The 113,978-nt window shown below is 51.6% G+C and overlaps 9 protein-coding genes across 16 annotated transcripts; 4 read left to right on the top strand and 5 right to left on the bottom strand.

The window, feature by feature from the left end:
* Positions 1–4,674: 4,674 nt before the first annotated feature.
* Positions 4,675–45,841, bottom strand: MAVS (mitochondrial antiviral signaling protein). Of its 5 annotated transcripts, none has more exons than XM_061207879.1 (9): positions 45,772–45,841; positions 16,578–16,664; positions 16,403–16,460; positions 12,527–12,717; positions 11,415–11,589; positions 9,938–10,110; positions 9,057–9,213; positions 6,643–7,154; positions 4,675–5,757 (listed from the first exon to the last, which is right to left on the bottom strand). In XM_061207879.1, exons 4-9 carry the CDS (start codon positions 12,641–12,643, stop codon positions 5,308–5,310), a joined length of 1,584 nt encoding a protein of 527 aa, XP_061063862.1. In that variant the 5' UTR covers positions 12,644–12,717; positions 16,403–16,460; positions 16,578–16,664; positions 45,772–45,841; the 3' UTR covers positions 4,675–5,307. The 5 variants fall into 5 exon arrangements, with proteins under 5 accessions (XP_061063862.1, XP_061063863.1, XP_061063864.1 ...); XM_061207880.1 differs by having other exon boundaries at positions 12,527–12,697; XM_061207881.1 differs by lacking the exons at positions 16,578–16,664; positions 45,772–45,841 and having other exon boundaries at positions 12,527–12,697; positions 16,403–16,474.
* On the top strand, positions 23,802–25,150 carry LOC133103281 (protein transport protein Sec61 subunit alpha-like). The gene is given in 2 exon segments (XM_061208664.1): positions 23,802–24,477; positions 24,480–25,150. Coding segments are annotated over 2 exon segments (1,335 nt in total). The 5' UTR covers positions 23,802–23,813.
* Positions 40,650–41,465, bottom strand: LOC133102823 (cAMP-regulated phosphoprotein 19-like). Its single transcript, XM_061207883.1, has one exon. It carries the CDS (start codon positions 41,463–41,465, stop codon positions 41,127–41,129), a length of 339 nt encoding a protein of 112 aa, XP_061063866.1. The 3' UTR covers positions 40,650–41,126.
* On the bottom strand, positions 42,803–45,856 carry AP5S1 (adaptor related protein complex 5 subunit sigma 1). Its single transcript, XM_061207882.1, has 3 exons — positions 45,772–45,856; positions 44,513–44,701; positions 42,803–43,229 (listed from the first exon to the last, which is right to left on the bottom strand). The coding sequence occupies exons 2-3, from the start codon at positions 44,683–44,685 to the stop codon at positions 42,803–42,805; spliced, it is 600 nt and encodes a 199-aa protein (XP_061063865.1). The 5' UTR covers positions 44,686–44,701; positions 45,772–45,856.
* A 9,544-nt stretch (positions 45,857–55,400) lies between these two features.
* CDC25B (cell division cycle 25B) lies at positions 55,401–64,120 on the bottom strand. Of its 3 annotated transcripts, XM_061208103.1 has the most exons (16): positions 63,907–64,120; positions 63,005–63,111; positions 62,335–62,386; positions 60,667–60,708; positions 60,446–60,482; positions 60,042–60,164; positions 59,807–59,929; positions 59,482–59,616; positions 58,933–59,013; positions 58,636–58,815; positions 58,352–58,447; positions 57,771–57,833; positions 57,531–57,629; positions 57,184–57,317; positions 56,347–56,458; positions 55,401–56,176 (listed from the first exon to the last, which is right to left on the bottom strand). In XM_061208103.1, the coding sequence occupies exons 1-16, from the start codon at positions 64,104–64,106 to the stop codon at positions 56,036–56,038; spliced, it is 1,725 nt and encodes a 574-aa protein (XP_061064086.1). In that variant the 5' UTR covers positions 64,107–64,120; the 3' UTR covers positions 55,401–56,035. The 3 variants fall into 3 exon arrangements, with proteins under 3 accessions (XP_061064086.1, XP_061064087.1, XP_061064088.1); XM_061208104.1 differs by lacking the exon at positions 63,005–63,111 and having other exon boundaries at positions 63,907–64,033; XM_061208105.1 differs by lacking the exons at positions 63,005–63,111; positions 63,907–64,120 and adding an exon at positions 63,199–63,292.
* Positions 64,121–70,502: 6,382 nt separating this feature from the next.
* Positions 70,503–73,180, top strand: CENPB (centromere protein B). Its single transcript, XM_061209501.1, has one exon. It carries the CDS (start codon positions 70,544–70,546, stop codon positions 72,350–72,352), a length of 1,809 nt encoding a protein of 602 aa, XP_061065484.1. The 5' UTR covers positions 70,503–70,543; the 3' UTR covers positions 72,353–73,180.
* A 2,245-nt stretch (positions 73,181–75,425) lies between these two features.
* On the top strand, positions 75,426–79,012 carry SPEF1 (sperm flagellar 1). Its single transcript, XM_061209060.1, has 7 exons — positions 75,426–75,725; positions 76,843–76,954; positions 77,305–77,461; positions 77,632–77,671; positions 77,819–77,879; positions 78,093–78,216; positions 78,316–79,012. The coding sequence occupies exons 1-7, from the start codon at positions 75,617–75,619 to the stop codon at positions 78,421–78,423; spliced, it is 711 nt and encodes a 236-aa protein (XP_061065043.1). The 5' UTR covers positions 75,426–75,616; the 3' UTR covers positions 78,424–79,012.
* A 2,325-nt stretch (positions 79,013–81,337) lies between these two features.
* Positions 81,338–95,197, top strand: ADISSP (adipose secreted signaling protein). Of its 2 annotated transcripts, none has more exons than XM_061209980.1 (6): positions 81,338–81,490; positions 88,465–88,581; positions 90,004–90,146; positions 93,170–93,308; positions 94,162–94,284; positions 94,522–95,197. In XM_061209980.1, exons 2-6 carry the CDS (start codon positions 88,563–88,565, stop codon positions 94,620–94,622), a joined length of 525 nt encoding a protein of 174 aa, XP_061065963.1. In that variant the 5' UTR covers positions 81,338–81,490; positions 88,465–88,562; the 3' UTR covers positions 94,623–95,197. The 2 variants fall into 2 exon arrangements, with proteins under 2 accessions (XP_061065963.1, XP_061065962.1); XM_061209979.1 differs by having other exon boundaries at positions 88,411–88,581.
* An 899-nt stretch (positions 95,198–96,096) lies between these two features.
* HSPA12B (heat shock protein family A (Hsp70) member 12B) lies at positions 96,097–113,254 on the bottom strand. Its single transcript, XM_061209978.1, has 13 exons — positions 113,139–113,254; positions 108,249–108,308; positions 106,489–106,586; positions 105,364–105,488; positions 102,842–103,028; positions 102,394–102,498; positions 101,950–102,066; positions 99,951–100,125; positions 99,154–99,240; positions 98,615–98,719; positions 98,248–98,506; positions 97,687–97,790; positions 96,097–97,086 (listed from the first exon to the last, which is right to left on the bottom strand). Exons 2-13 carry the CDS (start codon positions 108,289–108,291, stop codon positions 96,431–96,433), a joined length of 2,061 nt encoding a protein of 686 aa, XP_061065961.1. The 5' UTR covers positions 108,292–108,308; positions 113,139–113,254; the 3' UTR covers positions 96,097–96,430.
* Between the last annotated feature and the right edge of the window lie 724 nt (positions 113,255–113,978).

Here is a 113,978-nt window from a genome sequence, read left to right as displayed (position 1 = left end):
AGTAACCAGCCTGGAAAACCAAACCACAACCTCTGCAACAGTCATCCAGAATGATCAGGTCTTGGTTAATGTGTGCCAGCTTCTTCCCAATCCCCAACCACCTCTTCCCTCTCTTCCATCTCAGGACCAACCAGAGAAAGTCAAATATGTTCCCCAACCAATAACATAAGGTGCCCCTCTTCTAGTTAGCCAGCCTCCAGTGTCCCAGGCAAACAACCTCCAATCACAGCACATCTGAAGCCTTCCCTTGCTTTTATTCACCACAGTGTTTTCCCAGTCCCTGCCTGCCTTTGATACCCTCCCGGCCAAATGCAAGTGACAGTGGCTGCTCTTACAAGCTCAGAATGAACAGCCTATGTTTGTTCTCATTTGGATGACCTTGGTTTATCTCCATATCTCTAAAGCGATTCTGGACACAAACTGAACGTACTCATGAAACCAACACCCAAATCAAAGGTAACCATGCCGACTTTCAATGCCATAGATCAGTTTTGCTTATTTCTGTATTTTTGTATGAATGGAATCACACAGTCAGCATTTTTGTGTGTGTACTGACTTCTTTTTCTCAACATCATGTCTGTGCGATATATCCACATTGAGTGTAGCAATATTTTCATTAGTATTCATTGTTGTGCACTAGTATCCTACTGTATGACTTTACCCCAACTTTTATATATATATATATATATATATATATATATATATATATCCGTTCTATCCATTCAACTATGGATAGACCTTTGGGTTGATTCCAGTTTGGGGCTATTTTGAACAGTGCAGTTAGAAATATTCTTGCACATATCTTGGTAGACATGAGCTCTTGTTTCTGTCACGTACATACCCAGGAGTGGAATTGCTGGGTCATAGGTTATGCATGTGTTCAGCTTTAGTAGATACTGCCTATTTTCCAACAGGGTTTTACTAACTTACATTACCCCTAAAGTTTGAGAGTTTCAGTTGCTCTATATTTCCATCAACATTTGATCTCGTCCGACACTTTCATTTTAGCTGTTCTGATAGGTGTCTTTGTAAATTTATACTTAATATTTTTCTTGTTCCCTAGAGGCTCTAAGTTTTACTGTTTTCCTGAATTTCATTGTTATAATTGTTAATAGTACATGACTGATCAAAACAACACTTTTCTCTCCTCCCCCCCACCCCTGCCCTTGCTTTTAGACACTCCTTTAGACCACTCACAATTATATTGGAGACAGTGGGTGATAGAAGGGGGCACTTAAGGTGGGCTCTTTGCATTATTATTGTGTCTCTCCAAGGCCTGTCCCCATACTCTGCACTCAGTAGGAGCAAAATAAATATCTGTTGTATAAATACGTGAAAAAAATTACATGAAAGCCTATATGTCTCCACCATACTTTGTCATTCCCGACCACTGGAGAGTATGCAGGTGTCTTACTCATTTTAGACCTTAGACCTGGCACAGGGGAATCCTTTAACAAACAATATCTGCTACACCAAACTGACCTCCAGCTGCCTCACCTCATGCAGCCTCAGGCCATTGAGCCTGGGCACACACAAGATGATTATATTCATATTGTCACAACATCCCTGAGACTATATTAATTATATATTGCACATCATTCCACTATTATAGCAGGTGGCAGATCTTGGCACACTGGGCAGAGATGTGATGGTGTGAAATCTCACTTTAAATGGGGTCCCAGGCTCCAGACACCTGATCAGCTGTGGGTCATGGGCATGGAGAACATCCAACTCTGGGGCCCACGGGCCAGAGTCTTCCCTTGCATTGTCCCCTCTGGTCCTTCTTCCCTCCCAGTCTTGCAGATCAGCTGTAAATTGGGTCATACTTGTACCCCTTTCGTAGGGTCATTGTGAGGATTAAACAAGTTAATACATGTAAGGCACCTAGCCCAGAACCTGGTATGCAACAAGGTATGGGGTAAGTGGTAGCGCTTTTTATTATTGCTGTTATTAACAGCAGCAGCAGCAGGGATGAGGAATGCTGAGTGACCATGCCCTGCACCAAGTGTGAACTTCATGGCCCTGGGCTACATGGAAAAGAGCAGAAAGGGGAGCATGTGATTTTCATCCATAAAGAGTTATCACTTCCAGCACAGACTAGCCCAGGGACCCTGAACACTACTCTCCCTGAAGGTGGGGGCAGAGGTGTTCCTTGGCCATCAGCTTCACGATAGTGCATTGGTAGAAAGCAAGGGACCTCAAGGCTTGAATGACTTCATTTCTAGGAGACTCCTATAAGAGCAGGACACATGCTGTGAAGTTTGAATCTGGCCAAGAATGGGAATTCTGCCTGCTGGAAGGGCTTTGTCAGAGCCTAAAGGAGACCCCTCGTGCAATGGGGCAAACTGCCACTGGACACACCTGTCAATCATCACCTCTCTGGGACAGAAGCAGTAGCCAGATACTTCCAAGGAGCTTGTCAGTGAAGGAACCTTCTCTGGTTCTCTCCTAAGACAGGGAACCAGTGCTACTCACGCTTTGAACTGGTTCAAGAGGGATGTCACCCACTGAGGCCAAGAAACCAAGAGGGGAATGCCTTGGAAGGAAAAAGAGGGCCTTTGCCACAAAATCCTCCTGTCCCAAGTCTTTCCCTTGACTTTCTGAACTCTTCACTTTCTGACTTACAAAAAGAACCTGTACAGAAAAGGGGGAATCAGGCAGGGATGAACAAGACTGTCCATGAGTCCATAATTATTGAAGGTGTGTAATGGGCACGTGGAGGGGAGAGGTAATTATTCTAGTTTCTGTACTTCTGTGTGTGCTTAAAAGCTTTCCATAAAAAAAAAAAAAAAAAGTTTCTTAAAAGAAGCTATGAATAATCCACGGCCTGAAAGAGTAAAGGGCATCTTGCTGATCTTTGACTAGAAATTCCCCCAAATGAATTAAATCTGAGCACATCCAACCAGGGAAACAAGGTGAGAGTGTGGTATTAGTCTGGCTTCAGTGGGTCATCAAGCAGAATCGGCAGGTGTTTCCCAGGGAAAGAGAAGCAGTGGTAGCTCTTGGGCTTTGAAGGAAATGTTTCAACAGGAGAGAGAAAAGATGGAGAGGGATTTATATGCAGGTACCTTGGCTACTGCTGAGTCTGCCCTTAAGCGCTTAGGATGGCACTGGGCCCTCTGGCCCCACCCCAGCCTTTACCCCGAGGTGAAGGGTGCTTCCCCATCTCTCTTATCAACTACCCCAAGCCCTCTCCTGGCCACAGGCCAATTCCCAATCCTGCTTGAAGTTGGCATTTTATTGACAACAGCCAAAATAGGAATGCTGTTCAGTGCAGGCCAAGTCAGGGCTTCTGAGCAGCATAATTTGAAAAGTGCCAAGATGGTCCCTAAATGTTTCCTACACACCTTACCCAAAGGTATCTCCCACATGGCTGGTCACTGTGCTTGAAATTCTACCATTTAAGTAGCATTCTTTGGGTCTACAAACTGCTTTCTTGAGATACTTTTTTCCAAAGCTACCTTGGGAGGGTAACACATTAAAACCAGTACCTGTTCATGAACTGTTCACTGACCTGGGTACCTGGGAGGGAGGAAGGAGCACAGAGGGTTAAGAGCAAGGGTGATGGGGTGTGGTTGCAGACAGCTTGGGTAGGGACGACTCCTGGCTTCAGAGTACAGGTGGTTGCATTTGGAGAGAGGGTTGAAGAGAAGCTCAGAGGTAGAAGTAGAGGTCATTAGGTTGCTGAAGTCCCCGAGGGCAGCGTAAAGAAAGGCTGTAGCAGCCAAAGCAGGATGCAGGACCCTGCAGACTGACAGTTTGGGGGTGGGCCACAGTGAGCCCTACCCCTTATGTCTCCCCAGGGCTCTAGTTCCTGTCCCTTGCAGAGCCCAGAAATGAAGGTAGCTCCTGAGGCTCCTGTGCCTGGCCCTTGTCCAGCAATGGCTGCTGGGAAAGAACCCACAAGGATATCCCTCAATCCGTCTGTCTGCTGGGGGGCACCCTAGCCCCCACCCTGCACAGGTGCCCCAGTGGACATGCCTCCCTCCTCACTCCCCAACAATTCCCCAATGCATGGAATAAAGTAAGGGACAAATATAAAAGGGGCATAGGCAGTAGGGTTTGGGTCTGTTTCTAAAGGCATGGCCAAGTGCTCCAGTCCCTCCACATTTGAATAGAGATAATAACAACATGTATCCACCCCTAGTAAATGAAATGTCAGGAACCATTCTAAGATTTATATAGATAAATTCATTTAATCCTCACAACACTAGGACATGTATATCTATACATAAAATTTTACTATTCATCCCCATTTTACAGATGAGAAAACTGAGGCACAGAGAGGTTAACTGCTTGCCCAAGAGCACAGAGTTAGTAAGATGGGATGCAGGCTTAGGCCATCCTACACTGCAGCAGTGCACGCTTACCCACTGGGCACTCTGCCTCTCATGCCCTCATCTCTACCAGGCTGGGCAGGGAGAGGTGAGAGAAGCATTTAGTGGCCACCTGCTCTGGACCAGGCACTTGACAAAGACGTGTATGCTTCAATCTCAGGAGAACCCAGTGAAGGATGAGCCATGATCCTCACAGTCCACATGAGTAAGCAAGACCAGAGAAGGCTGATTATCTGCCAAGGCCACACAGCCCAAAAAGGGGTGGAGCTGAAATCCAAACCTTGGCCTGAGCTCTGCCCTGCACGTGCTCCCTCTCCAACCCCCATACGGAGCTGAAGAGAACAGAGACCAGGATGAGAAGGCTGGAGAGGGGCACTTAGGAGGTCCTCAGGCCTAGCACCTGATCAGGCTTCCCAGGGGTCCATGGGAATCTCCAGACCTCCTCCCCAACCTTGTGTGGCAGGGAGGGGAACCAGAGAGGCAGGGGACTAAGTCCTTGAAGATGGGCCACTCCACTGCTCCTGGGGCAATAGCCTGAGGCTAGGCCACTGGGGTCTGGAGTGATGTTCTATGAGGTCCCCTACCCCCCCCATTGGCTGCCAGGGACCAGGGCAGGATGGGGGATGTTTCTGACCCCCTGCGGTCTCCAGCAGCACCTCCTGATCCTTGCACTTGGGTAAAGAGGGATAAGGCCTAGACGGGGGCACCTCCTCCAGAGGATAAGGGCAACAACCAGATGGCCAGGGGGGCGAGGTCTGGAGCACTCAGGGCAGCCCAGGGCCCAGAAAGCCAAGGATGGTGGGGGAGCCACCAAGGGCACAAGCTGGGACGGAAATGCTGCCTCGCCTCTGACCCAGCTTCTGCCAGCCCCGAGATAGGGTCAAGGATGGTGGGACAGCTCAACTCAGTGGCTCAGGCAGATGTACCATGGGAAAGGGAGCAGATGCGTGATAGGGAGGGCCCAGGAGTTTCACTGGAGTAGACGCCGCCGGTGCAGTGTGGCCAGGAGTGCAGCTAGGAGCACCCCAGCCACAGCCACCCCGAGCCACGGAGCCCAGGGCAAGGTCCTGACCACCAGCAACTCCTCCAACTCTTCCTCCTCCCGGAATCCTGGGGTGGTGTGTGTCCCAGGGCTGTCCCCCAGGATGGGGGTACTGGGGCCCCCGTGGATCCTAATGGTGTCCTCCGACTCGTACTCGTTCTCCTCCGGAGCGTTGTCAGGCCCCACGCCCAGGGAGTTACTGTGGCTGATGGCGAGGTCTGCGGAGCAGCCCGAGAACGGTTGGCTGTCCATTCTGGATACCAGCCTGCCAGGCTTGCTCAGCTCCAGCTCTGAGCCCCAGCAGTCAGAGCTGCTATCTGGCCATGGCGAGGTGCCTCCAGTGGCAGTACCTGTGGGCCCTGGAGATGCTGGAGTCTCCTGGGAAAGAAAGGAGGGACTGGAGGGACTGAGGATGGTGGGGGACAAGCCAGGTTGGGTGGCCCCATTCCCAGAACAGGCCAACCCCTCAGTTCCCAGCCCATAGTGCTGTGAGGCAACCCTCTCTTGGGGACTCAACTCACTGATGGTGCAGGAGGACAGTGGGGGAGGAGGGGACTAAAGCCCTGCAGGAGCATCAGTGGTGAACTCCTCCAGGGCTGAAAGCTCTACTCACTGGCCTGCCTGTGAGCTCACTCCCACCCCAGGGAGCACTTGGTCATGTGTGGCCCCATCTACTTTGACATTATGCCTGGGCTTGATGGCCATGAAGCCGCCACAGGGTCAGAGGCTGGGCCATGCACCCAAGGGGCCCCATGGACTTGGTTCTTCCAGACATACAGCAGCAGTAGGGTTAGACATGCAGGCTCCGAGCAGGCAACTGTGGAGGCTGCTAGGGTCAGAGATGGATGGGCTGGGACTGCAGTTTGTAAAACCCTGGTCATGGTGGGGCAGGCCAGATATCCCAGTGGTGAAGAGCAAGGCATCGAGGCAAACAGGCTACCCTGCTCTACCCCTCAATGTTTCCTCACCTGCAAAAGAATATTGATGAGCTTAAAAGGGAGCTGTGAGCTCTAAATGGGTTAATGCATGTGACCAGTGGAGGTGGCCCAGCAAGCCTGACCCTCCTGAAGCATTCATACTTAAGAGCTCTAATGATTATTATTACTCTAAAGGACATGGTGTTAGGTCTGGATGAGGCTAGGTCTCAGCTGTCCCTATGCCCTCAGAAGAAGCCCTGGACCAGCCTAGGCTGGAGACAGAATGGAGACTGGAAAGGGTCCAAGGAAGAGGCCTGGATCACTGCTAGGAGGGGCGAGGACTCACCTCCACGAGTCTGTTGCTGTTCCTGATGGTGGGCCCTGTGTTGGCAGGCAGCTTTCTGGGCACCGTGCACATATGTTTCCTGTGGTCAGGCACCAAGCCAGTAGGCACTTTGGCTGGCACCATGCCAGAACGCACTGAGTTGATGGGCAATTTGGATGGTGCTAGACTGGTGAGCACATTAGTGGGCATTGCACCAGGGGGCTTCAAGCTGGTGGACAACTTGGAAGGCACTGTGCTGCCAAATGCTGAGTTGGTGGGCACCTTGGAGGGCACTGTGCTGGCAGTCAAAGAGTTGGTGGGCACCCCTGCCCCGCTGGAGCAGATGGTATCTTCAGCCTGGTCACCAGCACCTCCTGCAGAGGCCAAGCCAGTGGAGAAGGAGGTGCCAATAGATGGAGCTGACACTGGGCATCCAGGAAAGCGGCTTGCCCTGGGGGTAGAACGGACCAAGGGCTGGAAGGAGACAGTCGGAGACACAGGCCCATAGGATGATGTGAAACTGGAGACCACGCCTGCAGGTGGCAAAACAAAATGAGAAACACAAACCCACAGGAGTGTTATCCTAAAATCACAGTGGCCTTGGGATCAGAGGGCTGGAGAAGGGTCTCTCTGCCCCAGCTCACACCATCCCTATTGCATCCAAGCCTCCCAACCTCCTACCCATGGAGGAGTCTCCACAGTCTCTTTGGTTCCCAGGGCTGAAGGCCCAATGGTTGCAGATAAATCCTTGGTCCTGTCCCTCCTCAGTCCTTGACGTGTTCTCTCACAAGAGCAAAATGATCCCTCCCTTTAACAGGGTCTAGGAGCTTGAAAATCATTATTAATTTTCCTCTCTGCTTTTTCTTCTCCTGCCTAGGACACCCCCCTTTCCTCTTGTGTCTGCCTCTTCCATCCTCTCCTTAGACAAGTGGAATCCTGGATGTTTCTCCCACTGCCATCTTTCCTCTCAGCAGGAACAATCCTAGGCCAGGGCAAGAGGAGCAGGAAGGCTCTGCTTAGAAGAGCTCACACCAGTCATGTGGCACCAGAGGCCCTGTCAGCCCCCAGTGTGTGCAGATCTTCTAGAAGGCCCAAGGGCTTGGGGGTACAGGGACAAAGCCACCCCTGGGAGGAGAGTCTGAACTGGGGGAAGCAGGAGGGTGTAGGTGGTGATGGTCCATAAAGGCAGCTACATAAGGATTCACCATGGAACTCTTGAGAACACACATGCCTGGCCCTACAGCTGACAAAGGTCGGGAGTGATTCTGATGTCCACCACCCCCCGTCCCAAAGCTAACACCACAGAATCTCATGGGACCTATGTCCATATTCATACTGAAATCAAAGTGCCCTCTGCCTCCCTGGTCCACAGCAGCATTTCTTGAAAAGATGTTCCACAGCAAGCTGACAATGCAAAGTGCAAAAGGATACTTGGGTTAGAGTTTGGTGTGACAGGAGCATGGGACACTAAGGTGGCTTCTCTGAGCTCCTGTGTCTTGTGGCTGTTCCATGGGCACTGCGGGCTGGCTGGGCATCACTGTCATGTGGAACACAGTTTGGGAAATAGTGGTGCAGAGATGCCAGCCTGAGAGATCAGAGTAGATAGCACTATATTCCTGAGATGTCTGATGTGAGGGTCCAGGCCCTTGGCTGATGAAGAACATACTTCTTCTGGGGGCTGAAAAGTTTTAGTGATTCACTGGGAGCTAGAGACCCCTTTAGGGTAGGGCAGTGCTCCCTGACAACAGCTGGCCCAGCCCTGTACTCTTCTTGCACTGTCCTCCAGGTCCTGGCAGATCCCTACATAGTCCCTTTGGTATAGTGCAGGCATGGCCCTAATTCACTTCTACCTGTATCCGCGCCCTCTGCAATGTGACCTTGTCAGTCCTCTCATGTAGGGATGGAGTCTATCTTTCTACTCCTTGATGCTGGGCTGGCCTTGTAACTTGCTTTGTCCCACAGAAAGAGGCAGGAGGAAAACTGTGCCAGTTTTGAGCCTATGCCCCAGAAGCCCTCTCTCCCTCTCTCAGAACTCTGCTCAGGTATATGAAATGGGCTTGACTGCTAGAAGGTAAGAGACTCATAGAAGAGAACTGAGGTGCCCCAGCCAACAGCCGTAAACAGCTTATGTGTACACTGAGTATGTGTATATAAGAGGGAATTCAGCCCATCTGAGCCAGCCCAAATTGCTGACCCACACAATCATGAGCTAAGTAAATAGTCGTATTTTGAGCTACTAAATTTTGGGATTGTATGTTACCAAGCAAATACTAACCAATATGCCCTCTGAGGAACTGGGTTGTTCCCTGGGGTGAACTCATTTCCCTGGGGAATACCACCTTTGCCTCCTGTCCAAGAAAACCAGAGGGGCAACTCTAACCCTTACCCTCACCGGGAGGTCAGAAAGGCCCTATAACTCGAGAGTCCATGCATACCTGCTGTGTGGGTAGTGCCCAGTTCTGTGTCTTGCTCCTGATGTCCACTGCAGGTCAGAGGGCTGAGGGCCACCATGTCAGACGAGGGCTGCAGGGGGCCACCCAGCCTCTTGAGGACAGCCCCAGAGCTGGGTGGCTGTGGGGCTTTCTTCGAACTCTGCACGAAGGAATATATGAATAAGGCAGTTGCTTCTCCCAGGAGCTGGCAAAGGGCAGCTTATGCTTGGGACGGCTCCTACAGGCCACAGCCCATGCCATGAAGCACAGGACCAAGGAAGCCCTTGCCTCGGCTTTGGTCATTGCCAGAACTTCTATCTGCAGGTGACTTTGAAGCCACCTCATAGAAAATCATCCCATGGGGGGTCCCTATTCATCTGTCTGGTCCTAAAGAAAGGTCCCCATCTTTGGGGCCACTGCACAGACCCCTTTCTTAGGCTTCAAGTCCAAGTGGTGTCTCCTGGACACCTCACTGCCCACTCATCCTATCCCAATAGAATCAGTCATCTTAACCCCCAAACTTTACTGGCAATGATTACAGCTCCAACCATCCACCCCTTACCCCATCACCTCCTGCTCCCTCACTCTCCCTCATCTGGTCATCCCCTGATCCCTTGACCCAGCTCAACATCTCACATGGACCACTGCAAAGACCTCAGAATTATGACCTCACAGCTGGCTGATGACAGAGGGGTGGGGGCTGCCACATAGTGAAGACCTGGTTGGCAGTCTGGGAGCTGGGGAAGATCCACATTGGGGGAGCCCTGGGGTTCTGAGCAGAGATTAGGCATGATATGTGGGGGACTGCCAGAAGGCTGGGTGAGCAGAAGTGGGCAGACAGGAACACAAAAGCAGGAGGCTCAAGGTAGATCGTGAGGACGCACCTCTCCCAAGGACTCTGGTGGCTGGGTGTCCTGGACAGGCATAGGGTAACTTGGCTCGTCCTCTCTGTAGCCATTGCAGGGGATGCTGGGGGCCACAGCAGGTGTGGAGGGCCCTGGAACCCCAGCAGAAACTGATGGCCGCTCCAGTGGGGATGGGGGGTGGTTCGGATTCCCTGAAGGACAAAGATATCGTGATGTCAAGGAGGAATTGGGGTGCTCTCAGTGACAAGAGAGGCCTGGGTGCTCCTAGAACTCCAAGTCCATGGCTATCAGTCCCCCACAGCATCAAGCTCTATCCTGACGTGGGCAGTACTCCTCAGAGGAGACCAGCTTCACGAAGCAGGAGGCAGGTATCGGAGGGAGAGTGGAGATGGAGAGGACAAGGAGAGGTAGGAGGAGCAGTGGGGGAAGGGAGAGTGCTGGGGGCACCTCGCAGGCCTCTCACCACCCAGACTGTGTCAGCAGTCACCACTTCTCTGTCCCCAGGCATTCTGGGACACAGTGGCTTTCTTCTCCTCCTCGTGGGTGGCTTTCACCACTAACTGACCCCTGACCTAAAGCTTCCTCCTCAGCCCCTCCCCTTTGCCCCCACCATCCACGCCTGGCCCTACCACAGCTGTTTTCATCTGGGGGAATCACTGGTAATCTCCACAAATGAAGAGATGAGTTAGAAAGGAAGGAGGGGAGGGAGGAAGGGAGGGGGAGGAAAAGAAAGAAAGGCAAACAAGGGGATATTTTAAGGCTGTAAATCTGAGCAGTGTCTCAGGAATTGTCTCTAGTCTGAAATATATATAGGGCTGGTGTGAATTTTCTTCCTGCCTCAGCCCCTGAGACCCTGGCCTCAGCAGACCCCCTCTGAGTACTTGGCCTGGCAGGGAGCATTGAGAGGGCTTTGAGGGATAACTGGGCAGCTGGCGGGGTGGGAGGCAGCTAAGGAGGCTCTAGGGGAAACCAGTGGGAGGGGAAGAGATGAGGGGAAAGGAAGGAAGGAGCCCATGAGGAAGAAAGAAGAGACAGTGAAGGGAGGGGGAGAGAAGAGATGAGCAGAGAGAGGAAAGGCGAACTGAGGGAGAGTAGACGGGAGGAAATGAGAAAAGCGTGGGAGGCAAACGTCACAGCCACAAAAATTAGAGGAGGCTCCATTTGCTGAGCGCATGGAAGGTGCCCAGCCCCAGCTAAGCACTCAACATGCCATCATCCCATGGTATCCACTGCAGCCCTACAAGGTAAATGTTGCCATTAGCCCCATTTTACAAAGAAGACTGAGACTTAGGGAATGAAGGGGCTTGGCCAAAGGGTTAGTAAAGATTAATAAGTGGCAAAGCAGGGATCTACACTCAGGTTTGTCCACTGCCCAGGAGTGATGGGAGGGAGGGTGAGAGATGAAGACAGTAGGTATGGGGTGAGAGGAGAGGGAGAGTGGAGGCCAGGGAATCAGATAGGAGTTCCAGAAGAAGGGCCAAGGTGGGAGGCTCACGTAGCAGGTTGCTCTGGTAGACTCGGTCCACTTCATCAGCGAGACTAGACAGTTCACAGGCCCTCAGTGCCCCAATGAAGGAAGGCACCCAGCCGTTCCTCCGCCGAAGGCTGTTGAAGAGGTCCCAGAGAGTGCCCTGGTTCCCCCAGCGCTCATAGGAGGCCCGCAGTCGGTCCTGAAAGACACAGCCCCGCCACCAAGCTCAAGCCTGGTAGCCCTGACCCCCTCCCACTCTGGAGGGGACAGCTGCAGATGGAGGTACCTAGAAAGCTACAAGATGGAAGCAACCATCTGAAACTGAGTCAGAGCCCAGGACAAGGCCAGAGTTTGAGCCCAAGTTTAAAGGCCCAGGAAATAGGCCTTACTGTGTCCCAGGCTCTCTGCTCAGGGCTTTGTGTGAATTATCTTATTTAATGCTATTATTACCCTTACTCTACTGATGAGGAAACTGAGGCTGAGCACATACAAACAAGCAACCAGATAGCAGAAACAAAAACCCACAGAAAACATTACTGCAGAACTAAATGGCAAGGTATTCCCACAAACACCAAAATACAAGAGGGAGGAACCAAACCCTACCAGCCACAAACTCACACACCACCGGTATCTGCATGGAGGAAGCAGAGGGAGGCCACGGGGTTCAATGTGGGGACAGCTAAAACTGGGAGGGGCCAGGCTCACTTCACTAGGGGCCCACAGCAAGTGCTGAGGGAGCTAGCACAGTCTGGCTCCCAAAGACTCTCAAAGTTGAGCCACAAGCTCCCTGCCAGGATGGGTCCCATGACTAGGAGACTGCAATTGAAACTAAACAGGAACAAGGACAAAAGAGATAAAGAAAAAGAAGGTTCCGATGAAAGTGGGTGAGGGGTCCCAAGCCCAGAAATCTCAGTGCCATATTTTGGAGCACTATACCAAAACGACACAAGAGGGAGCTCAGTGAGGTTGGAAAGGACACCCTGAGCCACACTTCATTCTGAAAGTTAGAAAACTGTCAAGGATGGGAAGCAAGATACAGACAACAGAGAAGGAAGGAGTTGGTCCTGGCTTGGGAGAAGCTCTGAATTCCACAGCCCTGCCCCCAGTCCATGCCTGGTTGTCACGCCCTGGCTCACCTGGTCACTTGTTGTGAGGCAGGACAGGTAAGGCAGAATCTCCAGAACATGAATATTGCAAAAATTGCCGTGATGGTTGCGGATATACTGATAAGTCTTGTCCTCAGCAAACGTCATCGCTGTCCCGGTTCTGAAGTTGCAGAGGGCGCTGGCCTATGAAGGGTGGATGGACTGAGAGAGAGGAAAAAAGACTGGAAGAAAACAGACCACACATGGCAACAGAGTTGGGAGTGGAGTTGGACAAAAGGCAATTCTCTCTTTCTTTTTCAACTCTTTGGAATTTTTGCTTTTTTCTTTAATCATCCTATTTTACTGCCTAAGTCTCAGAGGCCCTCAATGAATTTGCCTAAAAACAAATTGGTGAAAAAAAAAAAAATCAGATCTAGAAGACCTAGGGCCCATTTCTGCCCTGCAGGTTGGTCAGTGTTGGGGAGAGCTCTGGCTCCTGCCCCATCATCCCCAGGTCTGAATGTGCCCCTAGCTTCTGATAGCAAAAGGCACCACCTAGAAGTGCTGCTCCTTTGGAGTACACTGAGGGGGAAGGGGAGGAGAGGGAGGAGGAGGAGGAGAAAAGGGAGGGAGGATGAGGGGTAGGAGGGAGAGGATGGGGAAGAGGAGAAGGCACCCAACATAATAATAGGATCTATCCTATTCTTACCGTGAAGAAAATGAAGTACCAAGGAATTAAGGGGACTTGCTAGTGAGCAGAAGAGCAAAGAACTGAGGTCTTCAGGATCTGGGATCAGGTTCTTCCCAGAACATGACTGCAGGCCCACCATTACATTAAAGCTTGCTACACACATTTTTTTTAATTTTTTAAAAATTTATTTATTTTATTTATTTTTGGCTGTGTTGGGTCTTCGTTGCTGCACACGGGCTTTCTCTAGTTGCAGCGAGCGGGAGCTACTCTTCATTGAGGTGCACAGGCTTCTCATTGTGGTGGCTTCTCTTGTTGCAGATCACGGGCTCTAGGCGCATGGGCTTCAGTAGTTGTAGCACGTGGGTTCAGTAGTTGTGGCTCGCAGGCTCCAGAGCTCAGGCTCAGTAGTTGTGGTGCATAGGCTTAGTTGCTGCGCGGCATGTGGGATCTTTCCGGAACAGGGCTCGAACCCGTGTCCCCTACATTGGCAGGCAGATTCTTAACCACTGCACCACCAGAGAAGCCCTACATACATATTTTTTCAGTAGGAGGCTGAGTTCCACTTCTGGGTGTGACTCCAGGCAAGTTATCAGCCTTTTCCAGGCTTGTCCTCACCCCTAAAATGGCTCAGAGAGGTTGTTTTGACAATACAGTAGTTCAGCCTTATAAGCCTGAAATTTAAAAGTACCCCCAATACAATCAATTGCCACAGGTTGCTTATGTAGCACTTAACACAATTTTCAATTATAGATCTGTTTGTTTGCTTGTTTCTTATTTGCCTTTCTCATGGGAGAGAGCTGCAGGGAATAAGACAGACAAGATCTCTGCCACCATCCAATTTACATTCCACTGGAATGGGACAGATAACAAATCAGAAAACATATACATAAATAAGAATTCCAGACAGTAATAAAGGTTACAGAGAAAATAAAGCAGATGGTGAGACAGAGCCCCTGAAGAAGGGCATGCTGCTTGAACTGGGATGGGGAGGGAAGCTTTTCTGAACTGACATTTGAGCTGAACTCGAATGTAAGAAGATCAGTGTTTTGGGCAGAGGGCACAGCAAGTGAGAAGTCCTAAGGTGGAACAAGCTTGGCATGTTTGAAGAATAGAAAGTAGATTGGAGTTGTCCAGGTTTAGAAAGCTAGGGGGAGGAGCAGAGTTCAAGTCAAGGAGGTTGGGAAGGGCCACTAATGTAGGGCATTATAGGAAGGGACTTTGGGTTTTATTTGGAGTGAAACAGGGAGCCACTGGAGGGCTCTGAGCAGGAAAGGGAGAGGATTTTATTTGATTTGACTTATTTGATTTATGTTAAAGACCTCTGTGGTGGTTGTGAGGATCCTGGACTGGGGAGGGGGCAGGATGGAAGCAGGGAGACAAGTCAGGAGGCCACAGCAGGGAATACATGATGGGTATGGCCAGGATGGTAACCATGAAGGTGGCAAGAGGTGGCTGGATTCCTGGTATTTTGTGGATATGGGAGGTGAAGGAGAGAGAAGAATCAAGGCACTAGGTGGATGGAGGGTGCCACTTAGCAAGCCAGAGAGTCTGGGGGAGAAGCAGTGGTGCAGAGAGGACTCCAGAGTTCCATTTTGAACAAGTGAAGCTTGAGATGCTATTGGATGTCCAAAGTGGTTTTCAGGGAGGGAAGTGGGCAGAGGAGGAGGGGCAGGCTGGAGTAGAAACTTGGATGTCAAGCTTGGGTGGGACCTCTAAGAGATAGTGCTGCAGAGTAGAGAGTGCCCAGAAGCTGTAGAGGCCACCAGTCCCCTGCCACATGGGAAGTGGAGCAGTAGTCCTGCCTACCTGCAGCCCACCAGCCTCATAGCCACATGCTGCATGACCTGCTTTGCCAACCACCAGGTGCTACATTCCTGGTGGGGCGAGTACCAATGATAGAAATCAAGAGGATCAGAGAGGTGGGGCGGGGGTCCTCTGAGCCTTCAGAAGATGAGCAAAGAACAACTCTGTGGTGGTGAACAGATCCCTCCTTCCCTCCCATGGGATCCAGGGAAGTACCAGGAGAGAGTCAGGTGATACATTCTGTATCCCAGCCTCAGTCTTTGAGGGAAAGAGTTTGGGGAGTATGGGTGTATGTAATGGTCCAACCAAAAAGAAAGGAAGCCCATATTTGTTCACATTTATTGAGGGTTCACTATAGGCAGGCACATCCTAAGTTTCTTTCATTTAATTCTTGCCACAATCCCAAGAGGACAAGCGATGCCAAGTTGCACAGCTGACCAGTGGCCTAACAGGATTTGAACCCAGGACTTGCTGCCTCATTGCAGCTCACCATACACCTTGCAGGGCTTAGAGACCCCTGCGGCCAGTGAGACTCACACAGCCCCCTGCCTTCAAGCCCCGGGAGGGGCCAAGGCCACTGCCTGGGTGAGGGGGGTCGCTAAGTGAGAGTGTGCCTGGGAAGATGCACTATTTAGTCCCTTCTCTTGCGAGATATGGAAATCTTTCGGACACGTCTGAGGACGTTCTAACCCTGCCCTCCACAACAGCCGGGTTCTCAGGTCCTTCCAGATATCCTTCCAGATGTTTTTGAGCCTCCAAACGGAGAATGTCGGTTTTGTTTTTTCCAGTGTTTTCCAGGCACCTCCTTCCGGTCTCAGATAAGATGTGGGCCGGATAGTTCCTGACCATCGCGTCTAGGAGAGTTCTGACCCGACTGCACCAGAAGCTGAGTTCAGAGCGCTCCACCCTCCCGGAAGGGGCGAGGCCTCACAGTCTCAGCTCCTATTCCTGAATTCCTGGGCCAGACCCAGGTCCGCGGAGGACCGGGAGGCTGTTCTGAACAGGTGTCACCACCGAAAATAGCCAAGACCCAAGGGAGGGCGGCAGTCCGCGACCCCCAAAAGCGCGGCCGCCAGCGATTGGCGCACCCGGGCTAGGCCTCGCCTGGGAGTCACCCTGGGCCTGTGGGCAACTGGAGGAGCTCAGTAGCCAGCGCCCTTCTCCTTCCGGCCCAACCTCCCCTCCAGCCCGAGCAGGCGCCCGCGCCACCCACCTCCCGAGCCCCCGGTGCTGGATGCGGTGCGCGGAGCTCTCGCTGCCCCGAACAACCTGTGTGTTAGTACCTGGTCTTCCCGGCTCCCCTCGCGCCCCAAGCCCCGTGCGCCCCAGCGGACTCCTAGTCCCACTCGGCTCCTGCGCCGCGGACCACCTCCCCGACAGGCATCTGTGCGCCCTGAGTCCAGAGGACCGAGCTCCCAAGGTGGCGATCTTACCTTGGGTAGCCAAGACCCGGCGACCTGCCTCCAGTCGCGGACAGCCGGGAACCCTCCCCTGCAGGGAGGGAAGGGCGGGGGGTAGGGCCGCGCGGCCATTGGGCAGACAGCAGGGGCGGGCACTTGGCCTTGGTTTGCGGGGCCTCGAGGCTCTGGACGCGCGCTCGGGACAGACCTGGGTTCCTACTGCATGCGCGGAAGAGCAGATGATCTTCTTTCCTTCGTCGTCTCGAGCAACTTCCAGGGGAAGCCCAGGGTCTGACTAGAAACCAAGTAGAAACCGTGGTGGGCTCGATCCCGACGCTTCCCACGCGAGGCTACCCCCCTCCTTCCGCCGAGTAATTTGAGGGGTGAGGGTCTTTATGTAGTTCGCTCCTGGACGCCCAGGGCCTAAGCACACAGTCAGTGCTCAATAAATGTCCGGTGTCACGCAGAGTTCACAAGGGTATGAGTGCCCAGCCAGGCGACACTCATTCTGGACCTGAGGAGGCAGGATCGGGGCATGTAGCTGTATGCAGGGCAGGGGCGCCAAGGTTGGCTCGCCCGGCTCGCAGGGTGTGGGCCTTGAGTGCTGCGTGGGAAAGGCCTCTCCGCTCAATGATTTAGGGCATTTGGGCGGTACCTCATGGCAGTGCTCGCCTACCGCCTCGCCCTTCCTCTGCTGGGCCAGAGGCCAGCAATTATTGAGTGCCCACTGTGTTCCAGGTACAGACTTAATACCTTAGGGCCCATTAAATATCCGCAAAATAACCAGGTAGAGGTTTATTTTTTCCTATTTTAAAGAGAGAGTAAAAGATTTGGAAAAACGTTTGGCAGTTCTTAAGTTAAACATATGCCAACCCTATCACCCAGCAACCACTCCTGGTTGACCTACGAGTCCACCTGGAAACATGCACAATAGATAATGTTCATAGTGGCTGTATTGACAATAGGCAAACTCTGGAAACAACCCAAATGTCCATCAATAGAATGGAGAGACAAACTGTGGTGTACACAGTAGTGAAAAACAACAAAGGTGAAAAACTATCGATACAACATGCATGAATCTTACCAGGATGAATGGGCACCATGGCTAACCAAGCCCCGCACAAAAAGTACATGCTGTCTGTTCCCAGCCACAAGGTATGATAAGGTTCAAAAACAGGCAAAACTCGTCTACATAAACAGAAATCATATCATTGGTTACCTCTGGGGAATGTTGAGGAGCGGGTACAAGAGAGCCTTCTGGAGTGATGGAAATGTTCAATATCTTGATGTGAGTGGTGGGTACCTGGGCTTGCACATATGTAAAAATACATCATCTGTACACTTAAGATTGTTACACTTTATAGGGACTTCCCTGGCGGTCCAGTGGTGAAGACTTCGCCTTCCAATGCAGTGGGTGCGGGTTCGATCCCTGGTCGGGGAGCTAAGATCCCACATGCCTCGTGGCCAAAAAAAAGCCAAAACATAGAACAGAAGCAATGTTGTGACAAGTTCAATAAAGACTTAAAAAAAAAAAGGTCACATCAAAAAACTTTCTTTTAAAAAAAGGGTTGTTACACTTTATACTGCAACTTTGAAAAGAAAGACAGGGCTTCCCTGGTGGTGCAGTGGTTAAGAATCCGCCTGCCAATGCAGGGGATGGGTTTGAGCCCTGGTCCTGAAAGATCCCACATGCCACAGAGCAACTAAGCCCCTGTACCACAACTACTGAGCCTGCACTCTAGAATCCACGAGCCACAACTACTGAATCCCGGTACCACAACTACTGAAGCCCACGCGCCTAGATCCCGTGTTCCGCAACAAGAGAAGCCACCGCAATGAGAAACCTGGGCACCTCAACGAAGAGTAACCCCCACTCGCCGCAACTAGAGAAAGCCAGTGCGTGGCAACGAAGACCCAACACAGCCAAAAATAAATAAATAAATAATAAATTTTTAAAAAATAATTTAAAATTTTTTAAATTTTAAAAATTAAAAAAAAAAAGACAGACACCTGAGGGCTAAGAGGTTTGGCTGAGATCACTTGCAAATGCCTGAGCACATACCTGTCTCCAAAATCAGTGGTCCCAAACTGAATCGTAGGAAGATGCCTGAACACCTTTCAGATGAGATTTTATTACTTTATGTAGTAACCCTGTGGATATTTCACAACATTCAGCATTTACAAGATGTTGTTAACATCACACCTGAACTCAACTGTGATAAAGCCAGCTCAGCCAAGACAGGGTGAATGTTGATTAGTTTGAGAATTTACTCCTGCTTGCTACCCACCCCAAATTCAGTGACCTCGTATCTAATTCTTGCAGGAAGACCATTGGGAGTATGGTGACTGACTTCCAAATGCAGTTGTCCCCTTCTGTCTTTGCTGGACCTTGCAGGGCTTTAAAAAATACAGCTTCCTGAAAAACACAATGAGATACTAACTTACTGCATTTGGGCTGATCTAACAAAAATACCATAGGCAGGGTGGCTTACACAACAAACATTTATTTCTCAGTTCTGGAGGCTGGGAAGACCAAGATCAAGGTGCCAACAGATTAGGCGTCTGGTAAGGGCTGTGTTCCTTGTTCACAGACTCAGTCTTCTCACTGTGTCCTCAGAAGGCAGAAGGAGCAAGGGAGCTCTCTTAAAAAAGCACTAATTCTAGGGACTTCCCTGGTGACGCAGTCCTTAAGAATCCGCCTGCCATAGATAAACCCACGCACATATGGTCACCTTATCTTTGATAAAGGAGGCAAGCATATACAATGGAGAAAAGGCAGCCTCTTCAATAAGTGGTGCTGGGAAAACTGGACAGCTACATGTAAAAGAATGAAATTAGAACACTCCCTAACACCATACACAAAAATAAACTCAAAATGGATTAAAGACCTAAATGTAAGGCCAGACACCATAAAACTCTTAGAGGAAAACATAGGCAGAACACTCCATGACATAACTCACAGAAAGATCCTTTTAGACCCACCTCCTACAGAAATGGAAATAAAAACAAAAATAAATAAATGGGACCTAATGAAACTTAAAAGCTTTTGCACAGCAAAGGAAATCATAAACAAGACGAAAAGACAACCCTCAGAAAGGGAGAAAATATTTGCAAACAAAGCAACTGACAAAGGATTAATCTCCAAAATATACAAGCAGCTCATGCAGCTCAGTATCAAAAAAACAAACAGAGCTTCCCTGGTGGCACAGTGGTTGAGAATCCGCCTGCCAATGTAGGGGACACGGGTTCGAGCCCTGGCCTGGGAAGATCTCACATGCCGCAGAGCAACTAAGCCCATGCACCACAACTACTGAGCCTGCACTCTAGAGCCCGCGAGCCACAACTACTGAAGCCCGCGCGCCTAGAGCCCGTGCTCTGCAACAAGAGAAGCCACGACAATCAGAAGTCCACGCACTGCAAGGAAAAGTAGCCCCCGCTCACCGCAACTAGAGAAGGCCCATGCACAGCAACGAAGACCCAACACAGCCAATAAATAAATAAATAATAATTTTTTTTAAAAAACCCAATGCAAAAATGGGCAGAAGACCTAAACAGACATTTCTCCAAAGAAGGTACACAGATTGCCAACAAACATGAAAGGATGCTCAACATCACTAATCATTAGAGAAATGCAAATCAAAATTACAATGAGGTATCACCTCACACCAATTAGAATGGCCATCATCAAAAAATCTACAAACAATAAATGCTGGAGAGGGTGTGGAGAAAAGGGAACCCTCTTGCACTGTTGGTGGGAATGTAAATTGATACAGCCACTATGGAGAACAGTATGGAGGTTCCTCAAAAAACTAAAAATAGAACTACCATATGACCAAACAATCCCAGTACTGGGCATATACCCTGAGAAAACCATAATTCAAAAAGAGTCATGTACCACAATGTTCATTGCAGCTCTATTTACAATAGCCAGGACATGGAAGCAACCTAAGTGTCCATCATCGGATGAATGGATAAAGAAGATGTGGCACATATATACAAGGGAATATTACTCAGCCATAAAAAGAAACAAAATTGAGTTATTTATAGTGAGGTGGATGGACCTAGAGACTGTCATACAGAGTGCAGTAAGTCAGAAAGAGAAAAAAATACCGTATGTTAGCACATATATATGGAATCTAAAAAAAAAAAAAAAGGTTCCGAAGAACCTAGGGGCAGGACAGGAATAAAGATGCAGACATAGAGAATGGACTTGAGGACACAGGGAGGGGGAAGGGTAAGCTGGGACGAAGTGAGACAGTGGCATGGACACATATACACTACCAAAAGTAAAATAGCTAGTGGGAAGCAGCCACATAGCACAGGGAGATCAGCTCGGTGCTCTGTGTCCACCTAGAGGGGTGGGATAGAAAGGGTGGGAGGGAGATGCAAGAGGGAGGAGATATGGGGATATATGTATATGTATAGCTGATTCACTTTGTTATACAGCAGAAACTAACACACCATTGTAAAGCAACTATACTCCAATAAAGATGTTTAAAAAAAAGAATCCACCTGCCAATGCAGGGGACATGGGTTCGAGCCCTGGTCCGGGAAGATCCTACATGCCATGGAGAAACTAAGCCTGCGAGCCACAACTACTGAGCCCACATGCCAGAACTACTGAAGCCCGCGCGCCTAGAGCCCATGCTCTGCAACAAGAGAAGCCACCGCAGTGAGAAGCCCGCACACTGCAACGAAGAGTGGCCCCCACTCGCTGCAACTAAAGAATGTCCACGCGCAGCAATGAAGACCCAGTGCAGTCAAAAATAAGGAGAAAAACCATATGATCATCTCAATAGATGCAGAAAAAGCTTTTGACAAAATTCAACACCCATTTATGATAAAAACTCTCCAGAAAGTGGGCATACAGGGAAGCTACCTCAACATAGTAAAGGCCATATATGACAAACCCACAGCAAACATCATTCTCAATGGTGAAAACCTGAAAGCATTTCCTCTAAGATCAGAAACAAGACAAGGATGTCCACTCTCACCACTATTATTCAACATAGTTTTGGAAGTCCTAGCCATGGCAATCAGAGAAGAAAAAGAAACAAAAGGAATACAAATTGGAAAAGAAGAAGTAAAACTGTCACTGTTTGCAGATGACATGACACTATACATAGAGAATCCTAAAGATGCCACCAGAAAACTACTAGAGCTAATCAATGAATTTGGTAAAGTTGCAGGATACAAAATTAACGCACAGAAATCTCTTGCATTCCTATATACTAATGATGAAAATTCTGAAAGAGAAATTAAGGAAACACTCCCATTTACCATTGCAATAAAAAGAATAAAATACCTAGGAATAAACCTACCTAGGGAGACAAAAGACCTGTATGCAGAAAACTATAAGACACTGATGAAAGAAATTAAAGATGATACCAACAGATGGAGAGATATACCATGTTCTTGGATTGGAAGAATCAATATTGTGAAAATGACTACATTACCCAAAGCAATCTAAAGATTCAATGTAATCCCTATCAAATTACCAATGGCATTTTTTACAGAACTAGAACAAAAAATCTTAAAATTTGTATGGAGACACAAAAGACCCCGAATAGCCAAAGCAGCCTTGAGGGAAAAAAGCAGAGCTGGAGGAATCAGACTCCCTGACTTCAGACTACGCTACAAAGCTACAGTAATCATGACAATATGGTACTGGCACAAAAACAGAAATATAGATCAATGAAACAAGATAGAAAGCCCAGAGATAAATCCACGCACCTATGGTCAACTAATCCATGACAAAGGAGGCAAGGATATACAATGGAGAAAAGACAGTCTCTTCAATGAGTGGTGCTGGGAAAACTGGGCAGCTACATGTAAAAGAATGAAATTAGAACACTCTGAACGCCATACACAAAAATAAACTCAAAATGGATTAGAGACCTAAATGTAAGACCAGACACTATAAAACTCTTAGAGGAAAACATACGCAGAACACTCTTTGGCATAAATCACAGCAAGATCTTTTTTGATCCACCTCCTAGAGTAATGGAAATAAAAACAAAAATAAACAAATGGGACCTAATGAAACTTAAAAGCTTTTGCACAGCAAAGGAAACCATAAACAAGATGAAAAGACAACCCTCAGAATGGGAGAAAATATTTGCAAACGAATCAATGGACAAAGGATTCATCTCCAAAATATATAAACAGCTCATGCAGCTCAATATTAAAAAAACAAACAACCCAATCCAAAAATGGGCAGAAGACCTAAATAGACATTTCTCCAAAGAAGATATACAGATGGCCAAGAAGCACATGAAAAGCTGCTCAACATCACTAATTATTAGAGAAATGCAAATTAAAACTACAATGAGGTATCACCTCACACCGGTTAGAACGGGCACCATCAGAAAATCTACAAACAACAAATGCTGGAGAGGGTGGGGAGAAAAGGGAACCCTCTTGCACTGTTGGTGGGAATGTAAATTGATACAGCCACTATGGAGAACAGTATAGAGGTTCCTTAAAAAACTAAAAATAGAATTACCATATGATCCAGCAATCCCACTACTGGGCATATACCCAGAGAAAACCATAATTCGAAAAGACACATGCACCCCAATGTTCACTGCAGCACTATTTACAATAGCCAGGTCATGGAAGCAACCTAAATGCCCATCGACAGATGACTGGATAAAGAAGATGTGGTACATATATACAGTGGAATATTACTCAGCCATAAAAGGGACGAAATTGGGTCATTTGTAGAGATGTGGATGGATCTAGAGACTGTCATACAGAGTGAAGTAAGTCAGAAAGGGAAAAACAAATATCGTATATTAACGCATATATGTGGAACCTAGAAAAATGGTACAGATGAACTGGTTTGCAGGGCAGAAATTGAGACACAGATGTAGAGAACAAACGTATGGACACCATGGGGGGAAAGCGGTGGGGGATGGGGAGGGGGTGGTGTGATGAACTGGGAGATTGGGATTGACATGTATACACTGATGTGTATAAAATGGATGACTAATAAGAACCTGCTGTATAAAAACATAAATAAAATTCAAAAAAAAAACACTAATTCTATTCATGAGGGCTTCACCCTTATGATCTAATCACCTCCCAAAGACCCCACCTCCAAATACCATCACATTGGGGATTAGTTTTCAATATATCAATGGGAGGTGGAGTGGACAAAAACTTTCAGTCTACAGCAAATATCAACCAGCTATTATAGAACAAACAAACAAAATGAGGTGTCAGCAAGGATATGGAGAAATTGGAAGCTTTATACATTTCTGGTGGGAATGTGAAATGGTGCAGCTGCTATGGAAAACAGTACGGCAGTTACTCAAAAAAGTAAAAATAGGCAGGGCAGGCTGGAGCGTGTCGGGAGTGGGCCCTGAGGCCCGAGCCACGGGATCCGAGCGAAGGCCGCACCGAGGTAGCAGGGCCCAGCCCAGCCGCCCTAGCCGCCACCATGGGCATCAAATTTTTAGAAGTTATCAAACCTTTCTGTGCAGTTCTACCAGAAATTCAGAAACCTGAAAGGAAAATCAAGTTTGGAGAGAAGGTACTATGGACTGCTATAACTCTCTTCATCTTCTTAGTATGTTGTCAGATACCACTATTTGGAATCATGTAATCAGATTCTGCAGATCCTTTCTACTGGATGAGAGTTATTCTTGCATCCCACAGAGGAACGTTAATGGAATTGGGTATCTCCCCAATTGTAACATCTGGTTTGATTATGCAGTTGTTAGCTGGAGCCAAAATCATTGAAGTTGGAGATACACCCAAAGATAGAGCTCTATTCAATGGAGCCCAGAAACTATTTGGTATGATCATTACAATTGGGCAAGCCATTGTGTATGTCATGACGGGCATGTACGGGGATCCTGCTGAAATGGGTGCTGGAATCTGTCTCCTTATCATCATTCAGTTGTTTGTTGCTGGTTTGATTGTGCTGCTGTTAGATGAGCTGCTACAGAAGGGTTACAGCTTGGGGTCTGGGATTTCCCTCTTTATTGCCACCAACATCTGTGAAACCATTGTCTGGAAGGCCTTTAGTCCCACTACCATTAACGCTGGCAGAGGTACTGAGTTTGAGGGTGCAGTCATAGTTCTCTTTCATTTACTGGCCACCAGGACAAAGTTCAAGCTCTAAGGGAGGCTTTCTATCGTCAGAATTTACCCAATCTCATGAACCTCATTGCTACAGTTTTCGTGTTTGCTGTTATATATTTTCAGGGATTTCGTGTGGACCTGCCCATTAAGTCGGCCCGGTACCAAGGGCAGTACAGCAGCTACCCCTTCAAGCTCTTCTACACCTCCAACATCCCCATCATCCTGCAGTCGGCCCTGGTGTCCAACCTGTATGTTATTTCCCAGATGCTGTCAGTTCGATTTAGTGGCAACTTTTTAGTAAATTTACTAGGACAGTGGGCTGATGTCAGTGGGGGAGGACCTGCTCATTCTTACCCAGTGGGGGGCCTTTGTTACTACCTTTCTCCTCCTGAGTCCATGGGCGCCATATTTGAGGATTCTGTCCATGTGGTTGTTTGTATCATCTTCATGTTGGGATCATGTGCATTCTTTTCTAAGATGTGGATAGTGGTGTCTGGTTCCTCAGCCAAAGATGTAGCTAAACAGCTTAAAAAACAGCAAATGGTAATGAGGGGCCACAGGGATACCTCTATGGTTCATGAGCTTAATAGGTACATCCCCACGGTGGCTGCGTTTGGGGGCTTGTGCATCGGCACCCTGTCGGTGTTGGCCGACTTCCTTGGGGCCATCGGCTCGGGCACTGGAACGTAGTCACTATTATTGATCAGTATTTTGAAATACTGCAGTCACTATTATTGATCAGTATTTTGAAATATTTGTTAAGGAACAGGCTGAAGTTGGCGGGATGGGTGCTTTGTTTATCTAAACGTGTTTTTCTTTTTGTGTGTGTGAAAGGGAAAATATTTTGACACATTGTTTTTGTCAGATAATGCTGGTTCCCCTTTTCTTCTCTCAGTTTGTTTTCAAGTGCTGACGGTCTCATTCCTGAAATGGGCACGGAGCTAAGCCTGTGTGCAGCGTTAGTACCAGCTGCCTTAACACTGAAGTTTACATTATTCATTAAAAAACCTACATGCAGTGTTGCCTGTGATGCTGGAAACCAATGCACCCGCCTTGCCATGTTCAGTTGTGACGGTGAGATGGTGATGTGGATCAGTTTTGCACACAACATTCAAGACACTTAGTATTCCCCCCACTTGTTTAAAAATAAATGTAGTTCAAATTGCCACTTTACAGTATTTTTGAGCTTATTTAATGAGTTCTGGATCATTTATATCTAATCTATATTTTAGATATAATTAATTACTTTTTATACTTTTTTAACTCATAGTATCCACGTTCCCACCCTCCCCCGTTTTATTTGTTCCTCCTCAAAGCAGCCACTTAGCCCAGATGGGCAGAATCAAGCTTTCAGAGTCACATCTGTCACCAGAAACAACTGCTTATAATTACTCTGCCTGTTTTCCATTCGCCTTTCCTCCCAGGGACAGCACAGTCGGTGCTGTTTTACTGTATTGGCTATGCCTTCGAATTCCAACACGTCACTTGAGAATACTTTTCAAGATACTATGCCCCAATTTTTTTTTTTTTTTAAATCCCTAAGGCAAAGATCTAATTCTCAAGCAATGTCTGTAGTTCAGTGGGGGTGAACAATGAGTAATTCATGCTAGGAATCTGTGTATGTTGTCGTACTTTATAGCAGCAACATGAGTGTAAACAGTAGACGATAAAATTTTATTTAATAAAAAAAAAATTTAATTTAAAAACTTTTTAGAAAGTAAAAACAGAATTACATTATGATCTAGGAATTCCACTTCTAGATATACACCCAAAGAAATGAAAGCAGGGACTCAAACAGTACACCCATGTCCATAGCAGCATTATTCACAATAGCCACAAGGGAGAAGCAACCCAAATGTCTATTGATGGATGAGTGGATAGAACAAAATATAGTATATATACAATGGAATATGATTCAGCCTTAAAAAGGATAAAAATTCTAACATATGCTATAACATGGATGAACTCTGACAGCATTATACTAAGTGAAATAAGCCAGTCACAAAAGGACAACTGTATGACTCCACTTACATAAGGGATCTAGAGTAGTCAAGTTCACAGAGTAGAAAGTAGAATGGTGATTGCCAGGGACTTGAGGCAATGGAGAATGGAGAGCTAGTGTCTAATGGGTAGAGAGTTTCAGCTGGGGAAGAGGAAAAAGTTCTGGAATGGATGATGGTGATGAATGCACAATGTAAATGTACTTAATGCCCCAGAACTTTACGATTAAAACTGGTTAAAATGGTAAATTTTACATTATGTATATTTTGCCACAATAAAAATCCAGGTCTAGGTAGTTTCCTGCCACCTTTTTCAGGGAACCAAAAGAGGGCACAACATCACATCTGTGGTATTCTTGCTAAAACTCATAATCTGAGGAAACCCCAAATAAGGAACATTCAACAGCTGTCCTATACAATACCGTAGCCACTTGCCACATATAGCTATTTTAATTAAAATTAAATAAAATGTGAAATTCAGTTCCTCAGCCCCACTAGCCACATTTCAAATGCTATTTTCATGTGGCTAATGACTATCATATTGGACAGCATAGATATAGAGTATTTCTATCATCACAGAAAGTTCTATTGGCCAGTTTTTTTTTAAGTTGTATCGGACAGCACTGATCTATAGAATAACTCTCCAAAAATGTGAAGGCCATGAAAGACAAGGAAAGGCAGAGGAACTGCTCCAGATTAAAAGAGAATAAAGAAACATAACAACTAAAAGCAATGTGGGATTCTGGGTTGGACCCTGAAACTGAAAAAGGACATCAGTGGGACAAATGATGAACTCTTACTAAGGCCTTTGGATTAGTTAATATTCTGTTACGGTTAATTTTCTGGTTTTGGTCATTGTACTGTGGTTACGTAAGATGTAAACATTTGTATTATTTTTGCAACTGTTTTGTAAGTTTGAAATTACTTGAAAATGAAAATTTTTAAGTGAAATACAATTTAAAAATCATCTTTTGACTCTATCCAGCTATTTATATTATCTTTTACTGTTGATTGCATCCCACCCTATTTCATGAATAAAATTTATTGATCATTGTCCATTTATTAGGGTAAAGGCAAGTCCAGAGAGTGATCTATACCACAGGTCGCCCCCCGCTCCATTGAGGTCCTAGGAGGCCCCCTCGCCAGTAAAGTTCATCCCCAGGCAGGTGGCCCATGTCTCCAGACCAGTGCTCCAAGGAAGGCTGTGGCTCACATGCTATGACTCAGCAACCACCAGCTCATGTTTCCCCCCAGAGACCAAAGTCAGGCCCAAAGATAGTGCCAGAGGGCCCCAAAAAAGGTACATGTTCAAATGTCTAAGTTCCTTCAGGGGACTCTCCAAACTGAAAAACAAAATATAATCCCTGCCTTTACAACCTCATTTCAAGTAAGTTTTTAAATTGTTATTCTTTAAACTATTTTATTTTTTCACACTGTCAACTTTATTATGAAAAATTAATACATGCTTATAAAGTTAGTATGGGGAAAAACAGAAATGTTTGAGGAAGAAAACCAAAATTCATACTTATAATCTACCACCCAGAAAAAACTACTGGTAACAAACACTCTGGTGTCTTTTCTTCTAGTATTTTCTCTTCTACAGTGCCGGATCTCTGAGTCCTCTGGCTTCCTGGAATCACCCTTGCCTCGCCCAGCCACATGGGAAGGACATAAAAGGGTCTGGTCTGGTATGAGTCCACCTTACCTCTCAGGGGTCTCAGGAGAAGGAAGGGACTTGGTCTGTGTCAGCTCATGGGTCAGTTCCCTGCTGCAGCCAGCGCCTCTGGGGCTATCCAGCCCCCTACGGTCAGTGTGGCCTCACCAACCTCAGGACATTGTGTTACTCATCACCTGCCACTCAGGGGCTGCCATCCTGCCCTTCCTTTCTGAGAACTACTGACATAAGTTGCTTGGCAACAGACATTTACTTGCAGTTCGGGGAAAAACAGGGAAATGAGTGCATGGGTAGGACATGCCTTCAAAGTTAGATATTGGAGTTCCTAAGATTCACACACCTCCCCCAACGCAGAAGGCCATTCCCTGGCCACATCCCTCCAAGACCCCAGCTTCCTGCCACACTTCTCGGTGCCTGACTTGCTTTCAGGCCCTCTTGCTGTCTCTTTTCCTAGGGCCCCTCCCCCAGGATCTGGAGCTCAGTACAGAAAACAGAAATCACTGTAGGTATTATGTGCACGAAAGGTTTTTGTTTCTTGAAGCATGATTTACATTTCGTGAAATACATCCATCTTAACTGTGCAAATTGATTACTTTTTATCCAAGTAAATACCTGTGTAACCAGCTCCTAGATCAAGATCTAGGATACTTCCATCTCCCCAGAAAGTTCCCTTGTACTCCTTTTTCAGTCTCCATCCTCAGTCACTATTCTGATTCCATCACCATAGTTTAGTTTTGCCTGTTCTTGAATTTAATATAAATGGAATCATGTAATACATACTGTTTTGTCTCTGGCATCTTTTTTTTTTTTTTTTTAATATATATTTACTTTTTTTTTTTTTTTTTTTTTGGCTGTGTTGGGTCTTCATTTCTGTGCGAGGGCTTTCTCTAGTTGTGGCGAGCGGGGGCCACTCTTCATCGCGGTGCGCAGGCCTCTCACCGTTGCGGCCTCACTTGTTGGGGAGCACAAGCTCCAGACGCACAGGCTCAGTAGTTGTGGCTCACGGGCCTAGTTGCTCCGCGGCATGTGGGATCTTCCCAGACCAGGGCTCAAACCCGTGTCCCCTGCATTGGCAGGCAGATTCTCAACCACTGCGCCACCAGGGAAGCCCCTCTCTGGCATCTTTTACACAACATTTTTGACATCCACCTACGTTGTTCCGTGTGTCAGGAATTTGTTCTCTTTCATTGCTGAGCAGTATTCCATTATATGAATATATCACAATTTATTTATTCTACTTTTAGTGAAATATTCAGCCTTTTCTGGGTTTAGGTTATTAGAAATAAAGCTGCTATGAACATTCACATATAAGTCTTTTTGTGGAGTTATGCATGCATTTAAAAATTGCTGTACAAGAGGGTAGGGTACGTTTAGCTTTATTAGAAGCTTCCAACCAATTCTCCAAGGTGGTTGCACCACTTTAAACTACCACCAGCAAGTATATCGATGGATCCAGGTTCTCCAGTACAGTCCTCTTCTTCACCAACACTTGACATAGTCAGTTTTTTCACAGGAAGGAATTTCATACAGGGAATTAGTTGGTGCAAAATGGTGAGGGGAAATGGAGGAGCAGGAGTCAGAAGGCTGCCACTGGAGTAACTGAGTTAAACAGCACATCACCATAACCATGGTCAGAACTGAGGAGGCCACTGCTGCCACCCTCAGCTCCACATGGCTCTGTCTCAACATCTGGTTGATGCAGGAATATGCTGAGTCCGGCTACTGAGACTGGCTCTAGACCCTTGCATCTCTGTGTCCTTGCTGTCAGCATAAGTGACAGCAGGAAGATGGCCTCTGTCCCCCACCCCCAATCTCTAGTGGGGCATCTAATTGTCAGACCTTAATATTCATAACTCTAGCTGCAAAAGAATCCAGGAGGGACTTCCCTGGCGATTCAGTGGTTAAGACTCCACACTCCCAATGCAGGGGGCACAAGTTCGATCCCTGGTCGGGGAACTAAGATCCCACATGCTGCACAGTGTGGCCGAAAAAAAAAAATCTGGGAAATGCAGTTTCTTACTTTCTAGCCTCTGCCCAACAGAGGAAAACACTCTAGAAGGAGGCAGAGGGAGCCAGTTGTATCAGTTGGCTTTTGCTGAGTAAAAAAGCTACCCCAACATGTAACAGACTAAAATAGCAACCACTTATTTAGCTCACAATTCTGTGGGTTGGTGATTTGGGGCTGGGCTTAGCTAGGTAGTTCTCATCTTATCTGAGCTCACTCATGACTTTGAAGTCAGTTGCCAATTCTGTTGGAACTGACTGGCCTAGGATGGGCTCAGCTGAGATAGATCATCTCTGCTCCATGTGGTCTCTCATCCGCCAGCAGGCCTGCCTAGGCTTGTTTTCATAATGGCTGGGCAGGTTTCCATGAGAGAGCAAAATGCTCTTTAGGCCTAGGCTCCAAATGGTACATCATTTCTGCCACATTCTATTGACCAAAGCAAGTCACAAGGCTAGCCCAGATTCAAGGGGAGTGGAAATAGACTGCACCTCGTCCAGAAGATGAGGTAAATTCACCCTGCAAGGGTGTGATTAAACGGTGGGTTGAAAAGTCAGGGTAATCTACCACACTAGTCCACAGCCCCCACCATGCCTCCCACTTCTGGAACTAGCCAGCAAATCCCAAGTACTCAGATCCTTTTTTTGGGCAAAGCAACAAGATTCCCTGTACCTTCCCTTTTCTGTCCCTTTATTTTATCCTGTTTCTTAGGTTCCTTAACTTTATTTTCTAAATCTTCTAAATTTTTAATGTAAGGAATAACATTGAGAACTCATTCTTGTTATCTGTTCTTACTGGTTTTGCTTTATGGATGTGATATCTTTCTGAAGCTAATTACTAAAAAGAGCAATTAGAAAGCCTTCCTAAAAAAAAAAAAAAATCTTTTATGTTCCCTGCATGGTTTTCCTCTGAAACCAGTTCTTGCTGTTTATTTAGGTTCTCTTTTATGTTGTAGGCTTTCCCCAGATGTCTGGTGAACTTTGTTCACATTAAGCGTGAGGCAATAAAAAGCATGAAGGAAGTTCTGTGCACATCCATTGGTTGGCTTGCTTCTGAAAGGGCCATATGGGGACTGGCCTGTGGAAGAGCCCTACAGGCCAGAACATGAGGGTCTCACACATGGGGCTGTTCTGTTTCTTTAGAACATGAGCACTTAACTTGGTTTAGGCCAGTGACTCCTTGGGCTGTCTGGTAAAGTCCGTAGGCCAGAACAATGTTTTTAAAGGCACTTAAAGATAAATAGGGTTACAAAGAAACAAAACAAAACAAAACCCAATACTGAAATACATTAAAGTATTAAACAAATGTTTCAGTAAATAAATATGTAAATAGTGTCATGCAAAGATGATAATCTGAGGTATCTGCATCAATTCTATCATGATACTAAAACACCCATAATTTATTTTGGTGACCAAGTATCAGATCCTGCTAATAGCATTGTCGCTTGTAGCCAACATTTTAAAAGGGAGGAAATTACAAAAGGCACACTTTTGGGGAGAGGTGATAGATGTGTTCATTATCTTGATTGTGGTGATTGTTTCATGGGTATATACATACGTCAAATCTCATCAAATTGTACACTTTAAATATGTGTAATGTTGGGGAAATACGAATCCTACCAACAGAAAGACCTTTATGCACCAACACAGAGGGGAGAGAAAACACTATTATTGAAAATGCAATCAGTTTAAAACATGCAGGTACTTCACAATACACTACAAAGTCTCAGCAGCATTTCATACATTTTACATAATAAAGTAGAACAAAGAACAATTAAAACTTAATTTCATATAGTAATTAGAGAAAAAGATGCATTTTTTCTCCCATCTGAACTACAGAATCCCATGAATTCTATCCATGAATCCCTTGAAAGTCTGTGGCTTCCAGGTCCCATCATTGTCCCAATAATTCCCACACAATAACAATTTTTTCCTGATTCAGGATCCAACTTTGATCACCCATTGCCTTGAGTTGTCATGTTTCTTTGATCTCCTTTAATCTGAAGCAGTTCCTTGGCCTTTCACTGCTTTGGTATTTTTGAAGACTGCAGGTCAGAATTTTCCTCTGTTTGGGTTTGTTTGGTTTCATCCTCCTGATCAGATTCAGGTTAAACATGTTTAACACTCAGAAGTGACACTGTGTCCTTCCTGCACATCAGGAAGCACAGGATGTCCATTTGTCCCATTACTGGGGATGTTCACTTCGATCACTTGATAAATGGGGTGCCCTCCAGTTTCTCCACCATAGATTTACTATTTCCCCATTTGTAACTAATAACTAATTCACTGAAAGGCTACATAAAAATCCTGTTCCTCATCAATCTTTCACTGACTGGTTTTAGCATCTCAGTAGAGTTCATAGATCTTCTTTGTATAGACACAATGTATTTCTAATTATGTCGGATCCCAGGTATTTTGTATTTTTGTCTTTATCCTGAATGAGATCTTGTCTTTCATTACATGTACTAACTCATTATTCATGGACATAGGAAAGTTATTTTTACTGATCATTTTGTTATCAACCACCTACCTTAGGACCTTTCCAGATCAGAGAAAGCTCCTCTTGCCCATGACTTACTTTGTTTTTTTAAGATTTTTTTTTTTTTAATTATCATTTATTTTTGGCTGCGTTGGGTCTTCGTTGCTGAGCGCGGGCTTTCTCTAGTTGTGGCAAGCGGGGGCTACTCTTCGTTGCGCTGCGCGGGCTTCTCATTGCAGTGGCTTCTCTTGTTGCGGAGCACGGGCTCTAGATGCACAGGCTTCAGTAGCTGTGGCTCGTGGGCTCTAGAGCGCAGGCTCCGTAGTTGTGGTGCACGGGCTTAGTAGCTCTGAGGCATGTGGGATCTTCCCGGACCAGGGCTTGAACCCGTGTCCCCTGCACTGGCAGGCAGATTCTTAACCACTGTGCCACCAGGGAAGCCCCTTACTTTGTTTTTATCACATGGATATTACAGGGCCACATGAGCCAGAGACCTATCAAAGGGTTTTAATGTCCTTTTGCTTCTGATTAAGTATCAATTACAAACAATGCCCAGACAGTAAATGCTCTGCTCCCAGCTCTAGCTGAAGGTGGAATCTCTGCTGGTCCAAAGACTTCTGGGCCCTGAAGCTTGTGTGGCTTGTATAACTAGGGTGGACAAAGCCACCTCCGGGTGACTTTCAGAAAGAGTAGGAGTTCTGACCACTTTTTTACTCACCTTTCCCAGGGGCAGAAATCATAGGCCTGTAGTAACAGCCAATCATAACTCTAACCTCTTTCAGAACACTGAGGGGAAAGATCATTCTTATTCATTAATAGAAATGTGAAAGCAAGCTATGAGTTATACTGATAACTCATAACTTCTGAACACAGAGGGCCTTGCAGCAGGAAACTTGCAGATGCTACATGATGTTTCCTTTTCTGCAACAAGCAGCTTATCACCTGGGAAAGGGACTTTTGATCCTGGGCAGCACCTACCTTGAGAGATAACACAGTCTATTGTTTCTATCTGCTTCCCAGGAGAAAGAAAAAGTTGTTACATGGTGATGTTGCAGAATCCTTGGTCCCAAGGGGCTTCTATAAACCACCTATTCATTCATGCATTCATTCATTCAATATGAATTCATTCATTCACCTGGCCTGCTATGTGCCAGGTGTTAACTATAATGCAGAAAACAAGAGACAATATAAACCCTCTTGGAGGTTATAATCTGACGGGAAAAAGAAACACTAAACTATAAAACACACAAATAAACACATATAATGGAGGTGGGGTGAAGAAAGCTATTAAAAATTAGTACAGGAACTTCCCTGGCAGTCCAGTCGTTAAGACCCTGTGCTTCCACTGCAGGGGGCGCAGGTTCAATTCCCGGTCAGGGAACTAAGATCCTGCATGGCACGCGGTGCAGCCAAAAAAAAAAAAAAAGATACAATAATGTGAGTGTACTTAATGCCACGAAATTATACATTTAAATAATGGTTACAATGGTCAATTTTATGTTATGTATATTTCACAATAAAAAGAAGAAGGAAAAACAGTTTTTAGTAAAAAAGAAATAATAATAATAAAGCAGAAGGCAGCAACCTGAAAGTTGATGGGAGGCCAAGGACCAGGGGGAACTAGGAGTGAGAAGACCCCCTTGCGGGGAATGGTCAAGAGACTGAGGGAACACAAGTGTCTAACAATCAATCTTAAGTTTTTTGCTCTGTGATTCTATAAGATAACTCTCTTCTATCCACCTAAACTTTAGTAAAAGTCTGCTATACCCAGATACCTGATTCTTTGGGGGCCTGCTATGTGCCAGGTGTTAAGTATAATGTAGAAAACAAGAGACACGATATAAAAGAGCATGTATTCTTAGCAGACACATCAGGGCAGAGAGAAGGGAGGAGCCACATGCACTGAGACCCAAGTGAGAAGGACAATACCGCAAAATCAGAAGATGAGAACAAGTGATGGCCAGGAGACACATATGATGTGCTGGGGCAGTACCGAGTATCCCACTTCAGGCAGGATGAGGGCTCAAGCAACTGGTATTGGAATACTGAAGGATGGGCCAGCTCCACAGGGGTGGAAGACCTCAATCCACCCAGAAGGCAGAGATCTGAATCACATGGGTGAGCCTCATGAACTTCATAGCCTGCAGGCTCTCTCCTAGGTTAAGCTAAACTGAGTCCAGGGGTGCCATTGTGATGCAGTTCCTACCTCACTGAAATACAAGATTCATCTTCAGGGCGTGCTTTTTCTTTTCCTGCCTCCTGGGATCTGCCATGTTCAGAGGATTATGGGGGAAAAAAGAAAGCTATGGATGACAGGCAAAGAAGAGCCAAGTAGTGCATAATTGGCATCCTTGAAAGGAACAAAAACAATGAAATACAAGAGCTATTTAAAAATATAATTCAGGGCTTCCCTGGTGGCACAGTGGTTGGGAGTCCGCCTGCCAATGCAGGGGACACAGGTTCGAGCCCTGGTCCGGGAGGATCCCACATGCCGCGGAGCAACTAAGCCCGTGCACCACAACTACTGAGCCTGCGCTCTGGAGCCCGTGAGCCACAACTACTGAAGCCCGCGCACCACAACTACTGAAGCCCGCGTGCCTAGAGCCCGTGCTCCACAACAAGAGAAGCCACCGCAATGAGAAGCCCGCACACCACAATGAAGAGTAGCCCCCGCTTGCCGCAACAAGAAAAAGCCTGTGTGCAGCAACAAAGACCCAACGCAGCCATAAATCAATAAATAAATAAATTTATTTTTAAAAAAATAAAATAAAATAAATAAAAATATAATTCAGGAAAATGTTTCTAAAATAAAAAAGGATTTCAATCTACATTTGAAAAAAACAATGCTTATACTATAGATATAGTCTAGTAATATCACTAGAAAACAAAGAATCTTTGGGGCACCCAGGCAAAAACAGCAAGTATAAAGGCTCAAAAAAAAATGTTTTTGAACATATAAGAACTCAGGAATATTGTTCTTAGGAAATTGTACAGAAATAGGGAATCAGAGAGGAAAAAGAAATGAAACTAGATTTTCTAGAAAATATCAACAGTGAAAATACTAAATGTCAAAACCCCTGTAGGATACAGCTAAAGCAGCAGTCAGAGGAAAATTCATAACTTAAACACTAATACCAATTTTTTTTTTTTTTTTTGGCCACGCTGCACAGCATGTGGGATCCTAGTTCCCCAACCATGGATCAAACCTGCACCCCCTGCAGTGGAAGCACTGAATCTTAATCACTGGACCGCCAGGGGAAGTCCGCTAATACCAATTTTGTAAAAAAGACTGAAAATAGAAGAATTAATAAGCACCCTTAAAGAGTTATAGATAAACCAAATAAAAACAGAAGGAAGGACTTAATGAAAATAAAAGCACAAATTAATGAGTTGGACTTTCCTGGTGGCGCAGTGGTTAAGAATCCGTCTGCCAATGCAGGGGACACAGGTTCCAGCCCTGGTCTGGGAAGATCCCACATGCTGCAGAGCAACTAAGCCCGTGTGCCGCAACCACTGAGCCTGCGTTCTAGAGCCTGTGAGCCACAACTACTGAGCCTGCACGCCACAACTACTGAAGCCTGCGCGCCTAGAGCCCTGCTCTGCAACAAGAGAAGCCACCACAATGAGAAGCCCGCACACTGCAACGAAGAGTAGCCCCCACTCGCCGCAACTAGAGAAAACCTGTGTGCAGCAACGAAGACCCAATGCAGCCAAAAATAAATAAATAAATTTATTTTTTTTTTAAGTTGAATGATTAGTACTTAGATGCTCATTTTATAATTCTAAGCACTTTTTTTATAAATGTGAACTGTTTCACAGTAATTTTTAGTTTGCTAAATGAACTACGATATATCCACACAATGGATAAGAATAAAAAAAGAATAATACTACTATGTACTGCTATAAAAAGATCTCCAAGATACACTGTTAAGGCAAACAAACAAGTGCAGAATCCTATATATAGTAGGCAACCTATTGTTGCCTGTAAGAAAACAGTGCAAGCAGGAAGTAGAATAAAAATACACGTACGGGACTTCCCTGGTGGCACAGCGGTTAAGAATCCGCCTGCCAACGCAGGCGGACACGCGTTTGCGCCCTGATCTGGGAAGATCACACATGCCGTGGAGCAACTAAGCCCGTGCACCGTAACTACTGAGAGCCGTGTGCCACAACTACTGAAGCCCACGCACCTAGAGCCCATGCTCCACAACAAGAAAAGCCACCGCAATGAGAAGCCCGCGCACTGCAGAGAAGAGTAGCCCCTGCTTGCCGCAACTAGAGAAAGCCCACGCGCAGCAACAAAGACCCAACGCAGCCAAAAAAAGTACATATTTGCTTATATTTGTATAAAGAGAGATAGAAAGATATGTAGGAAACCTAGAAGGCTATTATACATTAGGGCAGAGGGGGAAACAGGGTAGATGAGGACAGAGGCAGGACCAAGTTTTTCAGTAAAAACATTTTTATCATTTTGATTTCTAAACCATGTTACCTGTTTAGAAAACGAAATTTAATTTAAAAAATAAACATTTAAAAAATTCAAGTAGAAATTAACACAACATTGTAAAGCAACTATACACCAATAAAAACTGATTTAAATAAATAAATAAATAAGTTTTTAAATAAAGAAATAAAAATTCAAGGCTGGCCCAAATGGGCTCACTGGTAGTCTGCCAAACATTTAGGGAAGAAAATATACCAATTTGCTAAAATCTTTTCCTGAAGATATAGAAGCAGAGGAAATACTTTCTCATTCCATGAGGCCAGCATTACCATAATACCAAAACCAGACAAAGGCATACAGGGAAACTGCAGACCAATATCACTCATGAACACAGATGCAAAAGTCCTCAACAAAATATTAGCAAATAGAATCCAACAACATGTAAAGAATTATACACCATGACCAAGTGGGATTTATCCCAGGTATGCAAGGCTGGCTCAACATCTGAAAATTAATTAATGGCATCACATCAACAGACTGAGGAAGAATAATCACATGATCATACCAATAGATACAGGAAAAGTATTTTACAGAATCCAACATGCATTCATGATAAAAACACTCAGCAAACTAGAAATAGAGGGGAACTTCCTCAACCTGATAAAGAACATCTACAAAAACCTACAGGAAACATCATACTTCGTGGTGAGAAACGAGAAGCTTTCCCACTAAGATCAGGAACAAAGCAAGGATATCTCATCTCACCACTCCTTTTCAAATTGTACTGAAGTCCTAATTAATGCAATAAGACCAAAAAAAAAAAAAAAGAAATAAAAGGTAAGTAAATTGGGAAGGAAGAAATAAAACCACATCTGTCAGCAGATGACATGATTGTCTATGTAGAAAATCTGAAAGAATCAACAAAAAAACTCTTGGAACTAACAATCATAGCAAAGTTGTAGGATATAAGGTTAATATGCAAAAGTCATTCCTTTTCCTCTATATCAACAATGAACACGTGGAATTTGAAATTAAAAATACATTACCATTGCAGCCACTATGGAAAACAGTATGGAGGTTCCTCAAATACTAAAAACAGAGTTGCCATATGATACAGCAATCCCACTCGTGGGCATATATCCGGAAAAGAGAAAACTGTAATCTGAAAAGATACATGCACCCCAACGTTCATAGCAGCACTATTTATTTATTATTTTTTTTAACTTTATTTATTTTATTTATTTATTTTTGGCTGCACTGGGTCTTCGTTGCTGCATGCGGGCTTTCTCTAGTTGCGGCGAGCAGGGGCTACTCTTCGTTGCGGTGCACGTGCTTCTCACTGCGGTGGCTTCTCTTGTTGTGGAGCACAGGCTCTAGGCATGCGGGCTTCAGTAATTGTGGCTCACAGGCTCTAGAGCTCAGGCTCAGTAGTTGTGGTGCACAGGCTTACTTGTTCCGCGGCATGTGGGACCTTCCCGGACCAAAGCTCGAACCCATGTCCCCTGCATGGGCAGGCGGATTCTTAACCACTGCGCCACCAGGGAAGTCCCCAGCAGCACTATTTATAATAACCAAGACATGGACGCAACCTAAATGTCTATCAACAGATGAATGGATAAAGAAGATGTGGTATATATACATACAATGGAATACTACTCAGCCATAAAAAAGAAGGAAATAATGCCATTTGCAGCAACATGGACAGACCTAGAGATTCTCATACTAAGTGAAGTAAGTCAGAAAGAGAAAGACAAGTACCATATGATATCACTTATATGTGGCATCTAAAATATGACACAAATGAACTTATTTACAAAACAGAAATAGACTCATAGACATAAAGAACAGACTTGTGGTTGCCAAGGGGAAGGGGGGTGGGGGAGGGATAAATTAGGACTCTGAGATTAGTAGGTACAAACAACTATATATAAAATAGATAAACAGCAAGGTCCTACTGTATAGCACGGGGAACTATACTCAATATCCTGTAATAAGCCATAATGGAAACGAATATGTATATATATGTATAAATGAACCACTTTGCTGTACACCAGAAACTAATGCAACATTGTAAATCAACTATACTTCAAGACTAGTAAAAAATACATTACTATTTATATTAACACACCCAAAAATGAAATACTTAGATATAAATCTAACAAAATGTGTACAAGATCTCCTTAAGGAAAACTACAAAACTCCGATGAAAGAATCAAAGAACTAAATAAGTGGCGAGATATTCCCTGTTCAGGGATAGAAGACTCAATATTGTCAAGATGTCAGTTCTTCCCAACTTCATCTTCATCTATTCAATGCATTCCCAATCAAAATCCTAGCAAGTCATCTTATACCATGCATAGCACCTAGCAGAGTGTCAGGGCCAAGGCAGGCTCAATGAAAGTGAAGCAAGCGTCAGAAGTTGTGGTGGAAACCCGGCTCAGAGGTACTGCGGCAAAAGTGGGAATATACAGAAAGGGCACTGGGCAAACTCGAATGATTAAAGAAACCCAGGTACTAACTGGGCATCTGGAACCATGGAAACCAGGGGCTCAGTGGCCTCGGGAAAGGATCTCACTCTCTGCCATTCCCTGTGTATCAGTTTCCTCTACTTGATGGGAGGAAGTAGCCTCACCTCAAGCCTCACCACAAGCCTCACCTAACCCCAATTTCCCACAGCTTCTAGAGGAATAGGGTCTCACTCTCTTCCTCAAGTTCAGTTTGAAAAATAGGTTTTTCAAACCTCAGAAAGGTTTCAGACCAGCCAAGCTTGAGCCCTTCAACCGAAGTCAGAGGGGCCTGTTCTTGTGAGAATACAGCCACTCGGCAAGGACCACCAGCCTGGAGTGAGGGGAGGAGCAGGCCAAGAAAGCAGACTTTATAGGGCAGGGGTGTCCCATTGGGGGCCTCTGGGACATTTCCAGTGGCACAGCTTGCCACAAATACAGACTGAGGTCCCTTTAGTGCTTCAAGGTCAGAGGGTGATTTGTGGCACCCTAGGATGGAGAAGGTGGCCTTGTCCTAGTAGAGACGGTGGTGACGGAAGGCATGGCATGGCTGATGGCCTTCGCTGCAGAATTGGAAGGGCAAAACTCCAATCACAGGTGCTGCCTCCTAAGTGAGTGTGGGTGGGTTCTTCCTGGGTGCCGAATAGCAACTAATACTTGGCAAACATGAGACAAGGCCCACACCTGCACACTGACCACCTAGGAGGAGTCCCGTTCTGCCCATGAAAGAAAGCCATACCTCACAGGTCACAAGTAGATCGTGAAAATAGATATAACTGAGGTTTTATCCAACTGAATCATTTTTTTTTTTTTGAGAGGTTGTGCAAAACTACTGTATTTACAAAAATGGCACAAAAGTGAATTCAACAGTCGATGCACATGCACACTTCATTCACATCTTCAACAACAAAAGGTATTCTAACACTACAGAACTGAATAAGAATACTAGCTTCAACAGCAGCTGTTAAGCACTAGAGTCACATAAGTTACACCAGAATGGGCAAATATTGCCCAAGTAAAATTTTATTGTTAAAGCTGAAACAGATTTAAGGCCATTCAAGTTCAAGCACAGGATACAAATCTTTTGAAGCCCCATCTATTTGTGTTTGAAATATGTGACCTTTCTTCTAACTTGTGGTCTTAAACTTCTGTTTTACAAAATCCAAAAGGAAAATACACAAGAAATCAATACAATAGAGGTTACATTAAATAAGAGTAACATACAAAGCTATAATTAAGATGAATTAAAGAAAGCCAAAACATTAAAACTGTAAAACTTGCTTGTTACTTGTTGGAACCAGCCCTACACTAGGAGTTAGGTAATATATACAATTATTTTCAAGTAGATTACTTTACATTGCTCTAACATGTTCTTTTCATCAGTGCACTGTTAAACTAATCAAAACTCTACACATGTATATTCCCTTACACACACACTACCACTACCTGCAAAGCCATAACTCTCAAATGACTTAGTGAGTGAAAGGAAATAAAAAGTGGAGAAGTAACATATTAAGGAGAAATAATGGGAATTAGAAGATTCATGCAGTTCAGCTCTTTTAATCAGCCAGCCAGGTTGCTAGTAACAAGAGATGGTTTCCGTTGAGGAAGGTCCTGTGGAGTGGGAATGTGGTCACCAGTGACCTCTGTCTTATCCGGAGCTGCAGTAGGAAGTTGCTTGTTCTTCATTTTTGCTTTAGCCATGTTGTAATCCCCAGAATCAAAATATTTTTGCCCTTTCTGCAATCGTTTCCTTAAAGAATCTGAACCTCCAGGCTTTTGTCCCAGATGAGGATACCTTGCTTTTAATTTTGCTTCTTCAGCTTTCTCTGGACTAGTCACTTTGTCTTCCATTTCCTTCTGCTCCTCCGCGGAGGCTGCCTCGGGGACTTCCGCGGACATACTGCTCCCTCTTAGCCCGCTTCTCCAACTGAATCATTTTAAACCATCACTAGGAGCTACTGAGTAAAGACTCCCGAACAGCAGTTGGGTGCCCCATCCATAACCTTTTGGGCCTGACCATGGTGCAGGCAGGCCCAAGGGCTTTTTGTGAGGGCAGAAAGAGCCAGGGAATTTGCCTTGGGACCAACTCACAATCAGACGGAAGGGGGTTCCAGACAAACATCCACCGTCCTTCACCCCTCAGGTGAGGTCATTCAGAGGTGACTGCTGTGCACTGGCCCCCAGGGGCACTTAGTGCACTTAGCTCCCTACCTACCCTTGATAACACACCTGTATGGTCTGCCTCCCCTTCCAGTGCTTTCTGGGATCACCTCCAACATAAACTGCTTGTACCTAATCCTTGTCTCAGGCTCTGCTTCTCAGGGATCCACACCAACCCACCACATTTTGGTAGAGGAAGCAAGTGCTACCATCCGAAGGAGGCATTTAAGGAGACAGAAGTGATGAGGGGGACAAGAGGTGGAGAACCTCCCAAGAAGTCTCTTGGGGACATACTTGACCACGAAGGCTCAGACACCCAGCTCAGAGTGGCACAGGAAAAGATGTGAATTAATCAAACTCACAGAAACAGAGGGTGAAATCACACACTCGGTGCTTTTAATTCAAAATGAGAAGGACAACATCAGATCTCTCTCACCCGACACCACCCTCTCTCCCTGCAGACAAAGTAAGCCCATGATTATCTCATGGCTGCCAGTGGGCATAGGCTGGGCCCAAAAGGAGCTATGGAGCCTCTCTGCTGAACAACTCACACCTTTGTGAACTGTGGTGGGGCTGGACCCTGAGCAGGCCCTCGCCAACAAAATCCTTGATGATGGTGCCTAAGTAGGTGCAAAGGCAGAAGCCAGCTCCCTGACCCTCGAAATCTCAAGAGACTCCTTTGCACTGCAATGACTATGGGTTTGGAAGAAAGTGGGCTGAGTTCCAAGCAGCCGTTCCTTACTGCCCCAGCACTAGTGGCTGGTGGACTGTTTGGGGCTGGCTGGCAGGGATGGGAGAAAGTGGGGTCAAGGACAAGCGGGGCTGGACCGCTGCAGCAGTCTGAATAAGTCACGAGGTCACTCCAGGTATAGGATGCTCTGTGATTCCTCCTCTCTACCCTCTCCCCAGCCCCCTTTTCTGCCAGCTTGTCCCATCCATTTGTCCTGGGTGTGGCAGCACACCAGAGCTGGGAGGAGGCTGGGAAGGAGGCAGATGCCAAATTTTACCTGGCTGTATATCCGTCCATCCCCATCCTCCCTCCTTGCCCTCTTAGGGAGTTCCATCCCATTGAGGGGTCAGCGGGGCCAGGCAGCACTGAATTCTTTCTCCAGACCCTGGACAAACTGGTCATTGAGGAATAGCAGCTGACCATGGGGCAGGAAGCGGGCGAGGATGCCCTCGATGCAGTCAGCCCGCAGCAGGAGGTTGGCAGTGGGGACCAGCAGCCGGAGGTGCTCAAGGAGAAGGCGGGCCAGCAGCCGAAGCGTGCCCTCTGCCAGCAGCAGGTTCTCGTGGGCATTCAGCACCAGGGTGAAGCCTAATGAGAGCACACCTAGCCACACCACTGTCCGAGGCTCCTGGAAAGGGTCCCCTGCCGTCAGGCGGAAGGCCCCACACGGGGACTCATGCAGGCGCACTGGGTCATCTGAGGACTGGGGCTGCAGGTCCACAGCAGGCCGGCCGCACGCCTGCTGCTGCAGTTGGCACATGGACTCCACCTGCCTGTGGAGAATAGGTGGGTCACTGACCTGTCATCCTCAGGACCACCCCTGGAGCTGGGAGCTGCCATTATCCCCATAACTAGATGCAGAAACTAAGTCCCAGAAAGACTACGTGAAGTGACCTGTCCAGGGCCACAGAGCAGGGAGGATGAGCCCAGATGGGAATCCAAGCTCCAGCCTCCAGGCCCTGAACCATTTCACTCCATGTGGCCAAGAGAAGGCAGGTTCTGAACACAGCTCCCTGGGCTGGGAAAAGGCACCAGGGGATGAAGATCCTGCCCCTACCTGCTTCACAGAGGCCTCCTCAACATCTCAACAAGAGATGAGAAGCGGAGTAAAAGCTATGTCCAACCCAGGCTGTCCAACCTCTCCACCCTCACCCCATCCTGCAGCCCTCTCCAAATAAAAAAGAAAAACCTTGCACTTGGACATCCAGGCTTTTGAAATCACTCTCTGATCTCTCATGAATCACCTTCCAATTTGGGCCATGTACAGGCTGCTCTTAAAGACACGTTTGGTTTTCTGTGCCACATAAGGGGGAGGAAGCCCAGCAGAACAAAGAGATAAACAAGAGGCTGGCCCAGGGTTGCCCCAGAGTGTTAATCCCCCCACCCAAAACACAGACGGGCCAGGAGATTCTGGCACCTGCTGGTTCAGACTGGGTCTGTGAGGGGAAGGTCCAAGGTCAGCCATCACATCTAGAACAGTGTTTCCCAACTGTACCCTGTGGATCCTGGGCTTTTGGGAGGCTCTTGGCACAGATTCCCATAAACCACATTCTCTCTCCTCCTTAGAGATTCATAAAGCTTAAAGGCACACTAAGGGCCCTGAAAAGTCCTGCACTGCAAAGCATATTTAATCTGTACTGCTTACACTCAAATCCCAACTCTTTCACTTTCTAGATGCATAACCTTAGACAGGTTAAATTTCTTTAACTCTCTGTAGCTCAGTTTACTCATCTGTAAGGTGGGGATAATGTACCTACCTCAAAAGACTGTTTCAAAGATAAAATGAGTTCATATACACGAAATGCTCAGAACATAAAATGCTTAGTACATACAGGCTCAATAAATGCTAACTACAAAAAAAATTACCATAAATGCTAACTATAATAAATAATGATGATGATAATAGCATCTGTGCTAGACTGTGGAAGACTCTTTGAAGACTCTTTGAAAGCACTACTCTAAAACTTTCTCTCTGCTTCTTAGTCCTCCTGTTTCTCTGTGCCCCCCAGAAAACCTATCATAATCGGTGTGTATTCAATGGGCTGGACTGTGTTACCTGGCCACGGCCAAAATCTGCTCCTTTCGGAGGAGCCTGTCCCTCTCAGCACCATGTGGCTGTGGGTCGTTGGGTGAATTCTCGGTACCAAAGAAGCAGGAGTAGAGCACTCGGCAAAGGCCCTCCTCAGCCTTCGTGGCCCGCAAGGTGTGGATGAGGAAGACATGGACCATGGCTCTGGGATGGATGCTACAGGAAAGCCAGAGACCTCAGTAAGATGAGTGTAAAACCCCAGAGGGGAGGCAACCACAGAAAGGGTCTGGCCTAGCTAGGCCTGGGAGCGTGTCTGGAGGCTGGTGTGGCTAGTCACTGGTCCTCCTCAGTCACCCAAGACACACGCCCAGCCTCTGAATGTGGTCAGCACCAACTCTGTCCATAAGAGTCTAGCAGCTATCTTAGACAACCCCAAAGCCAAATCTACAAACAACCGGCCAGGAATCTTGAAAAATGTCAGTCATCAGAGTCAAGGAACACTGGGGAGCTGCTCCAGACTGAAGGAGGCCAAAGAGACAAGACAGCCGAATGCATCCTGCGATACTAGATAGGAGCCCTGGCAGAGAAAAAGGTAGTTTCAACATAGGGCATTACTAGGACAACTGGAAGCATTTAAATACGGATTACAGGTTAGATAATAGTCTTGATCGATGTTACCTGATTTTGAATGTAGGAGAATGTCCTTGTTTTTAGAAAATACACACTGAAGTACCTCTAAATATAGAGGTAAAGGGGCATCATATCTGCAACTAACTTAAGTGGAAAATTAAGTATACAGGAGTTCTTTATAAGAACAGTCTTGAAATTTTCCGTAAGCTTGAGATCACGCCAAAATAAAGACCACGAAATAGTAATAATAATGGTGTTTGGCTCAGTGACCAGCCCGGGGTTGAAAGGCAGCGGGTAGACGGTAAGCAGATATCTGTAGCTAAGGGTAAACAGATCGTTGAGTTTAAACTGGTTAAACAGGAAGGTTCGCGACAGCGCTTTGAAACCCGTAGCTCGGAGACCTCGACTGACCTCCCGCGACCCTCTACCCGCAATCAGAGCCGTCATCAGCCTTCGCCACCGCGTCCCCCCCCCGCCCCCCACAGAGAAATGGTAGCAGCCAAGACGCTTACGTCACTACTTCGCGCAACCCTGTGGCGCTGTGCCTCTGGGGGACTGTAGTTGCTTGCCCCAGCTAGCCAAGCCTAAGGAGGGGGCACCCTGGACTGAGTGTGCCCTGCCACCCCGGGCCGCTGTCCTCGAGGCGAGACACTCACCTTTTCTTCCGTGCCCACGGACTTCTACTAACAGGCCCCTTCACTCGGCTAAACGGTAGATATGGCGGTTGCGCACGCCAGTAGCAGGCGCGCGCCTGAGAGTGACGGGCTCAGGGTGGGCGGGGCCTCATGTCCCGAGCTGTGCTCCGGCTGCGGGGCGTGGGTGGCTTCCCGACGCCTGGACCTCCGGCTCAGGCGACTTTCACCGTCGGACCAAAATCCCCTTGCTCCGGGTTCACGGCGCGGCCCACGCTGGTCACTCACTGACTGGGTACGTGGGGTTCCCACTCGAAGCCCTAGACCAGTCGAGCCCCAGGCCACTTCCCCCGGCGGCCACGAGGGGGCGCCCGACCCGGTGCGTGCCCTTTCCGGGAGAGGCGGGGTCTGAAGGTGCAGGGCAGAGGTCTCCAACTGGACAATATGCGTGGCAATCACGGGGGCGCCTGTTAAAATTCAGGTTGCTGGACTTTAGCTCCGGGAAAGAAGGCTTGTGGGGAAACATGCATATTTACGTAGTTGGTGGGGAGAGCTTCTGGGTTGTGGGTTCCTGCGGTGGGTTAAGACTAGGGCTCGGTTTGGAGTGGAAAGATTAAAACTCTGGTCACCAGCTATGCATCCCTGGCAGGTCAGTCACTTTACTGGGCCCCAGTGAAGCCCCATAGGATTTGGTAGGCTGATTAGTTTTTCCTTTCACACTTCCACCTCTAACAAGCTCTTTCCTTGTCCGCTCTTTGAGGGAGGCCATCAAAAGTGTAGGGAAAGGACTTGTACCTTAAGCCTGAAAGGGCCACTGCCAGGTCCTTCCCTGTTGGAGTCTTGGCCCAGAGGTGTTTGGGGCCCTGCAAGACTTGTCTGGGCCTCATTGCCTGCCTTGGGCACCCCGGCCCCCACCTCCCCACATAATCCTTTTACTTTTTGGCATGTGAACTGCTGCAACCTCCCCAGATGTGTTCTGTGCCCAAAACCCCACACTGGGTGTTTCCTCGGCCTGGCCTGCCCTTTCCTCCCCTTTATTAGCCCTTCAAAAGATGCTCAGGGGCTTCCCTGGTGGCGCAGTGGTTGAGAATCTGCCTGCCAATGCAGGGGACACGGGTTCAACCCCTGGTCTGGGAAGATCCCACATGCCGCGGAGCAACTAGGCCCGTGAGCCACAATTACTGAGCCTGCGCGTCTGGAGCCTGTGCTCCGCAACAAGAGAGGCCGCGATAGTGAAAGGCCCGCGCACCGTGATGAAGAGTGGCCCCCACTTGCCGCAACTAGAGAAAGCCATCGCACAGAAACGAAGACCCAACACAGCCAAAAATAAATAAATTAAAAAAATTTTTTTAAAAGGTGCTCAGACCAAAACCTAGGGGAAGTCTTCCTGCTGGACTGTCCATTAGCATTCAGCTGTCCCCTTTATATCCATTGTGAGGGTCTGCCTATGGTGCTGATGTCTCCTATGGGGTACACCCTGGCTGCGGTGCCCAGTTTCATTCCCCACGGCCATGCACAAGGCAGGCCTGGAGCCAACCCAAACACACTTCTTGGTGACTGAAGAAAGAAGGGCAGGGCAGCTCAGGCAGGGACCTTGGAGTGCAGTCTGGGCCCCTCTGGCTATAGGATGTGGGCAGAGGGGCAGTGAGGGGAGGCTAGAGGAGGTGGCCTTGGGGCTGGCCAGAGTGTGTGGGCATTCTGACCACAGGTGCAACACATATATGTATTTGTAGGTGGAGGGGCAGGCCCAGAGACAGTTGGGCCTCAGCCACAAGGCTGGGATGATGTTGGCTCAGTTCCTGGTCCCTATCACTCTCAGCCAGGACTCATGTCTGCCACCTGATTACAGCAAAGAGCTGGCAGAGGGCACTGGTTAGTGGGGGCCAACTGGCATCCGGAACACAGTATTCTGGCCTCTGTCCACTCGTCAGGCAGTGAGTCTACTCCAGGTCCCGGGCTGCTGGGGAGGCCAGCCTAGTGTGACGTACACAGAGGAGACAGCGGTGAGAAGCTGGCCTGAACTTCTGGAGGTCAGTGGGGGACCCAGATGGAGGTGGTGTCCAGATAAGTGAGACAGACTCAGATGCCGTTCCCAACTTTTGGCAGCCCTCAGCCAACTTGTGCCCCCAAGGTCAAAGTAGTGTGCTGGGGACAGTGAGGCAGGAAGCAGCCTGGGTCCCCCGAGACGCTGCAGAGCCTTCTTGCTGAATGAGGAGCACATATTGCAATGTATTTATTTTGTTAAACCGCTGTGTGGTGTTTCTGTTACGTGCAGCCTAACTCAAATGAGTTAAGTGAGGCAGCATGTGAAGTGGGCAGAGTGGAGCCTGACATGTAGTCGGTACTCAATACATCAGTAAATGTTGACAAGCATTAATGCAGAGGCAGGATAGGAGAAGGTGTCAGAGAGGCCTTGGTCAGTTCTAGAAAGCAGGTGGGGCCTTCTGGTCTGGCAGCAGCTCAGAGGCAGGGCGATGGACAGGCTGAACTTCTGCTTCCTGGTATGTGCATGTTCATGTGTGCCAGCCTTTTATAGCAGTTACCCTAGAAATTGTGGCGGGGCCAGGCACACAGTACGTGAAGATGTGGGTTTGTGGCTAGAGTGTGTGTGTGTGTGTGTGTGTGTGTGTGTGAGTGAGTGATAGAGGCAGGAGAGAAGAAGAAAAGTAAAGCACTACAATTCAGTATCCTGTAATAAACCATAATGGAAAAGAATATGAAAAAGAATATGTATATTATATATAACTGAATCACTTTGCTGTACACCAGAAACTAACACAACAACACTAACACAATCAACTGTACTTCAGGAAAAAAAAAAAAAAAAAAAACCCTAAAAAATAAATAAATAAATAAGCAGCTGGCTGGATTTGAGGCCTGGCCCACCTGCCTAGCTGAGACGAGGGGCCACACCTTCAAGTCATTTCCCCTCCCCCTCCTCTGGCTGTGGGCAAAGGTGCTCATCACTCCACTCCCCAGCTCTGCTCTTCTCAGTGGCCCTCTGAGTTGGGGAGATTGCCTGAAGCCCCTCACATTGACCCCTTCCTCACACTCCCACCCTCCATTGCTCTTTACCCATTTCAGGGTGAGGCCTGCCCCACAGTGGCAGGCAGCCTGGTGTTTGCCCCTTCCGATCCCCGTTGATGCCCACCATCAGGATGCACGTGGTGTCTGATACTGACTCAATTTGGACAGCAGTTTCCATTTCCCACTCACCCAAGCCATGCAGGGTCCTGAATCACTGATGGGCAGCCTGGCTTGGGAAGCTCTGCTGCTTCTCCCAGACATCAGGACCAACCCTCAGGTCCTGCTTAACACACCTCCAGGGACGGGGAGCTCACTCCCCCAAGACAGCCCCATTGTTTTTTTTTCTTTTTTTAGCTGCATTGGGTCTTTGTTGCTGCATGCAGGCTTTCCCTAGTTGCGGCAACCTGGGGCTTCTCATTGCAGTGGCTTCTCTTATTGCGGAGCATGGGCCCTAGACCCACGGGCTTCAGTAGTTGCAGCACGCGGGCTCAGTAGTTGCAGCGCATGGGCTCTAGGACGCGCAGGCTTCAGTAGTTGTGGCTCGCAGCCTCTAGAGTGCAGGCTCAGTAGTTGTGGCGCATGGGCTTAGTTGCTCCTTTGCATGTGGGATCTTCCCAAACCAGGGATCGAACCGTGTCCCCTGCCTTGGCAGGCAGATTCTTAACCACTGCACCACCAGGGAAGTCCCCCCGTTGTTTTTTGTTTTGTTTTGGTTGGTTTTTTAATTAATTAATTTATGTAGCTGCGTTGGGTCTTCATTGCTGCGCGCAGGCTTTTTCTAGTTGCGGCGAGCGGGGGCTACTCTTTGTTGCAGTGTGCGGGCTTCTCATTGTGGTGGCTTCTCTTGTTGCAGTGCGCAGGCTTCAGTAGTTGTGGCACGCGGGCTCAGTAGTTGTGGTGCACGGGCTTAGTTGCTCCGCGGCATGTGGGATCTTCCTGGGCTAGGGCTCGAACCCGTGTCCCCTGCTTTGGCAGGTGGATTCTTAACCACTGTGCCACCAGGGAAGTCCCCCCCCACTGGTTTTTGACAGCTGGAAACGCTTATTGATGATCTTTACGGACCCCCGAGACCTCAGGCCAGACCAGCTTGGCCACCGCCTACTTCTGGGTGAGGGGAGGGCAATTAGATGGATTCTGCCAACCCCAGGCAATGGATTTTTTGAATGTCTGATAAGAATGTTTAGCCGTTTCTCAAACTGTAGAGGAGGAAACTAAGAGGAAGAGGGGATCTGCTTTACTGAGAGTCCAGGTGGGCTGAGCTCGAGTGGCTATGGTTGCCCTAGAATTAAGGAGACCAAAGTAGGGCAAGCCTTATACTTCCATCCCCCTCCACCTCCCTGGGCCATCTCAGAGATGGCTTGCCCCATGTGGGTCACCAGACAGCCTCCTCCTCCTCTGTCTGCACCAACCCCCATCCACAGTCTCCTAACAGCTACTTTGGTGCAGTAGGACACCAGTCTCCTACACAGAGCAGCTGGGCTTTTCCCTTGTAACCCATCACCCAGGGGCATGTCCATGGGCAGAAGGTTTGGCCCCTTCCTTTTAATTAAGTGTTTATAGGCTTATCCTTTTTACCTGTCTGGTCTTGTAATCCCCACATTGGCTCTAAGTAATAACAGCCATAGCAGACTTTTGTGTGGCACTTGATGTAGGCAGGCCCTATTCTTAGTGCTTTACATACACCAACTCATTTGATCCAATCCACAAGCCTTTGAAGGAGGGGCTTTACTATCCGCATTTGCAGATGAGGCACTGAGATCAAGTAACTTTCCTGATATTACACATGTACTGAGTGAGGTGTGCATGTCCATAAATTTCAGCCTGTTTCATCCCCTCCCTTGTGTGTCCCCTTCTCCCCCATTCCTTCAGGGTCACCACAGAGACTGTTGGCCCACACCCTCAGCTCCCAGAGGCCATAATCCCAGCCCTGCTTACCTGCTATAATCCAACCTTGGGAGCTCCCTTCCCACCCTGGTTGGATGATCTCCTTCCCTGGTATTCCCAATCCCAGCTCAGGAGGCCCCCGCCCTGAGCCCTCCCCTCAGGGAGCCCCAGGCCCCATGTCTTGGCTGGGCTCCAGAAGGACTAGGCAGTGTGTGATTCGTCCTTTCAAACGGCTGCTCTTCCTGCAGGGCTGAGAGCCAGGAGGCCCCACGAGGCAGCTCAGGCCCAGCCACGTGAGACCCTTTCCCCTCCCGCTGCCCCAGGCCCAGCTGACTCAGAGCCTGGCAGCTTCAGTCACCACCCCTCCCAGGGGTATGTGTGCTGGTATGGACTGGGTGGGGAGGAAGCAATCCTGGCAGCACTGCTCGGCACCCACATTCCCATGTGGGTTGGGTGGGAATGCTTCTTAGCTTCTGTCCCATAACCAACTGTCTACTTTGAACAATAGGCTGAATAACTTCATGTCATCCAACATTCTCTCAAGGCATGAATTTTAAGGCTGTAGAACAGCAACTTCTCCATCATTGCTCAACTTCCCTCTCCTGATTGTTTCCAGATTCCACATGGCTATAGACCTCCTTGTCTAAACATCCTTCCTTTCTCTACCACCAACAGTTTTATTGCTTCTGGAAAGTAGGGTGCCTGTGTGTTCAATTCCAGGGATAAAGACTTTTTAAAAATCATGTTTTCTAGGTGGTTGTGAGCTATTGTCACTGGAAGACTCAAGCCAGTGATCTACAGTCAGTTAACTCCAAAGAGTCACTTTAACTTTTTTCAGAATCTGACTTGAGAAACAATTAAGACTAAGATCAGTATTTCAACGTAGGAGAATCAGAAAACAGGCTGGAACTCCTGCTACTGCCACATCACAGCATGTAGGTTCAGCACTTGACAGTTAACAGAGCTTTTTGCTATAAATAACCACATTTTCTGGTTGAGAGAGAAATTAAAATTTACCAATCTTAATGAAAATATGGAGCAACAGAACTCTCAGACACTGCTGGTAGGAAGGTAAGTTGGTATAGCAACCCTTGGAGAACTATGTGGAAAACACACATGCTACAAGCCAGCAATTCCACTCCTGGTATAGTTCCACCACAATTTGAAATAGTCCCAAATTATTCATTGAGGGCAAAATGAAAATGTTCTATATCTTAATTGTGGTGGCAGTTACCAAACTGCATTCGTCAAAACTCACAGAACTGTATACACAAAAGGGTGAATTTTACCTTAATTTTTAAAAGATTTAAAGGCCAGGGAATTCCCTGGTGGTCCAATGGTTAGGACTCGGCACTTTCACTGCCGTGAAAGTGGGTTCAATCCCTGGTCGGGGAACTAAGATCCATGTGGCATGGCAAAAATAAATAAAGGCCAGAAGAAAAAAATAGAACGAATAATTCAATTTAAGAATATATCCATATAGCTGATTTACTTTGTTATAAAGCAGAAACTAACACACCATTGTAAAGCAGTTATACTCCAATAAAGGTGTTAAAAAAAAGTCAAAAAAAATATTTCCCAACATTGACTATTGCCTTTTAAAAATTATTTGCAAATTTTCTAAGTAAAAAGGAATATCCCACAATTTAAAAAAAAAAAAACGAATATATCCATATAATGGAATACTACACAGCAATGAACAATAATAACTCTTGCTAAAAGAAACATGATGAATCTCAAAATCATTATACTGGGTTAAAAAAGCCAGACACAAAAGAGTATGATTTCATCTCTATGAAGCTCAAGAACAGGCAAAACTAATCTACCATGATAGAGGTCAAACTAGTGGTGACCACAGAGTGTGGGTAACTAGGAGGGAGCAGGAGGGAGCCTCCTGGGATGCTAGAAATGTCGACATCTTGAGCTGTGTGGTGCCTCGTCATATCTGTGCTTTATGCTTAAGATGTGTACCTTTGAGGAAATGTCAATCTTTCCCCAATTTAAAAAGAAAACATTTTTTAAATTGTCATTGCAAGTTATCTGGCGAGCAAATCTGATAATGCCCAGTGCCCAGCGATGCCTCCTGACCCTGCCAGGCCTGGCACAGGCTCACTTGGACCCTGCCCTGCACAGCTCTTTAACCACGTGAGTCGGCTGCATGTGGCTGCTCGCAGGCTCCTAACCAGAGGTGGGAATTACTGCCCCGCCTTAGCCCAAGTAAAACAACCTTTAAAACTGGCTGGCAGCCCAGTATTTTAAACCGCTTCCTTGCCTGATCCACTCTTTATGAGCATCCAGGAATAAAGTTATAGCTTCTTTTCCTGGTGGAACAGGGGGTTGCAGCACCTCTGCCCCATCCCCGGAAATTCCCAGGGGCAGGGAGGTCTTGGCCCTACCCGAATTGGAGAGGCGAACCCTGGCGCCCCCTCTACCGACCCAGGCCCGCACCTCCCTCAAGGTAGATGTCAGCACCAGGGCCTTCTCTCAGGGAAGAGTTTTGTCCTCGCTTGACCAGGGTCCCTTCCCTGCCTTCCTTTCTTCTGTCTCCCCTGCAAAATGAGCTGAATACTGACCTGGTGTGCGTAGAAGACACTAGGTAGAAGTGTCTGGAGCAGACTGACAGCAGCTATGACTGATGGGTTATGAGCGGGGCAGATGTGGCTGCAGCTGTCAGCACCTGGCACAGTCTGGGCGGTGTTAGACACTCAGCACCCATTACTTTCTCCTCCCCATGTGGCCTGATCCAGATGGACAGAGTGGTAAGAGGACTCTCAGAGCAGAAGCCAGGCAGCCTAGCCCCACCACCTTGGTCCTCTGGGCCAGAGGTGGAAGGTGAGTGGGAGAGTCCTGGGCAGCTGTAACACCTGCTCTGCTTGTATCTGCTGCATAACCTGGGGTAAGTGAGTGCCCTCTGAGCATCCAGATGCCTTCCTCATCAAACCAGACCACTTGAGCACTCAGGGTGGTACAGGCAAGTCTCAGCATAACCGTGCCCAGGGCTCACTCTCTCCCCTCCCTCTACTTCTCCCTCTTTCTCAGGCGTCTGCAGATATTTTCCCTTTTCTGGGGCAAATCCTCACCCAAATAAAGCTGGCTTTGGTGTCAGCTGCCTGCTCAGTGGAGGGGGCTTCTGGAGGCTTCCAGAGTTCCTCTTCCTGAGTAGAAGTCCAGCCCCCAAGATACCGGCCCTCCCACAGGTTGTGCCCTTGCAGGGGGCTCTAGACCAAGAGTGAAGACCAAGCCTTGGAGCATAAGAAACTTGGGGTGGGCAAGGGGACAAGCTAGAGACCAGGTAAGTGTCCTTTAGACCCAGCCTGGGAATCTCAAGTCCCTTCTTATTGCTCTGGCAAGAAATAGCCTGTTTTCCCATCTGCAAAATGGAGCAAATAATCATGGCAAGGTAGATGAACTTTGACAGAAAGCAGTAATGACACCTGACATGTTGTGTGTGCACTCTGTATCAGGCAGCGTCTTAGTTGTATATTTGCAAAGGATTCCCTACAATCACAGCTCATAGTTGAGGGGGAGAGTTATTTGCTGTGGTATTCCGAGAGGATTTCCTGACACACCCAGGTTTGGCCTGGGACTGGTTCTCCCAGATTGGCCCTTTCCCACTCTCTTGATCTTGAACTTGGCACCTCCTAGGTGGTGGAACCTCTGCTGGGTGCTGGGGATACTGAAAGGAAAGTCATTTCCCTGATAGGGCAGGGAGGCTTCTGGGAGGAATTAACATTTGAAACCGAATCTTAAAAGAGGAAAAGCAGATTGGGGAGAGCATTCCTGAGGATAATACAGCAGATGCAAAGACAAGGAAATGTGAACAGCAACTCTGTTGCTGGGATTTGATTCAGCAAGAGGTGAGCAATGAGGCTGGGGAGGGCCTAGATCCTAAAGGGCTATGAGACTTTTAAGTTTATCTGAGGGCAATGGTGAGCCACTGATAATTCTAGAGGAGAGAACTGATGGCATCACTCTTGCCTTTTTGGTGCAGAATTTAGGAAGGGTGAGCCCAGAAGTGCTTGAGCAGCCAGATGAGGGAAATGGGGAGGCTGAATCCAAAATCTTGGCAAGACTTGGGAAGAGGGTATGAGGCCACCTTCCCAGGAGTCTTCCAGCCTCAATCTGCTGACTTGCCCCTGCCATATTCCACCATCAGTGTCTGCCGCAGTCTTGTCAAGGGCTCCACAGGACACATGCTGCCTTACTCAACTTGCTCAGTGCTTTATTGAACCAAGACCCTACCAGATGACTCATCAGGGCCTTCAAGAAGCCCTGCCCATTTCCTGAGATTCAGAATCCAGAGGTGGCTGGCCTTGGTTTAGCTGCTTCCATGACATTTCCTTTTGAATATCTCCAAACCTTAAAGTGTAAAGACTTTGTCCACACAGACACACGTATACTCTTGCTGCAGGCTGTCATCCTCACTGAGACACTTTCAACTCAGCGGTTTGTGGACAAAGCATTGTGCATCCGTGGCCATCCATCCATCCACTCTTCCATTCGTCCATCTGTCCATCCATGACAAGACAGCAGCAAGTTCTGACGTGGTTCAGGTCCCAGGGTTCACAGCAGTGAGGGCTGGGCTTCCAGTGGGCTCAGGATGCAGGCCTTAGCCCTCACCCCAGGGCCTCCGCAGATAATAACATCCCTTTCTGAGGCAACAGAAGCCAGGGCCAAGTGGGTTATGAAAGTTTGAGTCTTTAACCCCAACTGGGCAGGGGAACCTAAACCTTAGCCTGTGACTATCCTGAGATGGGCAAAAAAAAAAAAAAAAAGACAAATCAAGCATACAGATAACACTGAAACAGGAAAGAGTAAGAGCTCATGTCTGTGCTGGAGGTGTTCATATGGAGGGACAGGAAAGAGGAAAAGAGAAAGGGGAACATGGCGCACACACTCAGGAGTGCTGTCGAGGGCCTGGGGCACAGTGCTGACTCCTAGGGCAGGGAGGAGTACAGCTGTGGCCCATCCTAGGGGGCTGTAGCTTTCTCTCAGCCTCATACATACAAACAAAGCCCCTAGAAAAAAGGGGGCTTTTCTGGATACAGGAAGACAAAGGGTTAACTCAAACAATAAAGAAAAAAAAAGAAGAAAAGGCTCCTGCTAGACACAAAATACTTCCTTTGAACTAGACTTAATCCAATTTCACTAAGTCAGCAGGCTGGGCTCTTCCAGGGGTGCCAGGGGTGGGGGCGTGGGTGTCACCAGGATATGGAGTACGACTGGAGTGAGACAGGGGATCAGCACTGGGGCAGACAGACAGGACACCCTCACCGTCTTTCGCCCAGACAGCAGACCCTCAGCCCTGTAAGCCACCGGGCAGCTGACGCCCAGGCCGCACAAAGCAAGAAAGGCGGGTGGGACAGTTGCCAGCACTTCACTGGTCCTGCAGGCGGCTGCAGAGCTCCCGCCGGCTCCGCTCGCCAGCCCAGCTACGCGTCTTGAGGCGGAAGGTCTTCAGCTCATCCTTGAAGGCCTCATGGTTCATGGGCCGGTAGTCCTGAGGCTCACAAAAGGTCTAGGGCAGGATGGGATGGGTTGATCAATACGGGGAAATGGGCAACTTCGGGGGTTGGGGGGGGGGACCCAGTCCTCCCTACTCCTTCTCCTAGGGCTACCGCCTGGCCAAGCCCTTTCCCTGTAGCCCAGCCCTCCCACGGAGGCTATGGCCACCCCCACCCATGGTACCGGGTGCTGTGGGAAGAACTCCTTGTAGCCGCCTTTGAGGATATACATCTCAGGATAGTAGAGGCTGGGGTAGTCGTTGGAGGCTCTGTCCCGTTCCCGGATGAAACGGCACCTGGGACCAGCAGGGGTGTGTGGTTCAGAGCTGGGCGTGCAGTAGGGTGTACATCAGGGGACCTGGTCCCCACGCCCACTCCTTTGAGGGCCTTGGGGAACCACAGAAGGCTTGAGTGGAGGAATGTCAGCCACAAGAACACTTTTAGATCAGTCTGGCTAACTGGGTACAGAAGAGGTTGGGGAGACAGAAGGAACGAAGCAAATCAAGGGGGTTCTGTGTCCAGAAGACAGTTGCACAATCTCTGTCAGAGACATTTCTCCTGGGCTGAGAAAGGGGAGGCAGAAAGGAGAGAAGTGGACAAAGTTCAAGAGGTAGATTCAGAAGGTCTGGACAAGGCTTGGTGAGGAGGAGGTGGAGAGAGGAAAGGACGATTGAACTCTGGAAGGGTCAGTGTCACTGAGGACTGGGACAGGGCCCTTGGACTTTAAGGACACTGATGGAGACTTAGAGTTAGGTTTGGGGGGGGAGGGGCGGCAATGGACAGAGGGTAGATGGGAGGCCTGTTGGGAAGGACAGTGAGAAGGAGACAGGAGGAGGGTGCCATGCACAGGGAAGCGGGGATAAGGTCTGCTCCAAGGTATCAGGTGAGACAACAGGTCTAGGCCCAGAAGGGGCCATGGCTGGGCTTGGGCCTCTTGGCCATTGGATGGCTCCAGCACCCGCAATCTTGGGCGAGGAAGGTCAGGAGCAGCACTAGCTGGCTGGGCGGAGCTGGGACTCACATGCGGGGCCCCCGCTCAGATGAAAATTCACAGTGGAAAACGAGGATGATTCTCTTGTCCAGGCTACAGGGTGTGATGGGGCTCTGTAGCAGGAAGGTCTCAGCATCCCTTTCCAGAGGCAGGTTCACAGCAGTCTGCCAAAGGAGCCAGAGGTCAGGCCACAGCCCTAGGCCTGGGCGGGAGACCCTGCCCTATGCGGTCTCCATCTTTCAGATGAGTGACCCCACCCCTCTTGAGGGGCAGAATCCCATGAGAGGGTGCACCCACCCCCTACTGATTCATCCTCCGGGCAGAGGAAGCATAGAACTGGGTGAGTCTTCATGGCCTCTCCCGTCACCCTGCCTCACCTTGATGTGCCCGCCTTCATACTCGTAGGGGTATCTGCAGTCCACAATCACAAACCTCTCCACGATGTTGCTGAACTTGCCTGTCAGCAGGGCCACCATCTGTAGGAGGCCACGGAGGTGGGTTCCAGCAGTTCAGGCTGGCAGGCAGGGGCTGACCCGTGCGCGTAGCCTGACCCCAGGGGAGGTTAACAGGCAAACAGAAGTCCCAAATGCACCAGAAAATAGCTCATGCCTGCATACCGTTTCTGGTGAGATGTACTTGAGGTCTTGGTGCTTTCCATCCACAGTCTGTAGGAGGAAGGCCTGAAGGGAAGAGGAGAGAGAGGGAAGAGAGAAAGTGAGATTGGTAAGATGGAAAAGATGGAGTTTTTTCCCAAGCCTAAAGGCCACACCTGCTTTGACCTTCAAATTCAGCTCTGGTTCCCATAGCAACCAAGAGCGGCCGCTAGGGTCTGATCCCCAGGGAACAACCTTCCAAGGGGAAATGAAGATGGGGAGAAGAGATGAACCCCCATGCCTCCTGCCCCCATGTTTTGCCAAGCAAGCCCCAGGATGAGGCCCAAAGAAGTTCCAAGCAAGATGTTATGGTTTGGAAATGTTTTCCAAGGTTGAGACACCACTGATGCCCTGTACAGATTTGGGTAGAGTCGGGATATCAAGGAGAGTGAGAGAGAGAGGAGTCTAGATGAGAATAAAGGATAAGATGCAAAGGAAAAAGCGAGGGGCCTCTGGGGAGAGAGGGAGTTGCTGAAGCAGCTGCTGGGCTCAGGGGCCACAGTCAGTAAGGGATCGAGCCTCCTGAGGGATCCCACTGCTAGTACCTTGGAGTAATCCCCGATCAGTTCTCGGTGGTCACTGTCCAGGATGTTCTCAATCTCGTCATGACACAAGGACTTTGAGCGGAGAACGCGGGCTTTCTGTGAGGCAGGTGGCAGCCAGGGTCAGGGGTGAGGCTGCCCCTCAGTGCCCCGTCTGGCTAGGAACCCCCTTCCCTGCACCCTGTCCTCTGCCACAAACCCGGCTGAGAAGGACTTGCAGGGTGGACTTGGAGGGTGGCAGCTCAGCCCTGCCAAGCCCAGTCCCGCCCTAGAAGGAGGGCACTCACGGGTTCCTCAGCCTCCCGCTGCTCCTCCTCTGGAGGGGTCACGCTCCGTCTCCGCTTGCTCTGTATGGGCAGGTCCCTGTCCTGGGGCCGCTCCAGCCTCTTGAGGATGGGCCGGATCACGCTGCAGGGCATGGACGGAGAGCGGAAGAGCCGCTGGCACTTGCTGTACATGATGAGGTCCTGGTAGAGGTGGCAGGTCTGGGGTCAGAGTTTCCAGCCCCTGCTCTCCACCCCAAATCCCACCTGGAGGGTAAGCCCCACCCCTCCAAATTCTGAGGGGCCTCTCCAGAGGCTCACCTGCTCCTTTTCCTTTTCTGAGGTCTTGACCAGCGGGGCACTAATGAGGCTCTCCATGCCTGGGGGGACTACATCATCCTCCTGAGGCCAAATCAGCAAGGATATGGTTACATTCGCAGGCAAAGGTCCAACCTCTAAGGCCCCGAGTCCTCCAGGACAGCCTTCCCAGTTTTCCCAGCAAACTCCAGGCCAGCAGCCCTCCCTGACCCTGCTCACACCTCCCTCACTTTGCCCGAGCACAGGGCAGCCCCCCAGAACTAGGAAGCTGCAGGGCCCCACTTGCTGCAGGGGCTTCCATAGAACTGTGAGAAGTGTGGCCATGCAGGAGGACCAGGCTTCCCTCTGCCCTGCCCATCCGCCCTTCACTGCAGCACCAGCCACCTCCTCTTCTCTGATTGGCCAGAGGTCAGGCTGTGACTCAGTTACCTCCAATTCTTCTTCTGACATTGAAATGAGGTCATAGTCTTGCTGTAAGAGCTCAGAGCTCGCCCCTTTTCAGAGATCCCAGGGAGGGAGAGGTAGGGTGCCTGACAGGGCAAAGCTGTTTACCTTTAAGTCACTCTCCAGGATATCCACGAATCCATCATCTTCCTCGGCAGCCCCCTTGGTTGGGGTCAGGGAGAAGCAGCATCGGGCCAGGGGAGTCAGTTCCTCTACTTCCATCTTCCGCTCAGGGGTGAGACACTGTGGGGGTGACAAATAGACACAGACTACTCAGGGGTGGGGCCCTGAGGCAGTCCCCACCCCATACTTTCTGAGAAAAGTTTCCCAATGCCTCAGAGCTCAGAATCACCCTCAAGTCCCCCAGGCTGCCTTCACAGGCACCTGCCCTGCGTGCATGCCTGCCCTGCATGGGTCAGCTCTCCTGATATACCATCAGGTCGGGAGCCGAGCTTGGCCTCTGGGCAAAGGCTTCTCTGCGGCTGGCCCACTCTGCCAGGGCATGGGTGTGGCTGGGATGTGTGGGCTTCCCCGGCATCTTGAAGACAAATCCATCCTGCGGGCAATACAGGGAGCGGAGGGGGTGCATGATCAAATGCCAGAGAACCATCCCAGCAAGCCCCCTTCTCTCCCTGGAGTGCTCCCACTCTGGCCTTCTGGAAGCGCACATTCTCTTTGTCCTCCCTAGAGCTGTGGGCAGCTCGGCCACATGCTTCACTCTTCCTCCAGGTGCCAGGCGCTTGGGAGTTCGTGATGTTCCGTAGCACAGGGCTGTGGCCCAGAAGCCTCCCCTAGAGAGCCAGGAGGGCAGCAGGTACAGAAGGCTGCATTCCTCTGGTGCCAGCCCAGGCCCTACCTTCTCCCATCCCTCCTCCAACTCCCCCAGCTCCCCTGTCCACCTCCAAAGCCCCAGCTCCCCTGTCCACCTCCAAAGCCCCAGCTCCCACAGCCAGACCAGGGACACCCAACCGATTCAAGTCTACCCTCTGGAAACCAACCCCAGGTCCCTCCTGCCCCTCCACAATCCTGGCCAGCAAGCCCGAGCCTCCTGATGGGCCTCAGGGACACTCACCGGCAAGGACTGGAAGCGTCGGATAGAAAACTGCTCACTGCAGAAGGAAACAGAGACACCTCAGGGCTGAAGAGTTGGGCCGTGACACAGAGCATGCAGGGTGCCCCTCCACCACAGAGCCCTGTGCACCCCTTCGGGAGGACCTGGGAAAGCACCCTCCCCGGGCCTACTCCACCCACACGGGGCAGGGGAGCCTGTGTGAGGAAGGCCCGAGCACTTACTTTCGAATAACTCGGCTGGCTGCCTGGATGGCCTGTTCAAATCTAGGAGAGAGAAGGGTCCCATGCAACCCAGCTCCCCTCATAGCCCATCGCCCACCCCCAGCATTAGGTTTTTAGTCCACAGGGCCAGGGCCAGGGCTCAGGCCAGGGGAAAGAGGAGGGAGGAAGAATGCAGACTATCAGGGGGCCCAGGTATAGGGGAAGGGGAGATGAGAGGCAGCCTGGGATTTTAAAGGCTGCCCTGAATGGAGGAGGCCTGGAGAATGGCAGTGACAGAGACAGCTGGGGTAGGTTGCAGGGTGGCTGAGGAGTTACCAAGGCAACAGTCTCACCAGCCTGCCCACAGGCCTTCCACCTGTATGCAAATCACCTCAGCAGGGCCATATGGCTGCCAGGAAAGGCATCCATCCATCCCATGATGACAGGCCTTGTCCTGACAATGTGGATGTCTCCAGGGCCTGGATGCCAGAAAGGCTGGGCTTCCCTCCCTTGTGTGGGACTGTCCTGGCTCCTCCAGGACAGGGGCCTGGTTCAGTCTGCTGTACCAGACCCCCTAGTGACAAATGTGCAGGGTCACAACCTCTCCTCCCTCCTGTGGAATTTTCCAGGACCCAGCCTCTGTCCTACCCCCTCCTCCTGCCTTAGAAGAGGCCAGCAGGCAAAGAATTCCAACAGATGTTCCTTCTGAGGCTAGCTATGTTACCAGAGACCACCTGCCAGGCGGGGCTTTTGTGTGTCTATGTACACACACACACACACACACACACTTCTTTCTGTGTAACCGTCGAAGCAGGTGCAGTGGTGGTGGGGGGAACTGAGGGCTAAAGTGTCAGGGGGATGCCCCTGCCCCGAGTGGGGGGTGGCTGTGCCCAGCCAACCTGGCATCAGGATGACCAATTTAATTGGCTTGGTTTTCAATCTGCACCTGGGCCCTGGGGGTAAAGCAGGGACAGTCCTGTGTTACCATCAAAACCCAACCTGCAGTCCCCACACCACAACCCAATGCTCTCCCCATTTCCTGTTTATGAACAAACCTGCAGCCCAGCCCAGTCTGATCAAAGGCCATGGGAGGAAAGACAGCCACTGCCCTAAACCCAAAGCCATAGTCCCTTAGCCCAGGTCAGGGATGCCCAGCTGTTCCCAGTAATGCCTGACAGCTGCTCTCCCTGCTGGGGCATGATCAGCTGGATGGGAACAGCTGTGCTCTGGAAGGTACTACTCATGCCCCACAACCAAGAAGCAGGGAACTGTGCTGAGCAGAGCCCACCAACTTCTCTACTCCCCCTCACAAAGGGCCTGGTCCAGGGGTTGGCCAGAGGGTCAAATGTCACTGAAACCAGAGGTTACTGATAGGATGGCCAAGGGCCAAACCAGCTTGCAGCAACTGTTTTGTTTGGCCTAAAGTAAATTAAAAACTTTGAATTAGTTGGACCATATTTTCCTACCACCCCGGCCCTGAACCCACTCTAAGCTGCTCCCATGAGAGCAGACCCTTCCCTGAGACAAGGAGCAGAATTCCAGGACATGGGAAGGTCAATTAGTGCCCCCACTGGGGATCCAGAGAGGTCTGTCTGCTCTCCCAGGCTTCCCAGTGAGTTTAGGGTAGAACTGAGATTCCCCAGGGCAGGTTCCCCCTCCTTGGCAGTGTGGTCCCTCTTCTCTACTCACGTCTGCTCCACCACCTGGGGGTCCATAGGGCTGGGAGAGTCCATGCACAGACCTGGGGACAGAGTGCATTGGTTTGAAAGTGGTGGCATTTCCTGCACACTTTCCCCCACCGTGTCCCAACCCTATTCAGAAAAGGGAAAAAAATCTGTTGTTATTTAGGTCTTGACACATTAAAAAATGAAACAAAACCCACCCATGGACCCCAAGGGCTGACACACTGCCAAATCACACAGGGCTCCACTCCCTGTTTACTATGGAAACTCCTCCCTGTAGGCTTTAAACCAGAACTCTGCTAAGCATTTTTCTAGAACTGGTTTAAAATAATCTGTTCTAGAAGAGATAATGGCTTTTTAAAGGAAGAAGTTAAAGCTGAAGGTAAGTGAATGTTATAAAATGACAGACTTTCAGCCCTAATGCCTCCCAGGTGGGGCTGTGGTTCAGGACTTTGGCGCCTGGTTTTAAATAGGTAAGATCTCATCTCCCGCAGAGGACCCCACCCAACACCCGCCTTGCCCAGCCAGTCTGTGCTGGGCGTGGTAAGCCCCACCAGAAGTGGGCAGAGGGAGGCTGCTGGGCCCACCAGGTTGTGGTAAGGATGTTAGTCTGCTCAGTAGGGAAGTGGGGAGGCTCAGGCAGCCCCCCAAACTCCCCTGGCACCCCTGGGCCTCACCTGCATCAGAAGATTCAGAGGACTCAGACGACAGGGAGGATTCAGACGCCCGACGGGACAGGGATAGGCATGTGAGCAGGCTGCCTACCTGACTCTTTGGGGTCTCGCTGGGAAGGGAGCAGGGACCCAGGGAAGGAGAAAGGTAAATGTGGGGCTCAAGGGCTGGCCGGCCCATGTTCCCACCAGCCACCCACCTCTGAAGGGCCCATCCAGCCTCTGAACTGTCCCAGGGAGGTGATGGCATCAAGGGCCTACCCTCTTCTCAGGCCTTCTACAGAGACTGTCTTCTCTCTGTTGATTGATTTAACGTTCTCCTGGGTGCAGGGGAAGGTGAACCCAGAGCAAGAGCAAGGAGGTAGGCTGGAGGAGGTGGGCTGGGATCATCCTGGGGGATTGTGGGGCAGCAGACAGCCCTGGAGGGCCTTCCCCTAAACTCTTCAGGCCCCTACCCATCCACAAGCCTTTCTGGAGGAATGGCCAAGACTTTGGTCTTTATTGCTCCAAGGACAACCCAGGCTGGAGCTGCAGGCTTGCTTGGGGAGCAGGACCAGAGTTTAACCCCTTAACCCCAGGAAAGAACTGGGGGTGGAGGGAACAGGGCCACCCTCAAGTTCCCCCTCCAGACTCAGAATCCCCTGCCTGGGGCAAAATGGTGGAGATTTGGGCTGAGATTAGGAAGGCAGCATGGTGGAGGTGGGGAAGAGGGTCTCCAGAGGCTTGTGCGGGCCAAGAACAAGTCACCTGGAGGGCGTGAACAGCACAGCCCTAGTCCTGGGCCCCTGAAGCAGTCTCTGTCCCGGATGCCTCCCCATTTGGCACCCAGGCAGGGCTCCCAAGAGGCCCGGGACTAAACCCTAATGCGGGCCTCTCACCCCACACCCAGCATCCTTGGGGCGCCCTACCTGCCGAGCCCGGCGAGGTCGTGCATGGTCTGGGTGAGGGTGGTGACCGGCGAGGAAGCGGCGGCGCGCTTCGGAGACCCCAGGAGGCCATGAGCCCCCAGCCGGAGGCCCGGGAGGTGGCCGGGACGCTGGGCGTCACCGCGCACACCGGCCGGACTGAGAGTCGAGGCTGCCGCGGGCTCCGGCTGGGGCAGCTCCATCTCGGTGGGGTGGGAGGGCTGGGCGAAGGGCGACCCACAGACGCCGGGCACAGCTGGCCGGGACGGGGTAGGGAGCCGGCCCGGGGTGGAGGGGGGAGGGAGGGAGGAATAGCAACGGGGCCGGAGCGAGGGAGGAGAGGGAAGCGGGGAGGGTGGGGAAGGGAGGAGGGACGCGGGGACCAGCCACTAGCCCGGGAAGCCTCTGGCAGAAGCTGCCACCTCCACCTCCTTATATATTCGAAAAATAACAGCGGCCGCGCCGCCGGACGCCACCAATGGGGGTGCGGGTTAGAAGAGAGGCGGGACCGAGGGCGGAGCCCGTGTGATGGAAGGCGCGGAGGCTGGACCAGCCGGGCCTCGCCCAGTTCCAGGCTTTGGGTGGGGTGGAGGAATTAGGGTTTCTCTTACGCCCCTCGCACTCCCTCCCAGCTACGGTTCGAGGAGCCTGGCTTCCCAAATTCCGCTTCTCAGTATGTGGTTTGGAGCTACACACCCCGCAGCGAAGAGGGTGTGTAGAGGGCCTCCAGCGAAGAGGGCCTCAGAGGATGCAACAACCCCCCAGGGTAGCCTCAGAGGGACCCCCGCCGTTTAACATCACTCACAAGCACCGGTTGGCATCTTGATAGCCTCCATTCCCGGAGTCTGCAGAATACAGCTGTGCTGTGCGGTCTGTTTTCGCCATTCCACTTTACAGACGGGGACAATGAGGGGTAGAGAAGTTCATTAACTCGTTCAAGGTCACACGGTTGTGCAGATGGTGGAGTTGAGATTCACCCCAGGCGCCTCTACTCCCGCAGCTTCCCTGACCCTGCGACTAGCAGCTCAGAGCGGCCCCAAAGCGTAATTCCCACGGGGAGCCCCCAGTGTGGGAGGTGGACCCGCGGTGGGGGCTGACACGTAACTGATGGGTGCTTCCGTAGCCTCTGATTAGATGTGATGCCAAGGGATCCAGTTTTCTCCCGCAGCCCCAGAGGATGCTCTAATGGTTGGTCTAGCCATGAGTTTTGGCCGTGAGGGCCAAAGAGGGTGTCAGCAATCTCAGAACCCAGTTATGGAATTATCTCATGCCCACTGACGGTTTGGCTAATGTGGTGCCAACGTTTAATTGGTGTTTCTTTGATCAGGGAGGCTGAATTTGTCACTAGTTTTAACTGAGCATCTTCTAATTATCTGATCACCTCCTAGTGAGCCATCTTTCCTGGACCGTGGTGGGAAGGCTGAAACCAAAAGCGAGTGGGTGGTAAGCTACTCTTGCACCCCATCTCCCCCGGGGAGAGGTGCCCTCCGGCTTGTCGGGTCGCAGCTCAGGAATGCTGGAGCTGTGGCCTTGAGTCCCTTCCCCTGCAGCCCCAATCCTTCAGGCCAAGAAGCAGTGGGTGGGGGTGGCAGAAGGGAGGGCCTGGCGGTAGGGGGTTGGGTGGGCCAGGAGACATGTGGAGGAAGGGAATGGAAAGACCCCAGTCCCATCTGAGAGGGGTGAGGAGGGTGGGGACGTGACAAAAGTATGTCTCCCACCCCACCCAAATCTTCAGGGCCCCTCCCCAGAGGCAGTCACTACTATAATTGGTTGCATATTCTTCTGGAGTCAGTCTAAACAGTCCTAGCTAATAGAAACAAAATGGGAGGCACAAATACGAGCCACATATGTAATTTAAAATTTTCTAGTAACCGCATTTAAAAAAGTAAAAAAAGGACTTCCCTGGTGGCGCAGTGGTTAAGAATCCGTCTGCCAAGGCAGGGGACACGGGTTTGAGCCCTGGTCGGGGAAGATCCCACATGCTGCAGAGCAACTAAGCCCGCATGCCACAACTACTGAGCCCGCGTGTCACAACTACTGAAGCTCGCTTGCCTAGAGCCCATGCTCCGCAACAAGAGAAGCCACTGCAGTAAGTCCACACACTGCAACAAAGAGTAGCCCCCACTCGCCACAACTAGAGAAAGCCTGCGCACAGCAATGAAGACCCAACACAGCCAAAAATAAATAAATTACAAAATAAATAAATAAAGGAAGGGTGTTTAAAAAACGGAAAAAAAAGAAAAAGAAACTTTAATATTTTATTTAACCTATTTTAAAAGTTATCATTTCAACATGTTATCAATATAAAAACTGTTAATGAGATGTTTTACATACTTTTTTTTGGTACCAAGCCTTCAAAGTCCAATGTGCATTTTACACACACAGCACATCTCAATTTGGACTTGCCAGAATGTTTTATACCTTGCTTTCTTTTAGTTGATATATTTACTCAATTCCCTAATGCTGAACATTTATTAGCTTTTAAATGATGCAACAGATATGCATAGAATGAATTCCTAAAGAGAAACTGCTGGAAGGAATGGGCCTTATTTATCAAAATCTCCTTTTCCCTTTCCTGAATCTCTTTTTCTCAATCTGAGTTATTGAAGAACAGGGACCAAGTCATTTACCTCTCCTCCTGTCTCCCAGAACCTTGAATAGGCCCAAGCCCAAGGTTGGTCTCTAACCCCAATATCCTACTTCTAGAGATTTCTCTTAAGAAGGTGATAAAAGTACACAGAGATGTATGTTCATAATAACAATGAAAAATGGAGAGCAAGCTGAGTGTCCTTCAATAGGGAACTAGCCAACAAAGGTGGTTCCTCTATACTGTGCAATACCTGAAGCATTTAAAGAGAACAGGTATTGGGAGGGTAGGGATGCCTGGCACCTGGCAAGCCCAATAATAATTGCTGATTATTGAATGATTACCTATTGGGCTCTTGGAAAATGATCTTTTGGAGAAAGGGTTTCTAGAGTAAAAGAATTTTGAAAGTCATTGATGTAGATATTTATTGACATGAGAAGATCTTTACAATACGGGCTAAAAAATATTATGCCAAGCGTGGTCCCATTAAAAATAATATGCACAGGGGACTTCCTGGTGGTCCAGTGGCTAAGACTCCGTGCTCCCAGTGCAGGGGGCCCGGGTTCGAGCCCCGGTCAGGGAACTAGATCCCACATGCCATAACTAAGAGGTCGCATGCTGCAGCTAAAGATTCCACATGCCACAACTAAAAGACCCCCGTGCCGCAACTAAGACCAGCGCAGCCAAATAAATAAATAAATAAATTTTCTTTTTATTATTAAAAAAAAGAAAAATGCACAGATAAGTATCCTACAAGGGTATTCTCTGAGTGATGGAATTAATGGTGATTAAATGGTTTTATCCTAAAAATTTTCTGTATTTGAAAATATCTTCCAAAGAACATAATTTGGAATAATATTATAATAATAATATAATTATAATTTTTAGATTAATTAAAAGAACATGATCTCCATCTGGCAGTTCCTCAAACATTTAAACATAGAGTTACCATGTGACCCAGCAATTCCACTCGTAGGTATATACCCAAGAGAAATGTAAACATATGTCCTTGCAAATAAATGTTTATAGCAGTTATTTATGATTGCCAAAAGGTAGAAACAACCCAAATGTCCACCAACTTACAAATGGATAAGCAAAATGTCATATATCTGTACAACAGAATATTATTCAGCCATAAAAAAAGAATGAAGTACTGATAAATGCTATGTCATGGATGAATCTTGAAACATGAAGCTAAGTGAAAGAAGCCAGTCATAAAAGACACATATGATATTATTCCATTCATATGAAACGTTCAGAACAGGGAAATCTATAGACAGACAGTAAATTAGTGGCTGTTTAGGGCCAGCCAGGGAAGGGGCAGGGAGTGGATAGGGAGATGATAGCTAAAGGTTATGGGATTTCTTTATAAAGTGATGAAAATGTCCCATCTTTCCAATTCTCCACCTTAGGAAAGTCCACAGTCCACCTTCCCTTCTCTTGGCCTAGGCTGTCCAAAGCTGCCCATGAGGCCTATACCCATTCCACTTACGTCGTCACTATTCTTTGTGCCTCTCAGCAAACTTTCCATTTTCCTTTTCATTTTATTATTATTTTTAAATTTTTGGCTGCACTGCACGGCATGTGGGATCTTAGCTACCTGACCAGGGATCGAACCTGCGCCCCTTGAAGTGGAAGTGCAGAGTCTTAACCACTGGACCACCAGGGAAGTCCTCCTTTTCATTTTAAAGAGCCTGTAGTACTTGCTATTGAAGAAAACTTGGAAAATTCAGCAAAGTAGAAAAAAAAAAAGCTCATCCATAGTCATTTCACCCAAACAACCATTGATTATAAGTCAGGATGGGTGGGGAGGCAGGAGGACATACACGCACATGGATGAAACCTCCAAAACTGTAGACTTGGTTTCCTGAAGGTTTGTGGGAAGGAGTCCTCAGCCAGGTGGTCCTACATTTACTTCTGCACAGGGACCTCACACCCATTATGGGCCAAGCATTGATCTGGCTCCTAAAGGAAATAATCTCCCAAGTTTTCTTCTGGACCTTGTGATTGGAAGGATATTTTTTATGTCTTGAGGTGGGGGAAGGGGGATAAGCTCTCTCTAAGTAAGACACAAAATCCAAAAGCAATAGAGGAAAAAACTGACAGACCTGTCTACTTAAAGATTAAAAACTTCTCATATCTGAGATTCCCTAGGCTAAGTAAAAGGACAGTGGCAGACTGGGAGAAAATATTTGCAATATACTTAAAGATTTTATGTCCAAAGCATATGAAGAATTCCTAAAAGAGAAACAAGGGCAAAAGATATGACTAGAAAATTCTCAGGCTTCAAACGGCCAATACACATATGAAAAGAGAAATGCACACTAAAACAGCAGTGAATTTTACTTTCTTCCCTTGGCTTCCAGAACAGCATATGAACTTGAATTTCCTCCTACTGCTTCAGCTGCTCCTCCCGCGTTTCTTGTTAGTTCTTTCTTGAGCCCTTAACCTTGGAGAACCCCGGCACTGTCTTTGGTGCTATTTTCTTCTTCGTCTACACCCATTTTCTTGAAGCCTCATCCAGCCCCAGATCCTCACCCTGTCCCTCTGGGTCACAGCCTTCCTCTCTGCCTACTCCTCAGGCTACTTTAGGATTTTTTTTAAAAAAAACACTGCAATTCATTCATTGTTTTAAGAATTTGTCATGTTTATGTGTTTGGTGGAAGAAGAGGTTTCAGGGATTTGTATGTATGTATGCTTATGTACATACATGACATTATTTCTGTAGGTGCAAACACAAACATTTATGGCTAAATGCATGGAACAGCACAGAAAGTGACACACCGAGATGTTATCAGTGTTTATCTATGAATTGTGGGATCATCATCAACTAGATTTAAAACTATAGTGTTGCTTATAAAAATAACCTAAATGTGTAACAATAGGCCTCATCGATTAGTGTTCAACCATAATTGGAACAATATGCAACAATTAAAAAGTTTGTTGGCAGTACTTTATCAGTAAGGCAATATTTTCATCACTTGATGCCAGGTAAAACAGCAGGAGATGCCAATACACAGTCTATATCGTCTGATGGCAGTTTTATGCGATAAATTTTTAAAAAGAAAACTGCAGGGGCTTCCCTGGTGGCGCAGTGGTTGAGAATCTGCCTGCCCATGCAGGGGACACGGGTTCGAGCCCTGGTCTGGGAGGATCCCACATGCCGCGGAGCAACTAGGCCCGTGAGCCGCAACTACTGAGCCTGTGCGTCTGGAGCCTGTGCTCCGCAACAAGAGAGGCCGCGATAGTGAGAGGCCCGCGCATCGCGATGAAGAGTGGCCCCCGCTTGCCGCAACTAGAGAAAGCCCTCGCACAGAAACGAAGACCCAACACAGCCAAAAAAAAAACAAAACAACTGCATGCGCCTAGAGAAAAGACTGTAAGTAAATGTATCAAAATGTGACCTGCGCATCTCTCCAGGTGTTGGGGTGAAAGGTGCTTTTTAGTTTCCTGTATTTTTCAGTTTCCGCAAAAAACTTGGGTTATTTTTACCTTAATAAAATAAAAAAGACAAAACATAGTTGTTATTCTTTATAAGCAACAAATCGCTGCCCACGCAGTGCAGAGGCCGGGCACAGCGCCCCGGCGCGCACCGTTGCCGGCGGGTCACCAGACGCCCGAGCGCTATCGGTTCAAGCAGGCCGAAGCGCCCCCGCGCGGTCGGTCCGGGGCGGGGAAGAGGGTGGGCACGGAGGGCTGGAGGCGGTGCCGGGCGTCCCCGCGCTTCCCGCGAGATCCCGCTCTGCCCGCTCCGCCCTGCTCGCCGCGCTCCCAGCTGCCCGCGCCGCGGCACTTCCTGCCTTCTGCTCCCGTGCCTCCCGCCCTCGCCCGCGCCCGCCGCCTGCCGCCCGCCGCCCGGCGCCGCGCCCGCCGGCGCCCCCGAAGGTGCCCCCGGCCAGGCCGGGTCGCCGCCCCGCCCGCCGCCCCGCGAGCCGCTTTGTCTCGGGCGGGGCGAGCAGGGGAGGCCGCCAGGTGCCCCCCGCCGCGGGCCCGGGCCCCCCGCCCCGGGGCGGCGGCGGTGGCGCCGGGCCCCGGGGCGGGGGGCGCGCCGGGATGGGCCCCAAGCGGCGGCAGCTGACGTTCCGGGAGAAGTCGCGGATCATCCAGGAGGTGGAGGAGAACCCGGACCTGCGCAAGGGCGAGATCGCGCGGCGCTTCAACATTCCGCCGTCCACGCTGAGCACCATCCTGAAGAACAAGCGCGCCATCCTGGCGTCGGAGCGCAAGTACGGTGTAGCCTCCACCTGCCGCAAGACCAACAAGCTGTCTCCTTACGACAAGCTCGAGGGGCTGCTTATCGCCTGGTTCCAGCAGATCCGCGCCGCTGGCCTGCCGGTCAAGGGCATCATCCTCAAGGAGAAGGCTCTGCGTATAGCCGAGGAGCTGGGCATGGACGATTTCACTGCCTCCAACGGCTGGCTGGACCGCTTCCGCCGGCGCCACGGTGTGGTGTCCTGCAGCGGCGTGGCCCGCGCCCGGTCGCGCAGCGCTGCCCCCCGGCCCCCAGCGGCGCCCGCCAGCCCGCCCACGGTGCCCTCGGAGGGCAGCGGTGGGGGTACCACGGGCTGGCGCGCTCGGGAGGAGCAGCCGCCGTCGGTGGCTGAGGGCTACGCCTCCCAGGACGTGTTCAGTGCCACTGAGACCAGTCTGTGGTACGACTTCCTGCCCGACCAGGCCGCGGGGCTGTGTGGCAGTGATGGACGGGCACGCAAGGCCACCCAGCGCCTGAGTGTCCTGCTGTGCGCCAATGCCGACGGCAGTGAGAAGCTTCCCCCACTTGTAGCCGGCAAGTCCGCTAAGCCCCGTGCAGGCCAAGCCGGCCTGCCCTGCGACTACACCGCCAACTCTAAGGGTGGTGTCACCACCCAGGCCCTGGCCAAGTACTTGAAGGCCCTGGACACCCGCATGGCTGCAGAATCTCGGCGAGTCCTGCTGTTGGCTGGCCGCCTGGCTGCCCAGTCCCTGGATACCTCGGGCCTGAGGCATGTGCAGCTGGCCTTCTTCCCGCCAGGCACCGTTCAGCCGCTGGAGCGTGGAGTGGTCCAACAGGTGAAGGGCCACTACCGCCAGGCTATGCTGCTCAAGGCCATGGCAGCGCTAGAGGGCCAGGATCGCTCAGGCCTGCAGCTAGGCCTCATGGAGGCCCTGCACTTCGTTGCTGCAGCCTGGCAGGCTGTGGAACCTTCGGACATAGCCACCTGCTTTCGTGAGGCTGGCTTTGGGGGTGGCCCTAATACTACCATCACTACTGCCCTCAAGAGCGAGGAGGAGGAAGAGGAGGAGGAGGAAGAGGAGGAGGAAGAGGAAGAGGAAGAGGAGGGTGAAGGGGAGGAGGAGGAGGAGGAAGATGGCGAGGAAGAGGAGGAAGCGGGGGAAGGAGAGGAGCTGGGGGAAGAAGAGGATGTAGAAGAGGAGGGTGATGTTGATGACAGTGATGAAGAGGAAGAGGAGGAGGAGGAGAGCTCCTCTGAGGGCTTGGAGGCTGAGGACTGGGCCCAGGGAGTAGTGGAGGCTGGTGGCAGCTTCGGGGGTTATGGCGCCCAGGAGGAGGTCCAGTGCCCTACCCTCCACTTCCTGGAAGGTGAGGAGGACTCTGAGTCAGACAGTGAGGAAGAAGAGGAAGATGATGAGGAGGAGGACGAAGATGACGAAGATGATGATGAGGATGGTGATGAGGTGCCTGTACCCAGCTTTGGGGAGGCCATGGCTTACTTTGCTATGGTCAAGAGGTACCTCACCTCCTTCCCCATTGATGACCGTGTGCAAAGCCACATCCTCCACTTGGAACACGACTTGGTCCACGTGACCAGGAAGAACCATGCCAGGCAGGCAGGAGTTCGGGGTCTTGGACATCAAAGCTGAGCCACTGGGCCTAGCCATGCCCCCAACCCGGATGTGGCAGCACCAGCCCAGGGCAGAGGACTCTCTGGGCAGCTGTTGTGGATGGAGCCAGAGTGGGGAGCCCCAGATCCTTTAGTGATGTTCTCCTGGTCTTGTGACAGGCCCAGTCACCTCGGTAGGGCCTGGGGCTGGTGTCAGCCTCACTGCCTGCTTATTGCCTCTTTCTCAGAATCCTCTTTCCTCCCTATTTGCCCCTGGGCTTGGGGGACCAGGTGGGGAGGGTGGGGAGCTGTCCGGTGCTACCACACCGTGCCATCAGTGGACTAGGCCACAGTAGCAGCCAGGGATGGACCCTGGAAGCTCCTGGCCAGAGAGTGCCTCTCCCCTCTGCCATCCACACCAGGTCTTTGGTGGGGGGGACCCCAAAGCCATTCTGGGAAGGGCTCCAGAGAAAAGTCCAGCCTAGGACCCCGCAAGGCTGGCAGCCCCGCATCCCTGCCCCGAGGCCGCCTTGAGAAGCACAGTCTAACCGCAGGCTCCTGGGCCTGCCTCTGCCTGCTTCCCCACTTCCCCAACCCCTTCCTCTGGCCCAGTCCATGTTACTTTGGCCCTTGGTTTTCTTTCCAGATTGGAGGTTCTCAAGAGGCCCTCCAGAGGAGTGGTAATGGGCACTTCCCTTGTGGGCAGCTGCAGGCCCCATGCCTCTCCTCCCTCTCTGGCAGGGCCCTATCCTGGGCAGGGGTCCTGGGGCTGGGCCCAGAGTCCAGCCATCCAGCTGCTCCTTTCCCAGTCTGAATTCAATAAATCTGTCCACCCCCCTTTTGTGGGAGTGGACATTTTAACAGCCAAGGGTGCATCCTTCATGGTCTGGGCTTGCGTCTGTCTTGGGGACACTTTCTTTCCCGGTTCCCTTTGGTCCTTGCTCTGGTGGGACAAATGTTGAGAGAGTGGCTACAGCCCAGGCCCTGACCAGGGTGAGGGGCAACATGTATATCTAAGTGTTGCCTAGGCTTGGGTGGGAGGGGTCTTCAATGCACCTGCCTGGGGGTGGGTTTGAGCAAGCTGGGCCTTGCACTGCTTTGGGGTTAAAACTTTTGGGTCAGTTGGCTGGGACAGGAGGGAGGGAGCCAACAGTCCCTGGAGGGCCAAATTAAACTATAGGCACCTGGGAACTAGGCTTATCAAGGACCATTAAAGAAGATCCCTGCAGGAGAGGGGTCGGAGGGCAGAAAGAAAGGAGTGTTGGGGCAGCTCCTGTGGTCCAGGTTGGAGTTTGTAGGGGCATACGGGGCATCTCTTGTATGGTGCCTTAAGAGGGAGTCCTCTAGGCCTTTCAGTGATTGGCATTTGCAATCCTGGTGGCTATCCTTGGGAACAGTGTCAGGATGGAGATGAAATTGCTGGGGACACATTGCACCCCCAAGAGGTTAGCCACTCCCTGTGTGGTACCGTCTAGAGCCCCCTTGCCCCCATCCAAAGGTGAGGACAGGCCCTCTGCTGATCCTACCCCACCTTTCTCTTCAGGGCCAGCTCACCCCTCCCAGGCCCTTTGTCACTGAGGCCCTCAGGCCCCAGTGGTTCCAGTGAGGGGAGGGCCTGAGCTTGAGCAGGCCAGCAGCTCTGGGCCCCAAACCGGTTTTCCCACCTCTACTGAGGCTGGCACATCACCCCTGTGGTTCCCTGCCCCCACCTCCTCACAGTTCCTCCTCTCTCCACCCTGGAATGTGGGGGCGGGGGGGGGGGTTGCAGGCAGTTATCCAAGTCATCTTTTTAAACAAGAAGGTGGAATGACTTTCCCTTCCGTACCTCTTACTCTCAGGGATTCCCTCCAGGCCTTGAAGGCTTCAGAACTAAGTGAAAGCAAAAAAGCAGTTGGGATTCCCAGCCCCCACCCTGGCCCCCATCCAGTCCCCATCTGAGCCCCAGAGGATGAGACAAGGAAGCCCAGCCTACCCCCTGGCCTGCTCTGGAGTAAATATGTGGGAGCAGTAGCCTTCTCCCCAGGTGCCCCTGGCCAACCCAAGGCCCTCACCTCAAATACCAACAAGGCAAATACTTCCATTTGTCTCCTGCCAACAAGAACACCTCTTTTGCTGGAACTGAGATCATCTCATTAATGATAACACCAACTGACATTAATAGGGCTCTTGCTGTGTGCCAGGCTCTATGCTAAGTACTTTAGATGCTCACAAAGCCCCTATGAAGTAGGTAAAACCATGAGAAAACAGAGAACAGAAAGGTTCAGTAATGTGCCCAAAGCCAAAACACTAGTCTGTGGCAGAAGCAAGCTCTCTCCCCAGGCTGACTCTAGAAGTGCCCCTTTACTAAGGAATTCCTAACCCTAACCATATTCCTAAAGGAATTGGTTACTGACTCAGTTTCTAACCCATGGAAGAATAGCTCTTGGAGATGAGGGATGTGGAAGTGTCTACAGGAGCTCTTGAAGCTCCTGTACCTATAACTAACTCCTGTTCCCCCAGTCCCCAAATACAGGTCTTATGTAAATATCCTTCCCATTCTCCCTATTACTCCTTAGGGACTGTAGGTGAGAACCATCCCCATTTCACGGAGGAAATAGGGTTAAGGACTATAAATGACCTGCCCAAGACACTGGCCTTGAGCTCTGATGCTCTCCCTGGGAGTCTGGGTTACATATAAAATGCCTCACTGGGACACTACTTGGGGGGTGGGGGGCAGTGGTGTGGGGATGGCCCTATGAACACAGAGCTTTGAGGAGGGACCTAGCAAGGAGGCACTGTCACCCAGCCTACCACACAGTCCAGATGCGAAGCAGCTGGTGATTAACAATGGACCCCCAGATAAAGCTGACAAACACTGGGATGCTGCCTTCACTTGGGACTGATTGCTAAAGGACCCTGGAGGAGTTTCCTTGTCCTGAGGATACTGATGCAGGGGTTCTAGAGGCCTGGTTGGCTTTGGCAGTTCCCAGAGTGGGCCAATGTCTGGTGAGCAGTTGGCAGAGGTGATTTCTTCTTGGGAGGTGGACAAGACAAACCGCCTTTTCAAAGCTGGGGCCTGAGAGGAGGTAGCGGGAGGGGGGAAACTACGACTCCCAGAAGCCCTTGCTCCCCAGCGAGTCGAGTATGGTTGCCATGGTTTCAGAAAACAATATGGCCGCTCCCAGCTGGGAAGTGAGTCTTTGGGTTAGAGAGGCAGAGGAGGATCTGCGCTGCGGCAGTGGCGATAGAGGAAGCTCTTGAGGGGTCGTGAGGTTGGGCCTGGACGCTGCACAGCTGGAACGGCCTGACCTTTCTGAGGGCGCCAATGGCGGGCAGCGTGGACGAGGAAGCGCTGCACCAACTGTACCTGTGGGTAGACAACATCCCTCTGTCCCGGCCCAAGCGAAATCTCTCCCGGGACTTCAGTGACGGAGGTGTGCGCTCCAGCGTGTGCGTGTGTGTGTGTATGTGTGTGTGTGTGTGTGTGACAGACGTGTGAGCTCCAGCGTGTGTGTGTGTGTCCGCGTGCGCGCCTGGGTGTGTTCTGTATGTCCTATGTCCTTGTGTGTCTACGCGTTCTGTCCTGTATGTACGGGTGTACGGGGTGTGTGTGCATACATGTCTCTTGTGCTTGTGTGCTTGTGGCGGCGGAGGTGGGGGTGGGTTGGTGGGAGGGGTGTCTGACTATCTCCTAGGACTTCAGTTGTAGAAGTGTGCATCTTGGGTATGTGGGCATGTGTGTGTCCATATTATGTATACATGTTCTATCCTTTATGCATGTGGTGTGTGTGTGTGTCTAAGTCTGAGTCTGTGACTCCCTCCTGGGACTTCAATGACTAAGATGCGTTCTGTGTATGTATTTGTACATCTCTGTGTGTGTGCATGCCTATTCCTGTATTCTATATATCTGTCTTGTGGGAGTCTGAGCATGTGTTTGGTCATATGTGTGTTGACATGTTCTGTCCTGTATGTATGAGTGGGGATGTTGTGTGCATATGTTTCTTTGTGATGGTGTAGGTGTGTGTCGAAGACTGTCTCCTGGGATTTTAATAACAGAAGTATGCATCTCTCTATGTGTATATTGGTGCATATGTGACACTTTGTGCTTCTGTGTGTGTGTGTTGGTGACTGTCTCTTAGAACTCCAGTGATAGAAGTATGTGTCTGTGTATGTGTTTCTGCATCTCTGTGTCATTTTGTGTGTGTGTGTGTATTTATGTCAATTCCTAGGGTGAGGCCCCAGCCTCCTGAAGGGTTCTCTTTGAGACTCATAGAGGACCAGAGACCTTAGTTTTTATATGCCCCGAGTTAATGGCAAAGGAATGCAGCTCCTCTGGGGTGTGTTGGAATTTTTGTCTCTGGCTGATCACTGATCTTGCTTTCTTACCTCACCTCCATATCATCCTTACCCCTTTCCACATCTCCACCTCTCCACTTGGCCCCACCACTCTGCAAACCCTGATTCTCCCATCCCACCCATTCCTTCTCCCTCCCCTTTCTTCCTTACCCATCTCTACAACTTCCATGTCTGCTCCCACCCCCTATCCGTCAGTCCTGGTCGCAGAAGTCATCAAGTTTTACTTCCCCAAGATGGTGGAGATGCACAATTATGTTCCTGCTAACTCTCTCCAGCAGAAGCTGAGCAACTGGGGTCACCTGAACAGGTAGCAGAATACCTGGGCACACTAGTGGGATCTCCAGCCCCTACCCTGGGATCCCAGGAAGGGCTGCCCAGCCCCTCCACCTCCTCTGGTCTCCACAGTCCAGGCTGGTGGCTGGCTGGGAAGGGACAATGCAGACAGAATCTGTCTGGTAACAAAATCAAGGGACTCTTCTTTTGGGGAGGTAACAAGGACCCTCGAGACATATAAACACTGGGCTCAGTTTGGGTGCCCTTCCATTCCCCCAGGGCTGTGCACTGAAGGGCTGCAACTGCTGCACCCCTTTCCATCCCCCAACCCTTCACTTCATCCCCCCCAGGAGCCAGTCCACCATCCCTGTGTCTGCCCCCCAGGAAGGTGCTGAACAAGTTGAGCTTCTCTGTACCGGATGACGTGATGCGCAAGATCGCACAGTGTGCCCCAGGCGTGGTGGAGCTGGTGCTCATTCCACTGAGGCAGTGCCTGGAGGAGCAGCAGAGGCGCAGGAAGCAGGGCTCCAGCTCCTTACAGGTGCCACCCCACCACTTGCACTGCTCTGGGGGAGGTTCCCAGGCAGCAGAACGCTCTGCCTCAGCAATAAGTGTGGGAGAAGGGTGCCTGGCTAAAGGGAGCCTGGTGGGGGGGGTGCTCTTTGGGGGTGGGCAGCCTGAGCTCACAGCAGACCTTGGGGGTTCTTTCAGGAGCTGGCTCCCCAGGATGGCACTGACTACATGGATGTGGGTAAAGTGGCCTTTACTTTTCTTCCCTCCCAGGAGGAGCTTTCCTCCTGTCCTTCCTTCCTGTGGGGGAAGGGTTGGGGGTGTGGGGAGGTGGAAGACAGGAAAACAGGGCTCCATCAGGATTACTCCTACACTTGCCTTGTCTCAGGTTTGTCCCAGAAGGCCCGAGGGGAAGGTGCTCCAGACCCCCAGGGAGGGGGGCAGCTCAGGTAAGGAAACTGGGAGCTCCTGACCTCACCAAGCCTGGTAATCTCCCTATGCACATGGCTAGGAGGTGAGGGTGAGGGTTGCACCTGGAAAGGTAGGGAAGTCAGGGACGGGTGGGGGACCGTGGTGGGGAGAGAAGGCCTGGTTGAGGGACACTGGAAGGGTGAGGGTGGGGCCCAAGATCCAAGCCTGGGCTAAGCTGCTTCTCACCCCAGGGTGGGCCGGCTGCCTGTGCCCCGGCCTCTGGGGTATAGCCAGGCGCTGCAGGGCGACCGAAGCTTCGTCCTCCAGATTGCTGAAAAGGAGCAGGAGCTGTTGGCCTCGCAGGAGACTGTGCAGGTGAGGGTGCACTGGGAAGGCGCTGGGGGATTGGGGCCTGGAAAGACAGGGGTGGGGGCAGCAGGCCGCAGGGCTTGACCTCTGTGGGGCTCCTCCCAGGTCCTGCAGATGAAGGTGAGACGCTTGGAGCACCTGCTCCAGCTCAAGAACGTGCGCATCGAAGACCTCTCCCGGCGGCTCCAGCAGGCGGAGCGTAAGCAGCGGTGAGCCAGCTGCTCCAATGAGCCTCCTGGGACAAGAGCGCCTCCCCTCTCTTGGGGTGTGAGTGAGCATGGGGGGCGGTGGGACAGGAACCCTCCAAGCTGAGCCCCGTGACTGAGCCACCTCCTTCCACTCCATCCGGGTCAGGAGAATGGACTGCTTTCCAGAACCTAGAAGCCACATGCAGAGACCTGGCATGCACCCCAAAGCAGTGCCTGACACCAGAGGGGGTTCTGCCTTGGTGCTCCCTGTGCTGGGCCTTGGGGGGGTGGTCCCCCAGCTCGGTCCGCACCTCTAGAACCTGCTCCCTGCCCAGCTCTGATGACAGCAGCGTCTCCATCCAGGCTAGTCCTCTGTACCCTGGGCCAAAGGGGAAGCTGCCCTAGACAGCTGAGGGGCTTCCTTGCCCCTCCTGGGCACTCACCTGGGACCCAACTGGAGGCTGGAAAGTGCAACAGCTGAAGAGAAAGGGGTGAGTGAGCTCAGCCAGGAGTGGGGAAGACATGGGCTGTGCCTGTTCCAATTGCCCTCCCCTCACACGGGGTATGTTAAGAATGTCTGGGTTGCCCCCATTAAAGGTATGCTCTCCTTCCTGTGCCTGCCTTCTGTTCTCTGAGGGCAGTGATTTCCTGTCCCCCTTGTGCTACCCCCCACCCCTTAAGTGAAAGAGCCTTGTGGGCCCAGAGTGGGTCTCAACTCGTGGGTAGCTGGGCCCTGAAGTGGCCACTGCTTGGTAGGTTGATGATACCACCAGGGGTTAGGTCTTGTGCACTAGGACAGCCTGACTTCTATCTCTGGCCTTAGACTGACCCCCAAACCTATCCTCACAGTGTCCTCCAACCCTGTCCAAACCCAACCACAAACCCAGGCTTCAGATTCTCACCAAATGTAGCCACATAGTCACCCTCAACCCTGCTTATGGACTCACCCCTAAACCTGTCCTCTGTATGACTCCCAACCCTGCCCACAGACTGACCCCACGTTCTGTGGACCAAGGCCAAGCTTGACTCCCAACCCTGACCAAGATACCTTGGCCTTTGGTGCCATCAGCCTTTGGTGCCAGGCTGGAATTGAGTCCGTTGTTAGATCTTCTGATATTTCAAAAGAGGAACAAGAAGAAGCAGAGGAGGAGGAAGAGGAAGAATAACAATTTTTTTTTTTTTTAATTGTGGAGGCTCCGCTATGACTGGGTCTCCTTGGAGTTTTTATTTATTTATTTATTTATTTTTGGCTGTGTTGGGTCTTCGTTTCTGTGTGAGGGCTTTCTCTAGTTGCGGCGAGCGGGGGCCACTCTTCATCGCGGTGCGCAGGCCTCTCACTATCGCGGCCTCTCTTGTTGCGGAGCACAGGCTCCAGACGCGCAGGCTCAGCAGTTGTGGCTCATGGGCCTAGTTGCTCCGCGGCATGTGGGATCTTCCCAGACCAGGGTTCGAACCTGTGTCCCCTGCATTAGCAGGCAGATTCTCAACCACTGCGCCACCAGGGAAGCCCAAGAATAAGAATTTTTTAAAGCCCCATGTGGATTAAACAAAATACATCTATAGCTTACTCTGGGCGCACTGCCTGCCACCTTTAGAGCTTGAGGAATAGAATAGACATGTGAATACAACTGTGGGGGAGGCATACCAGGGCACATGGAATGGTGGGTTGGGTAATAAGAAAGCATCTGGCAAGAGTGGATGGGCTGGGATCAGAATGTAGAAATCTCCCAATGACCATGCTGGAGACAGCATCTCAAACGTCAGAGTGTGCACGCATCACCTAAAATGATGCTAAAAAGTTTGAGGCTCTTCTGGAGACAGTCCCAGAGCACAGAGCGCTTTGGAGCAGGGGAGGATTCAATGGTAACAATAGCTCATCAAGATTAATTTGCCGACAGTGTGTTCACCAGAGACCAGAAGATAGGTTAGGGGCCACAGGGATCCAGCGGAGGGTAGGAGCCTTGGGGGCTCCCCAAAGGCAGTGACCCTGCTCTTTCTGAAAGGAAGCTGGCCTTAAGCTGCCCATACCATCTCTCTCCTAGTTATGTTGGAAGAAGGGACCGTTCCCCGCGGGTACTTTAGGGACCCTGTTCCAGCCAGCGAAATCGGGAGGGGGTGTTGTTCAAGGACCTGCAGGCGCAGCAGCGGCTAGAACCCTTAAAGATCCGAGGGCTACGTTTCTGCTCCCAGACTCTGTGCAGGCGCCCACATCCCACCCCGGGGCGCTGAACTAGGCACATCCCCCTGCCACTGCGACCGCCTCCGTGGAGATCGAGAGCAGAGGCTGCGGTCCCCGGCGGCTCCTGCACAAGTTCTCCCAACCCTCACCCCGCGGGCCTTCTTTGTTCTGATTCTTATCCGGGCCGGCAGGGCACCCAGAACGCGTCTCAGGTCCTCACAGGAGCGCTTCCTCCGAGGCAGGGGTATGGGACGTAAGGGGAAGATGCCGAAACCCGGGGATCGCAGAGCGGGAAGAATGGAGGGTTCCTCCGCTCCCGACAGGACCTACCGATGCCCGTATCGACTGCCAATACGGGCTTGGAAGCCTCGGAAGAAAGGCGACTTTCAGGTGCCCCACCTAGCTCTGAGCCCCACCTTACGGCCGCTCAAGGGGGACAGAGCCCAGGGGACGCCCCTTCCAAGTTGGGCGGAGACAGGAGGTGCAAACCCCCAGGCTGAAAGTGGACACGCTTAGGGCCTATTAAAAGCACTTCTGCCTTCTCTCGCTTCTGCGGTATCCTGCCGCCTGGCCCCAGAGAGCGCCCCGGCTGACTTCATCGCGAGAACTTGCCAGGCCCCGGGGCGTGGACTCGCACCGCGCAGCCGCAGGGGCTCCTGTAGGTGACGCAGAGGCGCAACGCCCGTTGGCGGTTCTTTGGGGCCCGCTTAGTGGTCCGAAGTGCCCTCGCCCCACCCCTTCGGTCGACCAATGGGCGGAGGCGGGGGTGTGCCCTTGAGGCGGGCGGCAGCGGCGTAGGGCTCTCTCTTTGGGTTCTGCGCTGAGACTCTGCTGCTGCCGCCACCGTCACAGCTGCCGCCGCCGCTGCCGCGGTCGTCCCTGCCCGTCCTGGCCTCGGGGTGCTCCCCGCACGGTGAGACTGCTCTTCCTTCCGCCACCTCCCGGTTCCGTCCCGCTCGCGGAGATCCCCTCCCAGCGGAGCCGCTGTTCTGGGTAGTCGGTGCCTGCGACCCCATCCGGCTGGGGCTGGAGGGTTCCGCTGTCGGGCCCGGGACGGGGAGGGCTCCCTGGCATCTGAGCTGGGGAGATGTCAGGCCCCAGGGCCGCAGGTGACCGTTAGGTGGTAGAGCTGGAGTGTTTTCCGCGGGGCGCTGTCGGGGGCACGTGTGACACAGTGAGGGCGGGGGCCTAATGGGGTCAGCGCCGTCAGCAACTCCGCGCCCCGCCCCCCATTGTCATCGCCTCAATGTGTGACCTTGGACGAGTAGCCTCTGAACCTCGCGTGGCTCGACACCTTCAGGGAGGGCTGTGATGTCGGGGAGTACGGGCTCCCGAGACTACAGCGTCAGCAGAGATGAGGGTGGGGACGGCACAGGATTATGAGGGACAGAGCCGACGCCTCGCAGCCCGGGAGGAGTGTGATGGGGGGGGTGTCCAGACTCTGTCCCCTTAGAAGATGAGGATGGGGTGGGGATGGGGGCGCCACACACACGGGGATGGAGGCAGGAGAGGGTACAGATTCCTATACCCAGGCCCCTGATGTCTCTGGGAGCTTGGCCACCACCTCCCCTTTGTCACAGAGCAGGAAAGGTTCGTTTAGGTTCTGGACCAGTGTTCCTGTTAGTGAGCAGGAACCGTGGTGGACTGAGAAGGGTGGGCTTGGGTTGCCTTTCCTCTTGAATCTTGGCCTTGGGAAGTGTGGGTAGGGCGTTTCTCTGCTCAGGGGGCTGAAGAAGCTCCACCTGCAGCTGTGCAGCTGTCACCCGCTGGACCTGGCCTGGCCTTTACTAATTGGGGCGTGGGTGGGGCAGGCAGTCTGGAGGCTAGAGGGGTCTGAGCAGCCTCTAGCTGGGGGCCTGAGAGGTTGTGGGGAGGAGATGCTGGGGAGAGGAGGGCAGCACTTCTTGGGGAGAAAGGAGGATGTGAGATGGTGGGGGTCCCTTCCTCAGTTCACCCCTGCTCCACCCATTCTTTTTTTTTTTTTAATCAATTTATTTATTTATTTATTTATTTATGGCTGCCTTGGGTCTTCGTTGCTGTGCGCGGGCTTTCTCTAGTTGCGGTGAGTGGGGGCTACTCTGTCGTTGCGGTGTGCGGGCTTCTCATTGACATGGCTTCTCTTGTTGCGGAGCACCGGCTCTAGGCGTGTGGGGTTCAGTAGCTGTGGCATGCGGGCTCAGTAGTTGTGGCTCACCGGCTCTAGAGCGCAGGCTCAGTAGTTGTGGTGCGCTGGCTTAGTTGCTCTGCGGCATGTGGGATCTTCCCTGACCAGGGCTCGAACCCGTGTCCCCTGCATTGGCAGGCGGATTCTTAACCACTGGGCCACCAGGGAAGCCCTCCACCCGTTTTCAAGAGAGAAAACACCCATACTTATTCTTGCAACTTTGGCCTGCTGGAGGGAGGAGGAAATGGAGTCATATCCAGTCTGAGTTGATGTCAAACTGTCACAACCACTCGTGACCTCCAGCCTTGCCTTTCCAGGCCTTGTTCTAGGTATGTGGGCCCAGTCCTATGTCAGGTCCTGGAGTCAGCAGGTTAGTGTGGCCTTTGTGGGTGCTCTTTTTACATGCTTGAGCTTTGATGAGAGGCTTCTGCGGGACTGAGTGCTTAAGCCAGGACTGAGTCCTAGGCTGGGGTGGGGAGGGTGGAAGATTGTAGAGTTCCTGGCTCAAAGTCCTTGAACAGGTTGAGAATGGAGATTAGGAATGAATGAGAAACGAGGCCCCAAGAAGCATGTTCCTAGCCACAAAGCAGAGGACAAGCTGGGGCTGGTCCTACGATGCCTGGGGTTTGGGGACTGCAGAGAGGTGCTGTGGGGATGCAGCTGTGAGGTATAGGGCAAGAGGGTGGCAGGTTCTGGAGCTCCACTTTGCAATGGACAGACTGTCTTTGACCCTCCCTCCAGCCTTGGGCCCCAGTGTGGGACAGCCTGGAGTAGCAGCTAGCACTCTGTGTGCAGGGCAGGAATCTAAGGGGCTGAGAACTCTGGGTTCCTGTGTAACTGTCCATCTGTCCATTTGCCCAGCTGCCATTTCCCTGTTCTGCTCCTTGTGCCAGAGGTGCCACTGGGCCTGGCTGAGCCCTGCCCTGGGTAGGATAACCTCGAAGCAGCCTTTCTCTCTAAAGCTGAGAGGGATCTGAGCTGGGAGCTCTGTTTCCCAGAGAGAAGGTTCCGCCAGTTTCCCTGAGATTAACTGAGAGCTGAAGGAGTCCCCAAAGCCCCTTGTTCCAGCTTCCCAGCCCTCCCCATCCTGTGACTCTCTGTGGTACCACCCCTGACCTGTTGACAGCCCATCTAAAGGTGGGGGTGTCTTTTTTTTCGCTGGAGTGGGCTGTATATTCTTCACATCTTCTTTATGAGTCCTTCTGGTTGTAGGGCATAGTGGGCTCCCAGCAGTCTGCTCTCTGGCAATCCCTGGAGACCTGGTGGGGAGGGGAAGGCAGGATGAAGGAAGGGAGAGGGAGGCCCCTCAGCCCTTGAGCTGTTTTTCTTTTTTTTTTTTATAATTTATTTTTGGCTGCGTTGGGTCTTCGTTGCTGCGCGCGGGCTTTCTCTAGTTGTGGCGAGTGGGGGCTACTCTTGAGGTGCACGGGCTTCTCAGCGCGGTGGCTTCTCTTGTTGTGGAACCCGGGCTTTAGGCGCACGGGCTTCGGGAGTTGTGGCTCGCGGGCTCTAGAGCGCAGGCTCAGTAGTTGTGGCGCAGGGGCTTAGTTGCTCTGCGGCATGTGGGATCTTCCCGGACCAGGGCTTGAACCCGTGTCCCCTGCATTGAAAGGTGGATTCTTAACCATTGCACCACCAGGGAAGTCCCTTGAGCTGTTTTCTGAGAAGACTGAAGTCCCTGTGGCCCACCCTGAGGGCCATTCCTGACTGTTCCAGGATTGGCCTGAAGTGCCTCTTTGATGCTGAAATTGCTGTTGCTTCAGAAACCAGTCCTTTGGGGGATTTGTTCTGCAAAGGTGGGGGTGGAGTGGGGAGCACTGTCACAGAGCTTTAGGCACCAGCTGCACCAAACCCACTGAGGAAGAGGCCACTGCTTATTTCTGTGTTGCAGATGAGGAAACTGAGGCACAGAGACACGGAGTAACTTTGCCATGAAGCCTGAATTTAAATCATGGTCTTGACCATGTCCCTGCTGCCTCTTGGGGGCTGTGCCACTTGGGCCACGATCAAGACTTGGCTGGCGCAGGAGGAGGCCTGGGGTTTCAAGGGGATCAAGTGGTTCCCTATGGATACAGCTGCCGCAAGAGGAGGCCCGATGCCATCTCCTCCCGATTCTGATGAAGAATTGTGCGTGGACGAGAGTCTGGCTCACGGGGGACAGCGACTAGAGAGGCTTTCTGCTGGGAAAGGAGCTTTTTCCAGCCTTCTCTGGGCCCCTGAAGTCACTTGCCTCCTTGCTCTGCGTTCTCATTGCCCAAGGGTTACAAGGCAGTGCCTGAGTGCTTGCTCTGTCCTGAGCTCTGGGCAGTGCAAGAGACGCAGGTCCTTCCCTCAGTGGACCTTCCATTTCAAGGTTGAGGGGGCAGGTAACAGCTGATTGTGGCCAGGCTAGAAGATGCCCATCGGGGGGCCCCACTCTGAGATGGGGGGAAGGGAGTGCCCTCCAGGGCAGGGGTTGGCTTAAAGAGTGCGGTGGGGCATTCCTCTTCTGAGAGCCTCTGGGCCCTGGTGCCACAGCTGCCTAGAGGGCCCAGCTGAGGCCCATGCTTGGGCTCCACTTAGTTTGGTCATTCAATCATTTAACAAATATAAACTAAACACAGCTGCTCCCTGCCAGGTGCTGGGCTCGGTGCTGGGAACACAGTGTTTGGCAAAAACACAGTCACCGCCCTTGTAAGGTGGGGGACATAGATATCAAATGATCCCAGAAGTGAGAAAGGGGATCCTTTTTGAAGATTTTCAGGCCTATCCTGGGATGGGCGGTGGTGGGATGGGGTTGTGCTACCTTGAAAAATGTCCTCTGGAGCTGAGACCTAGGCTGGGGTGTGGGTGGGGGGCAGGATTGTTCCAGGCAGAGGGTATGGCCTGGGTTAAAGCAGGCAGGCAGGCAACAGGCAATGGACTGGGGAGGAAGACAGGGACGGGACCCTGTGTGTACTGGGGTTTTATGAAGTGAAGAGAGTTTTATGAAGAGCCCCAGGAGCCTTTGCTTACCAGCCACTGTTTAAGAGTTTCATCCAGGCCTCCCAGGAAATGCCCTGGGAAATGGGGGCATCTTGTCATTTCCCCTGGCTGCAGAGGTGTGGCTGGAGCAGCCTCTGCCCAAGGTAGGAGGAGGGTCCCCTTGCTCTTGGCCATGTTTCATATGCTCTGAGTCCACAGCTTCAGGGGGTGGCTGGAGTGGGTAGGGTAGGGCAGGCCTCTCTCCAGGGGCCAGGCTCTCTGGGACAGCTGAGCATTCCAGGGCTCAGGGGCTGCCCTTCTGGGAGTGACCCCAGAGTACTCACCTGGGGCTGTTTCTGCCCTGGCCGCTCCTGCATTCCTGAGACCCAAGCCTTGCCTTTCCCTGTACCTCCTGAGGGCTCGTATGTGGGCTCCTGATACCCAGGCTGTTTGCCTTGCCCTTGAGGCCAGGCTTGGGCCTAGGTGGACTTCTCTTGCATTGGGAAGTAGGGAGGGAGGTGAGGCCTGCTCTCAGGGCAGCTCGGCACCTGGGGGGCCTCGAGGTCATGCCCTCCACAGGCCCAACTTTGAGGCCACCCCAAGTTGGCTAGTCTCTTCATTCCCTGGACTAGCCAACGTCGTTCACTTATCTCTACTTTAGTGTGTATCTCTGACAAATATGGACATACTTCTCTACGTAATCCAATTCCATTATCGCACGTAACTGATCAGCTCTTATTTCTTAATGTCATCTAAGATCCAGTCCCACTCATTCACATTTCCCAATTATCCCCTAAATGTCTCTTTTTATAGATAGTTAGAAATCCCCTACCCCATTTATTTTTCTTCTTGAAACTGATGTGGTGGAAAAAACGAGGTCAGTTTTCCCATTCTTGGTCTCTTTGTGTGTTAATTTAGAACAGCGGTTGGCAAACTTTTTCTGTGAAGGGCCAGATAGTAAATATTATAGACTTTGCAGGCTATGTGGCCTCTGTAGCAACTACTCAAAGTAGTTTTGCTTTAGTGCAAAAGCAGTTTTAGGGAATTCCCTGGCGGTCCAGTGGTTAGGACCCAGCACTTTCACTGCCAGGCCCAGGTTCAATCCCTGGTCTGGGAACTAAGATCCCACAAGCCGCATGGCAAGGCAAAACAAACAAATAAGTAAAACAGAAGCAATTTTAGACAACACGTAAACAAATGAGCACGGTTGTGTGCCAGTAAAACTTTACAAAAAACAGTGGCGGCCCCCACAGGCTGTAGTTGGCCCATCCCCTATCTAGAACAACCTCCCTCCTTTTTCTTCTTACAGCTTGGAAAATAATTAGGTCAATTGTCCTGTAGAATATCCTGCCTTCTGGGTTTGTCTCCTTGCTTTCTCGTGGAGTCATTTAATTTATTCTGCTGGCCTCTGTGTTTTTGGTAAGCTGAAGTTGGAGTTCTAGGGGCTTGTTAGATGCAGGTTAGACATTTGGGGCGGGGCTGCCCTGTTAGCAATGCTGTGACTTGGTGCCGCCTCACATCAGTAGGCATCAGTGTGTCCAGTTGTCCCACTCTGAGAGGAGATTGACTAATGCAAGACTGGCTGATGTCACATCCCTCCATTGCAAACTCGTTCCCTTTAACCCTAGGTCATCTGTCAGTGGCACTTGTGCATATGTGAGCATCCATTTCAACCTTTGCGTTACTGGTTTAGCACCCACTGATTAGTGTTGCTCCTAGCATTTGTGTTTTGGGGGTTGCAGAATTATTTAGCAGTTGGTCATTCCTTTGTTAAAGAAGAGCTGTCCTTTAACCACCAGGGCAAGTTGGTTATAGGAAAGGCCAAGAGACAGACTGAATTAGTTCTCTATATTGCCAGTTTTCAGTAGAGAGTTAGGGCACTGCTACTGTCAGTAGTGACAAATGAGGATTTGGGTTTGTTTGTTTTGCTTTCTCCCATTTTTTGTAATCTCTGTGAATGCTCTGATTTTATGTAATTCCATCTGTTTCCATCAGTTGCACTTATTATTCTTTTTGATGCTGAGATGGTCTCAGCCCAGTCTTTCAGAGGCCTGGCTGCTCATACAGGCTTCCTGGAGGCGCCTCCCACAGTCTCTGCCCTGAGGCTGCCCTTGGGGAGCTGAGCTGAGAGGCCAGCCGGATTGTAGTCAAGCCAGAGTCTGAATGGTGGGTTTCGATGGACGGCAACCCCTTCATGGGTATCTGTTCTGTATATGGCCCTGACCAATCACTCGGAGGGAAAGCTCTGAGGACATGTTTTATTATGTGAGTCCCCATATTTGCCCCCCTCCAAGCATACTGTTAACTCTGACCTGGACCCACTTGTGCAACGTGAATACTGTGGTCTCTGGATGTAGGATGGTACAGCCTGTGTGTCTGGGATGGGCCAACCCTTGGGTTACCAGCACCAGAACTGACCCTTGGAAAGTGCCAGTGAAGTCCCCTTCCTTTGCTGGTTGCCTCTTCCCACCAGCCTCAGGTGGGCTGGGCACAAGAGGCTTGTGCTGGTGCTTTGGCACCCAGAAGCTGCAGCTCAGTACATGCTGGCCAGGCCCTGGGTCAGTAGTGTGTCAGGCAAGGGTGAGGGCTCTTGGTGAATGTGGGGAGTGGGTGGAGGAGTGGGGGGGCAGAAGCCCCCTCTGCTAGGGGGTGCAGGTACCACTTGGGCTACTGAGAGCAGCAGGGGTTTGGGTCCTTCCTAAAGGGAACTCTCTGCTCTCCCCTAGCCACAGGCCCATTGGTGACCCTGACCCCTGCCCTCCCCACTCCCCATGCATCAGGCTTCTGCTGGTGTCCCTGGAGCATGGGAAGCTGCTGAGCTTGACCGGTGGTGTCTGGCAGGAGCTGCGTGTCTCACTCTGTGGCAGGGAGGGCGTCCATGGCTGCAGCCAACAAGGGTGAGTGCCTGCCTGGTCTGGTGGGGTTTGTAGCGTCTTCCAGAGGGCCCTGGTGGGAAGGGGCATTGCTGCATGTGGGGTCTGCGTTGGCTATGAGTGTGTGTGTGTGTCTGTCTGAATGTGAGGTACTAATTACATTACACCAGTGTTTGTTCTGGGGACACCCAAGCCAAACCTGGGGACCCCTGCTGGCTCCATGGTGTGCTGGTCTTTGGAGGTGTGTGCCTTCATGGCCCCATGTTCCAGCCTCCCTGTTCCACTGTGGGGGTTGGGGAGCACAGGGGGCTTTGGGTGAGCACTGAGGCTGCTGAGGTGGGTAGGGTCACAGCAGGTTGTGGAAAGGAATTTGGGTTTCATTCAGAGTCCAGAAGTGCTTATAGAAGGTTTTAGGCAAGAGAGGCCTGGTAGGATATATGAGGGTCAAGTCTGGGGGGCTCAGCGGGGAATGTGAGAATGCCAGGCTGGCCCCCTGGCCCTCCACTGAGTGTGCAAGAACCCAGGCAAGGGCTGGCCCAGGCCCTCCCACCAAAAGGACTCTGGGTAGGGCTCTTGGGAGCCCTAGGGGCTGTGGGGGTCAGAGAGGATTGGGGTCATGCTCTTGGCAAGATGGGCCTCTTTCAGCCTTAGCCTCCCCCGGCGCAGGCCCTCAGCCCAGTTCCCACTGCTCTGCCTGCCTTAACTCCCTGACTTCCTGGCCTTGGAGAACCTGACCCAGCTGGAGACAGCCGCGGGCCATGTCAGGGGTTAAGCAGAGGAGGGAAAGGCGTCTCTGGGAGGGGTCCTGGAGGCTCCCCTGGGTTCTTCCTTCTTACCTGCCAGTGATCAGTGATGAGGTTTAGAGGCAGCTGCGGCCCCTCCTAGGAGGGCTGAGTGTGGTTTTTGACCCTGTTTGTTTCTCCCACTCCCAGGCAGGTCCCATAGAGCCCATTCCTGTCTCTGCCCTTCTCCTCTCTCAAGTTGGGTCAGCAGGAGGGGCAGGCAGGGGGCCTCAGATACTGACAGACCTGGAAGAGGAGGTCCCAGAGATGGGGAGCTTGGCACTGTGAAGGAGAGCATGGGGCAGGGTATCCTGAGGACTGGGGCTGAGTCCTGCACTGCTTGGTGTTTGGAGTCGGGAGGACTGTCTCTTCCCTGTCAGCCCCATTCCCTCTAAGTGAAGGGTCATATTAGCTAATCCCTGAATCCCCCCCCAAACCCTCTCTCAGGATGAGTATTTTCTGTGGGAGGACTGAGCAGGTAGGGGCAGGTGGGAGCCTCAAGCCTTATCATCGCCACTGTCCAGTAGGATGTGGCCTAGCCCAGCAGTGGATGCTGGATTATGTGAAGGGCAGTCGCAGAGGGCAGGGAGGTGACACGGTGGAGTAGTTTACTGGGATAGGTGAAGGCAACAGCCCCGGTAGCCCTCTCCCACTCTCTTCGTAGGCAATAAGCCCAGAGTCCGGAGTATCCGCTTTGCGACAGGCCATGATGCAGAAGGCTCCCAGAGCCACGTCCACTTTGATGAGAAGCTGCATGACTCTGTGGTCATGGTCACCCAAGAGAGCGACAGCAGCTTTCTGGTCAAGGTATGTGTGCATCTCCCCTGCCACCCCCGCCATCATCAGCCTTATTCCCTCTGTCTTCACCCTGGCCCTGCCTGGCTTCCTGAGCCTGTTCCATTTCCTCTAAGTTGGCTCCATAGGCACATCTTTGTCCTTCCCTGGGCTTTGGTTTCCCCATCTGTAAAATGGGAAGTGTGAGACTGTGATAAGATGAGTGCACTTAGGACAGGGGTCCGCAACCCTCAGGCCACGGACCATTACTGGTCCGTGGCCTGTTAGGAACCAGGCCGCACAGCAGGAGGTGAGCAGCAGGCGAGTGAGCGAAGCTTCATCTGTATTTACAGCTACTCCCCATTGCTCGCATTACCTCCTGAGCTCCACCTCCTGTCAGATGTGGCGGCATTAGATTCTCATAGGAGTGGGAACCCTACTGTGAACTGCGCATACGAGGGATCTAGGTTGCACGCTCCTTATGAGAATCTAATGCCTGATGATCTGAGGTGGAGCTGAGGTGGTGATGCTAGTGCTGGGGAGTGGATGCAAATACAGATTATCATTAGCAGAGAGGTTTGACTGCACAGAGACCATAATAAATCAGTTGCTTGCAGACTCATATCAAAACCCTATCAGTAAGTGGCAAGTGAAAACAAGCTCAGGGCTCCCACTGATTCTGCATTATGGTGAGTTGTATAATTATTTCATTATATATTACAATGTAATAATAATAGAAATGAAGTGCACAATAAATGTAATGCACTTGAATCATCCCGAAACCATACCCACCCCACTCCCACCCCCTGGTCCGTGGAAAAATTGTCTTCCACGAAACCGGCCCCTGGTGCCAAAAAGGTTGGGGACCACTGACTTAGGATGTTACTTGAATGGGAGTAGAGCTGTTGTTATCATCAGCATCACCCCAACCATTGCAATTGGAAGGCAGGTGTCAAGGCTGTGGTGTCACAGGCCTGGGTTCAGGTCCAGGCCTGCTATTCTGACTCTGACCTTGGGCAGGTCACCTCAGTTTCCCTTCTCTGAAGTAGAGACAATTTATACCCCAAAGAGTTGGAAATGGAAGGATGTATGTATGTCACTCAGGCGTGAGGCTAATTATGCTGATAACAAGTTGTGACTTTATTTACTTTTCTTTGCCAAACCTCTGGCTGATTTAGGCTCTTTGCAGCAGTATTTATCACCCCCATGTTTTTCCCCTCTCCTCCTCTCTGAGTGGCCACAGCTCATACACTCTTGGCTCCTCTACTGCTGGGACACACACAGCTGGATCCCACATCCACTTTGGAGGGGCAGGAGGAAGTCTCTGGAGGGGATGGATTGGAGGGAAACAGGGACTGAGGCCCTCAGGTTGGACAATAAATCAGGGCTCCAGAGTTGAGCCCTGGAGGGCATGGCGGTGAGGATGCGGGATGGTGTCTGGTTTATTGAGACCACCCTGAGGAGGGGCCCAGAGTCATACCTGTTTGCCCAACTCTAAAACCCTTGCTCTTCCTCCAAGAGCTGACAACTTCCCCAAGGGAATAAACATAATTAACCCAAACTTTCAAAAATAGTTCCCTGCCTCCCATTGCAAAATCCATTCATGTAATTAGAGAAAATCTGGAAGATAGAGAAAACTATAAAGAAATTTAAAAGTACCCGCAATCATACTATCCAGAAATAACTACGGTTAATATTTTGATGTGTGTTATTCCAGTTTCTTTTTTAGCTTTGTTTCCAAAAATGAAAAACTGGTATCACAGTGTATGCACTGTGTTTTGCTTGCTTCTGTTGTGAACCATCTCCTGGTGGTTTCCACAAGATTTTACAACTGCCTGGTATTCCACTATATGTATCATCATTGATTTAGCTGGTTCCCTATTCCTGGTGTTACGGTTTTGTACTGTTATAAATAGGGCAGTGATGAGTATTTTTTTTTTGCACATCTCTGAGTATTCCCCCTGGAAAATTCTGCAAGTGATACAGCTGGATCACAGGGTCACCATTGGCAGGTACAGCCAGAAAGCCCTCTTGAGAGGTGTGCCCTCTACCAGCAGAGTGTGGGGGCCACAGGGACTGAGCTTTATCATGCAGTGACATCATCTGATCTCATTGAAAGGCTAATTGCTCCCCCAAAGGACAGGGCCATCCATTTCCTGAAACTGAACAGGAGAGTGTGTGCCCATGTGAGCTGTGGATACAGCATGCACCCCTGCACCTCCTGGACTGGCACTCCAGTTAGCCTACCTGCCCAACAGCCACCCTGGCCTGTGACCCTTCACATGACTGGAGTTTCCAAGGATGGCCAAGCTCTGTGTATGAACAACAGAAATTGCTCGGGCTGTGAATCAGGGCTGTTGGACACAGTGAGCCTTTGAGTGGGCAGGCAGGAATCCGTGTTCATGTGCCAGCAGGGTGGGCCAGAGCCCAGGTTCCATGGCTGGTGCCAGTCTTGTGGGCCAGCTTTGGACTGACACAGCTGGTCTAGTGTCTGTTTTTCTAATTCTATCCCATCCTCCATCTTGTGCTATCTGTGTTGCCTGGTGGCCCCACCATGACTAGAGGACCAAAGTCCCTGGGCTATTGGCTCTGGCCACATGCTGGTAGTGGTGGGAGCAGGTGGATGGCCTGTGTCGTGGGGCTTTGAGCCTCCCCTGTGGGCAGTGGCTGGTGCTTTGCTGTGTGCCAGGTGTGGCAGCAGTAGCCAAGAGGTCCAGGGAGGACTATACCCTGACCACACTGTGGCCTTCAGCCAGTCATTTCCTAGCTTCCATTTCATCATCTATAAAATGGCCACCGAGGAACTTCAGGGCTCATGAGACAGATGCTGAGGAGTGTGTGGGCCAAGCTGTAGGGATGGGGTCCTTGGAGAAAGGGCCTGGAGCTACCCGGCCAGGGGTGTGGACCAACTAGAGTGATGGAGGGAGTCAGGCTCCCCTGGGATTGTCAAGGAAGCAAGTGTAGGGCCCCACAGGATCATCAGTGGCACAACCTGGGTGGGCCCTGGGGGAGACTGTAAGTGAAGGTGCCTCCTTCCCCCGCCCCTCCTGCTGCAGGTTGGCTTCCTGAAGATCCTGCACAGGTATGAGATTACCTTCACTCTGCCCCCAGTGCGCAGGCTGAGCAAGGAGGTCCGAGAGGCACCTGTCCCCAGCCTGCACCTCAAGCTCCTCAGCGTCATGCCCATCCCAGAAGGTGCGTACCCTGCTTGGGGTGCTGGAAGCCTGCCCTCCTTCAGCAGGGCCTGGGTGTGAGTGGGAGTGAGAGCATGGGGTACTTCCTTCCCCTATCTAGGGCTGATGGGCAGCTCAGCAATCAGCGGACATGATGCCTCTTTATGGTCTTGCAGTGTGGCACCTTGGCAGGTCCCATGATCCAGGCCTCACTCCCTGGACAGAAGTCCACAGTTGGCCTATGTCTGCTCATCGCCTGATAGTTACCTTAATGGGACGATGGGAGCCACTGAGGAACTGGCTCTGGGCCTCTAGCCCTCCCTCTGCCTGTACCTCAGGAAAAAGCTACTGGAACCTCAGGGACTTTGGGCAGCTACCTCCCAGCACCCGCCAGACCTGGGCTTGGGCTTGGGGCTGCTTCTCTATACCCTGCCAGCTTCAGTGCACCCCCCTTCTCCCAAAGGCTAGGGTATCAGTTTCACCATGTACCGAAGCCCCAGCTTCAGTTTCATTTCCCCCTACCTCTGCCTAATGACCTCACCCTTAAGTGGATTGAGCAAGCCCCCTCAGGCCTCTTGCCACCAGATCTGCTCAAGCCCTGCCCTGCCCTCCTTTCCCCTCCCCATCACCCTCTCTCCCTGCCTGCCTTTTTGGGGAATCCCACCTCTTGGAAGCCTGAGTTTGACCTCTGGCCTGCAGGCAGAGGCATGTAGAGCTCAATGAAGAATGGGAAGTTCCTAAGGCCTGTGTGCCCAGCCCTGGGGGTAGGGTCCTGGGCCATCCTTGCTCCTCTGGAGGTCTTGGTGGTAGGTGGGGACCAGTGAGTGCTGGGGGGTGGGGGCGGGAGGCCGCAGAGGTGCTGATCGCCCGGGCAGGTTACAGCATCAAGTGTGAGTACTCAGCGCACAAGGAGGGCGTCCTCAAGGAGGAGATGCTGCTAGCCTGCGAAGGTGGCACCGGCACCTGCGTGCGCGTGATGGTGCAGGCGCGCGTCATGGGTGAGAGCTCGAGGCCCGGGTCTGGCTAGAGGAGGGAGGCACCAACTTGGCTGCAAGGAGTTTCCACCCTCCTTGAGTCTGAAAAAGGGATCCTTGTCCCGGCCCATCCCCAACCTCCTTGGTGGGTGCCTTTCTCCCCATCCCCTAGCAGAGCCGGGAGGGAAGGTAGAGGAGTCCCCTTGGAGTAGGTGGGGCCAGGGTCCAGCCTGGCATACTGACTTGTCACCTGCCTTGCAGACCGACACCACGGCACACCCATGCTGCTAGATGGTGTCAAGTGCGTGGGTGCTGAGCTAGAATACGACTCAGAGCACAGTGACTGGCACGGCTTCGACTGAGGCCCTCGCCCCCACCTGCCTTGGGGCCTCTCAGCCTTAAACCCCACCTCGTCTCCCCAAATGCTGCGTGATGGTGTAGCTTCCTCACCCTTCCCAGGGATGGGCATGGAGGTGGAGGGTCCAAGGGCCTCCAAGCTGGAGCCTCGCCCACACCTCTCACCTCATTTGTGCCCCCTCCCTGCCTCTCCAGCATCCTCCTCTCCCACTTCCTCCTCTCTGTGTGCCTCAGTCTCCTGCTGGAAGAAATGGGTTGAGCCCCCAAGGAGGCTCTCTGAGGAGGGATGGAGAGGGCCTGGGGTGGGTTCTACCCACCCCCCTACCCCAAGCCATAGGGGCTCTAGCCAGGGCCTAGGAGAGGAGGGAGCTGGCTCTGTGGTGTAGCTACCCCCATTACTGCTGCTGCTGTCTTGCTTTAGCCACCTCTCCTGTCCCCTCCCTCTTTCCCACTGCCGTCCATGGTGAGGAGGAGGGAGGTGCAGTTCCCAATCCCTACCCCCCAGGTCTGTGTTACTTGGTTTTTAAACAACTGGTTGGGATAAAACCCTAAAGAAATAAAACTTCCAGTGGATACCAGAGGCCAGCAGGATTTTTGTTCTCCAGGGCCCTGAGAATGCCCAATCCTTTACAGAAGGGCCAAGGAACAGTTTTGGCTCAACTCATTCTTTTTGGAGGCAAGGTCACTTCGTGGTATTACAGCACCTGGCCCCAAAAGAAGTATGCACAGGGGGTGACATTTTAGGCCTGGGAAGAGTTTGGATGGGGAGGGGCCTTCTGCCCAGGTCAGAGAGAGGTCTTGTGGAATGGGGCGTTCAGTTTGGGAGGCTTGACCCAGAGACAGCAGCACCCCCTTCTGGTCAGTTCCCAGCCCCAGGCACAGCTGAAAACTTCCCTTTGCAGATCCCAGCCCCTCTCCACTACTCCACTATTAGGGTCCCCTCTTGTGAGGTACCAGGAGGCTATAGCTTCACCTTGAGCATAAATGCTTTATTGTCACCTTAGGGTTCTCAGGCAGGTGGGGCTGTTGCACATCATGGGAGGGCAGGTACACTGAGTTGATGGCAGAGCCGGGACCAGTGCTCCTTCTGTCCTCCCTACCCTCCCCCCACTCCGTGGCTCGATGGAGTGCAAGTGGGTCATTGATAGGCTGCCCCTGGGGCCTTCTCAGATAGAAAGGAAAGGCTGCCCCGACATGTGCCCCCACATCCCCCTCATAAGTGCCTTGCCCTGTACCCTTCTCCTCATAGTCTGCTACTGCTCTTTCTACAATTAACATTCATACTTGGCTGGTCAGTACCACACCCAGGAAGGTCTTACTACCCCCGTCCCTTTCCTGTCAGCTTCCAGTCCTTGTCCTGTCTGGCTCCCTAAACAGGCTGAGCCAGTCAGTCAGTGCACTCTGCCCTTCAGGCCCAGGCCCTGCACAACCTCCTTCCTCTTGCTGCCCCACCTGCAGCTGCACCCCCACCCCCCCCACTCCCATCCCGGACCCCAGTTCAGACCAGGGCTCAAGTCTTCCGGTGCATTCTGCTTTCAGGATCACGTGCTCCCTGTGGGCACGGCCGTCTTACAAACCTCTTTTAAGTCTCCTTGACCTCAGTCCTTGGCAGGGCCCTTCAGCCTTCCAGTCAGCGGACCGGGGCCCAATCCCAAAGCCAGAGTTTCTGGATAGGTCCCCACCCATCCTCCTGCGACCTCACCTCCCGGGGCAGGATGGCGGGGAATGGGGCAGGTTGGTCCGCCTCAGCCCGCTCCCCAGGTCCTGGGCCAAAAGAGTTCAGCGGGGCCGAGGGGGGGCTGGCACTGCGCCCTCAATTGGAAAGAAAGTCGATGGCGGCGCGCACGGAGCGATTGGTGCTGACGTCGACGGCAGTGACCTTAATCTCGGTGTCGCCAAACTGCATGGCAGTGCGGATCTCGCGGCGGCTAGGGGGCGCGGCGGCGGCATGGGGGCCTCCCTCGGCGGGCTCGAGCTCTAGACTGAGCGCGCCGCACTTGCGCACGCCCGGGTCGGTGATGAAGCGCGCGTCCTCGGCGGCGCAGCAGTATAGGTTGATGAGCACGCGGCGCTGGCCTGGGCGCGCCGGGCAGTAGCTGCGCAGCACCTCCTCGCCCAGGGCCACCGACTGCTCGGCGGCCACGAAGCGCTCGAACACGTCGGTGCACCAGCGGCGGCCGTCGCGAACCAGCAGCTTGTCGGGCGGGTGGCGCCCAGCCACGAAGCGGTTGAGCACGCCCACGCCGTAGGTGAGCGGCGAGCGGCGCACCCGAACCACGCCCGGAGCCTGCCCGAAGAGCACCGCGCCCTTTAGGATGGTGAGGCCCACGTCGTGCGGAACCACCACGCGGAGGCCGCGGGCGCCCAGTGCTGCCTGCACTGCGTGCTGCAGCACGGCCGACTCGGCGAAGCCGCCCACCAGGAACAGCAGCTTCACGCCCTGCACCTCGGGGCGCTCCAGCAGCGCCTCTGCGGTACAGGAGTGGAGGGTGGGGGTAAGGAGGAGGGACGGGGAGTGGGCCACTGAGGCCACCACTGCGCAGCCACTGGCGCCTCTCCTCTGCCCGCCTGTATCCTCGGGCAACCAGAAACTAGACATTTCGCTATAAAACGGCAGCCTGGTTCCCATAAAGAAAAACACCGAGCGCTTTCATGAGGGCCCCTGGCAATCCTTATGGGCTCTGCTTCCCCACCACACCGTGGAGGGCTTGAGATAAGGGTCTGCATTTACACATATTAAATGCCTACTACGTGCAAGACATTGCACTCACTCTCTAGATACTTCAGTTCATTTAAATCCCTGTGATAACAGTTTGGGGGACCTAATACTATCACCCCATTTGAGGAAATAGGCACCAGAGGTTCTTTAACCTGGCAAGACTGCACATCTTCCCGCCTATCTATCTCTTAATCCCCACCACACTGCATCCTCCAGGTATTCCAGATGATTCTGGGTCTCATTCCAGTGTATGGATTATGGGGAGGTTTCCAGGCACTAACAGGGTAAGATATTCCCGCATCTGGGTGTGTATGTTGAGGTGAATGAAGGACCCAGTCTCAGGTACTTACCTATGTGCTGGATGATCCCGCTGACCGTGGGCTGAAAGAGGTCGTTCATGGCCTCACAAGACATCCTGAGCATCCCCTGTGAGGACCACTTCACGAAGTTCACGCTGTAGGTGTTGAAGGAGGCACAGGCCCATGGGTCAGGGTCCCGGGTGCTACCCCTATTCCAGGTCGAAGTACCTGGGCACTGACTGCACATTATGTGTTGTGCCAGCCATACCCTCAGGGCTTTAGACGCAGGTCTGTTCCAAGTCCAGGCATGAGGTCCCAGGAGAGGAGCCTCCCTTTGCCTCGAGCAGAGGAACCCAGACCCATTGGCTAGCGTGTGTGTGTGTGTGTGTGTGTGTGTGTGTCTGCGGGGAATGGGAAGAGGTAGATGTTGGCCTTTCCCCAGGCTCAAGATTCTCGCCCCAGTTTGGGCTGCCGATTCCAGCTGGGGTACTCATGCCCCTCCCCCTGCCTCCACCGGGGCTGGCATGATGTGTGCGTGGGACAGATAAGGTGGACCCCCTACTCCCCCCTGGGGCCCACACCTTCCCCTGTAGGGGCGGTCCCCCGGCCCACCTGCTCCTGCGCAGGGCTGTTTCCACGTTGTGGCCTCGCTGCTTGCGGTAGAAGTCAATAAACGAGAAGGGCAGCGAGATGTTGAGCGCCCCCGCACGGTGTGGGCCTGCGGTGCGTTTGCGTGCCTCGAAGGCTATAGTCAGATCCACCCAGGCTGCTGGGCGTTGCCTTTTGAAGGTGGCGATGAAGTCTTCGCCGAAGATGCGGCCCAGCAGCTGCTCGAAGGCCAGGTCCACGCCCACCGCGCCACAGGGGCCACCTTGGGTAGGGCAGGGGTTGAAGGGGGCGTCAGTGCCGACTCCGCCGCCAGGGGGCGTTGGCGGGGCCAGGGCGGTCTGGGTACCAAGGGTGCTGCCTGGCTACTCACCAGACGCCTTGTAGAGCTCCTTGAGGGTGCCATGGGGCTGTTCCAACTGGTGCACGGTAAGGTCCACCGTGCCTCCCCCGCAGTCTGCCACCACGTAGCGGTCTCCTACGGGGGCGAGCGTGAGCACACACTCGTGGCACCTTCAGCTCTGCGCCCTCTGCAGACTCACCCAGCCTCCAGCCCTGCCCCAGGTCCTGAGCCCTGTCTGCGGGGCCATGGGGGTTAGGGCTGAAAGGGGCTTCAGGTGCTTGAACCTCAGGTCACCAGGTAGGAGCACAAGGTGTGGGGGAAAATGGTCTCAGGATTCTGCAACTCCATCTGCAGAGAATCCCCCCGGGGAGTGGGGGTTAGGGGCATGGCTGTGAGTGGGGGTGGGAGTGCAGGTGACTGAGGGGGACTACCAGGTTAGGTACAGCTGAAGGAGTTGGAAGGGGCAGGGTTCCTAGGGGCTAGAGCTGACTTCGGGAATGTTCCCCCCACCTTCAGTATACTGTGCCCCACAGGGCCCAAGGAATATCCCTCCATCTCCCCTCCCCCACCTGCTTGCATCTCAGCCCACAGTTCTCCGACACCCGATTCCACCAGGAACGTGCGGCTGTGGCGGGACCTTCGAAGCTGCTCTCGGGCTGGGTGTTGAGGGACAGCAGGACAGTGAGGTTAGAAGGAGTGTCTCAGCTACCATGCTCAATGCCCCGCATCCTTTCACCAACGCCCTCCATGAGCATCTGGAGCAGCCAGTGCTCCTGAAACTCCTGCTCCACTCCTAACTGGGAGAGGGCAATGCTGAACCCTAAAGGGTCCAGAGAAACTGGATGGGGTAATCTTAGGCACTGTAACCAACAGCTAAGGGGAAGTATTTCCGGCTGCAGGACCTTTCCTTAATCCAGAAGGGCTCAGGCCATGGCAAAATCAGAATTAAGAAGGTCTGAAGGAGCTGGGGATGGGGTGGGGGAAGGTCCTGGGACCTCTCCCTGTCATGGGAGATGGCATCTGAGGGGATGATGAAGGTTGACCATAGCTGTCCCAGTTCCTGGTCCTGGCAGCAGGAGCTTGGGGCTGATGGGGGAGGGGGGAGGACAGCTGATGTGCCAGGAGGGGAGGGAAAACTGATTCAGTGGTTGTTTAAGGGACAGCTCCTGAAGACCTCCACCTTCAGCTCAGAGTACCCTTTGTCAGTACCCAAGCACCTCTCCCCAGGGTAGGCATCACCCTCCCACTCTCAGATTCAGGGCTGGGCTGAGTCCTACCGTCCTCTGACAGTGCTACTCTAGGGCAAGGTGTAATCTTAAGCGCCTGCCTCCAAGGCCACTGGGCAGTACCCCTGGGGGTGGCTCACCCTGACGGAAGCTGGAATCAATGGAGCGGCGCTCGCCCAGGCGCCCACTGCCTGGAGCTCGGCTGCTCAGGTCCACGAGCTGGTGCAGACGCAGCTTGCGGCAGTAGACAGAGGCGGCCTCAGGCTCCAGGGCGATGAGTAATTGCTCTGCATCCTCTCTCGACACCAGTCCGGCCTGAGGATGGGTGGTTGGCAGGGTTGGGGAGCACCATGGGCCAAGCATCACACTGAAATGGCACCTCAGGGCAGGCAACCAGGGGCCTGTGGGGCTCCCATCTCCTCCGGATTATACCCCACCCATGCTAAGCTGCTCAGGCCCCTCCATGCTGCACAAATTTGGAGCTGTCTCACAGCCACCCTGTGACCAGGCTGGGGAGGGGCATGGCCATGGCCAAGGATGCCATGGTGTTGCCCAGCAGGAAGAGACCCTTGACTGAGTGAAAACCTAGAGCACCTGGGATCTGCGTCCAGGCTGCCCAAGGTGTCCCTGGGCTGCAGCAAGGTCCCCTTCACAGATACTGCATTGGCCAGCTAAGCACTGGCTGCGGGGGTTAGTGGAGACTCCAACACAGTGTATTGGGGAGGGTGGGTATAATGGCCAGACCATCAGTCAGAGGGGTGGGGGGAGCCCCCTTTTGTCTTACTGAACCCTCTTTCTCCACTGGTGATAGACAGTGGCCATGGGCCTCCCCACTCTTAGAAGAACTTTGTTCTCAGGGAATCTGATATAGGAGGAAAGAAACTTTAACAGTGAAATTTCAGGTGCCAAGGCAAGGCAGTCTGACCAGGTGGGGGATGGGGATGGGTGGGTATTAAGACTTCCTGCCCAGGGCCAGCCCGTCCTCAGCTGACAGGGAACAGTGTGGGAGGAAGCAGGGTGGGTAAACCAGCAGGGGGCCACTGGTGTGGGGGTGTTTGTTCTGGCTGGGCACAGCCATGCTTTCATCCTGGTCTCTGCAGGGGGGATGCCCACTGGCCTCAGGGTTAGCTCCTTCTAGAGACAAGTGTAGGCACCTGCGGATTTGACAGCTGAGGCATGCCTGGCCCAAAGTTGTGTTTGTGGGGGGTTGGGGGTCCTGGTATCCTCCAGGGGAAGGTGCACTGGAATTCCTGAGATCCCTTTTGGAGATCCTAGGGTGTCCACCAAGGCCCCAGGTTCACGGGCAGGATCAAACAATGCGCCCCCCTCCAACCTCCCCATTTCCACTTGAGAGAGGGGTGCCTGAGCCGTCCCCCTTTCTCCAGACCTTTGGGCATCTCTTGTGGTAGGAAGACCAGCAAACATTGGCCAAAATCACCTCCCTTCATAGTTTCATAGTCCTATTTCCCCTGCTCAGTGGTTGGGGCTGTGGTGAAAATACTGAGGCTGGCTGAAGTGGGTGTTCTTGGTGTCCTGCCCAGCTACTGTGAGTGTTGGCTGCTATTGGCTCACCGCTGCCCCTTCTCTGAAGAACTGCCCTCAGCTGAATGGGAACCGCCTCACTTGGAGGGCCTTTCCCCAACTCCCCCAATAACCAATGACAGACTGATAAGGATGGACAAAAAGCCACCCCCTCCCCCGCCTCCCCGTGGCCAACACCACAGTACATTCTCCCTCTAGAGCTCTCCATGGGATCAGGCTGAGGCTAGACTCCAGCTGAGACCACATCCCTGCTCAGCTCTTTCTCCTGTCCTGCTTTCCTCACTCCCCTTTCTGCTGAGAGTCCTTGCAATAGACCACATGCACAAGAATCCCCATCTTGGGCTCTGCTTCTAGGAAACCTGCCCTAAGACACTGTTTAAGCTGGCCTGGGCTGTGTCTTTTGTCCCTCTGCTCTCTGGTCCTGCAGGCCCACCCCCTTTCCTGGTGGCAACAACCCTCCAAAATGGCCAGCAGGGTGGGGCTGGCAGTCTTTACACAATGGCTCTGTGGTCCCAAGGGCAGTGGGTGAATGAAGGTATGGGGCCATGCCCGGGGCCCTCCCGACCAACGTCCACGGCTCTGAGTGCACATTCTCACCAAGTAGGCAGCCTCTCGCATGAACTGCTTAGCTGGCTGTTTCCAGATGGCCGGCACTGTCAACACCCAGCGCACAGTGTCCTTCTCTGGCAGCGATGGGCACTGGTCCCTCAGCTCCTGGAGCAGGAGGGGGCAGTGAGGGGAATGGCTGGCTTGGTTTGCGGGGAGTGTCTTTAGCCTCTATGGGAGCTGGGGGAACTAATCAGGCCTCAGGAGGAACTTCCCAGCTAACTTGGAATCCTAACACCCCCTTCCCCACCACCACCACCTCCCCAACACCTGTAGGGTTGATGCAGGCTCTACCAGATAGAAAGGCAGGGGACTGGAGATGACCTCTGTCTTCTGACAGTGGCTACCCATTGGATGGACAGGGATTGGGCTGAGGGGAAAGGATGGACCTGGGGGCCCTCCACCCCAGTAGGCAGGGATGGGGTCACAGCGTACCTGAAGGGCATGCTCCTTGAAGAAGCGCAAGGCATGGGCGAACACCTCCAGGGCAGGCATTTTCTTTCCATTTACCGCTTCTAGCTGGGTCTTCAAGGTGAGATCCTGGCAGGGACACAAGGTGACTCTGCAGGAGGCCGTAGCTCTGCCTCCATTTCCTGACAACCTCTTATACTCACCCCATTTCCTGGTGCTCCCCCTCTTTGGCACTGTCCCACTCTGGCTCTAATCTCACATTAGTTCTCTCCCCAGCCCCTCTCTTTACCCTATCTTCACCCCTTGGTCATGCCTCCATCCCTTACATTCAAGTTCCGCCTCCTTAGCTACTCCTCCACCAGGCCCCTCCTCTTTTAGCTTTACCTACCCTCCATGAGGCCTCCCTCTCTGCTTTCCCTCCTAGCCCTGCCTCCCTGGCTGGAGCTGGGCCCTGAGCCAGAATGTGACTCACAGTGGCACTGTGGATCTTCATCTTGAACTTCTCAAAGTAGAGCCAGTCACGAGCCTCCTCAGGGTCCAGATCGTGGTAGTAATCACGGGCTGTATAGCCAAAACTGTGAAAGGCACCCTCTGGGGTCAGCAGCAGGCAGGTGGGGGTCTTCTGGTGGGCCACACCTGGGTCCCCGCCCTCCCATTTCCTGTGGAGGCAGATAGCTGTCAGTGTGGTCAGCAGTAATCCTCCCTTTGTGGGGTTGGGTGCTGGCTCTGGAACCAGCTGTGTGACTTTGGGTAGCTCACTTGGCTTCCCCAAGCCTCAGTCTTTCCATATGTAAAATGGGAATAATAATAGTACCTACCTTTTAGGGTTCTTGTGAATATGGTGCTTGGCATCCACTTAAATCCATAAACGTTGCTCATGGGATCCTCTCTATCCATGGGGCCATGGGTCCCATCCGACATCCTCAGCTCCTGCTCCCTTCCATGAAGTATACCATTGGACCTCACCTCCCTGTCTTTTCAACAAGCAGCAGCAAGCCATCTGCCTCGTCTGGCCTTCTGATATGTCTCTCCAGGACCCTGGCAGAGGCCTCCTCCCAGCCAGCTGGTTTGCCCTCCTCTAGGCCATCTTCCACAGCTAAGCTCTTTCAAGGCATTCATGATCATTCCTATCTGGCCCACATCAGTAGCTACATCCCAGCTGACTGCACCTCCAGCAGGCCCCCAAAACCTGAGACTCCAAACTTCCCTATGTGCAGGCATCATCTGGACCTCCACCCAGAACTCACTGCCCAGTTCATTAGCCTGGCAAATCCTTCCTCCCCTTCCTCTGCGTTGTCTGATGCCCTGACTCCTCTAGGCCAAGCTCACCAGTGCAGCCTTTTGGGGAAGGAACTGGGAATCCAGGCAGAAGGAAGAGCATGTGCAAAAGCTTAGAGGTGTGAAAGACCAGGGAGAACTAGCTATAAGTTGGCTCAAAGCAGGAGAAAATACAGGAATCTTAAGATCAACTAAGGAGGAGTACCAAATGCCATATCAGAATTCTGTCTTGGTGGGTATTAGGTAGGGGAGTGAAGAGGCATGACCACATTTGCCTTTAGAAAGGTCACTGGTCCCCATGTAGCAACAGAGTGGAGGGGAGGGAGGATGGAGAAGGAAAACCAGGGAGGAGGATATTGCAACCGTTCAAGTGAGAGAGGGTGGGGCTGAACTTCGGGGTGGTAGTGGTGGAGAGAAGTAGGCGGGTATTACAGAGATATTAGAGATAGAAGTGATGGGGATTAGCGGCTAGCGGGGGTGGGAAGGGCTTGGGAGGAGGCCAAGATGCCCCCAGTTACTTCCTGTGACTGTTATCTCCAGTGTCCCTTCATGTGTCCTCAGCCCCAGCAAGGGGCCCAGCATGGCCTCGGCTGTGTGTGCTGACAAGCTGGGATGCCCTGCAGCTCTTAGAGAGCTCTAAGGGCCCAGAGCCTTTGTGGCCTCATGTGGATGTGGAGGGAGCAGAGAAAGGGGAAGGACAGTCCATGCTCATGTAGGTTAGGTCCCCTGTATCTTTGGGGCAGTGACCCTTTGCCTGTCTCTCCACCCACCCTTCCATCCAGCCTCCCAGGCCCTGGTGAAGCCCCCGGATCCCCCACCCCAGGCTGAGTTGGGAGCTTTGGGGTCTTCTATAGGGGTCTTCCCCCTATAGGCTACAGCCCCACTAAGATATATTCAAAGGATCAGGGTCTTGAGGCCTGAAGGGGAGTGTCAAACAAATGTTTCATTCAAACAAAACAAAATCCATCAGAATGGATTTTTCAAACAGCTCTTTCATGACAACTGTGTGACTTGTCAACTCAGTTAACCCTCTGATCGTTCATTTCCTTGTATTTCATTCGAGCCGAACCTAGGAATCTGCCTCTAGGAATCTACCACATAGAAATTCCAGCACAAGTTTTCAAGGAAGAATATTCATTGCAGCACTTTTTGTAATAGTGAAAAATTAGAAGGAAAAATAGCCTCAAAACTATCAATAGGAGAATGGATAAATTATGACACATCTGTACTGTGGAATACTATGCAACCATTAAAACAAAATCGTGGCTCTCTGTATTCACATGAAACATCTAGAAAATAGTGTTGAAAGCTTAAAATAAAGCAAGTTGTATGATATACCACTTTTATTTTAAAACCACATATTTATTTTGTTTTTGCATATGTATTTGTGCATATGTATTTGTGTTTGTGACTAGCCCAGAAAAAGATCTGTGTATTTTACTGTATGTTTGTTATCTCTCAATAAAAAATTTAAAATAAAAAACAAAGCCCAACATTTCCTGCAGAGGTCAGAGAGCTGCCCCAATTGGGGCTGAGGGCCCAGGCCTGGCACCCATCCTCCAAACTTTTGCCCCAGTGGGGAGCCCAGACTAGGGGTGGAAGGCACTCTGAGGAGACCCCATTTCTCCTTAGTGACAGTACTTCTGGGACCAGGTCTCTCCCAGGGTGTAGGATTCCCCCCCGCAACAACCAATCTCCCAGCCCAGCCACCCTCACCTCATCATGTGGATGGCCTCAGGGTCACTGGCAAAGCTGAAGGCATAGCCACTGGATGTGGTGCCGAAGTCGATGGCCACTACCACGGAGAAGGGGGCCTGCTGGGGGGCTCGGGCCTCAGGCTTCTGCAAGTGCAAGACCTAGTCAGGGAGCAGCCAGAGGGCCAGGCTGACTGTATGTGGGAGCCCTCCCAACCCCTGGCTGTGGTCCAGACCGGCCCTGGCCCACCCCCACCTACCTGCCTGCCTGGCTCCCTTCCTCTCCTAAGCTCCAAGCTAAGCCCTTGAGATGCCAACTGTTCAGAAAGCCCAAGGCCTCTCAGGTAGCCCCATGAAGTTTTGGGCTTGAGCTCCTGCTTCCCTGCTTCTGGTTCTCTGCCCACCTTCTGCCTGGACTGCCTTTGCCCCACCCCCATCTCACACCATTTCACAGCTTGGGCCCAGCTGGGGGCAATTTTGCTGCTCTGAGCAGCTTCATAGCACATGGACCTGCGTATATTTGACCCTCTTGCTCTTTGTGGCCACAGTGACACAGCCAGACTCTATCCAGTTTTGTGACAGAGAAGAGAGGCCCCATGCACGTGCCCAAGAGTGGTCCCTGCCTCCTCCCAGGCCAGGCCTGGGCTCCCTGAGGACAAGGGGGTCCCCAGGCTGGATCACTAGGGTGAGGCCACCCCACGTGGAGTGACCTAGGGAGCTTGGGGGTGGTGGATATGTCCTGGATACGTCAAGCTAGCCCCAAACTATTTTTTAGCAACATGTCTCCTCTTCCCTAGATATACCTTGTATTAAGGTGGGGCTGTGGTTGACAGGAGGGGAAGCAAGTCTCGGAGGCCCAGTGCTCTGAGAACACACAAAACTACTTGCTCAGAAGTACACCTGCCCCAGGCAGGTTACGTGCAATGGTCCCTAGATGTTATCCTGGAGAGAGATCACCTCAGTAGAATTGTTACCCCTACAGTCCAAGGTCACCTAAGGCTAACCCATCAGGGGGAACATGAGTGGAGTGTGTAGGGGCAGGAAGCATGATGGTCCAGCCCAGACCTGCCAGGGCTCTTCCAGACACCAGTGTGACCTTCCCCACTACCCAGGCCACCCACTACCCCAATCCCTGCTCTGGGCTTACTGGAGACTGTGAGGGTGTGAGGGGGGCAATGCCACAGCTTTCCTGGGTCCTTGGGGAGCCGGGTGGGCTGGGCACTGGAGACCGCTCTGGGCTGGAGCCTGCAAAGAGAGGGCAAATCACTCTGGCACAATCAGGGTAAGGGGCTGGTGGCTGGGCCCCAAGCCTGGGGGATTCTCCATCAGTCATTGCTGGGCCAAGGTGAGGGGTACCCTGCTGGGGAAAGGGGACGAGGGCGGGAGGGTAGGAAGGACAGGACTGAGGTCGGGGTCGGGGATAGCTGGGTTCAGGGTCTGTTATCAGTTAGAGGCGACCTATTCCTGAAGGGTGACATACTTCACCTAGGGACTCACTGTCTCACCTAGCACCCCTCAGACACAGCAGGGAAGGGGAGAGACAGAGAAGCATTGTGGGGGTGGGGAAGACTGAGTCCAGAGATAGAAGGGCAGGAGAGATGGGGCAGGTGAGCTCCTGGGGTGAGGGTGGAGAAACCAGAAAAGGTAGGGGACTACAGATCTAACTGAGTAGGAGTGGAGCCGCTCCTCTCCCCACTAAAGTGCAGCCACATGGTTCTAATCAGGACCTGAGGGAGTTGCCTCCCCCCGCTCCCTCTGCCCCCCAAGGGCCATCCATGGACAGGCCCAGCTGGCTGACTGGGGCAACACCTCCCCCAGCCCAGCCCTGAGCCGAGAGGTGTCCACCACACTAGGAAGTCAGATTCCAAGCCTCTCCTCCCCCATGACACACATAGACCTGGAGCCAGCATTTGGGGGCAGGAGGCCCCCTTAAGACCCTCTCACAGGCCCAGGACTGAGCTGGACCTTTGGTGGGAGGAAGCAGTGCAGCCCCCAGAAGGCAGCCCAAAGCCTGGTTTGGAGGCTCTGGCAGCTCAGGGGGCAGGAGGGCCTGCTTTGCTGGTGTGGGCTGGTGGCTCATCACCACCACACTGAACTTTGCTAAGGCCCCTGGGAGGGGCACTGGGGCTGCCCTGAGATCCGTGTGTGGGGACGGGGGCGCTGACCAGGGAGATTGATGGGGTCTGGTATGAAGACACATCGGCAAATCAATGTCTGGCTTTAGGCTGAGCCAGGGCTGGGGCCTGTGTACTCGCTCAGCCACAGCTCTGTGGCCCTGACAAGTCCCAGCCCTCCCCGACCTTGGGGTACCCTGGGAATATATGTGAGGGGCCGGGCATGAAGGGGATTCTGGGAAGTGCCTGGACAGGGCTGGCATCTGTCTTGCAGTGCTGGAGGGGCAAGGACATGGTGGTCACACTCCCAGAGCCCCTTTTTCTCAGGTGGCCAGGGCAGGCTTGGGTCCTGTCACCCGCTCCAGCTTGAGGGGCCGAGTTGCTGTGGTTTGAGCCTGGGAAGGGAGTCAGGAAGGAAGCCCCAGCCCACCAGGTCTTTGTGAGTGGACTTCCTGAGGCGTGTCCGTCCTGCCTCCTGGCCTCCTACCCCTGCACAGAACCCAGAGCCTGTGCCCAGACCAGGCCAAAGGCAGATGCGCATGCACACAAACAGAATTCTGTGCAGACATACACACCCTGTGCCCAGAGACCTGCCCATAGGCAGACACGCAGACACACACACACACTCACATGCGTAGTCCTGTTGCACTGACCCTCCTTGCACACACACACTCACAGAACGGCTCTCAGGAGCCTCTGCTGGGCAAGGCACGTGGACAGACTAGGGGTGGGTCTGAGTGCCAGGGAGAGGGGGGCAGTGGGCCCCGGGCAGAGGTGAGGGGGTGGGTCTTACCGCTGTACAGCCCCTGCAGGCCCATCTCCGGGACAGCCAGCATCTTTGTAGGCCCTGTGGCTGTGAACAGGAACAGACAAGCAGAATGGCATTTATTTGTTCCTTTGTTCCCTTACTGAATAATTGTTTATTTTATTTATTTACTTTTGGCTGGAGTCCTTTGAAGCAAATCCCAGGCATGCTGCTTGACCTATAAATTATTTAATATGTCTCTCTAACAGAGATTGTTTAAAAGACATTGCCACAACACCACTATCATGTCTAACAAAATCAACAGTAATTCCTTAATCTCATCCAATGCTCAATCCTCCATCCCAGCTTGTCTCAAAAATGTCTTTTTTTTTTTTTTTTGGCTACACTGCGTGGCTTGCAGGATTTTACTTCCCCGAGCAGGGATTGAACCCTGGCCCCCTGCAGTGGAAGGGAGGAAACCTAACCACTGGGCCGCCAGGGAATTCCCTTAAAAATGTCTTTTTAACAGTTGCTTTGTTGGAACCAGGATGCTCCTAAGTGTTTTCAGGTGCCCACTCTCTGCCAGATGCTGTGGGACATCAGTGACCCAGAGAGACACTGTCCCTGTCCTGGGGGCCCACAGCCTGGTGGGGAAGCCATTCATAATCAGATAATCATGTAAGTGAATCTGAGATTACAAACAATGCTGTGAAGGATACTGTGAAGCAGGGCAGAAAGGGGAGCATGGCAAGGCTGGAGAGAGGGGTTGGGCTAGGCTCACCCTGCAGGCAGACCCTGGTGGACCCAATTTTAGATCTAGTTTTACATGAAAGGCAACAGCAAATCTTGAAAGGTTTCAAGTGGCAGAGTGAAGGCAGGGGCATGACTAAATCTGTGTTTTAAAAAGCCCCTCTGGCTGCATGGGAAGTGTAGACTGCAGTGGGACGACATGAAAACAGGAGCCAATCAGTGCTCCAGGCAACAGATGATGGTGGTGGCTGTGTGTCTTGAGACAGAAGTGTAGACATTTATGTTAGAGGTTAAAATCAACAAGCCTGATGGAAGATGTCTGGATTGGACATGGGAGGTTAGGAAGAAGAAGGTGTCAAGGATGACACTGCCTGATTCAAGCTAGGAGATGGATGGTGAAATGGAGAATACTGGAGCAGGGCAGGCTGGCAGGGGGAAAGGGGCAGTGTTCTGGGTGCAGTTTTGAAACTGCTGAGAGAACAGACTGAGGAGTCAGATGACACATGACCTAGAGGTCAGGGAGAAATCTGAGGTGGAGAAGTGTGTCTGGGAGTCATTGTCACAGGAGGCTTGGCAGAGAGTAGAGTGGGGGAAGGGAGGAGAAGCTCTGAATAAAGGTTGACTGGAGGAAGGTTGGCTGGCCAGGGAGACGGAGTTGCCTGCTATGGTTTCATGAAGATCTGATAAGAGAAGACTGTGAAGCTAGACGTCTTCAGAGATTTTTAGATGAGACTGGAAACACCTGTTTTTAATGGCATTTCAGTGGAATGATGGAGATGGGGCGGAGTCAGGTAGGCGAGGAGGGAGCAGACGGTGAGAGAACAGAGCTAGCACTTCTGGGAAGCTTGGCTGCACCTGGAGGAACATAATGCTTGAGGAGGGGAGGACAGGTTTTTATTTTCTTTTCTAAGGTGGGAGGAACCTGAGCTTGTGTCTGTGAAGTTCTGAGGGCCAAGCTAGAGGCATCGTCCTCCAGGTCATTGACAGCTTTGTTACTCAAAGCGTGGTATCAGGACAGCAGCACTGGGTCTCCTGGGAGCTTGTTAGATGTGCAGGCCCTCAGGCTCCGCCCCGGACCTGCTGAGTTAGCGCTTGCTTTTTCGCAAGATCCCAGGTGGTTGGGAGCACCCTAAGGTTTGAGAAGTGCTTGTCAACGTATCCTGGCCCAGTCTTCAGATCACCAACGCTACTGTCCTCAGCAGTGAGCCTAAACAAGGGTGGGGGCAGCCCAGAGCCCACTCCCTCTCTGTAGCCAGTGGCCAGATCAGGAAGTTTTGCTAACAGAACACAGCGGACACAGAGCTGGGCACTGTCACACCCTTACACACACGTGCACACACCCTTGCTCACACAGAATTCACACAACCCAGCCCCAGCATGGACAGACACTGAGACACATCCAGGATATTCCCCCATGGCCAGCACCATGGAGATTTCCAGACACATGCAGTCCTGCTGTCACTGGAGGTGCACAGGTGGATGTCCAGGAATCAGAATCAGGGGAAATACAGGGGCTGATCGTGGGCACTTGTACAGCAGCTGGATGATGCTGAGAAAAAGGAAAGTAAATGGTGGGGGTGGGTATGGGCCTTGAGAGCCAGGGACAGGTGCCCAGTTCAGGGTGATGGAGTGTCATGCTGGACGTGGATCCTACCAGCTCCCAAGAGCTGATTCTGTGCATCTCTTCTCAATTCTGCATTTATTGACATCACATGGATAGCTTGAAATCAGCCATGGTGATTATACCATAGCAGTTGGTAAACTGCAAATTAGGTTTTTCTCCCTCTTGGGAAGCTGACTGAAAAACATCTACCAACACACTACTGGATCAAGCCCACAAGAGAGAATATGGCAGCCCTATTTATGCATTGTTTTGATTCATCAGCAAAAACTTATTGACATTTCTTCCTGCCAGGTTCTGCAGCTAAGTGCTGGGGAAACGCTTTGCTGAATGAATGAATGGATTTTCTGAACCAAGGATATTGTATTTGGAGCAGAAACAATCTAGAACCACCAAGAAAAAAGCACTCAAGAGTTGTCACTCTAAGCTGATTCCATGTCCAAACCAATGTGTCTATAATCTCCCCAGCTCTGTGAACCTGGTCCAGTTATCTCCTATCTTTGAGCATGTGACACTGAATGCCCCTACACTCAGGGCTGACAGGGCCTATTATGGCACCTGGCTGGAGTGCATCATGTTGCCTCTCTGTGCCTCAGTGCCCTTTCCTGTAAAATGGATCATACAGGGGGCTTGTGAGGATCAAGTCCAAGAAAGGAAGGTGGCTGATAAAATGGCAGGGAGTTGGACAGATGTGAGCAGTGTTCTTTCCCTTCATGATGTGGATTCTGAATTTTCTCTTGGCAGAAGTTTTTGGTCTTATTGAGACTTTTATTCTAGTCATTCTGAGTTCTTTAGGGAGGGAGGGAGGCCCTGAATCAATTTGTGTTAAAGAAGGAGGATCCTGCTGATTCTCTGAGAGGTGGAGGTACAAGAGGGTGGCAGCCACACAAGCACGCACACATACCCCATATTTCTTTGGGACATCCCCCACCATGCATACACACGCACATAACAGAAACATTTAAGGAGAATGCTGATCATGGGACTCAGGACAACCTCAGCTCCCAAAAGCTATATCTGGGCGGGGCCTGCAGCTGGAAGTGGGGAGAGGTAGATCCCTGCCCCAGGGGCCCACTAATTTCAGACTGGTGATGCTTATGGGTTTGAGAATAATTGGGTGGGGCAGTTTGATTTACACAGAGAATAACTTCATTTTCTGGCTACAAGGGCAGGCTAAACCCTGGCCCCAGCCTGACCCCTACCCTACCCACAGACAGACACTTAACCCTGCCTATGGTCTGTCCCTTAACCTTGCCCATGGACTGACCCCTAGCCCTTGGCCTCATATTGACCTCTCATCTTCAGCTTTACCCTGACCCCTGGCCCTGACTTCTACCAAATAGGCATGACTGGGGACTAGGACAGAGTGTGGCCGAGTAGGGACTTGAAACTGGAGACTCCCATCCCACACTGTCCCCCAGACTCACAAAAGCCTAGGACTTTCACCTCCATACCCCCGCAGGCCTCCTTTTACTGGGACCGTGCCTCTCCCATCCACTGCTCTCTCAGCATCCTGCCAGTCAGCAGGCAAAGAGAGGCCACAGGCATTTCTCCCAAGCCAGAGACTGAGCCAATCAGGGCCCAAGGAACATATCAGAAATGGCACCCAAAGGGCTGCCCCAGTCTGTCTCTGGAGAGGCACCCTCAAGGAGAGGGACCAGTGGGAGGTTGTGGGGTGAGGAAGCTGCCTTCTCCTGGCCTGAGGCAGGGAGTGATAGAAATGGCCTCCCAAGTCCCCTCCCTGTCCTCGACTTTTCTTTCTATACATCCTGCCCTGCCCCCATGGGTCCTCATCAAGGGAGCAGCCAGTTCACAAACAACCTCTGTCCCACACAGCCTAGGGCCTGAAGCCCCTCCCACCCTCTGCCCACTGTCCCTCATCACCTCTCTTACCTTCTGGGGATCCAGGGCTGCCTTCACTCTCCCAGGGAGTCCACATTTTAGAGCACCCTCCCTGTCAGTTTCTCTCCCCCACACAAGCTAACTTTACAGCCTGGCTCCACTGGGATACCACAGGGAGCCCTGACCCCACCCCACCTGGATTCCCAAGCTGGCCTCACAGAGAGAAACCAGAGGTCCCTGTTCATGAGGCCAGCCCACAGTCTGGCACTGTGCCACCCAGCCACTCTTGAACTTTCTGGACCACAGGCCCTGGGAACTCCCCCTGCAGGCGTCCCCAAATACACACACACTCAACCCCGGGGTCTCCACCTCTGGCCTAAGCACCGTGTCCTCCACAAACTGGCTCCCTGGAGCCGCCCCCAGCCCCACAGACACCCAGACACGGAAGTCTCTCGAGCCCCCCTCCCTCCCTCCCCCCAGATCCCTGCCCTCCACAGGGCGAGTGTGGGGTCCCAAAGCCCGGATGTAGCCCTCCGGTCGCTGCCCCAATTGCCTTACCGAACCAACAGCCCTGCTGGAGAGAGGGGCTTGCAGATCTGCCCCAGTCCTGTCCCCCTGGGTCAGGAAGTTTGTGGTGGGGTCTCAGCCGCCAGCCCGCGATGAGACCGCAAACCTTGGCGTTTTCTCCTCTCTGGGAGCCCAGCGGTCCCCCGCCCAGAACTCACCTCTGCCCTGCCGACAGCTCGACCTGTGTCCAGACGCCTGGATCCTGGGCCCACAGCCGGTGGGGCGGCTGTGCTCTGCCGCGTCGGCCAAAGCCCTCGACGTGCGCCCGGCCCCAGCCCGGCTCTCCGCCCCGCACCGCCCCCGCCCCTCTCCTCCCCTCCCCCTCCCCCAGGCCGGATGGCCGCGCGGCTGCCGCCGCCGCCGCCGCCGCCGGGTGGGCCAGCGCTTCAGCCCAGATGTGCGAGGCCGGGGCGGGGCCTGCAACACGGGCCTCCGCCGAGGGGCCCGGCCCGGCTCGAGTCCACCGCCCCTCCCTTTGCCCCTCCTGCGCCTCCCCCACTTCCCAGCCACCCGGGGGGCCGTGAGGGGACAAGGGTGAGGAGACGAGGTGGAGGGAGGAGGAGAGGAATTTCAGGCCCTGGTAGGCCTCCTGCAGCCCGGCTGCGAAGGGCTCCTCTGCCCACCCCAAGGCCACCTTGGGATTCAGCCTAGGGGGCCTAGCTGCTGAGAGGGAGGGCCCTGCCCAGACCCCTCCAGCCCCTGCCCCGGACTCTCGCAGTCCCTTCCCCCAGACACCCCCACCCCACCCCCAAGATCCCGAGCTTGGTCTCCAAGGGTCAGAGAAGAGAGAAGAAGCCAGATTGAGGGTGAGGACAGGCCTTTAAGCCCCAGGCTGGGGCCTAGGTCTGTCCTTGCTGAAGTTTGGGGTAGGGAGGGAAGGGTTCTCAGTTTGGGTCCCCACTCCTAGCAAAGGGATCACTCAGAACTCATCCTGCTTTGGCAAGGAGCACAGAGCTCCTTTCCTGTGAGGGTTCATGACCTTCTTCCTGTCCTAACCC

The sequence above is a fragment of the Eubalaena glacialis genome, chromosome 13 (assembly GCF_028564815.1).
Source record: "Eubalaena glacialis isolate mEubGla1 chromosome 13, mEubGla1.1.hap2.+ XY, whole genome shotgun sequence".
NCBI classification, from domain to species: Eukaryota; Metazoa; Chordata; class Mammalia; order Artiodactyla; family Balaenidae; genus Eubalaena; species Eubalaena glacialis.
The sequence above is the reverse complement of the archived record's forward strand: the minus strand, read 5'-3'. Positions and strand labels throughout refer to the sequence as shown.

What these genes read in the sequence shown, in the direction of transcription:
- MAVS (XM_061207879.1), bottom strand. Translation starts at nt 12,643, where the DNA reads ATGACGTTTGCTGAGGACAAGACTTATCAGTATATCCGCAACCATCAC. An exon ending in CTACCAGAGCAACCTGCTAC is followed by an intron (nt 10,111 to 11,414) that starts GTGAGCCTCCCA and finishes TTTGTCCTTCAG; the next exon opens with GGAATCCGAACCACCCCCCA. An exon ending in CACCAGAGTCCTTGGGAGAG is followed by an intron (nt 9,214 to 9,937) that starts GTGCGTCCTCAC and finishes TCCTTCGTGCAG; the next exon opens with AGTTCGAAGAAAGCCCCACA.
- CENPB (XM_061209501.1), top strand. Translation starts at nt 70,544, where the DNA reads ATGGGCCCCAAGCGGCGGCAGCTGACGTTCCGGGAGAAGTCGCGGATC.
- CDC25B (XM_061208103.1), bottom strand. Translation starts at nt 64,106, where the DNA reads ATGGAGCTGCCCCAGCCGGAGCCCGCGGCAGCCTCGACTCTCAGTCCG. An exon ending in CTAGGGAGGACAAAGAGAAT is followed by an intron (nt 59,930 to 60,041) that starts GTGCGCTTCCAG and finishes TATTGCCCGCAG; the next exon opens with GATGGATTTGTCTTCAAGAT. An exon ending in AGCGGGAGGCTGAGGAACCC is followed by an intron (nt 58,448 to 58,635) that starts GTGAGTGCCCTC and finishes CCTGCCTCACAG; the next exon opens with AAAGCCCGCGTTCTCCGCTC.
- LOC133102823 (XM_061207883.1), bottom strand. Translation starts at nt 41,465, where the DNA reads ATGTCCGCGGAAGTCCCCGAGGCAGCCTCCGCGGAGGAGCAGAAGGAA.
- SPEF1 (XM_061209060.1), top strand. Translation starts at nt 75,617, where the DNA reads ATGGCGGGCAGCGTGGACGAGGAAGCGCTGCACCAACTGTACCTGTGG. An exon ending in AGGGCTCCAGCTCCTTACAG is followed by an intron (nt 77,462 to 77,631) that starts GTGCCACCCCAC and finishes GGGTTCTTTCAG; the next exon opens with GAGCTGGCTCCCCAGGATGG. An exon ending in CAGGGAGGGGGGCAGCTCAG is followed by an intron (nt 77,880 to 78,092) that starts GTAAGGAAACTG and finishes TTCTCACCCCAG; the next exon opens with GGTGGGCCGGCTGCCTGTGC.
- HSPA12B (XM_061209978.1), bottom strand. Translation starts at nt 108,291, where the DNA reads ATGCTGGCTGTCCCGGAGATGGGCCTGCAGGGGCTGTACAGCG. An exon ending in GAGGCCATCCACATGATGAG is followed by an intron (nt 103,029 to 105,363) that starts GTGAGGGTGGCT and finishes CTGCCTCCACAG; the next exon opens with GAAATGGGAGGGCGGGGACC. An exon ending in CGGGATCATCCAGCACATAG is followed by an intron (nt 97,087 to 97,686) that starts GTAAGTACCTGA and finishes CCTGTACCGCAG; the next exon opens with AGGCGCTGCTGGAGCGCCCC.
- ADISSP (XM_061209980.1), top strand. An exon ending in ACAGCAGCTTTCTGGTCAAG is followed by an intron (nt 90,147 to 93,169) that starts GTATGTGTGCAT and finishes CTCCTGCTGCAG; the next exon opens with GTTGGCTTCCTGAAGATCCT. An exon ending in GGTGCAGGCGCGCGTCATGG is followed by an intron (nt 94,285 to 94,521) that starts GTGAGAGCTCGA and finishes CCTGCCTTGCAG; the next exon opens with ACCGACACCACGGCACACCC.
- AP5S1 (XM_061207882.1), bottom strand. Translation starts at nt 44,685, where the DNA reads ATGGTCCATGTCTTCCTCATCCACACCTTGCGGGCCACGAAGGCTGAG. An exon ending in CAGATTTTGGCCGTGGCCAG is followed by an intron (nt 43,230 to 44,512) that starts GTAACACAGTCC and finishes TATTCTCCACAG; the next exon opens with GCAGGTGGAGTCCATGTGCC.